The sequence below is a fragment of the Gavia stellata genome, chromosome Z (genome assembly GCF_030936135.1).
Source record: "Gavia stellata isolate bGavSte3 chromosome Z, bGavSte3.hap2, whole genome shotgun sequence".
NCBI classification, from domain to species: domain Eukaryota; kingdom Metazoa; phylum Chordata; class Aves; order Gaviiformes; family Gaviidae; genus Gavia; species Gavia stellata.
This window is the reverse complement of record NC_082637.1, coordinates 25,536,250-25,680,428: the sequence shown is the minus strand read 5'-3', so window position 1 is coordinate 25,680,428 and position 144,179 is coordinate 25,536,250. Positions and strand designations below refer to the sequence as shown.

General features: G+C 40.9%; 1 protein-coding gene across 5 annotated transcripts; it reads right to left on the bottom strand.

The window, feature by feature from the left end:
• Positions 1-43,961: 43,961 nt before the first annotated feature.
• PIK3R1 (phosphoinositide-3-kinase regulatory subunit 1) lies at positions 43,962-101,312 on the bottom strand. 5 transcript variants are annotated; one of them, XM_009812339.2, is made up of 15 exons: positions 100,593-101,312; positions 71,972-72,064; positions 70,182-70,256; positions 67,133-67,264; positions 66,055-66,256; positions 65,779-65,858; positions 55,342-55,444; positions 54,561-54,659; positions 54,255-54,435; positions 53,650-53,775; positions 52,462-52,604; positions 52,009-52,185; positions 51,835-51,903; positions 48,966-49,136; positions 43,962-48,507 (listed from the first exon to the last, which is right to left on the bottom strand). In XM_009812339.2, exons 1-15 carry the CDS (start codon positions 100,924-100,926, stop codon positions 48,318-48,320), a joined length of 2,175 nt encoding a protein of 724 aa, XP_009810641.1. In that variant the 5' UTR covers positions 100,927-101,312; the 3' UTR covers positions 43,962-48,317. The 5 variants fall into 5 exon arrangements, with proteins under 5 accessions (XP_009810641.1, XP_009810790.1, XP_009810715.1 ...); XM_009812488.2 differs by lacking the exons at positions 65,779-65,858; positions 66,055-66,256; positions 67,133-67,264; ... (1 more) ...; positions 71,972-72,064; positions 100,593-101,312 and adding an exon at positions 59,020-59,035; XM_009812413.2 differs by lacking the exons at positions 65,779-65,858; positions 66,055-66,256; positions 67,133-67,264; ... (1 more) ...; positions 71,972-72,064; positions 100,593-101,312 and adding an exon at positions 56,820-56,925.
• Between the last annotated feature and the right edge of the window lie 42,867 nt (positions 101,313-144,179).

Genomic DNA, 144,179 nt, shown 5'->3' with positions numbered 1-144,179 from the left:
ATCTGTGACCAAATGGCATTCACTTAACACATTGCCTCCCTTCTCATTGCCCTTAAAGTCCTTTGCATCTGAAGCAGATTTTAAGGGACTCCTTTTTCAACAGAGACAGGGGACAAGTTGTCTTCCTCTTGAAGAGTGCTTTTGTGCGCTGTTACAACTCCTGTGTCTTTGTATTGCTGTGACACCTACAAATCTTGGTCAAGGCTCACAACACTCTTGCTCTTAGGCCAGATAAGCGTATTAACTCCACAGTGCCATACCTTATTTCTTTGCTTTCATTATGTCTCTTTTAATGATGGGACACAGCTTGCTGGGCCATTCAGTCCAGTTAAGACCCATAGGTAGCACCTTCTCTTGCCCCAGCAATGGCAGCAGTAGTAGTTGGTTGATATTATTATTGCAGGAGCTGACAGTCTTCGTTGCCCACTGGGAGCCACAGTGCCAAGCAGGGAGCAACCACAGAGCAAAAGGAAGTTCCCCCTTTGGGAGGCTGCAATGTAGCAGAAAGAGGAGGGCTTGGGCAGATGGAAGAGCACAGGGAAGTGGTAGGAAGGCACTGGCTCAAACGACAGACTATTCACACAACAACACATGGGCAGTCTAACACTGTCAGGTTGCCCATGGACAACTGTAAAATCAGCCGTACCTCCACAAGTTGCCTTGTGGTTCTTCCAGCCATCACCCAAATGCACAAAAATCAACCAGCAGAACCAGAAGTCTGCTTAAATCCATCCTTAGAGATGCAGAGATGGGAGCAACTGAGCAGGACTGGTACCGGGGATGTGCTGAGCTCCCTGTGGTCCGAGGCACCTTGTCACCATGAACTGTGCTTGAAAAATATCCCAGAGAAAATAACCACGGCCTTAAAAAGACTTCTGGCCTCCTGAATGCATAGCTACCAGGGGTGGCCATTGACCTACAAAATTTTGTCAGTGACACAAGCAGTTCGAAAAGGGACCTAATTCATTGACATCTGTTCTGTGAAATCTCACACTGATGCAATTTTGGGTAAATGCACATCGATGGACTTAGCTTGCTTCTACTTCAGGTGAATAGCATATATTTATTTCCCATGCCCACAAATCAGGAGAATGAACCTGCTTTCTTGTTTAGCCCTGCATGATAGGCCCAGTCAGCTGATCCAGAAGCAAGAGGCGATTCTTGCAAATCGACACAGGTAAGTTTTTAAGTCAGCTCCCTTTCTACAAGAATCCTAGAAGACCGAAACTGCAACATGAGATAGGTAAAAGGGATGAGAGCAAAACAGAAAGACAGTAACTGGAGACTCAGTAAAAACCTGATAGACACAAAATGGTTTTGTGCAGTGTTTCTGATGCCTTGGCTTTGTGCTGTGGCTTAGCAGACAGCATGGGAAAGTGCTTAGCCTGGCATCTGTAGCTCTGCCCCAGATCAGCCCTTGATGTGAAGAAATCCCTGGAAGAAGCTGTAAAGAGGAATGATGGCAAGGACATGGCAATGGGGTCCCCTTGAGAGACCTGTTGCCATGGTGGCTCCTAGCAGTGACACACAATGCGCGTGCCGCAGATATACAACACACTGTGTCACTCGAGCCGCGGGGTCGGGGAAGACAGTATTGCGCTCCTTCAGCATTGCTCCAGCCTCTTCCAGCTCCTCCACTGTCTTCAAGATGGATGGGGAAGCACCAGAACTTTTTTAGGGTGCTGTGCATCCCCTGACAGCGATGTACTGTTATAACTTCAAATGCAAAAGGGAGCTGTGGTGTTCGCACGCGAGGCTGCTGGGATAACTGCAGCAGTGTACTCTCTCACGTCCCAACTCAGTCTTCAGCAAAGTTTTAATTTATTTGCTCAGACCTATTTACCTACCATTTTTAAACTTCACACACAAAGTTTAAGCAATTTAAAACGTTTCAAGCCATTTCTACCTCCCAATTTCATGCCGATGTTGAAAGAACAGATACCCTGTACGCATTATTGAACACCAAAGTTGGGGACAGCATTGAAAAACAGACAAGCTAAAGCTAAACAAAATACACTTGGCAGTGTATTTGTTATGTTCTTCCTCACCTCAGAAAGACCCATCCAAAATTGCCCCCTGATACCCAACTCATGCTATGTACCATTTAGAAATCTGAACCTAAAGAAGATCTTTGGCAATATTTTGTCAGCAGATAAGCCAGCTAAACATTAACCTCTTTTTTGCGACCCCTAATCAGGGGTTTCCATTCATACGGCTGCTCTGTACTCTGAACCATGAGTTAATGTGTCTCCATTTTACAGGAAAGCTTTGCTCACGTCGCTTTAGGACTCTGCAGACTTCACAACGTGACCTCCTGCTGCTGGCTCAGGAGGGAACATGATGCTGCCTCTGCTTAGGTTACATTAGTTAACGAGTTCACGTCAGGTCCAATATTTCGCTTGTAAAGCACGACTTGTGGTTTCTGAATGAAGCGCATCATCCTGAAAGCAGAATTTTACAGACTGAAAGAAAGCACTATGATTTGGAAATTCACATTAGATGGACAAAAATATTTCCAAATCCCTGTGCAGGAGTGAAGAAAACCTGAAACAGATTGCTTGCCTGGGAAAGCAGACCCCGCCAGCAGAGCACCTACAAGCCCTCAAGAGTCTTCTTCCATGAAAAAATCGAATAGAAAACCTAGACATTTTGGTGTTTCTGGATAGTATATCAATGTGGTCTATTTTTTAAATATAAATAAGAGAGAGACATTAACTCAATGTTGTAATTTATCAGTACTAAGTATAAAAAGGAAATTGAGATAAAGGGCATAATATCAGCAGAAGTGTTAGATTTGCACAGCGAAGGTTGAATTTTCGTTTTGGTAATTTAGGATTGTTTTGTGATTTCTCAGTAGTGCCAAGCTGATGCAGTTAACTGGTGGTGGGGCAGATGCAGGATCCTGTGGTAAAAATGTTCTGGGGTAAAAATATTCTTATGGAGCAGCTCAGTAGCTCCCTGGTCCATCACAAAGCTCCGTCAGCAGCATGGGGTGAGGAAGACTGGAGGATCTGAAGAGGGGAAAGCATCTAATAATATTCTCTGTCTGTCCCAGCCTGCCTGGACTCTGGAAACGTTGAGTGGGCAGTGCTGGGCCAGCATCCCCACACAACGGAGCCATGTCTCCTCTTCCCCTCCCAAATTCTGCAGCTCTGGGACTTGCTGAGCTGCAGTGAGAACTTGGGGCAAATCTTGCTCTCAGTGTCCTGGATATCACAGCTCTGACCCTCTGTGTTTAAGTGTGCCACTGCAGACTTTTAGCCTGTCTCTCCTGTGTCCTGAGAACCTAGTTTTGCAATCCTTTTCCTCAGCTCCTGCTTAGACATTTTATTTTCCAGACAAGAAATATAGCTGGGTCACAATTCAGTAAGCCATCCCTAACCCACACAACACTTCATCACATACTTAACTGTAACTTCAGTGCTGAGCTGAAGGGGATGTGAACACATACTCAATTTGCTGTCCATGCTAAATTATTTTCCTGAGCAAGGACTGGCAGAAGGATCAATCCTGAGCTGAACTGGGGCCTTGCAAGATTTTATTTTTTAGAGCTCAGCTGTTTTTTGCTGTTGTTTAGCTTAAAAAAAACAATAGCATTGCAAGAATTTATTTTACACCAGAAGAAAAGATATATTTTTTTATACTCTGCCATAACTTAATAACAATTGAAGGGATAAAGCTCACTAAAATAATTTATTTCTGGCCAGAAAGCAGACATGAACATTCTCAGCTCGAAAAGTGAATGTTTTTCAGACTCACAAAAGGTGAGAACTCAGGGTGATAACTGAGACTGCCTTGTGGTCTTAATGCAGCCTTCATGCAAAAGCTCCTGGGTAATTTATTTCTTCTTACATGCAGTCTAAGGCAGTAAACTTGTTTGTAGAGGTCCTTACAGCACTGCAAAGCAGTCTTGTGAACGTAAGAACACCAGTGCAGGGATTGCGTTTATTTTTCTGGTTGTACAGCTCCAAGCATGCTCTGACATTAAACAAGTAAGGGACAGTAGCAGAGTACAGGGTCAAATATAGCCCCACATTAAAAACGCAACACTGGTGATTACATTAGCTTCGGATTTGGGCGCAGATAAAGATACCATTTTCCAACCGGGTTACAGCTGTGGCTAGGACGAGGTCTCCAGCGGCACTCAGCAACCACAGTGCTTGCCTGAGGATCTAAATTTTAGATTTATGCAACAAAAAGCGGTAATTCAGAAGCCTCCCTGCTCCCCACATCCTTTATGTGTGCACCAGGCCGTTGAGGCACAGTGTTTGCTGCAGTGTCGGTAACGAGCTGTTTTGTAAGTATATCTGCCCTTGCTCCTATTCTAGGTGTGGGTCCTGACAGAACAGGCTCAGTCCCATGGGGTGCAGGGGGGAGCAGAGCCTCGGAAAGCAGCCTGCCGCTGCCCCACCACCCAGCTCAGCTGCCTTCCCAGCCCTAACATGCCACTCTGCTGAGGCTTTTCCCAGAGGTATTGAGGTCCTCCAGTGTCCCTCCTGTCATGTCCCTACTGAAACTAGCTCTCTCCTGAGTGTCCTTCCCTTCTGGACCTCTGGGAAACCTTCCTACAGCCTGTATCATCTCACCTGGGTGGATCTGCTTCTCTCTGGGATCTTTCTGTGCTCATTTAGGAGAGTGGGAAAATAATTTCCTACTAAGAAATCATATACAGCTTTACTTGTAAATCCCCTGTGACTCACTACCCTCATGAGCAGATTTCTTTTACCATTTTTGATGTCAGATACAATCTAAGTTATATTTACATGTGTCCTAGGTTCTGCTATGCAAAGGATTTCCAACATATTGAAGCAAAGCCTGATAACTGCTTACGACTAAGCAGTATTATCTGATTTTTTTTTAGTGTCTCAAGAGTAGTAATCATACATTACTCTGCAGTAAAGCCGTTATATAATGACCCATCTGTGGAAGAAAAAAATTCCATGAACCTAGTGGTAAAGAGATGACCCATTTTAGCTGTCTACCACTTCAATATGAAGCAGAAGAGCATGGCTATATTGCCCAAAACTGACTCTCCAGAAAGGCTGGTGAGAAGAAGAAGCCCATGGCTGGAGACAGGTTTGCTGGAGTAACATTTAGTATGGATAGGCTGTGTGGTTATAAACATCTGTATCTGTTTAGATTTACCTCTGTGGTCACTGAGGGATCGCAGAAGCATATAGTGTCATGTGCAATTATAGACTCCATCCCTCTCCATGTGGGAGGAGGCAGCACAGCTTTCATTAAACATCTTTTTATCCCAAGCTAAGAACTGTACACAACTGATCAATGAACTGGAAAGTAAAATATATCTTTTATTCAAACTAATAAAAACTCAAACTGAAGTATAAGCACAAAGGGTCAGACTGTGATGTCCTTACGGGCAGAGAACAGCAGTAAATGCATTTTGGTGGACGCAAATAGTGAACGCAAGGGAGCTAAGGGGTTAGCCAGTGTCAGTAAAGCGCCACAGTCAGACAAAATCACAAGAAAAAGAAAGAGAAAGAAGGACAAGTGCAGGGGAGAAGTCTGATATAGTACTTGCCAGGGATGTATGGAACTGGGTGGGTTTTCCTCTGCAGAATTGTGTGAGAAATGTTTCCTGATATTTGCTGCCTTGGTAAACTGACCCCCCTCTCTCAGCAGATTTTCACTAAGATGTCACATTTCAGATGAACCCATCTGAAGGTATATGATATGTTGCTATATATGTTTGTTATGTGTATGCATGTTATATACAGCTATAGGGTATATACTAGAAAGTATGTAATACATGTTATCTGCTTTACAGTGGCCAGAATAACCTGTAGAAAAATAGCAGTGATGTTTTAGGACTTCCAATCAGCTGGATAAGCCACTAAAAGGTAATGAATTTCTTCCTGCCCTTGCAGCACATGGAAGAAGGATGCAACTTCTCAAGATTGAAGTGGCTCTGGAACCCTTGTTTTCTTTGCTTCTGTCTGAGTTTCTACAGGCACGTTGACTTACCTCTATTTCTGCCTTTTGGAAGGCAACCCTTGGTGATGATGTAAAGAGCTGTGCTGCGAGGTGTTCTTTGAGTTGGCTGTACTTCTAGGTGATAACAAGTTTTTGGTTTGTTTGTTTCGGGGGTATTTTTTGTTTTGCAATTTCCTATTTTTGACTTGTAGGTATGATTTATAGCTTGCTTTTTTTTTATGCTAGAGTAATTATTAATTTCCTTTCTGCATGAAAACTTTCACCTGCTCTTTTGTGGCTGCTTTCCTCTTCAGGACTGCTGTTTCAGATTCAGGAGGTCTTAGCAATAATCGTTAAATTGTCAATTGCTGGTCAGCAGACAGAAGACACAGGACACTAGGGATAGATGCAAGCTGAGTGCTGACGGGGAAAACAGCTGAATAAACAATGCCAACGATCCCCTACTTGCTGCGATGTGAGCCACAAACTGGGTGGGTGGGGGTGAGGGGGGGGTGTGGGGAGGGGAAGGGGCAGGGTAGACTGTCTGGTGCATCTCTCCCTGGATGTGTATCTTCCCATGGAGAAGGCCTTAGAGTGATTATTAGCAGGACTTGATAAGCCTTCATCTGTGTGAGGAGCTATTCTCTTTAACCAAGAGAAGATGTTAAGGCAGGCCTCATTACACAAACAGTAAATGATGCTAATCTCCCCTGTGCTTGTTTTACACCAAACCAACTGCCTTTGTTTTGTATGCCAAAGACAGACATCCTCCTTTCATACCCAGCTTGGCATGCACCGCAAGGAACTGCCAGCATTGCCCCTGAAGGTGCCTGATTCATTGAGAAGTCTTTTGAAACTGAGTCCCACAAGCTTTCTGCTTTGCCACAAAGCATAAACTCTGACTTATCTTCATGACCATGCACAACTGCAAATATAATTGCCTGTGACAAAAATAAACTCCTACCACCCAGCCCTAGCTTTTAACTCTGGCCATTTCTGAAGTGGGAGCAACATGTATTTACAGTTCTGCTGCTGAAAGGTGGGGTTTGGAGGTCAGCATCTCCTTCTTGGTTACACAACACAAAAGAACTGAACATTTTACCTTTTCCTAAGACAAAGTCCCCAAGTCCAAAAAGCCAGTAAGAGACCTAAAAAGATATATCTGGGACATGCAGTTGAAATTCAGTTTGTCTCTAATAGCTCCAGCAGCATACCCCATGCTTGTAAGCCTATGGAAAGCTTTTATGGACACCAAAGGCTTGGGGTGATAGACCTGAGGACTTGGCAAATGTGGTTGGTTAGAGGTAAGGTACTAGCAGTTGTACAGAATGTATCTTCACATTCATGCAATGCAGCTCGCTGTTCTGCTGCTTACGATGCACTTTGCAAAACTTGCATCTGCAGTGTCTCTCCACATGAACAGGAATTCTCCTAAATCCACGGATAAGGAAATTACATCACAGAGAGGTTGAATGATTTTGCCTCAGTCACGCAAAGTCAGAAACAGACCGCAGGAACATCTGATTCACCTTCCTGGCTTGAACCATCAGATGGCGGTTCCTTGGGATGAAGAAAACAGGCAGCTTTTTCAATAGTAGGTCATAATTGCTCCACCACAGGAAAGATTGTAAGGCAATTGTTCATGGAGTTTGTAACCATTAAGGACACCATTTTAAGAGGTTAATAAAATGTGAGCCATCATTATGAAATGATTGTTCCAGTCTCTGTCCTTCTTGGTGCTGGCATCATCACTGCGAACCTCTGTGCCTTTCTGAAACCATGCCATTTTTCTCCTTATTCTTGCTCTAAGGATTTCTCCCACAGGCTCTGTAGATAGATTTGCTATTTTAGATAAATGGTTTTGTGAGTGGTCTTAGAGAATAAATGCAGTGGTCAAATCTTACTCTCTGTATATGTGTTTCCAGAACCTGACATAAGTCAGCACAATAGTGTGCTAACTCCTGACAAACACCAAGATTTGACTAAGCAAGTTCTTTGATAAACTTTGAGAGAGACTGCACAGAATATGCTATCATCTTTCTTTCCCTAAGGGCTCAATTTGAGTCAGATTTAAAAGAAAGAAGGTGGGGGAAATGAAGAAAAAAATCCCAACCTCATGACTTAAATAAGGAAATAAAGAGAAATGAGTAGAGCAAGGAAAGTTTTTAATAATGCAGGGATCCAGTTCTTCAAGTAGAAAGAAGTTTAATCTACTTTAAAATATTTAAACTGGGAAATCTACTATATGAAACATTTCCCATAATTCATTCCTTTAAAAAAAACCATTACCAGAGATGTGTGTGTGTGTGTTAGAAAGCTGGAATGATTCAAAACCAGGATGGTGAGGGATTCATAGTAGGCCCCTGGTTATTTTCTGGGCGAATGCTTCCTATCATTTCCTGGACCCAACTTTTTTTCTAATTCTGTTGCAAGCTGCACTGTAAGCATTAGGAGTGAGTGTGCTGGGTCGAGGGGGCTACGGAGGTGACAGAAGCAGTCCGGCCTTCAGGGAGATATTGGCATACACAGTGGCACCAGGGAACCAGAGCACTTCCCAGAGGAAAGCATCACCTTCCAGACAGAGAGGAGACAGGGAATGCTGCAAGGACACCGGTGTTTTCTTTGGATGAGCTGGCCAGAGCTGTGCTATGTTCTTTGTACCTGGATTGTGATAGATACCTAATTTTCACAGCAAAGAAAGATGGTTTTGGGCCTTGTAAGCTGATGACCTGCCTTTGGTCTGGTCTTTGGGGTTTCTCTTTCTTTCTGATTCTTGTTTTTCTTCCCCTTCTCTATTATTTCTGAGAGAGAGAGCAGTGCCATTTTGGGTTCAGAAACTCCAGTCTTTGAAACTCATAGCAGCTCCCGTGGAATCCTAAGAGAACAAAATTAGGAGAGTTATCTTGTACACCGTGTGAGCAGATCATAGAGCCACATTACAATCTGAGGAGCTGCAAGCAGCTCTTTCTGGCTCTATGCATATAACTATGCCTGACTGCTTCCTGCATACTGTGGAAATCTCTATGCACACTTAGCTATTCAGATCGGAAGTAGGCAAGGAATAAGAGGATGATGAGAGGATCATCGTCTCCCCTCCTTCCACCGCAAAGAGGGGACATTCATTTCCAGGGTATATAAGCTGCCCAGAAGATAAACTCACCCTGCAGAAGAGGCCATAAGAAGAGTCATCAAGGCTAGTTTGGCTATGAGAGGTCATAGTCTGAGGATCCACTGGCATGGGAAGTAACAGCAATGGCCTTTCCATTTCTGGGACACACTCTCCACGTTTTGCTTTCATTTCTCATTGAGTGTGCTAAAAGGAAAACTTTTGGGCATGGCTCAATTGCAAATAATGCCTTTTATTCACATGTACACACATGAACCCTGGTGATTTCTGTAGTGTAAGAAAAAGAAACTTAGCCAAGGTTCCAAGCTAGTAAAGGGAGTGCAATGCTAAATCTTTGTGCCATTGGAATAATTGGTGGAAAATTGCCCCAAAAAAGTATAAGTTTCCTGGAGGAAGGGTTTTCTTCCCTCTTACAACTTCCTGTAGCTTCTTCTATGGAAAGTCTTGGGATTATAAGGGAAAAGATTTTTAAGGAACTACAAAAGAAATTACTTACCTGTCAATTGTAATGCCATTTGTCTTGTAATCACTGTATTCAGGAGCCTTCTTTGCTTGCTAAATTTTTTTGCTGGATTCTGTTATTTTGGGGGATGAAGTCATCTACATTAGGCATATGCAAAATTATTAAGTCATCTACATTTCCCTGAGCCTTTTGCTTTGCCACCCTGTGGCACATTCGCTGCATGGTGAGACAGTGAAGAACAGTTGGCACAAGTGGAATAAAAGTCTCTTGCCATAGGATTGTTTCTCTTTGCCTGCTTCCAGATATGGGGGGTTAAATGCATTTCAGGGTTGCCATTAGAAGCTAAGCACTCAGCACTTGCAGCTCCGTGGCTGAATCTAATGCTCATCTAATGCTCAGGCAAAACAGCCTGGAGGAACCAGACACCGTGGTGAATTGTAATCTAATCTGATGCTGCAGGAGCAAACTCCTTTGATGTAGAGGCATATCATGAGGTTGTTTGCTCTCCTACAGTGTTTGTTACTCAGGTGTTTTTTATTACTTCCATTTAGTCTTTGCTCAGAATTCATCCCTTCCTGTTATTTTGGTGCTAATCAGAACTAACCTCTTTCAAAAGTTTATTCTCCAACCTTGAATGATTTCTGAACTGAGATGAGTATCAAATCCCATGAGCAAGCACACATGTTTTTTTCTAGACTATAGGTAGATGCTAACCTGTAAGTGTTACCAAACACATTGCAATACCATGACTTAGTCTCAGGGGCTTGCCTAGTGGTGAAAATATTTAAAAGAAAATATTTCTCTGGTTACCTCATAATCCCATTACTCAGAAGTGCTTTGGAGCCAAGCATAATTTATAGGATCAGTCAGGTCCAAAAAGTGTTCCCAGGAGATGCTAAGCTCTGGTTTAGGAGAACCAGTGAGCCACCTTCTTCATGGCAGTGTTGACAAACTCTGTCAGTAATGATGCTCGTAGGTATTTTTCATCAGCTATGGCTGGAACAGGTTTGACTTACATGTGATGACTCTGATTTCTTTCAGCACTTCTCTGATGCCTGGCTCTGTTACTGTGCTGAAATCTGGAAGAAGAGGAAACATCTCTCCTCACGTGCTTTTGCTGTGATTGCTTCTACATGGAAAGGGTTTCTGCAGTGCCAGGGATGCCTGACGTGTGTGTCTGCCAGTTCCTGACATTGTGCAAAGCTGATTTCTGGAGAGACTGGGGAGCACTGAGCGCTGACAAATGGATATAGAGGTCAGGACAGTCTGGAGTGTGGGAAGGAATTTAGCTGTTGCAAAGGCAGAACTGAGACATCTCCCTGCCTTTGACACATCCATGGTGGAGGATTTGGGGAAGATTTGGAGGATGTCTGAATTTCATAATCTTTCCCATGCCTTCTGTTTTATTTTCCTTTTTCATGTTTAAACCCAATTTTTTTCTGCAGGAATGATTTTGGGACAGCTTGCACTCCAGTGATAGCAGTCCTCATTGGTATTTAGCTATAATTCCTTATCAGCTTTTGGGTGCTCCAAGGAGGGGGCAACATTCCCACAGGGTACACTTCATCTGTGAAGCAACAAAGGGGTTTGTGGTAGGCTGAAGATGGAAGAAGAGGTTAACACACAGAAAAGATGTGCTACTCTGTTGAGTTTTGAGGTACAAAGGGAATAGTTCTATATGATAAAATGAGTTTATATCCCTTCATTCATTCTCCCTGTAGTATAAAATGTCCTAAATGTCTCTGTGCTTCTCTTCTTATTGGAAAGTATATAAAGAAGAACAGCAAATGATTACAAGAGCCCCGGTGCGCTAAATAAATAACAGCAAAAAAAGGAAAAATCTAACACACTAGAATTGTTTTGTGATAAACCAAATTAATTCTTTAGTGTGATGCATTGATGTGTGAGGTTCTCAGCTTATCTGCTGTTAGGAGATTTTATGCTGCCTGCCCCAACATTATGAATACCAATCCTTCCTGAGCACCCAGAGGAAGATTGGTTACCTACTTGTTCAAGTAGTTACAGAACAACAAGCTTTTGGGTTTGGCTGGATACCTGGGGTGCTTCAACCTTCCCATTTTTAAACTGAAGAGAATCATACATAGACCCTGAGAGTTCAATAAAAAAACGAAGTGCAAGAGGACACACACACATCATAAATGAGATTTGGGTCTTACTTACTTTTGAGAGTATCCAAACAGAAAAGCTGAGCAAGCACACTGATTGCAGTTAATGAGTCTGTGTTTCTCTGCATAAACACAGGCTTTAATACACTTTTCCCTAAAGAGTGGCTTTGACAGTAATGCCCCTCATCCTACTGTTCCTCTGCTTTTGTAGCAGAGGCTCTAGTCAGCTGTGGTAATGCAATAATTCATAGCTCATCTCTCTTGGGCCTGATCAAGCCTTTAGCATATGCATTAAAGCCTCCAAAACACAATTCCTCCCCTCTACTTGGCCCAAATGTAGTCCTTTCCCACATTATCAGAAAGCTTAGCTCAGCCCTCCTTTAGAAGTCTTGCCTTTGGGCTGTTCATCCTGTGTCCTCTCTCCCTGCAACAGCACTTTGTTTCCTGCAATGCAGGTGAGTTAAAGGTCATATATTTCAGTGCCCCAGCATATCCAGTGCTGAATACCTTCCTCAATAATCAACACCTGCCAATAAGGTGATGCACCTGTTGCCTTGTGAACAGTAAAAGATTTGTTCATTCAATATCATATATTTTAGACAGAAGACCTTATTTAAAATTAAGTAATTAAAATGTAATAATTCCATCAGGAATTTCCATTCAGAAATAGTGGTGCCCTTAGGAAACTTGTGGCCCTAACCAGGGTAAATGATAGCAAAGAAGAAAACCCAGACAACATCTTTGATAGCAAAGAGGGTGACTGATCACAGAAATCAGTGGAAAGGTAGAGCAGCCTGAGTGTTATCAGGCTGAGCAATTCAAAGGTTAAATATCCATAACTGTGAGTTGGAGATTAAAGAACTGCCCTGTTATTACAATACCTCACTACTTTTAAGAGGAGAAACAGTTTGATCAGGAGCTTCCAAGAAACAATAAATTCACAGGCAAAACTTCTCTCTGAAGGACTACAGGTGGCTTGGGCAGACAGGTGAGGGTTTAGCATACACTGAGAAGAGGGAAAGATGGCTTTGTGTTTAGCAGAGCCAGTGCTCTGTCTGAGCAGTGCTGGGAGGAGTAACGCAGTAAAACAGCTAAAAGAGCTAATGAAGAAATGGTCTGTAGACTGCTGTAGGCATGGGGTTTAGAACAGCAACTTGAAATGAACATATAGGCAGGAAAGGCAGTTTCTGGAAGGAAATCCCAGGTTCAGGAGGAGCACAGAAAGCACTGGGGAAAGGGCTGGCAAAGGCATGTCTCCCTCAGCACTGGCACAGCAAGCAGCGAGCAAGCGGAGAGGAGCTGTGCAACGAGCTCTGGATAAAGACCATTTTTGGCTCTGACACCAGTCTGTGTGTGTGACAACAGCCAAATCATTTTACCTTTCCTGTGCTTTTTTCTCTTTCCCACTATGGAAATGTCTCTTTCTCCGAGTTTGCATGGTTCTAGTACAGGAGGGCCTCAGGTTTTCTGGGGCCTTCAGGCACCATGGCAATGAAATATTACCTAATTATACAGAAATAATAGAAAGGAGGCCAGGTCCAAGTACAGGCCTGGAAAATGAAGGCAATAACACAGAGGGAAAACACAAAATGTCCATAATCTTTACTAGAAAGGAGTGCTCATCACCTTTGAAGCTCCTGGGTCTCCTTCCCTTCGTCCATCCCTTTCCCTCTTGTCATTCCTCTTGTATTGTGCCTTCATTTTTATAGCTATCAGCCGACATCCAGCAGCTAAAATCTACATGTGTCATTCCCAACTCTAGCTTGCACGTTTCTACAAACTGCCTCTCTAGTCCTGTTTCCATGGAAATGGAAGCTAGCAGCATGACAACAAAATAGGAGAAAATCATCAAAAGAGAGCAGTCTAATACCTTTATCTTACTTCTGCTTAGTAGTAGCAATAAGGCAAATGCTTTCTGTCTAGAGTAATTTCCAGTGGTGGATCTCAAAGTGCTTTCCAAACGTAACTGCAGTTAGCCTCAAAACATCCCCGAGGTAAATAGCACTCCCATTTCATAATGGGCAAATAGACTTTTCAGACTTGGAGCTCCCTTCCCAGGTATGTACAGAGTCCTTGTTTCAAACTGGGCCTTTTAGGCACTGCATAGCAGTGTCACATAGCATGTGACATGACAGGACCATGCTAATGTGTTCAGAAATAGACCCCAGGGCTGCCCATCACATCACTTTCCCCCAAGAACAATCTTCCTAGGTGTAGAAGGAAGTAAAATGGCCTTTCCTGGCTTCCTGGGATTACAGATTCAAGTTTAATACCACCAACAAAAAGTGAGTGTTTGGCTTTTATTCCCACTTCCATTCTCAGAAAAAATGAGATCAGAGAACAGCAAAGTCTTTCAAGCACCTTTAAAACAATTGTCTTTACCACATGGCTGACCTCACTCCCGTTTCCATGGAAACAGCAGAAAAAAAATGCAGTAGGATGGGACAGAGGACAGTTACACAAGTGTATGTAATAGTTCTCACTAATAGACTCCAATCTCAGGTTGGGTGCATTTTAAGCAGGGAAATTTAAAATATGATAGATACTGAAGGTGGATCTCTCCCCAGTACAAATCTTCATGAACTAGTCAGTTCTCTTCTTTCTTAGTGTTCATATCATAATAAACTTTACTGCATTGATTGATAGGTCTCTTCAGCTCGGTTGTTGGTTGCACCAAACTTTGCCCTGTAGTCTGATGAAACAAATGTATTAGAACAGGTACTTAAGAACACCACAGTCTTAAAACAAGTCTCAGACACATTGAAAATAAGTCTGTCTGTCTATTTGTCTATCCATCCACCTTTGCATTACCTGTGCACTTCTGTGTTTCCACTGGGCCAAGCACACAGTACTGATTTCATATGCCAGCTTCCATACGGTTCTCTTTGCTTTCTGGGGTGATACAAGCATTGTAAAGAATGATATTATTAATTCTGGACAGTACCGCAGCTTAATGGGAACACAACAGCATTTTTCCTGTATTTGTTTTACTTGCCTTCAATGAAGATTTGTATATGCATCAACAAGTCCATGGGAGGCAACAGGCTTGGGATGTAGGTTCCTGGAGCAGAAGGCTCCCAACTTTCTCCTTTCTTTGGCAGAGAGATGAGACAAAGTGGCGACGATGGGTTCACACACCCTTGTTTATTTTGTGTCATTGACAGAAGCGATGACAGAAAATTCCAGAGCGATCTGTAATATACAGCTGGAATACTTTAAATGGATCAAACTGACATTTGGAAAAAAGGATGGAAAAGGTTTCCAGAGTTTTTTGCTGTCATCCTGGTGTGGAGGTGGTCCTGCACGTGCATGAGGGGACACTTCTGCATGGTTTGACTGTTGCAGAGGTCTATCTGGCCTCGGAAGTTTGCCTGTGGGCATCATTTTGTGGGATAAATCAGTCAGGAAGCTTCCAATACACACTAAATGAGGTGTATCCTCCAGGAAAGTGTCTGGTCATATAGAGGCAGAAGAGGGGCACGATGACTATTGGGACTTTATCCAGTTAACAGAGTTTGCTCTCTGAAAAGACTCTGAGCAAGAAGCCAGTCCAGCTTTAAACAAAAATTTTATAAGATATTGTAATTCTTCATTACACCTGCTTCAGAGCTACTTCAGACTTTCCTTTGCCCTCACTGCGGACCATTCAGTCAGAAAATAGAGAAAAAAATGCCCTGAGGCCAGTAGCAGTGAGCTACTGAAGGCTTTTGTTAAAATCCCTGAAGGAGGTCAGAAAAGGAGGCTGACGGATTTCAATGTGCAAAGGTGAATTGCTGAGGACAAGAGAGGGGGAGAGACTTTCAGAGAAAGAAGAGCCATTTAAAGGAATCCTGCTGGCTGGAGGAGGTGGGGAGCAGGTCACAGAGTATAATCAGTCCTGCCACAATTGGGAAAATGCAAATAAAGAGTAAATGAGAGGGAATTGTGGTCTGCTTATGGATATTCTGGAAGCAGACAAGCAGGCTGACTTAATTGGATAAGTTATTAACCGTGAATTATTCATTCCACCTGGATAATTAGCAAGTCTGTTTATTCTTGTAGCCCATTTTGTCTTTCTTCACAGATATTGCAGGTAAATGCAGAACAGGTAATTTAGGTAAGGCATTTTGATAAAGGAACAAGGTAAACGGCTCAACTTGCTTACAATGGCTTCCTGCCCAAGGACACTTGCCACAGATTACATTACACAAAGGAATAATTCAGATGTGACTCTGAAACAAACACATGACTCGCACTGAACCTTTATTACAAACCTTGTTAACTGTTTACATGTGCAATTAAAAAGTCTGTACCTCATTTTGGCATGAATAGAGCCAGTTCAATTCTCCTTGAACTCTGCTTGGAAAAGTCTTGGGTTTAGACCAAAGGAAGCAGATGTACCTTTATCCATAGAGCTAAGATGTTTTGGCAAGGTTGATCTGAACTGTAGAGAGCTGTTAAGTGATGGTGTCCTTCCACTCCAGCAAAGGAAAGCAGGAACTGTCTTAATCACTCTCTAATTTATTTATCTCCAGATATTGCATGGAAAGAGAAGTTGCTGTCCTGGGAGAGCCCTACCTTTCTGGTGCTAGGAAACAGTCAGGGCAAGCTTGATCACAAAAAAGGTGCAGCATTAAAATTCAACTCCTCTTTAAACTGTTTGGGAAAGCTTTGCTTTCTGGCCCACCTAACTTTTCAGTAGAGTGAGATCACAGCAAGTCTGACAGACTTTTTGCCTATAAGCCAGGGCATCCAGAGCAGTTTGCTTCTTCTGAGGGACGGAGAACAAAGCTCTGCTCTTGGTCTGATCGCCATGGTCATCTGCCTGCTAGACCTGCCTGTAACTCTGTGAGGGCATGACTCACCCAGAAACATGTTTTAAGATCCAGATTGTGCTTGAGGCTCTCCGCATGGCCTTCCAGCCTGCATAGCTCATGTTAGTCCTCCCTCAATTATCACAGCTCAGATGTGCTTCCTTTGTTCCGTATGACAGATGAGGGTGGGTGACTGATGAGTGATGATAGTTCCTTTGCTTTCCAGCCTCCCCACTCCTTGCTCTGTGCTCATCTTCCTGTTAAACACTTCTTTGGTTCGCAGACCAGTGGTTCTTTCCAGGTCACTTGTCTCCCAGCTGCCTTAGGAGGAAGGTGCAGGGGTCCAGGCACCACAGGGAGGAAGGTTGATGTCCACCTCTAGGAGCTTGTTTCCCCCATATTCTTGCTTAATGCACAGGTGCAATGCTTACCTTCAGATCTGGACACACAGAATCACACACAGAATCATTAAGGTTGGAAAGACCTGTAAGATCAAGTCCAACCATCAACTAACACCACCACGCCCATTAAACCATGTCCCACAATGCCTCGTCCACACGTTCCTTGAACACCTCCAGTGAGGGTGACTCCACCACTTCCCTGGGCAGTTTATTCCAATGTCTCACCACTCTCTCAGTAAAGAAATTTTTCCTAGTATCCAGCCTGAACCTCCCCTGGCGCAACTTGAGGCCATTTCCTCTTGTCCTATCACTTGTCACTTGGGAGAAGAGGCCAATACCCACCTCTCTGCAACCCCCTTTCAGGTAATTGTAGAGAGCGATGAGGTCTCCCCTCCGCCTCCTCTTCTCCAGGCTAAACAACCCCAGTTACCTCAGCCGCTCCTCATAAGACTTGTGCTCCAGACCCCTCACCAGCTTCGTCGCCCTTCTCTGAACACACTCCAGAACCTCAGTGTCCTTCTTGTACTGAGGGACCCAAAACTGAACACAGGATTCGAGGTGTGGCCTCACGAGCGCTGAGTACAGCGGCACGATCACCTCCCTACTCCTGCTGGCCACACTGTTTCTGATACAGGCCAGGATGGCGTTGGCCTTCTTGGCCACCTGGGCACACTGCTGGCTCGTACTCAGCCAGCTGTCAACCAGCATCCCAGGTCCTTTTCTGTGGGGCAGCTTTCCAGCCACTATTCCCCAAGCCTGTAGCATTGCATGGGGTTGTGGTGACCCAAGTGCAGGACCCAGCACTTGGCCTTATTGAACCTCATACAATTGGCCTGGGCCCATCGATCCAGCCTGTCCCGATCCCTCTGCAGAGCCTTCCTACCCTCGAGCAGATCAACACTCCCACCCAACTTGGTGTTGTCTGCAAACTTACTGAGGGAGCATTCAATCCCCTCATCCAGATCATCAATAAAGATATTAAACAACCAGCCCCAAAACTGAGCTCCGGGGGACACTGCTTGTGACGGGCCACCAGCTGGATTTAACTCCATTCACCACAACTCTCCGGGCTCAGCCGTCCAGCCGGTTTTTTACCCAGTGAAGAGTACACCTGTCTGAGCCACGAGCCCCCAGTTTCTCCAGGGGTATACTGTGGGAGACAGTGTGGAAGGCTTTACTAAAGTCCAGACAGACAAAATCCACAGCCTTTCCCTCATCCACCTGGCGGGTCAACTGGTCATAGAAGGAGATCAGGTTGGCCAAGCAGGACCTGCTTTTCATGAACCCGTGCTGGCTGGGCCTGATCCCTTGGTTGTCCTGTACGTGCCCTGTGAGCACCCTCAAAGATGAACCTCTCCATAATCTTCCCCGGCACCGAGGTCAGGCTGACAGGCCTGTAGCTCCCCAGATCCTCCTTCTGTCCTTTCTTGTAGATGCCTCAGCTCTGTTTTAGGGGAATATGGACTTCTTTGTCATGCACAGCTCAGAGCCAGTCCTGCAGGGAAGGGATATCCTGCAGATGGTCCTGTCCCTCAGAGTGAGGCTGCTCTTGGCCCACTAGGTCACCCTGCATTTGTGCCTTATGCATAGTTTTGGGAGCCAGGGACAGGTCCCTTTCTTAGAAGATTCTCAAACCTAAGCTCTGGGTTTCTTCCACGAGCTGAAATTAATACAACAAAATGGCAAAGGTGGCATAGAGTGGAGTAAGGTATGATAAATCTGAAAGTATTTTTTGTTGTCTCTTCCAGAAGCCATGTGGCTTGTTTACCGGAAATCCTTTGGGTCTTTCGAGGTGGGAGCCATCCACTTACAGAGACAGTCCTGCTCATCCCTGGATTTCAGGAGCTGCTTTTAGAGCTGTCTCTCTGATACGCAGAGGAGCCCCATTCTAACTCCTCCACACTGCAGTGTGTCCAGGATGCTGTGGTGCAGTGTGGGGCAGTACTGCTGGGAGGTGGCCCCAGGGATGCCCTGGGTATGCCCCACTTGGAGATCACAGCTATCAGACACTAGGAAGAATACAGGTGTGGGGCCATCCATCTCCTTAAAGAGATATAACTGTAGCCTTCTTGCTTTGCCATTCCTGCTTATGAGGTTGGGAATGTAACCTTGGAAATGCACTTCAATTTTGCAGATGTTACCTTTTGCTTCCAAACATTCTCCAGGAACCTTATCAGCAATGCAGAACGGTTTTTGCATTGAGCTACATTGCCAAAATAGCTATGTAGTTGGGTTGTGACTCAAAAGATCTGGCATCTGTTCAATGCTCTGCTACCGAGTTCATCTGCAGCCATAAGCAGATCCCTTCTTCTGGCTGTAATGTAGAGGGGTGAACTAACAGTGAAGTGGAGGGATTTGATTAGCTAATGTTTTGCTTGTTGAGATGTAGAAATTGTCATGGTCCCATAACATATCAAGAAGGAAGGCAGCGAGTGAAAAGCACTGATAAGGTCTGCACAGCCTCAGCATAGCACCTGAGAGCAGAGAAAAGGAAGAAACAAGATTCTAGAAAGTTCCAGCCAGTCCTGCAGCTACCTGGAACCTCTGGAAATGTTTTAGCATTTATCAGGTCAGAGCGTTTATCAGGCTAATATTTGAGTTTATACAAAAAAGAGCAAGCATGTGTATGTATTTATATATGTAGTTGTACAGTTATTAGTTGTAATTAAAAATGTAGGTTACAGCTGCATAAATAGTTTAAAGTTATATAGTCTTTATATATAACTCTACATATACATAACTAGAAAATCACACACACTTACATGTGTATTTTTTTTTCTGGTTTAAAAAAGAGTGAAGACCACTGCCATTACAATAAGGGTCTCTCCTGAAAAAAAACCAAAAAATCAGCGCAAGTCTATCTCTCTGCCCTTCTAAATGTGGTAGAAATCAACCAATCTATTCAAAAGATATTGGAGAGACTGCAGATCAACAACATACTGTTCATTGCCTTAGAAAACCAGGCCAAAAATCAAGCTTAGCACTTGGAAAGATTTCTATAGTCCTCACACTCTACCACTTGAATAAGCAGAAATAATTCTTTTGAAATTTCCTCACAGAAAGAAACTGTTCATCAATTTGTTTACTTTTTTACATTCTAATTCCACTGGATTATTTACTGTGTTTTTCAGCCTTGCCTCCCATTTTCTGCCCCTTTCCCTTGTGCTGTTGAAAACAACTTACAAAAGAGCCAGGGAAAAGTCTGCATAGCCTCAGACTCAGACTAGTGATACCTTGGATCAGCTCCTTCCTACTTACCAGCTTTGTCCTGGTCTACAAGTAATTTTTAAATTAGGCTTGTTGCCCTGGCTGGCTGATGACTGTACCCATCCTGTGAGCTCATTATGTCCAGCTCCCAACTGACTTCAAGTGTTTCCTGGTGTGCTGATGCATGCCTGTGTCCTGAGTCCCTCAGCTGTTTCTGCGTCCATATCACACAGAATCACACAGAATCACTAAGGTTGGAAAAGACCTGTAAGATCATCAAGTCCAACCATCAACCAACAAACACCACCATGCCCATTAAACCATGTCCCACAATGCCTCGTCCACACGTTCCTTGAACACCTCCAGTGAGGGTGACTCCACCACTTCCCTGGGCAGTTTATTCCAGTGTCTCACCACTCTCTCAGTAAAGAAATTTTTCCTAATATCCAGCCTGAACCACCCCTGGCGCAACTTGAGGCCATTTCCTCTTGTGTGGACGAGGCATTGTGGGACATGGTTTAATGGGCATGGTGGTGTTTGTTGGTTGATGGTTGGACTTGATGATCCTACAGGTCTTTTCCAACGTTAGTGATTCTGTGATTCTGTGATTCTGTGATCATCTACATGGGGTGTGAAGCTTGCGTGTTCTGAAGAAGAATGTGGATATATTTCTTGTTGTCATCGAGGAAGCTTCTCCAAAGTCTTGCTCAGACTCTCTGCAAAAGGAATCAGAGCTGTTCCCTCAGCCCTCTAATCCTAGACTGCTCGCAAACCCTGTCCAAACATTTTCAGCAGTGGTCATAGGGCTGACAGCATTTTCTGGGAACTTTCTCAACGAAGAGAGTTCCAGTAGTGTTACTTCTCCACTCTGCAGAAGATTTTATGGGCAGGACTCCAAAATGTGGCCAAAGATGCAGGACTGAACTCCTACAGGCAGACTGCATGTGATCTTCAGGTATTCCTGAGCACTATCCTGTCAGGGGCTCCAGTCTGTCTCCAGTGATGTTACAGAAAATTGAAGGAATTTAGCACCATGTTCATAGGGTTTGGCCCAAATAAAGTCTTCATTGCCTTTGGATGGAGTAGCTAATTTTGAGTGCTTACAGGGCATGAAAGACACCCTCTAAATAGACTCTTACAGATGGTGCAACAGATATTAGACTAACCAAGAAAGGTGGGAAACATTTTGCTCTGGAAGAATTCTATCATTTCAAATAGCATCTCAAAAGTTTACATATTCATCAGACTGTATTTTTTCTCAGAATCCATCAGTTTTGTATAACATTTTTTGGGTGATCAGGGGTTGAGAGTACTTATGGCCGTTTTTGACCTGTTCCCATTTCTTGTGACATCTGAACTCCAGGAACCAGTGCAAAAGGTTCCTTCAGGTCCCACCCAGACAGGAGTTCCCTTCCTTTCCTCTCTTCACTCCACCTCTGTGACCACCATTATCAAACACAATTTAATCTTCCAGGGCTTCTTGCTCAGCAGCCACATTTCCAGGAATAGGAGAAGTCCTTGCAGCCTCCTGATATGACCATTGCTAAACGCTGTGTGCTGGCACTGCTTATATTCTAGAAGGTTGCTTACATGTTGTGCAGGCACTGGCTTTTGGTCACACCTATATCCTGTTGTAGCAGCTTTTGTTCTCCTTGCCCTGCCTGTTTCCCTCCTCCTCTACTCCTCGACTAGCCTGCCTCAACTCCAGTGAACACTGTCTAATCACATAAAACATAGCAGTTACAAATATTTACATAAAAGCACAATCTACTGTGGAGCAGTATGGCCAGTGAAAAGCCCAAGTACTTTACTTATTTTTCCTGTATCATATTTCTTTAGTTCTTTCTACTTTTTAAATTACTTTTGTAAGCTCATAGGAACCAAGATGGCTTTTTCCTTCTGGTTTTGCATCTTGTTGATCATGGTGAAGTGTGCAATAATAACATAAGTTATAGTGAGATGGCAATGGTTTTGGACACAGTAGGACACAAGGAAGTTAAACTGTGGCAGCCTGAAATAAGCATCATGGTTTTTGAAGCTTACTGGTAGTATCTTATCCAAGTCATTAATTGATCAGAACTACCAGAATAAATGAATTATCAGATTTTGTGCGCTATTCAGTGCTTCGGTAGATGTCCTGCCAACTGCAGAAAATAAACTTTTGCCTGAAGGTATTCAGTTGCATAAATAACCTATTAACCCATCAGCATGAAGGCTGGGCTAAGGCAAAGTATCCATGTGACACTTCATTTTTGAGAGTATGTCTTTCTCCCATTCTTCTTAGCTGTATTACTAGACCTGGATCTGACAACTTTTTTTTCATCCAGTCACAAGGGGAAAAACAAATAAGGATATTTTTGCATCTCTTCCAAGCAACGCTGTGAATTATTTTGCTGCAATCTTGTTTCTCCTTTGTACAAGAAACCAGCTGCTTTGATTCTGCTTGTGAGCATACATGAAGTTAGGAAAAAAACCAGTGGTCTCCAGATTTAGTTATGTCCTACCCATCATGTACTGATGGCGTTAGAATATAGTTCAGTCTCCCTCTTCTTTAGCTAGGAGTCCTGTAGGGGAAAAAATTCACCACGAAAAACTTTTTTGAAATTCCGTATGTTATTAGATGCATTTAGGTCCACAATGTTTCATGAAATCAAGAATATCAGATCAGATTATATTGACAGAGAATAAGGAAGTGGACGTAAGCATGGTTTAACTTAGTGAAAGACCTTGAAAGATCTCTGGGTGGAATAACACTCAATGGACTCAGCCTGCTGTTGAAGGTTACTTTTTGCAGTGCAACCTTAGCATAGATATACTCTCCCTGCTGCTGTAATCTGTATTGGTTGGACACAGATTCTTCAAAGAAGATGAAACACTGTTCTCTCCTGAATTTCACGTTTATTAAAAGATTTCATCTTCTCCTGTGTAATGTTTGCATCACAACACAAATCATCAGCTTGCTTTGACCCTGACACCATTTTATAGGCTTAATAATAATAAATCTATGTCCTGAAATAGTTTCTGCAGATTACAGCAATCAATCAAAATTCAGGGAGCCTTAAACCATTAATGTCATCGGCAATGATCCAGCACCCTGGGAATCCATCTAAATCAGCCATTATTACTGAAAATGCTCCTTAAGAGCCTTAAGATAAAGGTAGTATTTGGGACCATAAATTGCAGTTTGATATTTATCAGCCATTGAGGGATGATTTTCATACTGATTTTTTTGTATCTGTTTTGAACAAGACAAAGCCAGAACAATTCTTTCTTTTGCATCATGCAGCTGTTTTGGTTATTGTAATAGAAAAATAGAAACGAATACATAGCAGATTGCTTTACTAGAGTGACTCTGAAGTATTTGTAATGTAAAGGAGCCTCCAGATTTCTTGAAGGAAAAGGAAAGAACTGCCATCACAAGTCCTTAGCACACTTTATGTTGAAAGATTTCTAGTTCAAGGCAATGCTCCTCGGAGAAGCTGTGCCCACTTTATTGGACTACAGATATCTACACATTTGGTAATTTCACACTCTGGAGTTTTGTGGTGTGGAGAAACAATGCAAGCATTCAGGACAAAGCAATTCCTTTACTGAGAGATACATCTACAGCTCTTTGTCTTGGGATTTTGTGTAGCCATCCATTAACAGAGTACCTGAAAGCCTATCAGGTAAAATCAATGGCAATAGTGAAATCTTGCAGAAATCAGATACTTTTTTCTTTTGTGGGTAAAACTGTTTACTTTCTGGTTTGTGTGTAGATTTTTAATTAGCTTTCTTTTACCTGTTTTAATTGCATTTGTATGTGATTTTTTAATTTTATTTTTTGCTTAGCTGGTTAGGTTGAAGGATTCTAGTGAAACAGAAGGACCACATACTTTGGGGTAGGGTCTTTTGAAAGCATCTAAACTATGCCCTGCTGATTACTGTGCCTAATGTGCTCTGACAGCTTGTTCCCACCCAGCTGTGAGCACACAACACATCTCAAACACATCAATGCAGGCTCTGTGATCAGCATTGTCCTGAGAACAGCCATAATGTTACAAAGATCAGAGCTCCATCACTAGTGGGAGTGGATTCAAGATGCCATTGAAGGCTAGGTCTGGCCTCACAGATTTTCTAGAAGCTAGCTGATCCCCCAAGAGCCTAAACCTAATGGACAGAGCTGAGGCAGTCCAGCAGTCTCCATCTTCAGCAATCAGTATCTCAGTAGAGATCCAGCCAGATAGCTATAAAACATGCCAGCAAACTCAAAGTCAGCAGGAAAATGTTTAAGTCATGTTGCTACAGATAGGAATAAATCAGCTAATCAGACTGTCCCTAACACAGGGCATCTCTGAAAAGGGAAAAACCTTTTTTTTCCAATGGCCTAATTTATCCACAGGCACAGCTACTGTTCTGTTGTTCATGCCTTGATTTTTCCCAAAAATAGAGCAAATATGAACTGCACGGATGATTCTGAATCTTAATACCTAAAAAAAGAAAAGAAAAGAACACAGACAAAACCCTGTCTCAGAAAGCATGTTGTGTGAGACTCACTGAGAAGCAGCTTAAATTTTGATCTAATTCAAAGGAAATATACCTACAGACAGGTTTTCAGCCTCCCATTTCACACTGAAAAATGGAATATGTAAGAGAATAATTTTCTGGTTCCCTACTTGTGAGAAGCACTCTAGTCTCACTTGGTGGCTCCCTGTTTTTGCAATTGCTATAGTTCCCTGATAAGAGATTAGCTGCTGTTCTGTACTTGAAATATGACATTGGCATTGTTGTCTGTTAATGGTTCAAACCAAGCTTCAGGTGTCTAAAGAAAAAGAAAGATTTCCACAGCTGACTCATTACTGGTGAGGAATCTCTAAACTTTGCTCCCTGTCACCACAGAGGTCTATAAAATTCTGGTCCCACCAGAAGCATGACAAGTTCCTTTACTTGAAGCTGGATTATAGACTGCAGAGTCTATGCAGTAGAGAGATGAGAGACAGGTGTAAGGGGAAAACAAACAGGTATTGTTCTTTCTCATCTGTTCTGTGAGTTAATGGAAGAATATTCTATGAAAATCATAACCTAAGGAGCATGCAACTAAATCGCCTTCTCTTGTTCTCCCCTTAACCTTGTATTTCCTAAAATGACACACTTGACCTTTTACGTCTTTTAAATTTGATAGCAGTATCTTTCAAAAACAGACAGGCAATTGTGACCTCGACAATGTCAAATAATTTTATCTACCATTAGATGCCAGTTGTTCTCATTTAACTGATTTGCATTCAGGACTGCAGCTCTCCCTGAGCTAGGTGGCTGCTAATGGGGCCTGCTGCTGTGGTTGGTGATGCAATGAGCGATAAATGCAACCTTTTATTTTAGCTTTTACTATGCAAATAAAACCAGTTACTGTAAAAGCTGTTTGGGAAAGTGGGTGACGAAGCCCAGCAATTGAATAACATAGTCCATTCTATGCCTGAAACTTTGCTACAGGAATTGTAGTTAAAGACTGACAGTGGGGACTAAAAAAGCCCCAAAGCCAAGACTTTGGAGGTGGGTAACTACTACTTTAATGGAGTAGAAGAACAAGCGACAAAGTTATTTCTGAGGAAAGTTTCCCAGATGTACTGAACAAAGCACTTGGCTAAAGAGGAAAAGCAATGTGAGAAGGAGCCATGTAATTTCTTGGGGTTCATGAAATTCCGCAGTGTCATGATTTTGAGGCTGGTCTAGGCTCCATCTCATGGCTGCTACCCACGTGGTAGACAGGACAAATGCAGATTTTTCTGGTTTCTTCCTCTTTTGCACCCATGTGTGTCACACCTATCAGGCTGCATGGGATTTCTTCAGGCTCTGCTCTACAGCTCTAACAAATGGTCATGAGATCAGTGTAAAGTGGTGTTATGGTGCAGCAATGAGCCATAACAGATCCCCAGACAATGATGAAACCCATGGACCTGGGCAGTAACAATGCTCAGGGATGTGCCAGATAATGACCTAATCCTCAGTCGAGGGTAAAACCAGCTTCTTTCTGAGTTACATTTTATCTTCAGCAGAACAAGCAAAGGTTAATGAAATACCTATATTCTCCAAACAGGTTTGGAAAGATTTAAATCCCAGGAAGCTTTTGGGAAGAACATTTGGACTCTGAACAGCTAACTCTTGGCACATTATCCCTGCTCTCAAAGGAGTGTTATCTTATCTAAGAGAAGTGCTAATTTGCACTGAGTTGTATTTCTATGCAATCTAAACAGGAAGAGAGTATTTCAGAACTGGGACGCCTGGTGTGTGTGGACTCCCTGTACTTATGAACATCTAGTCTTTTGCTTAACTTTGGCCTTCCAGTTCTGACTGTCTGGTTCTGGAAATCTGAGGGTTTTGATCTGTGAACTCTCACCTAAACTGCAAATTGAGACATTGATATCAGCACAGCAAGGCAGAAAAGACCAGCAGGATCACCTGCATGCACAGTACGTTATATAGCGTAGACAGTCCTCCTGGCAACTAACTCCATCCCAGAGATTTCAAACTCTCTCTTCGTTCTTTTGAGGAGCAGCCCAGATTCTGTCACGTTGCACTGTGGTGAAAGTACATACAGGAGATTTGTTGTATCAGTGACAGTGAGCATACATCAGTATGTAAATTACATCATAATCTTACAAATCTATATCTGATTTTTACAAATACTTACATGTATTCAATAGACAGTTCATTGCATTTAGTTAACCATATGCACAAAATGTCTCTAAGAGCTGAACCTTAATTATTGAATGTATTTTGTCCTGTTCTACATTCTCTTGGGTTTATACCGTAAAGAAGATATCAGTGAAAAGCTTGCAATAGTGTGACCTTCCTGGAGATTAATGAAGCCAAATTAGTATAGAAAGTCCTGGCTTAAAAGTATATATGTCTTGCTAAATAAATCAAACATGATCTTTCTGAGTTTAGATTAGTTTAATCTTAGCAGATTTCGGTTTCTTAATTTTCAAGTTCCACACCCAGAAGATTCAAAATTGTTCTGCTGGTCCAAGCAGCTCTGGGGGATCCCAGTTCTGCTGTTCCCAGCACTATTGAGAGGCTATGCCATAAGGCAACCCTTCCCTCCAAGTGCACAGCACAACCCTAAGTCTGGCAAAGGTTAAGAAGCTCCTCAGGAAAATAAAGTACCCTCTGTAGGAGCTGTTAGGGTTGTGAGGTCTTGAGGGACTTGAAATAAAGAGTACAGTTCAGAAATAGCACAGGGGTACCCAACCATTATTCCTGCTTACAGGCACTAGGCCCTTCAGATTTGCTACAGCTGCAAGAGAAAGCAATCCAGCCCACAAGTTAGTAGGGTGTGTTGAAATGAAAAATCAGAATGTGGGCAAATAGATAAGCATAGTCATACAAAAATGTACATAGAAAAATTCTTCGAAACTTCTGGAGGCTTTTCTGCTCCTAATTTGAAAAACGTAAATCTCCTCCTCAGTGAGCTGGTTCTGCCAATACTTGGCTCAATCCTTCTGAGTATTTCCTCACTGCATGAGAACCAGAGAGAAAAAGCGGTAGGTAAAGCCAGGCTGGTAACTTGGGAGAGAGCAGTACTTACTTAGACTATTGGTTTTATTGAGAGGATAACTTAAAGACTTAACGCTTACTGCTTATTGCGTATGAGGCTATTTCTGAAGCTAAAGATGGAGGGAAGGATTTTTATTTTAATTATCATTCTGATGAACATCTGAGAGGGGTATTTATCAATCTCCAAACTGTCCATGAGAAAGTGTTGGTTCTCCCTGGATTTTCAGGATATTAGGCAGGCTGTCGGGTGTCTTCTGATGCTCCACAGATTCAAGGGCTTGGGAAATTAAGTACAGTAATGAAGTAGGAATACATGTCTTTTCCAGAAAAAAAAAAATAACAGCTTGCATTAAATATTGTTAAAAGTATCTCTCAGTCTTTTATTTCTGTGTAGACATGTGCTGTCATTCTCATGGGGTTAGGTGGAGTCTGGATGGGAGAAGAGAAAGCTGAGAGTACAAAACAGTATTGTCTGCACAGTTGTAGAGAAATGGTCCATAGTCGGAAAATATTTTAAGCGTTTAGACTTGATGTTGTGATGAGGATCAGTATACCCAAGGCCTAATGAGGCCTACAAAACAGATTGGCCATAACAGAGAAGCAACTTTCATCGTCTCTTTTTCAGACCACATTATTCTAGATAGAATGAGAAGCAACCTCAAGGAGTTACAGCTCTGAAGTGTCTAATAAAATTTCTTAGTCACAGAATTTGAAATGTGAAGTTTTTCCTTCTTTGAGATGAAATGTCAAGTGGAAGCGTTGTCTGTATTGTGGGTGATGAATTCTGAGTGCAGTGAGGGAGCAGAGAGCTGAAAATTATACAGTGGAGAGTTTCTGAAAACTACCTGTGGTTTTGAGTCACTAATTGCACAGTAAACCTGTGCTTGGCCTGACATTATGCGCAGCTATTAGAAGATATGTCACAGAAATATATCCCATTCGGTGTTTCCTCTTTTAGGGCTTGCCAAATGTTGTGCAATTCCCAGTGGTGATGAATGTTGTTGAAACCCAAGAAGTCAAAAGGATCAGTAGGTGCTCAGCAACTCTGCGTTCTGAGAACTGAGCCAACAGGCTCATTGCAAATCAAGTCCCAGAGCAGTACAGGTAGGGAAGTGTGTATCTGCTGGTAGGCAGAGGTTGAAAGGTCTGTAATCCCCTGATCAGTATCAGCCCAGACAGGCTCAGATGCAGTCCTGGGATAATGCAGCAGTTTGGCTTTATGTAACAGAGAGCTGGACTTGGCTGGACAAGGAGTGACTGATTCAAGTCCCATCCATCCATGGTGGTCCTATGCACATCAGCTACAAAACAGCAGTCTTTCATGCTTTTCTGCACTGCAGCACTACGAAGTGTGTTGTGCTTCACTGGCTGTGTAAGGGTATGGTTGAGTTCAGGACTAGAAACCCCACTGGGGAGAGCAAAGACCAGGTAGCTTTTGCACCACACCCATACCACAGCTATGACAACATTCATGACCATTCAGGATTTTGCCTGGTTATTTTGCTGGGCAGAAAAAACAATCCTCAGCATAAGCTTATCCTTTCATTTTGAACTCTGTTCCTGCTTCCTCAGAGATCCTGTCTCAGTAGGCTAAAAAGCATAATTTTTCACTCATTTTTGCTCAAGCAATGCAACTCATGCAGCTCAAAAACTATGTTAGGCTGCAGGCTAATACGCTTAAAAACTTGTTAGCTGCCCGTATTTGGCCCGGGAGGGAGTCTAGACTACTGTATTGAGTAATACACCTTCAAACTTTGCTTTGCTCTTAACACAACATAAATAAAACCAGGAAACCATATGGGTATGATTGGATTCCGAAGAGACACATGCATCACTAATATGTATGCAGATAAATATTCATATAGCTTCACTATCTAACTTTTCTAGCAGTTTTCCAGTGACATTCTCAATAGTGAAATGAAAGTCCATGCAAAAGCTGTTGGATATTAGAGAGATACTAAAATTTTTGCAAGCTGCAGCTATGTATTGTACGGGGTTTTCAATTATCTTAACTTAGTTACACCTTTTCTACTCCTAAAGAAGGATCAAAGACACATGATCAAAGATACCTTTTCTCTATCCCTGATTTGTGGTGAATAAGACTCATCTGACTGAATAGTCAAGCTACATCAGCATAATAGTTCTGTTTTACTTAAGTTTGTACAGGAAATACATTTCCCCATTGTTTCTAATGCACATGGCACCTTGATACAGGTAAATTTGTGCAGGGGTTTGCTTCCTGGCTGCTGATTTCAAACCCAGACTGAGAACCAAGCCTCAGATTTTCCAAGGATTTAGATTCAGTTCAAGAAAGAGATGACGGCATTGTGGATTATTACCGATTCAGACCCAGGATATCTAAACACATAGGTAAATTGCTGTGTTGTTACCAATGCAAGCCCATTCCAAGCATACAGCATGATATGGATTTGCTGCCTCCCAAAGCCTTCTGGCAGATGATATTTGCTGTTGCGGTGGTTAGGTATCTGTTTGAGGTAAACAGAAACCATAATACATTATTAAAACTAAGAAAAATATTTCCTAGTCCACACTGGAGTAGCGTCCGATGTGTACAGGGCAGTTCCTAAACCATACCCCATCAAGAACCCTCTCTCATTAGAGACACTCTTCTGGACCACCCTTTTGCAGACTGTTACCTCTGCCCCACTCCTTATGCTTGTGCTCACATGACTTCCTCCTCCACACAGCCTCCATCACTGGCAAATCTTCTTGAATGCTTTCTTTGAAAATCTAACCAAAAAATATCCTGAGCAGTCTCCCAGTCTTTACTATTACTCATAGCTTTAAAGTATCTAAGCAGTTTATTTCAAGCCACTCCATCTAATTCCATGTCTCTAATCAAATTATGCTGGTTAGCTGTCCTCTCAGTAATCCTCACAAAATTGTTTCTCAGCTAAGCCGATTTGTAACAAAGTCTCCACAAGCTCAGTTCTGGGGCCAGAGTTCTTGGTGTCTCCACCCTGACCCCAATCTTTTAAAGTCTTGAATGTTTCTTCTTGGGTTTGTTTTGCCTGGATGTAGAGGAGACAAGGTGATGCTACACTGCTGAACAGGTCCACAAGCAAAGTCTGGTTCAGGTAACTTCGAAGTCCATTTGCAACAGTACTTGGCTTCCTTCTGTAAGCCAGAAATCACTGAAAAGCTATCAACTGAGCCGAGGTAACCTGCCAGCGGAAATGCAGGTTTTTTGCCACATCAGTGGCAGGCAACAGTTTTCGTCTTTCATGAAAGTAAATAAAATATAAATATTATTACTGTCGTTTGGTCAGAGAAAACCCAAGGGGAAGGGAGACCAGTCTTCTGCTCACTAGAATGGGTAATTGCTAATAAGCTTCTGTCTCTGAGTCAGTTTAAGAATAAAAAAGCATCTTTTTCACGATGTAGTGGAGTACTCTCAACATGATGCTAATAGGTAGCAAGAACAAGACTTTTTCAAGTGAGATCTCTTGTTAATGCTATTAAAGTAGATAAATAGTGTCTATTAGGCTATATAAATAATTAAATGGATGCCAGAGTAGGATCTTGAACCTTGTTCTCCTATATCCCCCGGTGAGACATCTAGCCACTGGGCCATCATATCCCTTCTAATTGCCTATGCTTGCTCTGGGCTTGTGGATGTTTAATTATTTCTACAGAGACGAATAACTCCCTTGAAAAAGATTGGTATTGATGAGAGTCTGGTAGTGATATTGGTTTGCTGAACTTTTGTGGTTATAATATCACAATGCTCTTCCAGAAGTGCCGTCTCCCTGGTTATTTCTCCCAGACACTAAAACTGGATGCTTGGTGATTATAGAACATGTGGAAATTGCTTCTGTTAACTTTCAGAGGTTTTTTCTTTTTTGTGTGTTTGTCTAATTTTTCACTTTTCATTCTGTATGGATTGAGTGCTCTCTCACGCCTTTCCTCCCCACCTCAAAGAACCTTGTGGCAGAAAGCTAAGAGATAAGGCTTTGCTGAGACAAAGAAGAAATGTGACCAACTGCAATGACGAATTGGCACTGGGTAATTTAGCACACACTCAAACGAATTCCTGCTTGCCTAATACACTGTATTAGTCAGTGTAGTAGTCAGATGGCCACAAGAAAAGACAAAACAAAAGGACAAAGAAAGAATATGAGAAGGGAAGAACCCACCCATATTCCTAGGAAGGGATGAATACATTTTTGGTACAAGAATATTTTAGGTGAATTGTGTCAATTTCTCCCCAGAGCCATCTAGGTCGAAGAGGCAAGCTGATGAGAGTCATCAGTGGTGTTCCCGTGTACAGCTTGGTCTGATAGACAAAAACCTTTTGCACAGCCTCCTGCCAATTAACTCCTATTCTCACACAAGGTCAAAAATGAAGTAAAATGGCTATGAGGCTACTGAGTGAAACTGAGGAATCAAAGAATAGGACAAAGTTTATCAGACCCATGTTGCATAGTCTCTCCTATAACAGAGAGTGCCAGGAATGAATTCCAGATGTTTCTTCATACACCACTGAATAGGAGGAATTGGGATATTTCCCTTGAAAACGATTCAGGATGATATAGTTTGGTACCAGAGTGACTCTTTGTCTAAAAAGCTGAAGGGAAAAATTGGATTGTCACCATCTTAATTTGAAAGGGGTTTTTTTGTTTTGTTTTGGTTTTTTGTATTTGCAGTGTTTGGAAATAAAAAGATATTCCATTTTACTAGTACTTGTTCAAGTAATGGAGAATGACAAAATAGACAAATGGCAGGAGGGAATACAAATTTAGAAATGCATCAAATGGAAATGCATTGACTGACCTATGATCATTCAGTGATGAATGGGCTGAATCTGGCATGATCCTAGGGCTTGTGTTTTCCCTCTTTCCACTCCAAGACAAAACTTCCCCTTATGGCTAAACACTGGGTAATAATGAAAAAATCATATTTTTTTATTCTTTTTGAGGAGAGTTTTCCAGAATGGAAAGGAGGAGGAAGCCCTGTTTGAATGACTGGAAATTAGAAGGACTAAATGATCAGGAAAATGTTTCTAACAAAGGAAATGTAATTTTCATGCAATATGTGTTCTGAATATATGGGCAGGCAACTACCCAATCTATTATAGGCCATTGCATATTGGATGGCAGCTACTGAACTCTTGGCTTCAAGATTTTTGGATAGAGCAGTACCTTAATTCTTCTTCCCCTTTCTGTTAACGGGAAGAACAGCAGCTGGGAGGAACATTTGCTGCGGGCAGAGTGAAGATCGCATTAAGGATCAAACATTTAAGCAGAACATTTCAACAGGGATGCAGAACCCATTTAGATTTCAGCTGTGAACATGTTCAATCTTGTTTAAAACTGAGCCTCTTAGAATGCCTCTGCAAAAGCTGAGAAATACTAGAAATTAAGCTTGCATTTACCTTTGAAGCAAAAGGTCATGAGAATACAGTAAGATCCCCTTATTTGTTTATGTTGACAAATACTTGGTGTAATTTTAGTACGGGTAGCTACGGTACTGTATACCTAAGAGTTTGAAAGTGAGTCTCACATCCTCTTGTGGAGATGGAATTCTGACAGGTTCTTCCAAAACTTTTATTAGATCAGTTATGAGGTCCTGGAGCCGATAAAAAAAAAAAAAAAAGTAATGTTCATGAGACACAAGTTTGAATCAAAATTCTGAAAAAAAGCCAAAGCAGAACTACACCCCACATTTTTGAAGGTAAAAGTTTAAATAACTATGTGGAGCTGGACATTGCAGCTGAAGTTACAATGAGCCTAACCCCCAAATCCTTAACAAATTTGGAACCCAGGTCTGAATTATCTCAATAACTTCTTTTCAGATACTTGATTAGTCCCCATACAATAGCTTCCTTGATCATAGCTTCAGTTCTACCCACAGTCTAAGGATTTTACTGACTGGCAGTTGTAGCAGCAGTTTTTGTTCAGTAGCCCTGATGGATTTGACTACCATGAATTTGTCTAATCACTTTTCAGTATTCACAGTTTCCCAGGTAAAAGAATTTCACAGTTCACCTATGTATTATTTGTATTCATTTGTTTTAAATCAATGACCTGCTAAGTTCATGTGATGCCTTCGGACCTTATGTTCTGAGGAGCAGTAACTAAATTTCCTGTTTGCCTTCTCTCTGTCTTTCAGAAGTGTTCGTACTTATCACACCTCCTCATCAGCTTCTTTTCCTAACTAAAGCACCCTAGCCTAGCTCTCTCCCCTCTCAGTGAAGGTACTCCACACCTTCAACCATATTTGTTGTCCTACCTGATACTTTTGCTAGTTTTTTATCTGCTTTTCTGGATGAAGGAGACCACAACCATATGTAGTCTAAGACTTCCACTATCTTTGAAACAGCTGAGTTGCTTACTGATTTATGAACTCATCTTCTTTGGGTAGGGTATTATATAAGGACTTTCTCACACATTCAGGTTTGATAAGGCAACAGACTAAGGTGTGAATTTCCACTGCCAAGCTGAGAAAAAAAGGTAGGTATGGAACTTCTGACTGATTGTGCTTATGGTGCAAGCTGGTGCTGCAGCAGTGACAATTACTTACTGACTTGTCCTATATGCCTGTCTACACACACATGAAAACCCCTGAGCAGCTTTATACATTGCACTTTTAGAAGAGGAAATGTACACTTCCCTTTACCCTTACCACTAACGAAAAAACACTTCCTCCCCTGCCACTCCCAGCTATCTCCACAATAAAACAGAGACAGAAAAAGTTGAACCTTCCTGATTCAGGTGACCACCACAAGAATATCTTTTTACCGCTCCTTGTGAATTTGCTCTCATATCAATTGTTTGTCCCATCCTGAAAGTGACTGCTGATAACCAGGTAAGCCAAGCATCCGATCAGACTGCCAATCTGCCCTCTCATCCTCCCTCCCTCCAGCTTATTTTTTAGGCAGGAAGGTGAACAGAAGAATGCAGAAGAACATTAAAAAACAGAAATCCTCCCTGAGGGAAAAATATTTAAACAAAGTTTATAGTTCAGATTCAATGGGCAAAGAGCTTAAGAAACTTGGGCATCTGTAAGAACAGTCAAGCTCTCTAATTGGGAAATACAAGTTCTATTTTCCATTGCAAATATAATTCGGGTACACTGGGTGCATGCAGTCAGGCACACAAGGAGAATGGGTTTCTATGACACTAGTACAAAAGCACTCCACAGGAGCTTGTGGCAGCAAAATTAAATGAGCCTGATAATTTACACTTTCTCACTTACAAATGCAATATCAGTGCTAGATAAATTACTGAAAAAGTTGTCAAATAAATTGCCTAGTGGATGGGATCACCATTTTGCTGGTTGAATTGCATTTGAATAGTTGTTCCTCCAACACTCTCCAAAAGGAATTATTTGAGTGAAGTTTTAATGTGAAACTTCTTCCACTGAACTTTCTTTAATGACTATCCTCGGTGTAATTCTATCACCCACTCAGGATTTTTGCACTTTGATACTGCTCCCGTGCAAATGATAGGAGAAAAATTTCTCCTTTACCAGACCAGGCATGTCTTGAAGGCTAGGAGGCCTGACCACTGATTTCTGTTCAGTCACATTTAAAACTGTTGTTAAAGAAAGCAGAAATAATTTAAAAATATTTTAGCTTAGCAAGTAGGGAGGGCTAATCACTTTAATTTAACAGTAAAAATAGTAACTTGAATGGCAGACAGATCTATCTATAGGGAATGAAGATAATTCTGGGGAGATTGTTGTGCTGGGATTGGATGGAGTCAGTGAACCTAAAGAGATTTTTGGCACACACAGACCCAGCATGTATATTTGTCCATTTCTAGTTCAAATGAATTTGTGTGGGGATTAGAGTAGTCCGGAGGGAAAGGGTTTGAAACAGAAGACCCAAAGATCTTTTCTGATCTGGAGCTTCCAATCAGTTAACAGTTAGTTATGCTGTGATACATTTTCAGAGTCATAAAAACTTCTAACATGTTCATTGGCCTTTTTGTTACTGCTGTGTTAAATGTTCATGTTTCTGATCAAACAGACTAGGCAGTATTGAGCTTTTCAGTAAAAATGAGCCAAACCGAAATTGAAGATCTAAAATACCTTTGATTTCTGGGTGGATAAAGTACAGTTATGAAAACATCAGTCCACTCTGGTTCCTGTGTCACACTCAAATCTGGCTGGGTTTGGTTTCCTGTTCTGTTTTCAAGTTATATCTGTTCAAAGCAGAAGGTTTGTGATTTCTACAATTGCATGAGGTGGTTGCTCATGGCAGAAAAACCTCCCAGACTTTGGTCCTTTAAATTCCAAAGTCAGACTCACATCGCAGACCAAATAGGCCTTGGAATGTGAGTATTGGTCTGAAAGTAGTTCTGATCTAGATGTCACTTCTTGAGCTGTAATACTCAGTAAAGAACCAAGAAATCAAACTGCTTAGAGAAAAACACCACCATCTTTATAGCTATTCAATTACCTGTCTCAGACTAAGCCTGCTTAGTTTTCAAGAAGCTTGAGGCTTCATGCTGTACACATGGAATAACCATTGAAGTAGGGATGTGAATTCAGGCTTCCCTTGTCGCTGGTGAGTGCCATAATGACTAGGCACTATAATCAGTTTTCTGTATCCCAATGAATATTTTTATTTATATGGAGTAAAACCAACAGTGGATTGAAGCTAACTCTTTAGTCTGGTGGGAAAAGCATTCAACTAGGATGCCTTATATCTGACTTCAGACACTGCTCACCGGAAACTCTCCTAGACCTCACATATGCTAAGTGACTACTAGCATGGTCACTACTGGCTAACAGATGTATTAGATAGAAAATGAAGTCCTGCTTTTAATTTTGAACATTGAAAAAGTTCTGCTGAATCCATAACCCTTGTGAGGGTTTCATATAAAACAAGTCAGTTTTTTTTTATGAGAATTGTCCTTGCAGAACTAGTCTTGATCAATTCTAGCATGTGCATGCTGAGCATTACATTCCTAGTCTCTTTCAAGGTCCATGACTAGGTTAATTTCTAGGAAAGGATGGAGAGTGATGACATCTTGTTGCTGAGTGGGCCATTTATCTGACACAGGAATGTAGCCTTGGATTATCATATGCATCAGCACTAACAAATACATCAATAACTTTAAATTGATAAAGATGCTAGGCTGAAAAATTTTGCCTTAATGATCTGCAGAGCAAAATTAAAAAGGTAAGTAAATCTGAGGTTTTAGAAGACTATGTGAGTAGAAAAGCTAGTCATTAACATTCTTGTCATATTTCTCTGCCTTGACCCTTCCCCTTGCATTCAAGTAGATCTCCCAGGAAATTGATCCACTGAAAATGGGTAGCTCAGGAAAATACTGGAAAAAAACCTTTTCTCCAGCTCTCATGGTCCCTCTCTCTCTCTGTGGGAGCCAGTTCTCAAAGCTCCAGAGCCAGGTTTGCTTCAGAAGCCACAGAGGTGAAAGTGTAGAAAGACTTCAGACGTGAAGTATCTGCTGGGACTGATACCACAGGTACCCATTATTTTTCTCGTGGCGAGCCTACAGACAGCTATTTCAGCTTCAAGAGTGTAAAGATTAGAGCTGACATTAAAAAAAACACAGAAGAAATGAGCTGCCCAGCTTGTGCCGATGCTTTTTGTGAGCTAAAAACTTTGAAGATGACAGCTCAAAGAAGAGAACATACATGTTGAACTGGGTGTGGACATGCATCAGTCAAGGCCTACATATGCATTACCAGGTAAGGGAGCACTTTTAGTTTCTGAGATCAGGCATGTTCCTCAGGTGCATCCTGATTTCATTCCAGGGCGTAAGCTAGCCACCACCTTCTCTTGCAGCCCCACTGCCACAGAAGAAAACCCAGATGGGTGGCTGGGAGCAGCTTTGGCCTGCTTCAGCTGGTTCCCCTGTCAGTTGCTGGAATATTAGGACTAGAGGCCAGACAAAAAGACTGCAGTCTTCGTTTTTTGACTGGAGATGAATCCAGCAAATCTGATCTAGAAATCATAGATATATACAATAAGGATGGGATGCAGTGATGGAGCTATGTTGGACTCACTTTCCAAGCTCCAGAGCATCTTTTCTGGAAAACTCCTACAGCAGTCTGTTTCACTTGTGCACTGTGGTTACTTTACTGAGGCATTGACACGGATTTCTCAGGCTTCTCAAGAAGATTTTCACTGATTTTGTACCATTTTCAAGGGATACATGAATTTTTAAAACAAGGGGAGTGTGGCCGCACCTTGAATACTATGTTCAGTTTTGGGTCCCTCACTATAAGAAGGACATTGAGGTGCTGGCGCGTGTCCAGAGAAGGGTGACGAAGCTGGTGAGGGGTCTGGAGCACAAGTCTTATGAGGAGGGAGGGAACTGAGGTTTCTGGGGTTCTTCAGTCTGGAGAAGAGGAGGCTGAGGGGAGACCTTATAGCTCTCTCCAACCACCTGAAAGGAGGTTGCAGAGAGGTGGGTGTTGGCCTCTTCTCCCAAGTGATGAGTGACAGGACAAGAGGAAATGGCCTCAAGTTGCGCCAGGGGAGGTTCAGGCTGGATATTAGGAAAAATTTCTTTACTGAGAGAGTGGTGAGACACTGGAATAAACTGCCCAGGGAAGTGGTGGAGTCACCCTCACTGGAGGTGTTCAAGGAACGTGTGGACGAGGCATTGCGGGACATGGTTTAATGGGCATGGTGGTGTTTGTTGGTTGATGGTTGGACTTGATGATCTTACAGGTCTTTTCCAACCTTAGTGATTCTGTGTTACTGGATGTATTCAGCTGAGAAATGTCAGGTGAGCCCAGATGTGCCCGCAGGTATTCTAGTCACAGTGTCTGCAACATAAACATGCTGAGGGAGTGTATGCATTCACATTGCTATAGATGTTCTGAAAATAAGGAGGGAAAACCTGTTCATTTAATTGCCATAGCTAACCACCTTCCCCAGTAAAAGCACCTTTCTTAAACCATCTTAATACAGGATGTGCTCTTCTGTATGTGACAATAAAAGGAAGATTGTTGTGAGAAAAATTCTTACCAAGACTTTAATAGCAATCCCTTTCCCTTCCCCTGTTCTCCTTTCCTCTGAAAATGGCTGTTCTGAGCCAGCATTACCCAGGAGCTGTCACACACAGCTGGCCAGAAGAGTGCACACGCACCCAAGTGACTTGCACTAATGGAAGACAACTTGGGTCCAGCCTCTGGTGGCACCTTGCTGGAAGCCCATGTGGCCCAGCCAGATAAGACCATTTTCTCAAATGGAGAACCGTGGATAAGACCTTGCTTGTCTCTGCCTGCCAAGATTACAGTGGAAAACAGACAGACCATGAAAAGATTTCAGTTTTAGTAGCACTGTTATTGGTAACGAAGATCAAGACATTTTCAAACATCAGCATCATTTAATTGTGTGTATTTGTACACCAGTTGGCTTTTTTTTTTTTTTTTTACAGTTTGACCTCTCATCCCCTCTGAAATACTCACAGCTCTGCAGGAGAGTGGTTGTGCACATTTATTCACCTGCTAGGTCAGTCTGTCTTCACTTAGGAGCATTATTCTTTTGTCCGGAAATCTACAGTGCCTACCATAAAGAGGTGCAATGCTGTGAATCCATTCTGAGGATCTTAGTCACATATACTGAGTACTCCTGGTGTTCATTGGTTGTTTGGCAGTCCATGGCTTTCTTGTTTACATTGCCTGTTACCAGTACGGCAACAGCTGTTTGCATAACAGCTTCTCCTCTTTCATCTCAAGTCTCCTGAAGCTTCTGTCCAAAATGTTGTTCCTGCCTTAGACCTGTCACTGCATCTGCTCTAGCCACTGAGACTTTGCAAGGCCAGATATTCCGTTTCACTGGACAGGGAAACTTCCCATGCAGTCTGCAGACCCTTCTCAGCAGGGCATTCTCCACTGGAAGGTTTAGTTTAACTGGGGTAGGTATACATATACTCCTGTATCCAAAAAAATATCATAGGGCCTGCCAGCTTCTTGAATTTTCCATGTAGTAGATTCATGAGGAATTTCACACAGCTCTCCTGTGCTGAGTAGAGCTCAGTGTGACTGGGAGGTAATTTGACTGAAGTCCTTCCTATCTTAGTTTTAGTGTCACAATATGCCACCCTGTGTTCTTGGCGATGGATCAACTGGAAGGAAAGTAAGTCAAGTTCCATAAATTTCCCCTGGATAAGAAAGGAAATACACATGTGGTGACTAACAAACTGATCTCATTTGGAAAAACCAGCAGCATCTTCTTCATCCATGTCTTTTCAGCTGACCACATGGCTGGCAAGAGAACAAGTTATTCCCCAAAAGACAGAAAAGACAGGTCTACTGCTTTCACATAGACAGGCCGTTGGAAGGCACTGATAAACCAGGCCTGAGGCAGTGCTACGTTTTTCCCTGGAGCAGTCAGAGAAGCCGGCAGCATCCTGGCATTACTGCTTATCTGCATTCCTCTGCGTGGAGTCCAGCATTACAGCTCCAAAGAGGATACGGTCCAGCATCTTTTTGAACCTGTCTGCTGCCTTCACAATTATTATGAAAAACCCCAAATCTGTAAACTGACTGAACTTTCTGCCCCAAATTAATTGTCCCTTATCATTATGCCTAAGAGCAGAAGATATTTCAGCTGGCACTGGAAAGATTAAAACTGAACTGCCTATCAGTAGGGAAGAGACTGAGTTCATTTAACCTTAGCCACCTTAAAGTTGCACGTCTAGCATAAGCCATTTGCCTGGGCTCTCCCTCCAGTCAATGGAGTGACTCCAGAGCGTGATTCACTGCATCCTAAGAATAGTGCCTGAGGTAGGTGGGGTGAGTCACCCTGGGGAATTGCCTGGCTCTCTGTGAAGACAGCTTTGCCAAAGAGCTTTGATGACAAGCCTTTCTTTTAGGTGCTTAAAATTAGATGAGATGAATCCCACCTCAAAATGTTCAACCTCACTCTCCTCCTGAAACAGGGAAGAGCTGCAAATTGCATGAGCCTGCAAACAGCTGCTGTTCTGCTGTGGCAGCCTTTACCCAACAGAATAATAATCCTGCATGGATTTCACAGGGAGGGTGGAAGGTGCCTGGGACCCCAGCCCCAGCACGGTGCAGTCTGTGTCCTTGCCCCGAGGGTGTGGTGAGAGGTGCGAGGCTGTTCTCTTCACCACTGCCCCTTGGTACCGCACGGCTGGCTCCAGCTCTGGCAGCTGCTGGATTTGCAGTTCTCTCGTTTTTCCACTTTATGCTCTTTCAAGTCTCTACTCCAATTCAGCCTCACAACACACAAGCTGCTAAGAGTTGCTATACCCACCTTTTCAGTATGTAAAGCTTACGCCTCATTCCCCTGAGTGCAGAGGCAGGCCTGAGGGCACATGAAAGCCAGTATCAGTATGAAGCACTGGTGTGGGTACTGGGCAGGCTGGTGTGATGGACCATCCTGTCACATAAACCAGCCACATGATTCCCTGCAGGAAGGTCACCAAATGTTGACTCTTGATGTGTCTGTTTCACCTAACATCCCGTGGACAAAAATGCTGAAGTACTTTGGGTGGTTGCAACATAAAAAAAAAAAAAAAGGGAAACATTAATCTAGCAACCTTCGCAGAACATTCGTTTTACACCAAGCACAAGATTTGTGGAAAAATAAAGTAAACCATGTAGGAAATAAACATTTATAGAGGAAGAAATGCTCTCAAGTATGAATTCATTACCTTTCTTCTGAGGCTACAGTCTTCTAATAAGTTAGGAATACCAGACACATGACAGCAGAATCATCATTTGAATTAACTATGTTCACCTCCAGTTTTGTCAATATTGTTTGTTCAAAGGCCTGAGGATGACAGGTTTTAGATCCTTTTGTGTGCTACCTGTTAAATTTTTCTCCTGTCAATATTTGCACATGTTTAAACTCCTCCTTTTTTAGTATGCAAAGCTAATTTCTTCATGGAGGAAAGAACGGCGCAACAAGAGGTGCCCTTGCAATGCTGTTCTGGCAGGAAATATGGCCTGGCACAGCCATGGATAAAAACCTGCTTTTTCAAAGAATTGCCGGACGTTTCTGGTTATCTGATTGCTGCTCAGAGGTTAAAGTGCTAGTCCCCGCAAAGGTTATCCAAAGTTTGAATAGCGGCTGATCAGTTGGTACCTGTTTACCCAGAAAGTCCCTACAGAGTTTCTATTTTTGGTAGCCTATGTATTCGAGGACATAAGTCCTCAAAGGGATTAGGAAAAAAGAGACACCAGAATCATGTCCTCAGCAGTGCTCCCACAGTTCATGCTTTTTGTTGTTTCAGAGGCGATAGAGAAGGCCTAGTGCCTTTTGTACAGCTCACATCTGATGGAAAGCATGTCTGACCCCGCTCCCCCCTCATGCCATCCTGCAGGGAAAGCAGAACTGCTTCTTTTTAGCCTTCTTTCCAGACAGGGATGCTGGCAGGTCCTCACTGCTTGCCATTTCCTCAGTTTCCACCCCTTAAATGAGGGCATCCGTGGGGTATTGGGCCCCTGGGGTAAATGTTAGGTGTATCCTAAATGTAATCATCTCAAAAGGATCACTCTGGGAACAAGAGGGGCTCTTCCCCGAGGCGTTAAGGGAGGGCCGCCTCTGCAGGAGGCCATTACAGGCAACGAGGGGTGACGCAGGGCCCCGACAGGTCTGTGCCAGAGGGCTCTCCTCACCCCCGCCATTTTGTGCCTGGCTGCCCCTGCCTGCAGCCATGGGAGTGCCTGTGTTTGTCCACGCAGAGCCGTCCACAGGCACCCACTCGGGCTCTGCCTATCCCCCTGCTTGGCCTTTTTGCTTTACAGGGACCTCTGCCTGCCAAGGCCACCCTTGCTTACTGGCCAGCTGATGAGCGCTGACAGATGATTTACAGTGGGCCCGGTCAGTTGGCTGAAGGAAGCTCCCCCCTGGGCGGGAGGGGAGCCTGGGTGCTGGGTGTGGGGTGGGGTGAGATGCTGGAGGCTGAGGCCTGAGGGGAGGAGGCGCCAGCTGTCCTTTCAGTGAAGCCCGGAGAAGACAACAGTGAGAAGTGTTAAAATCGCCACTTCCCTTTTTGGCTTTGCAGCTCAGACAAAGGGATTTGCGTGAAGTTACTCTCACACGACGTCGCACAAGTCAAGCGGCTTGGGGAGAAAAAAACCCCCATGACGAGCATTCCCAAGCCTTTAAAAATATCACACCCACTTGTAGCTGCACAAAGATAGATTTTAACAGTTTTTCATATTCCCTCTGAAAAATGACCATCAAGCCTTCGCAAGAAAGCAGAGAGGGAAAGTGAGGGTGTGTTTGTCTGCAGATAGCAAAAATAGAATAACATTTTTGCAAACTCTTTTTCCAGTCTGCCAAGAGTGATTTCTATACAATGTATGATGGAGGCAAGAAATCTGCTGGTCCACAGATTTCTGCAGTTTATGATCAGCCAGTCATAATTTCTCTCAATAGGTGATGATGGACAATGTGTGATTGATGATCTCGCTAACCTTATTTTTAGATGTTGAGCTCTATGGCTGCAGAAGAGTGTGTTGCTCAACATCGGTTCAGGGAGCAGGAATGAGATAAAACTCTGTGCCTATTTAAAGGAATCGTCTTACTAACTGACAAAAACTGCAACAGATATGTTCATTGGAGATTCAGCCCCACGTTCTGCTAAGCGGGCTGAAAATACTGTAATAGCCTTTAATGGTATATTTCTTGCAAGAACCTCTAGGGGCCAGTGACAATGTCGTGATTATTAATAATTATTTCAAGCCTGTGCTTCCTCAGTACGTCTGCCAGGGGGTATTATGTGACTCTGGCGAGCAAAATGCAGGCAGGTTTTGCAATGGAAACCTTGGACAGCATGGGAATAGGAATCTCTTTCTGCTTCTGGAGTGGCTGGCTGACTTCCCCAGAGGACCTCTCCTGTGGCAAGATCTGGATGGGCTCAAAGAAGTCAGATACCACATACCAATAATGAGAGGAAGAAAACAATGCTCAGAATCTGTCTTGCCTAATCCCCCCTTACCTCCTCTCTCTTCTGCATTCTCACATTGGTTTTCACAATTAGATGCAGCCATGGAGCTGGTAAATGACTTCTAGCTACAGAGGCTGACAGGCTGGCTTCATGGAAATCAGTGACAAAACTCACACTGATTCCAGAAGAACCAGAACTTCATCTACAGTGTAAAAGGCAGATCACAGATCATGAATATTGTACTGCTTTTGCAAGAGTATGAGATGAGCAGAACTGTCATTTTGGCACCATTTGACATGAGACTGTTTTGAAGTTACTCAATTACTCTATTCAGTTCAATACATAGGATGGCTGTGAGTCAGCTGAAATTATTTGCTCCCTAGTTCCCTCTAATATAAGCATTTGGGTCTCATTTTCAAAGCAGGCTGCATATAGACAGGAAGAGTCAGCCAAGGATGCTGGTAAACCCACATCTCAGTCCTTACTGAAGCCTCAACAACTGAAATGCAGTTTCAAAACAACCTTTATTCTGCTTGAAGACTTATTACAATTTTTAAAGCAACTTAAAAACAAGACACAGCTCCATCAACTCTATAGCTTAAACAAAACTTCAAGGAGGCATGTTTTCATTGTTGCCTTGTAAAGGCAATTTACAACCCACTTTACCCTCCACCTCCTCAAAGACCATTTTAAAACAAAGTAATCTTAATGTTTTAAAGACATTTAACAGAACAGAGCTTTATTTTTTAAAACAAGAATAAAAAAAAATAGCAGCATCTTGGGCAGCTAATGCAGTCTCATTAGGACAAGTGCAATGTAATTACCAACTCCCACAGTCCAGTTTAGTCTTCAACTGCAGTAAATACAACGTGAGTCTACATAAAATGTTGCATTTTGGAACCTTGTCCCATGGGAGGCATTGTGCTTTGAGCTGCCCATTTCTGAAGTGACCCTGAAAAAAAACAGTATCAGGATTCACTTTCCCAACTTAATACCATGCATAGCAAAAGCACTATGTGAAAATCGGCAGTTTTCCCCATTAGAAGCATCTGAATGTTTTCCCAAGCATTATTATTTCATTGCCAATTACAAGACAAAGCCATTTCCTCACTACAGAACAGTTGACACCAAATAGAAAATTTGAAGATTTGGTTTTACAGATTGCTTGACAAGATTTCTTAGATAACTGAACCACACAGACAAGCTTTTTTTTTTTTTTTTTGAAAGAAAATATCCAGCAACACAGAAACTCAGTTTTCTAACTGTATTTGGAAACATGCTGCACCCATAAAGGTCTAGTGTGCATGTGTGTGTATCTTCTTTAAACAAAGTTAATGATATCACTTACTGAATTCAGCAAAATGATCATGTTTGGTGAAAATGCACCTATACTGGGATCTATTCATACATAAACACAGCAAGTGTGCACACATGTGCACAGATACGCATCCCCAAACCTGCAAATTCACATTTCAGCTTAAGGAAATCAGAAACTCCTAATTTTCCTTGTGGTTTTTGGTTCTCTATGTTATGTCTTATAGCTTTCAAAGGCCTTGTGAAAGTGCTGCTGCAGTGCAGCACAACTCAGGGATTTAAAATCAAACAAAAATTCCCCAAACCAAAAAACGGTAACAAAACAAATCCCACCCTTGAATCATATGAGATAGAAAAACTACATGTCAACAGAAATACAGAAAAGCACCATGTTTTTTCAGTTATATCCACGTGCTTTTTTTCTGTATATATTAGCTGTTTGAGATCAAATCAAAACTGGAGCAAGTAATAGGGTACATTAAGGACAAAAAACTCTGCAGTGAACAGGGCCTTTGGCAGGACATAGGTCCGTGCATTAAGGAGGGAGGGAAATGCAGAGGCCACACAATAGTTAAGTACCAAAGAAAACCCACTCATGCCAATTTGAGGGCGTAAGTGATCCTTGCAAGTATAGACCCAGTGTAGGCAGAACTTCCCCTTAGGAAGCTCTAAGCACTCATCCTCACAACATCGTGCTTATTTCTCGTTGTTGCTTGTGCAAGAAAATCAAGTGCCAAATTTGCATACACCCTATTTTTTTTTCTCTGCTACAACCACTGATGAAGAGAAGTTGTACAGCACGACAGGAACAAATGATATCCCATACTGGGCTGGGCATGCTAAGGATATGGCCCACTGACATAGCAGAGATTTTCTTACTACGAGGAAAATTAGATCCAAATGCCTTAACTACGATAAAATTTCTTGACCAATGCTATGTGAAACATCAATTCAGATTACATATATTTTGCTTATAGAGAAAAAAAATACAATTTTACTCTTAAAATATTTAACATTTAAAAATTAATATATGTCCAAAAAATATTTTGGATTGCTACAAGTGTTAAATTGTTGTATATTGAACTAATTTGTAACTTCAAGCCCAGTAGTGTAACTAGCATGCTAGAGTAACTGTTGGTGCTTTTCGTAGTAAAAACCAGTTATTAGTAAACCAAATTTACATTTGGCCTGGAACGAGTGTGGAATAAGGAAGGAAAGGGATGAAGACTAAACTTCTATTCAGAAAAAAATATTCAGAATAATTTTGTGAGTGGTGACTATGCTGAACCATTAATGTTGGCTGAATCTTGTTTCCTGATAGAGATTCTAGTAAGAAAATATATCTACAGGAAAACAAAAACAACCCACCAAAAAAAAAGAGCACAAAATCAAAATAAAATCAAAAGCCTTACAGCCTCAAAAATGAAGGAATAATGCAAAAATGAAAAGACAAAATAAAAACAACTGGAGACTGGCAAATTTGTTATTATTTCCAATCGCTTAATAAGCACTGCATACTTTGAATTAAAACAATGTATCTCTAAAACAGAGCTATTATGAGAGAACTCCATGGGTCTTACTCTTTTGATTGTGTGTGCAACTCACTTTAATAGTAATGGGTCTTGCCTGTGCATCTTGGGGGAAGAATAAATTCATATGTGCACTTAGTCAAAACTTTTCCAAGATTTCTCTGAACTTCATTACTTTATCAATTTGCAATGTGTGAATTTCCTCAGTGGTCATGACAATAAATAACCATTGCAAACCACCCACAGTGAATTGTCCCAGAATTCCTAATAAGTTTGTTCTAGTGGGAGTCATGTATTTGTTTCCTTTAACTAAACCGTAAGTCTGTAAGTCTCTGGTGCCTGAAGTTATAAAAATGTTCACTTTGATACTGCTTCAGCCTACAAACTTATGAAAATAAATCCAAAATGTTAAATATGATAGCCTAATCATTTTCAAAACAGACATTTTCCAGTCTTAATTAGCTCTATGTTGTATCCAAACGTTCGCAGTAAAGGTGGGATCTTTTTTTTCACAATACTAATACAAAAGACAAACCTAGGCAACAGATTAGCGAAACTTCCTTCATATGAAATGAAAATACCTTTACATGCTGACAAAAATTATGCCACAGTAGGTCAAGAAGTCATTTATTTACTATGAAGAGTGGATTCATTCTGAAATCCAAACTATCTACCCCAGGAGCCAAATTTCCCCTGTTTCTTCTGCAATCACTATCAGAGAAGGAGACACAATTTTTCGTCTTCCAAATACAAAGACAACCATGATAGAAGTTCAAAATGCTTGAAGAAGCAAACGTAGCGTGGTACCATATTCTAAAGATATCTCTGAAACAATATTGTTGGACTCAGTGATATTTTGTAATGTTCATATATTTTTTATTGAATAAAGCAGCTTTGAAGCTTATCAGGCACTGCCCAACAAAATATTTAGTCAAAAAAAAATTACGAACTTTTAAAACTTTGAGCTAGTAGCTCAATACTCTATACAAAGAAAATTGTAAAATATTTCATAGTTTTAATTCTGAAGCCAACTCTTGCTGGCTTCCTGTACATTTTTTTAAAAAAAAGCAAACAACAAAATGAATAACAAAAAATAATGATCAGGAAAAATATCCTCAGGCAAAAGAAAGAAAGAAAAAAGAAGACAAGGAAACAAGAAAGAAAACCAAGCTTAACCTGTAGATATGCTTGAGAGAAGACTATAGCCCAAAGAAAATTCAGTATTGCATAGCATAGTCAAAGAATTCAGCTTTCAGCAAACAGAAAAGGGAGAAGAGAAGCAGTTTGGTATTGATAGTTTCCATCAATGATAGTTAGTCATCCAATACTATGTACATTATTATATACTGTATGCCATTGAAAGTCCTGTTTTCTTCAGTCTTAAATATATTCTTAAAACAGGATTTTTAAATGTCTAAACAAAACACTTCCTGGCACTCTGCTATTACAATTACTCTGAACAACATACTGTAACTGAAGTCCTTTTAAAGTGTCCCTTAGAAATGAAAGTGCCATTCTGCTACATATCATTCACTAGAAACCAAAAAATCCACAATGCTGTGTGTCTGGATCCACTGAGTGCAGCAACACCAAATCCAAGCCAGATCGTGACCATGAAATTCCAATAACTGAATGACAAAGACCTCTTACACCTTGTGTCTGGAGAATCCAATGTTCTAGCTGGTAAAGCTTCAGAAGTGGTCGTAAACAAGCACCATGGTTAAAGGCCTCTATGTCCCTGCAGGGAGATCAGGTTAGGATTTCTTTCTTGTGTTTTTCTTCTCTTAATTAAAAAAAAAAGCACTTCAGATTAGAAACATACGTTCACAGCTTAACACTCTGATCTCTCCCACTGCAGTTGTGAAGAAAAGCTCTAGTCCCATCTGAAGACAGATAGCTTTGATGCTGCAGCTCGAATTCTTGAGTAAGGCTGAAAGGAGCTTTCTCTCTCCAGAGGCCTCAATGTTGTCAGATCTTTTCTTGAGAAAAAAACCAAACAACCCAGAGTATTAAGATCTTCATCGCCTCTGCTGTGCATATACTGGGTAGGCTAGTGTGACATTAAGAGAGTCATTGTGCTGCACAAGTGATGTGTGTTGATAATGTAGCACCAGTTCTTTGAGTGAGTTGTACAAGTTATATGGCTCTGCAAATCCATACCCAGTAGGTGTTTTGTTTATCACACAGTGCTTTACTTCTCCATCCACCCTAAAGAGGAAAAAAAGCAATCAGTTTTTAGTTTGTCAGTCCAGTAAAGTTACGCTAGAAAATAAGGTATTGGCAATAAATCTTAAGATGCTAGTCACTACATAGAATTCCTCTCTTCTGTGGTGGGATAATGGTTAAAACCTAGGTTTAACCCAAATTCCCAAATGTTGTGTTAGCTTAAGGAGGCAGGAGATAGGCAGGGCTTAGCAGCTGCACATAAAGGAGTGCATCCATGCTTTGGTTTCCCTTCTTCTGCATGAGGCTCATCTGCGGGAGTGGCACAGGTTTGAGCTGTGTAGTACATGGAGCAGCAATAAGGATGGCCTCAGGACTTGTTGGTCTGCTTCTAAGCCCAAAGGTCCAACAGGATGCATGCATATGCAAATGTCTATCTGCCCCTGGCTCAAGGTACAATGCCTCAAATGTTGGTTACATCATTCACAAATTAGGGTACGTACACAACAGAGCAGGCATAGCAGCCTTGTTTGCTGCTTTCTCGAACAAGGAATGTTCCATCTCGCTTTCCCCGCAGCAGATTTTCAGCTTGGCTTCTATTGATGTTTCCCACATTCCACGTTCTCTCATCATGATGGGGCAAGTCCTCATCATCTTCTACCATAGAGTACTGGCTGTTGAAATAGGACAGAATGTGTTTGTGAAATACACAGCAGAGCAAAATACATGAAATTAAGTAGTCCCCATTTCATATTACTTGAAAAAAAATAAGTCAGTGGTTAGTAGGATGCTTTCCCGGTAAAACTAGAGATGTAAACCATGTCATACTGCACCATTTAAACCACCAAATAAAAATAAAATGTAAGTTCTAGTTCTTGATTCTTTTAAAATCACTCATGTAAATCTGAAGAAGGATATGAAAGGATGCTCTCTTATCTTTCAGAATCTGCTATGAGCATTTCAGTACATACACTGTTGCGCACTGTTTTGGTAAACAGAAAGCCCAATGAGATCAATACCCCCTGAGTCAGCTTCATTTCCAAAGATCAGAACACTTGGTCAGCAGTGAAAAATCATGCAATGTATCAACTACAGCTGCTGCTTGGGAAAGCTATGAGCAGCTGTACAGGTAGACAGATTAATTATTTATAGGGGAGATGGCTTTGTGGCAAGGTGAATAGTAAAGTGCTCGCTCTCTCCTTATAACCAGATTATGAGAAGAGCATATAATATAGGGTCTTCTCTACCAAAACAGCCACCAGCTAGAAAGCTGATTCAGAGTTTATAAAGAACCCTCTGAGCTAAAGCCCACCATGAAAGAAGATGTCTCTGGTTCAGCTGTGTGGACACCACTTTGATATTCTGTAGTTCCAGAGCGCCCAGCAGCCTGCACTGGTGGGCCCTGCCTCTCCTGCTCAGCTTGCAGTGAGTCTGTGTTTGGCTAATGTATTTATTCTCTCTGTAACAGGTTTTTAATCAGTTTTTCTTGGTCTAAGAAAGCATGACTTCTCACTCATCCACAGTCTTGTCTTTCTGAAGATTCTCAAAGTAGTCTACAGAAATCAGCAATATCACACAGTATTGAATTTTTCAGAAAGAAGAAGGGTTCTTTTGTTTCATATGACACTCTCTAGGTCCTTTATCTCATTGTACTCCTTCGTCCTGCATGATATTCAAATGCATTCAGCAGTGGCTCTATTTTCAACCAGTACCTAGAGAAAGCAATTCCCATTTTTCCTGCTGCTCATTATATTGATTTTTTTCTGCAGTGCAACTTTTTTTCTAAAGTCATATTCTGAAAATTTAATTTTTCAGCAGAAATCTGAGCAGTTACCAGACCCACTGGCAAGGAGAGTCACAGAGTGAGAGAAAAGGAAGAGTTTCTTTAAACAGTTTCACTTACTATTTTGCTGCTACATTAAAACTATGACCTGGCATTGTTCTTTGTCTATCATTTAAATGATGGTCATACTACTGGAAACAGGTGCCTACATATTCGCCATCATATCATCTTTGAGCTGTGGTAAGACTGAATGAACAACATGGCTTTAAAATGTGTATGTAATTTTTATCCCCTGCTTCTACCAGTGCAGCCACAGCAGAGATGCACAATTTCCAGGATAACAGTAGGAGACTCAATAAACCAAGCCAAATTAAAATAGATGTGGACAAGGCTAGAATGTAAATCCACGAAACAGTCATTGTCAGTCTACTGCTTTTGCTATATGTTCAGCCAGGCAATGTAAAAGGCATGCACAGGAAATTACATAGGCAGAAAATGTTGATATGAATATTACTCAGACAACTTTGTTTTTCTATTTGTTCACTCTTCACTGTTACTGCACTTCTATTTTGTGGCTTGCTTTTGTTTAAATTTGGTCTACATTCATACCACCCAGGTTCTTTTTGCATTTTTCCCAGGAATGAGGTGAAACATATTCATTAGCCAAGTCCCTGTCAGAACCTATAGTGAACTGAACTGCTGAAATGATGGAACACTATCCTGCCATTTCCCAGAAAAATTAACCGGACCACAAAACCAGAGAAGGACCACTCACAGAATCACTACGGTTGGAAAAGACCTGTAAGATCATCAAGTCCAACCATCAATGAAAAAACACCACCATGCCCACTAAACCATGTCCCACAATGCCTCGTCCACATGTTCCTTGAACACCTCCAGGGAGGGTGACTCCACCACTTCCCCGGGCAGCCTGTTCCATTGTGTTACCACTCTCTCTGTAAAGAAATTTTTCCTAATATCCACTCTGAACCTCCCCTGGTGCAACTTGAGGCCATTTCCTCTTGTCCTGTCACTCATCACTTGGGAGAAGAGGCCAACACCCACCTCTCTGCAACCTCCTTTCAGGTAACTGTAGAGAGCGATGAGGTCTCCCCTCAGCCTCCTCTTCAGAATATACAATTTTATCATCTTCAATAGCAATGTGATATACTGATGTGGGTATGACTATACTAGATAGCACCACAGTACCAACACTTGAAATTTGGAAAAAGTCTGCCCACGCCTAAGAGACCTTCTGAAAAATTTATCGATCCACATGGCATCTTTGCAAGATACTAACACCTTATGATCTTTATTTTGCTGGTAAGAATAAAGACACAGGTTAAATTCCAGTACTTTGCTATAACAACTTGATTATGCACTTCCCTGAATAATGGAGAGTAGGGGGTGAGACACAGTCCTTTCTAATACTTGCATGCCATAGGCTGCCATGTGTTAACGGTGTGTATTGTTACTGGAGACCTAGGCTTGAGATTTCCTCTCTGTGGTCTAGGAATTAAATATGTTTTATCTCACTTTTGTGTAAGATGATTTGAAATACCAGAAATATTTAAATCTTTAATACTCACTCTTCTGTATTTTCATTTCCAAGCCATTCATTTAACTTCTTTTGGCGAACGCCTTTCTGAGTCAGCCACCTGGACAATAATTGCAAATAAAATTAATTTTTAGTCACAGAAGTTGGATACCAATAAAAAAAAAAACCTTAAAAAAATATTTTGTTAATTCATAATGATACTCACATCAAGTACTGATCTCTTGTCTTCCTCAGCTGTATGAGGTCTGGCTTAATGCTGTTCATACGCTTGTCTATCTCTCTATATTCGGCTGCTTGCTTCTTTAAATCTTCTTCTAATCTACGCCTGCTGTCCACAATTTCACTTATTCGAGACTTCAGTTTTTCATAGTTGTGCATAATTCTGAATGGAATAATATGGTAGGTTACACTCGGATGATGTCTTATTCATAACTTTATAATTTGCTATTTAGCACTATAGACACTTAAAGGAACAGATTATTTCTCCAGACGTAGCTATACATTTTGCAAGTTCACATCTACCCCACTTGAGGCTTGCTTTGCTTACAACTGAACAACTTTAAACTTGCCATCTTGCTTTAGTTTTAGGCAGATCTACGCTTTGCATTGTTTCTTTCTTCAAAATCATATAATTTGAAATGCAAATACAAATACTGACCTTTGTATTTCTTTTTCATTTCCTTCCCGTTTAAATTTTTCAATGTATTCCTTACTGTATCTTTCTTGCGTCTGGCACTGCTCTTCAAATATTTTTATTGTTTCATTAAATGCTTCAATAGCTGTTCTTTTCATTTGAATTTCCTGAAAATAAAGTAATTTTTATTACAGTTGTTATCAGTCAGAGGGGATGATTTATTGGCTTGTATCACAGAAACACTTCAGTATCTTGTAACAGAAGACTTCAATATCCCTTTACCAGAATGCATTCTGTCTGCAGAGCCTTATAACACAGAGAGAACAGGCCTGTGCTAAACAGCTATCATGATGAGGCTTTCCATGATGAGTTTTTCCAAGAAAGAAAAACTGCTAGACAAACAGCTAGCTACAATCAATACAATTTAGTATAAATAAGTTTTATTTGTGATGATTAGAGCATTATGGCAATGCACTTTGCCCTTCATACCAGCTAATGGCCTTAGAGGCACATCTGGCTTTCTGAAATAAAAACGTAAGGTATTGGCATGGACAGGTCTCAAGAGGTCATCTAGTCCAACCTCCTGCCCCTACATAGCTAGTCGTTAGCTAAGTCTTTCAAGTCATTAATTCAAGTTGCCTGCACTTCTCCACCTTTCTTCAATTATTTTTAGGAGTATTTCCTGCACATTTTAAGAAGCAGTCTTGATTCTGGGTCTGTAAAACAGCACTAGTTCACTGGCACTTCAAGACTTGACTAAGAATTGATTAAGTTGGAAGAAGGATAGAGGCAGCTTTTCATTCCTGCACTGTATCTACACACATCATCTCTCTACCCTGCATAGATGAAACCAGACTCTTCAAAAACCCATAATAAAATACAATGCTTCCCTGCAAATGAGTCTTGAAAACTGCAACTCAGCTTGATGACGTCAGTATGCAGAAGTGTTGGTAAATCAACATAGTTCTGTGCTTGCTTTGGATGCAGGTGTCAGACTTGGGCACGGGATGGGTTAGGTTACAGATGGTGACTGTTCAAACATGAGTAAGCGATTCTGCTATACTGAGCAAGCACATCAGATATGTTTCCTCTTTTGGGCAATGGTAGTGGTGGCAGAAGGGAGGGGGAGAAGGATGGAGGAAGATGGCAGTATTGATTTACAATAATCTTCCTCTCTCTTCCACTCTCTCTTTGGTTTCAAATCTAGCTCACCTGAGATGTTCTTGTGTAGTCTTCATAAAGTCTGTCATATTCTCGGCTTTTTTCTTGGAACTGGGTATTATATTCATGTAATTTCTTTCCCACTGCTTCAATGCTATCCTCTTTTACAACTTGATCCTGGAATGATGAGCAAAAGGAAAGATAGTCCATAAAGAAAACAATTATATTGCACAGATTTTCAGGATAAAACTTCTTAAAAATGCTTAGACAGTTACATGGTAAATGTGACTCCTCTTTCATCAATACGGAGATATAATATACTATATGCATAATATGCAAATGAGAAATTAATGACAAAAAGCAATATTGCATGGCAAGTGTTCAGCTTTATACTGAAAATTATATATTTCATCATTAATGAGTCGGATATTTATTAACATAAGTTTATTTCTTAATAAGATATCTGTAGTATTTAAAGTTTTAATTATTTATATGCAAACTGTGGAGTTGGTTTTAAACAAAAATATCCATTTTTACATCCACCTCATTTTTTCCAATATTAACAAAGCTGAAGTTCTTCATGATACAAATGACTCCCTACTCTGCAGTAATTTCTCTATATTTCAGTGAAACACAAAGAAAATAGACCAAATTACCTGCTGATACTTAGACACTGGATACAGTAATTTTACATCCAGTTTAGGATTATACTGGGCTAGAGATTCATTCCGGTAGTGATTTATTAGCTCGACCACAGAGTTGAAAGTTAATGGGTCAGAAAAGCCGTATTTTCCATCTCGATGAAATATTTTGATTAATTTGTTATTTCCTCCTTTCCTGCAAATAAAGTTTGTTGAAAAGTTAGGCATACTTGAAGTATTATTTCCTAAAGAACACTGTATTTTAAACGCAGTATTGCATTTTACTGTCCAGTATTACAGACCTAGGGTGACTAATGTTACCTTAGTGTAAGTGTGTAGTCCCCATGCATTTTGGTTGAAGCATCTCGTACCAAAAAGGTACCATCAGCAGTGTCTCGAAGCTTCTCATTCACTTCTTCTCTAAAATGAAAGCAAAAGTAACCAATCATTTCAGCTACTTCTCACTCATTTATCCTCTCACTGTGCTCTAAATTATTATGTTTTAAAATAAATCTTTTTTATAAGCCTTCTTGATACCCATATTAATAAATACAGTTATTTAATAGTTTATTTAACATCATGGAGAACAACTGTGATATAAAAATGGTATATCCTATGTCCTCTCACTGCTGGACAAAATTACATTAATGCAAAGGTCTTTCTGCTTGTTCATACAAGCCTGCACAATTGGAGCAGCCAGTGATGGTTTAATGTACCTATATATAGTACAGTTAAAAATGTTGCTAATATATGGCACTTGTTAGTCTGGCTTGTTAACTATTGTGCCTACAGTTGAGGTTCTGGTTGAAACACAAGAAGAAAATACTTATTTCTTGGTGGTGTCCTTTCATGCTACCATTTCATATAGCTGTCTTAAAGTAACAGAACAATCATTTCACATACTACATTCTAACTGACTGCCAGTAACTTTTTAGTCATGTTTGGAATAAAACCAACCATAATATGTTTGTGTTGGACAATATCCTAAAAATGGCTCTTAGAACTGTAATTTTTCTATACTAAAGCATAATACATACATACAGAATAGTATAGCAAGAACATAAAGCCAAACATAAGAAATACATGTCTTGAGCTGATTTACCTTGAGATATCTCCCCAGTACCATTCAGCATCTTGTAATGACATGTTGTTATTCATGCCGTTGTTAGTTACAGTATTAGGTTTTGGTGGCTTAGGAGGCAGTGCTGCAGATGCAAGGGGAAAAAAAAAGTTGATTATAACTCATTGAAAACCTGACCATATATACCTTGAAATTACACAGTTACATGAATGAGAAAAAAAAAAAGAATAGTTATAAAACAGAGTTTTCCATCACGAAGTGTCTTTAAAAGACATTAGAGGAATCAAGGTATTTTACTGAAAACAACATAACTCAACAAGAAAGATGTACTATTTCGAAAAAGTATGTTACTATTGCAAGAATATATTTTAAGCAAAATATAACACCATACTCATCTTCCCCTCTGAAGAAAGCATTTCAGAAAAAAATTCTGAAGGTTGCTTTTACCTTCTTCCACTATCTTCAGGTGAAAATAATTAATAAAACATGTAAAGTTACTTTTTTTTTCCTCATATGTAATGATCTTAGAGGAGCGTTGCTGCTTCCTCACCTAGAAGCTGAGTAATAAAAGATGCAAGCCCACAGCAATACTGTATATTTTAAGAACAAGAATTGGGTTTTTGTGATCTTCAGCATTCTGTGCGATGATTTGCCAAAAAACCACTTTAAGAAACCCATCTGTGACCCAAATATCCCTTGTGTTAATCTTAGTATTCTACAGAATAAATTGTGTTCCAGATGCCAGGACTGATTAAAAACCACATCCCCCTTTTCTCAATGTCAAAGCTGCATACGTATGCCAGTGGGTGCCAGAGAAGATACTGCAGCACTCCTGACTTAGTAGCAAAGGGGACTACATTGGAATCAGGATTAAAAATCAACCCAGCTCTTTTAGTTCTCCAGTAAGTACATAATTCCTTACGAATGTCCCTGGCCTTATATTATGACCGGCTACAAAAAGACAATGTTTTTAAAGTTGCAATGAATATCAAGATAGCATAATATTTTTATATGATATGAAAAAATGATGCAATATCAGGTATTCAATTAATATTACTAGATTTTAAAATCTATTTTTCCTCAAACAATCCAAAACAATGATTTATAATCATTGTTTCAGGAAATAAAAGTGTTATTACAGCACGTCCTTTTAGTCACAGTGTGGAACAGAGATAGCAAAAATAATAATAAAAGAAATACAAAATGTTTATGATATGATAGCAGAACTAGAACTACATCTGACAATAAAATCAAAACAGAAACAGATCAATTCAGTAAAAATTCAATTAAGTAAGCATACAGGTATTTCTACAGGTTATGATTCTAATTACTATAACCATGCACTAAACCACAATTTAATTCTAATTTATGAAAAAAAAGAAAAACTATTTGTATCAGTGACAAAGTAAAGAAATCCTATATATCTACTAAGAATTTTTCAGCAGCTATTGTAAAGACCAAAATGAATTAAGTCTTCCATAATAAGACTGCAGTTTTACCTGGTGGATCCATTTCTATGTAAAACATCAAGTCTGTGCCACAATTTATATCTGTCTTAGGATATTCTATATCCAGTTCTTCCATATTCCAAACAGTATTGTACATTTGTATGAGTTTCACTGAGTAAGCTCAGATACAAGAAAAGAGTCAGGCTCTCTTTGTAATGGTGTCTTGGAATTCATTTTAAAACCTATAAGGGGCTGCACTGTAACCTATTACATCATAATCCTCAGCCAATCATGTCAAAATAATGTCACCAGACCACTCCTGTTTCATCATTTTGTTCTACATTAATCTTAAAACAATTTCAGTTTCGGAAACAATCTACGTTTGTCAGAACTGCGATATAAACCTGGTATTACAAACAAAAGGAGTGAATGGGCTCTCCTCGCCCGCCTTTCCGGCTCATTTCCGTGACTTTGCAGCATGGTACAGTCCAATCCTGGCAGGATGACAAAAGGCTGATATGCTGCAGCACGTAGCTCTTACACACACGCGCACACAACACACGCACACTCACACACAGGGCAGTTCCCTTTAGAAGTAGGTCAGTTGCATTCTCCTGCTTGGATGCCTGAAGTTTATCATTCAAAAAGCTTTAAAAGGCTTCTGGACCTACTGTACATATTAAAAATGCAGAAGGGAAAAGAGCATGACTCTGTGTGTTGTGTGTGTGTGTACCCATTACGCACCCATTTTACACATATATACACACAGAGCCATATATATCTCCACATACTGAAACACGGATTATGTTTTTAAACAGATTTCTGTTATTTTAATGGACACACAGATGTGATATACTCGATATTATTATATAAAATGTGCTTACTGCAGAGATGTCTTCCCCCCCTTATCATTTTGTAATAAAATACAATTCCAATCGATCTAGATCAACTAATTTTGAAATCCAAACCCCAAATATTGTAATCTTGCATTCGGCAGACTTGCCTGAACCGTGGAAGAAAGTCAAAACTGAGCAAGATCTTGAAACGTGGTTTTGCTGAACATAAAAAGCCAGTCTGTCAGGATACAACAAGATTTAGTCTGCCTTCTCACACTGTTTCTCTACCCTGTTCTCATTGAGATAATTATCAAGTTAATTGTTTTTAAAAGCAAGAGTCCCTTGTCAGTGTCTCCTTCCTTGCTTGACTTTATGTCATCAGTACCCTCCTACCATTTAGAAATATTCCCTCTTAACTCCCTGCCCCCCCCCCCCCCCCATCGCTGACTGTAACTCTCTCAGACCTCTTGGAAGAAACATGCACAGAATAGACTATTAATTCCAGAGCAGAATGCTATGTAAAGCAATGTGAACATTTTATACTCACTATAATCTATGCGGGCAGAAAACCAGATTCCAAAAATAACCACCACAAAAAGTAGCTGTAGCAACTATCTGTGCTTACATCATAAGAAATCCTGGTGCAGCTGAAATGTGCTCTATCTCACAAATACTCATTAACAAAATTAACACAATTGATATCCTTCCCAAATACTTCACACCTATCTACCCCCTCTCTGTGCCCCTCAGCAGCTTACCCCTTTTAGACAAGTGTTAACATACAAGAACATGTCTGGAGTACCAACGGCTACAAAAAAATGCATGCTGGTTTGCTTTATACATTAACAAGCTTAAATTCATTCTGAAGTAGACTCTCCGCTCCCTGTTTAGGTAGAAGCGCTCCAAAGATTCCTTCCATCTCCAAAATGAAATAGGATACTTAAAATCACCCCAGGCACAAGTCCAAACACTGAACTTGGAGGTTTAGCCCACCTGCTACCCAAACAGTTGAGTTGCCAAAGTAATTATTTAAATTAGGTTATAAAGATTTCCTACAAAGACTACATTGCTGCATTTAGGTCTTATGTGGGATCAGTATGATTTTTTATTCTGTTGAATAAAGGCTTTCCGGAAAAATTACTTTGCCAGGGTTTCACTGGTGGCCAAATTCTGGACTGCCCACACTTGTATAACCAGGCTAGTGCTCAGCTCAGACTAGCCTAGCTTGCAGGCAAGAAAAGACAGGAGGCAGATAGGCGAGTCCCCATTCCCTGTATAACCTGAAGAGGTACTGAGGTACTTCACTTTTATTCACGTATCTTAAGACCATAAAAGCTCTACCTGATAATCGGTTACAGTAAAATACTTCCACAAGGTGATGAAGAAAACACACACAGAAATTCAAAATCACTTACTTTGTAAATTATGCATCGCAAATTCTCGCCCTTGTAATACAGCCTGAAAATACAATCCAATAACCTGAAAAATTGATTGGTTTCCTCCTATAAAAATCTTGCTTAAACCACCCCTCCTCCCCAAAACTCCTTTTACTAGGAACCTTCTCTGAAGTAATGAAGAAAAAAAAATCTGAAGAAGAAATTGCTCTGCTTTCCAACCAATGTTCCATAAAAATCCCTAAAAAAGCTGTAACATGCAGTGAGAAAGTCCAAGCCTCTCTCTCTTCTTAACTGCTTAAAGCTCTGTTCTGTGCAGAAGGTATCCACTTACTCTGGTTCATCATTAAAAAGTGAACCTGACTTTAGTACTGTAGGGAAAAAAAAAAAAAGAAACCACCACCCTCGGTAGCCTGCACGTCTCTCTCAGATAAAGATCTCAGTTTCATGATTAACTTGGGCAGGTTCAAATATTTGCTGAGCCAGGGATTTCAGGTGGGGGAGGGGGAGCCAGATTCAAAGTAAAAGTTGTCATCAGCTAACAAGTGGCCAATGCAGGGCTAACTTTCTCATTTTAGCTAAGTAAGTGAGAACACCATTGTAAGAGGCCTTAAAATAGTCTCTGTCACTGGCTGCTGAGTGCAGTATTAAAGTCGAGAAAACGCCATGAACAGCCAAATACAGGAAGTAGCTAACTAACTTACTGCAGATAAAAAACAGAATCAAAATCTTCCTTGAAAAGAGCTGCATCTTTCAGAGCAGCCCTGTGCAAGCAAAAGAGCCTGCTTGCAAGCACAACATCCCCTCCTACACACTCCTACACTCATGCTGGATAAAAAATACAGGTGCTGCCTGAAGACCTTTAGCATGACGCTGTGAGACATTTTATCCATTTCCTATAAACTGAAAATAGTAGAGAAAACACCTGTCTCTATCCGCAGTGTTCTCCACTATGTCAGGATTGTTCATTTCTTGGGCAGGCAGGTGGGAAAAGGGACTGTGCAGAGAAGGAGCAGTTTAGGTCAAATATATTTTCCATGCCTTAGTGTTTGGTGGAGATCAGACTTGCTAAAGAAACAGAGCAGCAACTGAAGAGCCTGCTCCCCTTTGCCTACAGAGATTAACTTCTTTGCCAGCTATACTTTTACAAGGAAACAAATTCAAAGTGAAAAGAGAAGCAGACCACAAGATTAAACTCAGAGAAAGAAGAGAAGGGGATTAGTATTTTCCTCCCACTTGTTGGAAACTGAGAACTTCTGGTAGCTGTGTTCCTTGAGATCAGCTTGTACTCCTTACGGCAGTCAAATGGCATTGAAAAGTTTTCACTTCCTGAACACACCACCTTCCAAAAACCTCCTATGCTACAAAATATGAAACCCACTTGTACCTCATAATAAAATCCCAAATATCTGCAGTACATTTTTGATATTTTACAGTTGATTGATTAGCTTCACCTATAACAATCCCTGGCTTTTCTAGTTTTAGCCTTTGCCTGCTCGAACAATTGTCAGTTTTATATAAAATTTAAAGCAGCACAGTCATAAAGGTGCAGCCTAACTCAAATGGACATGGTAACCTGTGTTTCTGAACTAATCCAACTTCTGACAGTAACTGATATGCCTCCTATTTACTGTTAAAATTACAGAAGGGCTTGATAACACTTCTTGGTTTATAGAGCCACAATACAGAAGCATATTCTCAAAGGAGAAAAGACAACCCAAACCTGGTTCACTGAATTTTTATCATTTTAAAAAGCACAGGTACCCACACAGAGATAAAAGATAAAGCTTTGTTCCTAGGTCCAATTTGTTTTTTTGGATTCCAGTGCTTTGTGCAAAAATGAGTTCCTAATCATCCTGCAGAAGGGAAATCAAGTGTCTTGTCAGAAAAAGATAGCAGCTTGCACACACCTGCGTTTTCACACAATTGCCCTATCCTAACTTTTATTTAAATTTAAATTTCAAAACCTTGAGTGGTGCCCATTGAATCTATAGATTTGTATTCACAGCAAGTCAGCAGCCTACTGTTTTTTGCAGTCATACTCACAGTATTCTTTTATCTATAAAGCTTTTTTTTTAAAAAAAAATGATGTATGAAGCAGGAAGAGATATGATCAGGTTCGAGAGGCTTGCATGTGTGTGTTACACATACTTACATACAAATACACACACGCACGTATATCAATCTGTAAAAAATTCTAGTAACTTCGTACATGTTGTGGCAGTTTTACCAAGTACTTTCAATTAGGTATTGAGAAACATAAAGCATAGACTGCTGTCAAAACTTAAACCAAGAATACAGCATTCCTAGGTATGGTGATTAACAAAAGCATTTTGCTAGCCGTTAAATCAGGTACCAAGCCTGATTTTTATTAGCTTAGAAGGGGAGCCCTCTGCCGGGTAAGGCACGGATGCGCAATAACCCTCCCGTTCGACATCTGTCCTGCTCTGTGCAGGACAGACTGCCCTCTGCACGCTCCAAACCACGCTCAGCGCTGCCGACAGTCCAGCCAAGCCCGTAACACGATGCAGAAAAGTCCTGACAAGGGACAGCGTTCCTACACACTTGTTTGTGTCCCCAAGACACTGCCGACAGGACTGTGGGCTGAGCCTGACCACTGGAGCAGTCCAGGGGAGGTTTGTGCCCAGTTCCAAGAGGAATGCTACCACACTTGCTAATATTTTGTCTGGCTAAAAGCAAAGTGTCTGCATCTTGGCGATACTGCCAGTAGTCTCACCCTATCACCAGCAAGTGAGCAGTTATGTGTAAGGCAGTCTCATTACCTCACTCATTCCTGTGAGTAGTAAAACCTACCACTTCATGCTTAAAACTGCAGTATTTCACAGCTTGAGCCATTACGTACAATGTTATTTACAAGCCTGGGAAACAGGAATAAACCAGGATAAGACAGTCTAGACAAAGCAGCTCATCTTGAGTTAGTGCACAGGCCATTAGAGGCTTCAATTCACCCATACAGGACAGCAGCTCCTTCCCGCTGCTGCAGTAGCTCTTCCTCTGCTCCTCACCAGCCCGTCTGCCCACAAGGCCACCAGCTCCCCACATCCCCTTGCTCTCCCACCACGTCCCGCTTCGTCTTTGCCTCCTTGCGATAAGACACACCTTAATCTCACACACCCAAAGCCACTCCACACTCCCCAACACCCACCGACCCCAAGAGGACCCCCATCTCCCTGAGTTCCCCCTGAAAATCCCCTCCCAACTCTCCTATCGCCCCACCTTCCTCTGTACGACCTGCCTTCCCAGCTATTAGCCCCAAAACGACCGCGCTGCCTCGAGCACCCACAGGGCCCCGCGGGCAGCTCTGGGACCTGCACCCAGGGCAGGCCTCCTCCAGACAGGAAAGCCAGAAGCCTTTATGATCCTTGAAAATGAACTGAAAAAAACATCCAGTCTTCTATATCTACAAATATAGCCTGTTTTTCAATATTTACCTCTGAAAGCACATGTGCCTTCACACCTCTGTATGATTGTGAGATTCTGTGACACGTAAGCAGCACTGTTAACTATAATCTGTTACAATTCAGATATTTTCTTCTAATACTACTGTTTGAATGGCATATTTAGAGACACGCACTTTGTTTCTGACTGTAAAATCAGCATTACTCTTCAAATTAAAGCCTGTGTGGCTGTTCATCAAGTTGCGGCGTTATAAAAGGATGCTAAATCACCTAGCTTGCCCACTAACACCATCTTTTGGCTCTCCTACTGATAAACTCGAAGAATAAGACAGGAATCAGGAAACAGATCTGGTTACCAGTTACTCAAAACATCAACCATTTCTCCAGTCTTACTTCTCCTGCAACATTACTTTGTCTTCACCTACTACACACATAGGCACAATGGGTATTTTGACTTTAGTATTTAACTTTTGTGGAGGGCTGAGCACTATTCTAATTCACAAACTAAAATGCATATTTTGCTGACAGAGCAAAAAAAAAACCAACAAAAAAACCAAAACCAGTCCAGAGTTGATCTGTGATAAAAAAAATCAAGTAATGGCCCAGGAGTAACTCCTGTTTTTGTGTTACGGTGTGCAAAGCATCACTCTAGCTATAAGATGTCCAATTAAAGATGCCAAATTTAAGATACTAATTTTAAGATATATTAAGATATAAGGTCCAGTTGCATACTTTGTATTGCTTTGGTAGGAAAAAACCCCACAGTTGTGCAAAGATCTCCCCCCTATTCAGATCAGTTATCTTCAACGCTACATTTAATGTATCTACGTACTGCATATGATACCACTAAAACTTCATGCACAGCTTGTTTTAGACAGAATGTTTTCATCCAGGCTTGAGAATAACAGAACAAAAAAAGAAAGGAGGAAGATATCATTCCAGCCTGTGAAAAAGAGAAGAAACCTGGCAGCATTGGCTTCCCTGTTATGGCTTAGTTGTCATTACATTATTTTCAGCAAGTAAGATTCTTTCTGCTTAAAACCTCTTAACTTCTGCACTTTTAAAATTCTATTACAGATTGTCATTCTCAGAACACTTACATGACAAGTAAGTTATCTTTTCTAGGAATCTTCCTTTTATTACAATGTCTCTAAATAATTTTTATGGAAACTCAAGCCACTACAAGGAATAATCTTGAAGACGGTAATTCTGAAAAATATATCTTGAGTCTTCTTTGAGAACTATAAAAACAGAGCACTTCAGATGATCAGGTCACTGTATGATTTTGGTGTGGAAAACAGACTCATGTCCTAATCCTGTAAACTTACATAACATTCTATTAAGACTCAACTTTTGAAAATTATTCAAGTGTTTTACAGGCCTAAGGGAAGAGGCTAGCTAACCATAGACTACAAAGCTTGACAATTTGCATCTGAGGTTTTTTTCAGCGTATTAATAGATGTGCAAACGTTCTACTAAAAAATATTCCATTGCCCAGGATGGACTTTGAAATGCAAAGGGACGAGTTCTATTCTTGTAACAGATCATATGAAAAATCGCAGGAGGACCCTCAAAATAAACCATTGCATTACAAAATATTAATTAATGCAGAAGCAATACTAAAACCAAGCAGATGTTAGATTATAATTACTAATGCAGTGTCAAAGCCTATAAATCTGATGGGTTACAGCCACATTTCTTCAAGCACCCTAACGATACTCTCAAGATGACTAGACTCCTTGTCCTCATTAGTAGTTCAACATCAACACATTTCACTTTTATACTTTCCTCTTATGAAGCAACTCAGGATAATATGCAACCAAGTGATCTCTTAAGTGCAACTTAAGAAACTCTCACTTTGAAACTTAAGAAACTCTTACTGTTGACCCTACCTTTGTAACCTCCCAATCAGCGCCTCTAGCCATATAAATTTACATACTCTAAGCATTTGCAAACATATGATTTAAAAAAATGCTATTAGCAAACTCTTTAGAATATTAAGGGACTCAATGATGTATTTTGCTTTTTAAGGCTTGTAACAGGTGGCAAAAAAAATAATGCTTTAACAATTAGCAGTTATTTGCTGATTCTTAGTAAAACAGGACAAATAGTCGTTAAAAGTTTGGGCTCTCCTGGTTGTTAAGAAGCGTTAGGAAGAAAAATACACAGTGGTTCTGGAAATGCCTGCTTAATTATTTTGACAAAATTGAACAAAACCAAATAGGTATAAACTACCTGAAAATAGATGTACACTAAGCGTTAGGGAAAGGTTTCTAACTAATAGAGCTGGCAACGTTGAAAAAACCTTCCAATCAAAGCAGTAGGAACAAAAATCTGAGCCATTTTAAATTAATCTTCATTAGTTGATGAAGGGGATTATACAATCTGCCTACCTGAAATATGGGAAATAAGGCATTTTTCTGCTGCTGTTTTTCCTGCTGCTGTGTTCTAGGTCTTCAAACCTTAAGCAGCCCTACAAATCCTACTGCCATGAACTTTACCTTGTACTTTGAATAGAGAGGCGGGAGAGCTACAGCCTGCCCAGTGTTCAGTTCACCATCGCCCTATCACTTGTTTGGATATTCTCTGTTAATAAGCTGTAAGAGGAATTACTTTAAGCTAACATCTAAAGCCCCCCCGCGTTAATAATTTGCTTTGCATACAGTTAGCAGTTCTGCCTTGCTCATACCAAATATGTGATTTAAAAATGAGGATTTTTGCATAAGTTAGAGGTGGGTTTTATTGTTTGTTGACTAAATTAGATGCTAACTCACAGAATCAATACAAGTATAATCTAACTTTCCCAAACGGGTTTTTAATATTTTCCATGTTGTTTACTGATATTGATAAATAAATCTTTTGAGTCTCTGAATTAAAAAATACATATTTTTTAATAAAGGGGGAAATCTACTTTCTTCCAATGATCTCTATGAGGTATTGTATTTCTAAGAAAATTTGCCTGGGAGTAGAGTGAGAGTTAAATAAAATCTCCGCAATTTACACACACACACACACACACACACACACCCACCCCCGTTATGATATACATTCTATTGGTTTACAGGTCTTAAAAATTCACAAATCCCTATTCACTGATTACCGAAAAAGAAATGAAAGTCCTAATGCTGTACAAACCACGGGTACTAAAATGATTTTAATGAAAAAGACAATTTCTTATAAAACAAATGTTGCACACCATTACAGAACATATGAACAACTTCTGCTTAGTTCTGTAATTAAGCACTTTTGCATTAAGTTTGATTAAAAAAGAAAAACAATGAGCATTTACTGTTGCTAAGTTGCATTTTAATGTTTAAGAAAACAATGGTATATAACTTTTTAAATTAAAAATAGTTTTTACCTGGTACAGGCTGTCTCTCATTCCATTCACTTGTGATTAAAACCTCTAGGATTTTTATGTGGTGTTCAGTATTATCAGAGCTGTAAGAGATGGATTAGACAGTAAGAACTAGGAAAAATGCAAAAGTTTACATTAGAATTATTCAAAAACATTGAAAAAATTTACAACAATGCCCTCCACATTAGAAGTAAGGTCAAAATTAATTAATTAAACTTACTTTTGTATATAAGTAACCCATATTTACAGTACAAAGTATAATAAAGATGACCCACGTACCTTGCTATCTGGAATTTGAAAAGCAGAGGGCTGAAAATTTCAGCCAGAGACCTGGCATTCAAGAGATTTTTGCTGGAAGCTTGACAAACTCTGAGGAAATGTTTGAGCAAATACTGGAGTGTGAGCCAATACTGGGGAGGTATATTTGGAGATCTGATGAGTTTCTTCAGCAACTGAGCATATTCCTCTGAGCTCTGCACTTCTGCAAGCAAACAGATAAAAGGTTCTTGATTTCAGCATGGAACATTCAACAAGTAAAATGAAACTATATTATGACTCCTTTGGAAGCGTCAATTTTACAGAAAAAAAAAAATTCTGTCCTTCACTAGTGCCATAAGACTTTTTTATTCTTTTGAAAAAAGTGAAATGCTCAAGGAAGAGTAAAGAACAAGTATTTAAAAGTCAAATGGAAACAGAGATGCATTTTGGTAAAAACCACAATGTGTTCAGAGTGTACTGGTAGAAGTCTGTCTTGTGTTTAGCGTCACACATGATTGGGTAATTCTGAGATGCACTAGATAAGTCTCACAGGTGCTGTTCTAACTTTGAAGGTTACCAGTAACAATATCCTGTCCTGAGATATACAACAGAATACTTGGCCCATGTGCTGAAAGCCTATAAGCTGTACTTGTTTGAAATGACCGCTGTAGATGATGAATCTTACATGCATGTATTTCTCACTTCATAATCTGCAACATACCGCAGAACACCATGACCTCTAATATATTTACTTTGTCAGCACTGATAAGAGTTAAAAATTAGCTTTCTGCATACAGATAAGCCCTTGATTTTTCCACCCAGTTTTTCTATAGCCATTCTGCTTACTAAAATTAAGAGAACTGTGTTATCCCTTATATTTTCCATTATGTTTACCTAAATAGGTAAGTAAATAATGCATGTCTAGATCTGAATTGAAACAGCTTTCATCAAAAGTGGTGAACGTATATATGTTTTCTGAGATGGTGCCAAGTTGTGCAGAATCTTCCCTGTTCTGTGGGTGACAGCTGGACCACTGGATATTCAGAATCCTAATAAAAGCTTTTTTTGTTTGACATTTGAAATAAAGCAATAATCATACCTTGAGCTACAGAAATCATGTCACTGTAAACAGCTGCTGGAATGATGGGATTTGGCAGGTCCAGGAGATACCTCTTGAGAGCATCTGATAAAGTGTGCACATCAAATGTCTCTAAATCCAGTGAAGAGGCATCTAAAGGGAAAGAGCAACATACTTTTTAGACATTAGAAAATGGAAAAAATATACAGGCTAATGATATTAGGGCTTTATACCAAGCCAAAACTGCTAACTTATATCTGGTTTACAGGCAACAACTCGTAAGAAAGAATGTAAGGCACCAAGAAACATCTCTGAGATAAAGAACATATAGTGCTCAACACCATGCCCAAGCCTTTGGCATGTGATGAACCAAATGGCTTCCACAGCTCTGTGTGGCCTTCTGTCACATACAGTGCAGGGCTGAACTCAGAATAATGGTAGTGACTTCCTGCATGTTGGCAATGTTACGGAACATCAGAATATTTTTAATAGGTCTCTGTTTTTACCTGTAAATATTTTGTGTAAGAAGTATTAATCAAGTGTTTGGGCAAATGCAGCTTCTCTACTGGTAGCTACTTCTATTATGACTGGAAGTTTGAATAACCATTTGGGGCTCCAAGTCTGTGTAAATATTTACGTGAGTAAGTCGAAACAAATACACATGTGCAGAACTGGGTGCCTGGTGTTTTATGCAGCTGTTAGGATTTATCTTGTAAAACCTGATATCCTTCCAGGACAGTTATGACTTGGGCTAAGGTTTGGGAGTGTCGCATAAAGGACTACTTGTTAGCATTGGAACAAGGAATATCAGCAGCAAAAGCAAGAATAGGAAAATACAGAAATGCTTACTTAGTGCAAGCAAGATTAGGGTTCATCTTAAAACATGAAACTCTGGCGCAGTAAAGTCCTAAATAAAGATCCACATTTGGTAAAAGAATTTAGAGGTATTAATGCTGACCACCTTTCTAGGCTAGCCAAGCCCCCTGTTAAATAACTCCTCAATCTACGTGGCCAGTTTAAACCAAATTCAGCAGGGAGGTGGAGGAATCAGATTTGTGGTGTGTCTACATGTACTGTGAAAAAAGGCAGTCAAGAGGGAGTAGCGAGAAACTTAGTGCTCCTCCACCTCCTTTCTGTTTTCCGCAAAGAAAAGCTTGCAGCATGAGCTCAATTCTTATCAGACACCAAAGAATTTACACGAGAAAAAAGACACTACGAATGGCTCAGATGATAAAAAACTTGCAGTGTGGGTATGAATTCTACAAGAGCAATTACGTGTCCGAGAATCCAACCATAAATTCCTAAGAAATAGTTCTCATTAATTTTGTTGCTCACAGGATGTTTTTTATTTCATAAGCCAAGTTAAATCCTGGTTCTTTCACTGTTGACCCTTTCTCTGAAGTATATCTGAAACCATTATAATGAATACAGGAGTAAGAATAAACTTCTGGTACGCTCCAACTCTTTGGGTGTAATGTCATAAACAGACCTGAACTCTTCCATCTGCAAAGCTGGCCAGATGCAAGTCAGCTTTGATTCTGGAGCTAGATAGCACTCTGTTGAAGCTAACACACAGTTATCCAATTAATATGGAGAGCATTTTAACCATAAACAGAACAGCACACTGAGGCAGTTCATAACTTTGAGACCAAAGCCGACTTTGCTCTCCAAATTAGCACTCTGCTAATTCAAAGACAGTATGTGGAGGAGATGAGATCTGTCTTTATCCATGTATCTGGACACCCACTGCACTGGCTCTGTCCTGGAAGATTCTGATCCTATCTTAAAGAGAACTCAGAAAGATACACTGTTACTAAAGGGTAAAGTCCTGTTTTCTTTTCTCAAACCTAATTACATTTTAAATAAGAATAAACCACAAGTTCTTGATCTCAGGAGACAGATGAACCTTTCATAAAAGTACATCGCAGTTTAGAGACTTAAAAAGGGATTCAGATAAATTAAGAGATACATCCATATTGGTGCCATAGAAAATCTGGATTTATCTGGACTGAAAAATATAATTACAATACTAAAAATATGGCTTAGGCTGCTAGCACCATGTGCGTATCTCCTGTCCCTGCTTGCTGCACTCATATACTTCTCTCCCACCACAATCAGCAGAGGACAGGATGATCTTCTGATTTGAAGGAACAGACAACTCATAGTATCATCTCTTGTTCATTTTGTTAATATGTGCAATTACTGAAAATGAAGAGAGCTAATTCACAGTTTGAGTTTGCTTCCTTGGTCCCTTTGGCAACATGGCTTGTAACCAGTTTCATTTTCTAGCCCTTGTATTTTTGTGCTCTTATGCAAGCGGAAGCTCACACCTCACAGTGCACCCCAGCTTGCAAAGGCGTGGTCAAGCACTCCTCCTACAGTATTTCCTGATCTCTCATAATGCAACTGAGTGTTGCCATGCCAGTATATTCTGGCCTGAAGTAGAAATAAAGAGTACCAAAAAGAGAAGAAAATATATTTCAAGAAACCTGAACAGCTATGTGGTGTTAATGGTATAGCTGCATTTTACTGTTCAAAACCTGAGAATCCAGCCTACTGAAGCAACATTAATTTAATTCTCTCTTTCCCTTCCAGTATCATCTCTGTAGCAGACAGGGAATGTGCAGCTATTGCCTCCACCTACTGGACCAAAAAAATGCACACACAGAACTGTGTGTAAACAAATGGCCATTTGTTTACAAAATAATAACCTGCAGCCTTACAGGAATAGTGTATCTTTATCTTACTTCTGAACAAAACACCTTGTTTTTTCTCTGTACAGCTAGATTGTCAGTCCTTGAACAAGCAAGTGACCAAGAAACGACTGAAATAATTATTCTTGGAAAAAAACACGCAGTGGAGCCATGAAAAAAAGACAAGCTGTGAAAGTGAAAAATACCTTTCATATTAAATATACAAGTTAGAAACCTTTTTTACTTGTATTTGTCTTTTTAATGCTGTATTATTCAGAACCAGCACATATATATAAGTTGAGTAGGGGAAAAAAGAAAAGAGGAGCAGTGTGACCACAAAATCTGTCTAGTGCTTTACGGGAGAGAACTGTACTTACCACATTCAAGAATTTGTCTTAATTCTGCTGAGCTGCTTGAGCCTTGTGTCCCGTACAAAGTTGAGCATTCCAGACCTTCAAAACAAAATCGATGGGATACATTAATATTCCAGTGACTGTTGCCATGACACAACATACTTCTGTTTTCTTCAAATAAATACTTGAAGTATAAATTAGCAACATTATCCCACCACCATCCACCTACCACACTACAGAATGTGATTGCTTTTTAAGGCTGTAAGACACCTCTTCGTATATGCAGACTGCTGGGTCTGCAGAAAGAGCTGGGCAAGGAAGATCAGAGATGCCAGCAGTCCCACATATTCTGTACAACTCTCCACAGGCTGGCTGTAGAAGGCCAGGACTAGGAAACTGATTCACATACCCCAGGCAAGAAAACAGCTTGCAGGAGCAACATGGGAGCCAGATTTTCCTTTATACTCTACATGCCAGCTAGAAACACCAGGTCTTTCAGGTGGATAAGAAGTGAGCAATCTGAGTCAGGCCACCCCACAGGAATGGGTCAGGGACATGACAAAAGTTCTGATACATCCTAATTAGCTTTAAAGATTTAACCGAGACTTCTAAGTTACGAGCGTGCCTAACCTTTGGCACCCTATGCAGTCAACAGACTCAGAGAGCCCCTTCTATGGGACAGGTAACCGTTAGGTCACCTTTGACTAGCCACAGAGCCCATAACCTCACAGTGTATGTAAGGTGAGTGTCACATCACTGGAGTGAGAGAAAATGTCTGTGTATGTCACATAGTACATCTGATAATCTACCTGAATAAAAGACACCAAACCAGTGTTTTCATGTAAAAGATACTGTTTACAACTTTGCTACTTCAGAGAAATAGAGAAGACACAAGAGAGGAGACCATAGCCAGGGATGCAGAGCACCAATGATTTAATAGTATCAGTGGCGTGTCCTGGAAGTAGTGGTTGCTTATGCAAACTGTTGCTAAATACTGGCCCTTCTCATTGATATTAGCAAGCTCCTGCTCACTCAGGAAAGGCTCATGCTCTCTTAAAGTGCCAGAGCAGTGTGTGAGAACCTACGTCCCCAAGGACTGCAGCCTGAGTCTGATCAGGATAGCACTTTTCCTCTCGCTCCCTGGCTGTAAGGCCACTGAATGAACAGGACCCACTGAGCTGCTCCATATCTCACCAGGACTATGAAGGTGACACCAGAGGAAGAGCCAGGAGGACAGAAATAGGGCAAAAGAGGCAGGACATAGTAGAAGAAAGGGGAAAGCCTCAAAAGTATGGAGAGACGTCAACATGGGAAAACAGGAGAGCAAAAAACCATAAAAATAACACTGGCTGGCTTAGCATACTGCAGCAATAAAGAACTGGCTCCTGAAGGATAAAAACAGTTTTCGTAACTTTTTTTTTATTTAATTCTTTCTTTTTTCCTGCTTTGGGGCAAAACATTACTTGTTTGGCTGTGTATCCAATTCAATGTTATTATGGCATTTCCATAACCAACTTAAGGTGCTTATCAGTTAGAAAAAACCAAAGCCATACCGAACCCCTCTCCCTTACCTCTCAATAATACTTTTATTAGTTATTAAATGTCATTTGAGCTTTGTTTTTGCTCCTACAGTCCAAGTAGCCTCTACTGAGCAGAAATCAATGCAACAAACCTTAAATGAGATTATTTTGTATCTGTTGAGTAATGTGATACATTAGCAGCTCTAGAAAGAGGAGATGACAGCTCTGGATCTGATTCTGCAGCCTTGGCTCACATGAGTAACAAAAAACTTGGTAGATCATTCTTCAACCTACCTTTCTTTTCAATTGTCTCCACTATCTTGATAAGAATCGGTGGAGCAACATCAGGAGGTGCAAACTGCTCTGTAAGATCTGGAAATGAAAAAGCTATAAAAGAAAAAGAAGAAAAATAAGCCAAGCTACAGTTGAATGCAATTTCTGTTTATGAAAGTCATGGTACATAAAGCAACCAGTTAATTTTTAAGTATGGAACAAACATCCCACTTGTCAGGCCTAAATGAGAACACTCCACAAGTAATCAGAAAACTGAATAAAAATGATGAAAACTGCATTTTTGTAGCATTTTCTTCTATGGACCTCAGTCAGTCCTCGAATCACTCTTTGTATTACCTAGGAAAAGAAAACAATAAAAGCTTGCAGTCTATGGATGGGCAGAAATTCAATGCAAGGAAGAAAAGAAAAAAACCTTTTGCTCTGAAACATTTACATCCAGTGTGCACCAGATGAGGGAGCTAAACACATCACCATCTGGGATTTGCTCATCCCCCGGGTAGAACAGACTTACAAAGGCCTGAAATAGGAGTAGAAACTAGTATTTCACATTCATACAAAAGTTCAATAACTTCTGTTTATTTCAATTTTCAAGCATAATACTATTAACAGTATAGTTTTCTTGAAGCAAGAATTTTCTTTTCTACAATGACTGGTTAAGAATAAATAGCAGATCAGAAAGGGATATTTTGCAGATTCAAACAAACGTGCACACGGATTTTATACAAAGTCAGTTTTCAAGCAATGCAGTTTCTTCATGGAGAGAACATACTGTATAAAGGAATGTTCTGGCTCTGTGATGTGAGGGATAATCTATCTGTAAACGCACTATTTTTGCCCAAAGAGTAAGTCAAAAGTTTTAGAGCAGTCCTGTTTAACTCTTGGAAAGCAAGAACGTTTACATAAAGTTACTATTAAACTACCGCCAGAAACATCTGGCATAGTTTGATGGGTTATGATTGATAAACAAAGCTTAATCACTGAAGTAAAAGTTGCCAGTTGCCTAAGCGATGGTGATCTCTGCCTGATTAAACTCACCACAGACAAATAGAGAGCAATTCTTAAACGCACATGCACGTATGTGCCTGCATGCGTATGTATACACGCATGTCCACGCACACACCATATTCCTACAAGACTGAAATGGAACAAAATTATGAGGATAACTAAACAGAAGGAGAAAAAGAAAAAACACACAACAGCGAAATATCAATAGAGAGTCTTTAATGAAAAACTTTGAGATAGCCGAAAAATGAAATATACCACAAGAGAGAAAGAGAAAGCAGAAAATTTTGGCTAAGAATTCACCCTATTTTGGAAGCAACAATTATATAACTTTCTAAAAATGCAAACAATTTAAAAGTGGTAAGACACCAAGGAAGGTACAGAAGAAATCTGGAAGTGCAGAAAACTGAGGAGAGAAATGAAAGACAATAAATAATAATTATTTACAAACTAGTAATGGAAGTGGAGCATACTGGGACACTGAGACATGTCCCTTGCAGAAAGAAGTAGAATGATGGTATGGTAATGATGGAATACTTTCCAGTCCGTTCATAACTGAGAAGGACATTAGAAAAACATCTGCTAGTCATAATAGTTTAACTTTGGAGGCCCAAAAAATGAGCATTCAGGAGTCCCAAAAGAGTTGCCTAAGCAGATCTCTGGCCTGCTGATGTTACTTTTTAATGACTCATGGAAAATCAGAGCAACTCCTGGGGATCAAAAGAGTTCTAATGCCCGATCCACACTCTGAAAGGCCAAGTAAGATGACTACACGCCAGTTACATTATCAGTCCTGGGCAAAATACAGGAAAACCTGATACTAGACTCATATGATAAAGCAACAAAAGACAGCACTGTAACTAAGGATTGTCTGCATAGCTTTTTAGAGGATAGATTCTGTTAAAATCACACTGCCTCCTTCCTTGGTGGTATCATAGTTAGCTGAAAAATGCAAATGAGTAGACATAATAAACTCTGAAGTATTGTCAGATAGTTGACTTAGTATTACACTGTGATTAAAAGCTAAATTCAAAGAAAGTGCATATTATATAGGTGTAGACGACCAGCAGATCTCCAAGTATAGTTATTAATGTAGAACAAGCTACACAGGAATGGACTTTTCATCTCTTTACATCTACAAACCACTTCCAGGTTCCACCAGAACACCTCTTTTAGCTTAACATCATATCTGCTTTATCAAACACAAGTCGGGCTCAAATGGAAGATGCTGCACTCCAAGCAGCCTCTGTTGAGGCATGCTGAAATACAGACTATTTGATTTGTAACATTCAGATCAAATAGTTCCTTTTGACCCCAAACTGTGAATATATCTCATGATGAGGGCAAATCTATTGAAAGAATAAATGAAAGATCAGATCAGAGTCATATCAAAGAGTATGCTATGAAAATACTCAAATTATGAGATACTAACAGACTCACAGAATGGGAAGGGCATAAAATACATCCCTTACATAGTAGCAGAAGAGGAACAGGTTTTAAGAACGGAGTTTATATATTTTTACTAATTGGAGTAACTTTCTGCTCCTTTAGGTAGCTAGTTACATTAAGTACCTTTCTCCCTCTTGTGTAACAGCAATGAAATTGCGTCATCTCTGAACAAAGATGCTCATCTCGTAATTTCAGCTGGAGGCAGCATGCAGCAACAGTCAGCAGTCTAAGCTGAAACTGAGAGAAGAAAGGAGAGACAAAGAAAGAGAAATAGAGACAGAGGACAGAAGTCAAACCTGACAGACATTTGAAACATTTCAGGTGACAGCTCAGCAGTTCAGGGATGGTCCATCCAGGCCACTGAGCAGTAGAGAGAATAATGCTTTTCTGCATTAACCAAAATGTGCCTTGAAATGATGGCAAGAGATACACTCCGAATACCCATAGACAAGGTGTATTTAGAAGAAGAATCCCATTTCCCACTAGAATCAGATTTTCTACATGAGGGTTGGAGTCCAAACAAAGCAAAAAGGTGAACCCAACGTCAGGGGAAGACTTCAGTTGACAGGAAGAAGCCCTTGCAGGGTGAAGAAAGACACTACAGAAAATGGTTTGTCTCCATGGGACATAAAGAATGGGGTGGAGGTAGACCTTACCCAGGTTACATAGAGTGCCTCTTCCTGCAACCTATCTAATGCTCCATGCTTTTCTTCTACACTTTAAGCAGGATCTTAGCTTATAAACTAGGTTTGTATCATAATCTGTTACTGAATATCTTTGTTGTACAGTATTCTTGGATCAATAATATTCTTAGTGAAAGTGAAAGGCTTTTGGAAGCTATGCATTTACCTTTATATTTATGCAAAATCTATAATATGGCTACAGAACATACATATGTATGTAAGGCAAATGTCACATTGGTTAAAAGGAAAGATTTCATTGTTAAAAGGAAAGATTTCCAACACTCCTATGCTACCCTAAAATATCCAACTGGAACATTATTAAAATTTTAGGAGTTCAGAGGATTTCTGATATCTCTTCCTTCCTACACCCTATTGCTTTTCTCCAAAACTGGAAATTTCTACCTACCAGAGGCATTACGGAACTTTTAGATATGAAGACAGCCTTTAAAATAATGACAATCTATTCCATAAATACATAAAGTGTAAAATACTTGTGTATGTGACTGAAAACTCAGGATATTCATCTCTCTCTTAATATTATGCACAGACTAGTCAGTATAAGCTCTACGGCAGAAAGACACAAACACACACACAATGGTAGGTACAAAACCTGCAGCTACCTTCAATGCAGCAATGACAGAAGAATACATCTAAATCACACAGGTATACTGCTGAGCAACACTGAAAAAAACATTCACTTCATCAGCATGTAGGAGATGGCATTAACAAATTAAAATCACTTAACCTCTCACCTGTTCTGGGATTTCCTACTCATTGTGCTATCTCAAATATAATTAACTCATAGAATCATACTGACCTGTACTTTAAACTCGCCAACTTTTGCACAAAATAAAGAATTATGTTCATTTAAAGGCGAAAGGCCTCATGAAACACATCTGTCAGTAAAAAAAAAGACTGAACAGTACTTACAGAACTGAAGCCAGTTTATAACTTTTACACAGAAGACAGTCAAATTTGGGAACAGTGCCCTTCAATTTCAAAATGCTGAGAGGAAACGGCAGAGACTAAACCGAAGAAAACTACACATAATTTTGGAAGAAACCAATTTGACTCCCAGAGCCAGAATACAAGATATCCTTGAAGAAGTCCTGATTCTAGATTACGTGTTCCAGAAGAAAACTCAGCATGCATATTAAGATCTACAGAAGGAAAGGAAAACTTCTCAGATAGGTCAGTTTTAGCAAAAGAGAAGAGAACAAAAGCCCACATGCAATCTGCATCTAGTACCTGATTTCAAAAGTATCTTTTGCTTTGAAGTATGCTGTAGCACAGCACAGAAGTTTGGAGAACCAAATCCACTCTTAAGAACCTGAGCAGCTTTGTAGATCCCTTTGCTACAATCCAGTATCAGTTTTTCACTTAAATCAATCATTTTTCCCCCAAATTCCTGCAATTTTTTTTGAAATTACAAAGACTCCAAAATATTAAGGTTCTGAAAAGCTGTCATACAGTTTTTGTGTCTTCCTTCTAGTCACAAGTCTGGTAGCGGGTCTCCAGATAGTAAGGAAACTTCTGATGACACACGAATAGAAGCTGGATTTTCCACTAGCTCTATTTTTACCTTGCGACAGTGAGAACCAATGAGATGAACCACAAGCCAGGGTTTGCTCCAATCTGCGAACTCTTCCCTCTCCCTGATACAGACAGGCCTGAACAGTTCTAAAGCAACGACAACATGCGGGAGATGAGAGCATACCTTACGTTCAAGGGTTGCCAACACAGCTACAAAGTGCAAGATGAAACCAGCACACAGCTGCACCTTTTGGAAGGGTTCTCAGTAAAAAGAGATATTTTAGAGTTAGTACCTGGCAACGACAAGTGGAAATTTAAAGCTGGAATTTGACTTCAGATGCTTCTGAGCCAAATCTTTCATTACTGCTAGAAGAATGAAAATTAATTTAAAAAAAAAAAAAAATTAACTTAAAATGTAACAATACACACCATGGAAAGGAATTTAATTTCTAAATATGTTACAGGAACTATATACTAACATTACTTGAATTTAGCTTTGAGTCAAGATTACTCCATGCATGTTCTTCTTTTTCCAGAAATGGCTTTTAAGTTTGTGCATACATACTGCATTCGATGACAACACAGCTCTACCTAATATTTGAGAGCTCAGGTCTTAAGATGATCATAACTGGCTTATGCGCATGCAAATAGACTCTTTATGCATGCAATTGTATCCATTAACATTAAATTGTGCATTCATAGATTTACACATATCCTTGTTTGAAAGTCATACAATATGTCCAAACATGAATGGTTTGACCAGCACTGAAATTAACTATAATAAACATAAGCATATTAATTAACGCAGAAGTAGAAATGCAAAAGTAAGGGTCATTGTCAAGCAAGTTGTGATAATGCCTCCAACAAGATTAGCCAGCAAACTATAAAGAAACAATGGCTGATCAAGCACCTAAAATACTTTTGCCAGTGGCACCATCAGTGGCATAATGCATGACAAGTTGTAGACAATAGAGGGTTTTCCACAAAGTTCAACACCCATGCTTGCTATTGAAAATCCTGGGAAATGTGGGAGCTTGCTTTTGTGATTGAAATGCTGGTATTTCAGCAGTTATGTACTCTACTAGGTATGGGAAATGGAATTCAAAAAATGTTCCAATATTATCACCCATCTTCCCTGAAACAGAATCTGAATTTCAATAAGGATCCATAATGGCTGAATTTAATCACTTGTCAGTATACGATGTCAAATTCAAGTGAAGACACATTGAAAACGAGGGCAGTTTGGCATTCCTGCACAGCCTTTAAGGCAGTGGTATGAACTGAGGCAGTTCTGTGTTCTCCTGTGTGCTGACTGCTAGCGACCTCCAGACCAGAGACAGCACTGCTTTACGAGACCGCATGGAGAACGCACCAAAAGCCATGCCTGCGGAAACATGAGTGCAGATCCTGTAACACTGGAAAGCACAAGGAGGTGCCTCCGCACGGGTGACGGCACGGCCGGATACTTCTCATGGCCCTGCGTTGGCAGCTGGTCCAGATGCAGAGCCTCAGCCATTGCGGTCCCCTCAGCATCTGCTTTCATCAGCTGGGGAAGAAAGGCCACATGAGCCTCACAATCTGTCAGAGAGTGAAACGACTCTCACTGACACAAAGCTCCTAACTTTTAGTGAGAGGGCTTTTCATGGTCCACTATATATTTCTTTATAGTCTCAAGAAGCAGGAAGTTCCTGCAGAAACTTTCAGTAGAACAGTATGAAAGATTAAAAAAACCCTAGACCCTATGGAGAAAGCTTCCATAGAGATCTGTGCTTTGGGTTCAATGCCAGACCAAGAGAGAAAAAGATGAATCTGGTATGGCAAATAAATACCAGAGAGAAATTCACTCTGAGATTTGAGGACTGTAACCTTGCCTTGGCATTTGTAATTTCAGAGAGCCTAATGGCATTTACCAAAAGAACAGGCAAAGAGTGTTCAGAACTGCCCAACTGCTACTAGCAAAAGGTTTTCACTGGGCATGAATGAATGACAAGAAGGTGAGAGCGAAGACAAAGAAGTTGATGTCACTGCGTGTCTCAGATAAATCAAGGACTGCAACAGATAGTAAATTCAGCTGCAACTGTTGGAAGAGAAAAATACCTCTCCTTAGACCCTACTGACCTGAGATGATTTAGTTTGGCTATAGTTAAATTCTCCTAGAGGCTGAAAGCATCACTGAAAACAGCAGGAGGAAGAGCTGTTCAGGGCTCAACCAACTTCTCCAGTACTGGTTTCATTAGAAAGATTTAAAAAGCCAACACTATTCATGGAATAATATGAAAGAAATTTAAGTGACACTGAATTTGACACATCATTACGAGTGTCTTAATAAGTCTGTCTATTATTACTTGCCTTTTATTTCTATCAGATGTCGTCAATCAGGCAGACTGCGGACTCAGAATACCACAGAAGCCTTAGCAGCCAAAGGAGACTAGATCCAGGAGAAATTAAAAGAGGTGAAGACTATCCCAGCACTAGAAAAAGGAATGGTCTGGCCCACCAACACTATCAGCCTTCAGGCCCACAAGAAGCCTATTTTTATGGAGGCAGAAAAATGTCTCTGAGTCAAGATTTATTGTGATATGAGTAACTCCAGAGCTATGAAAAGGAATAGGGAAATGATGCCTGCTGATCACCTTACATGACTGGAGTACAACCAGGAAGCTGGATGGAAATAGCGCCAATTCAAAAATCCTTCAAAACTATGTGGCCAGCACAGTCTACTTCTTCCATCAGTCAGTACACGTTGGGTATGAACTAGAGGACAAAGTGACAACTTCATTCAGATGTTTTCTGTTAATGGTACGCTGAAGATTCTAGCCACAGAAGGAAATACAGATCTGTACTGAAAAAATGGTTTATCACATCAGCTGTCACTCCTCTTTTTCCTTCATCTTCAATGTAGAAACACCTGAATAAAGCAGAAGACCCTTCCTAGGGTATCTCAATGACAACATTTAACCCTCACGGATAAACAGTACTCTGTTAATATGCTTCTGGACTTCAAACAGCTTTTTAAAGCATCCATATTTCTTCTGCGATGCTACATCAGTAGTACAGAGTGAGAACAACTTTTTCAAGGGGCTTATTCCAAAGGATGACGGCTGCAGGAGTTCTCACCAGCATGATCTTCTGAACTCCAGTCAGTCCCAGTGCACTGCCCAAAACCGAAAGCCAGCATCTCCAGAATCCTCTGTGAGAGGCAGGTACTGACAACATCACCTATAAGCTTGAAAAAGGGCATTTCAGACTGACTTTTGTAGAAAAATGTACACAATTTTTCGTAATGTATGTGGCACTTAACAGTTATTCTGGCCAGGCAGTCATTGTTCCAGGAGGGCAAATGTATGTATATTATACTTGGGCAATTTATAGTCCGACCCACTGAATCTAGGAAGGTTGGAATAAAAACTGAATGTTGCTTCATCTTACCCTGGCTACACATAATATGTGGAAAAAGACATAGTCACTTGTATAAATCAATGCTGTAACTGAGACAAGTCAAATACTTTGCCTAGATACTTTCCAGGGTTATCAGCACATATATGCAAGCAATGATCTGATTGATAAAATATCATGTGCATGGTGATTATGCAGGAAGTTTAGGGAGCCGGGAGAACTAATTCCTCTCTGCATCCCCATTAATGAAGCTGCACCAGCTGCACTCTCAGGGCTAAAAAGAATAAGGGGCAGCTGTGGGAACAGAGGGGAAACAAGCCCAGGCAAATACAAGTTAGTGCAAGAAAATAATCTATAAAAAATAGATGGCAGAACTAGACAGAACAAAGCTTTGATTTGATATAGAAAGTCATAATGTATAATGTACCAATTCTCCCGAAAGAAATCTGGGGTCTCTTTACCCTTCTCTGACACAAAAATGAATGCTTGTCACAGAGCTGCTGCATTAATCAACAAAGAATTTCTCTAAGACAAAACAAAATGAAAGTGCAGAGAGAAAGAAAAAAACAGAAGAAGGTGTCTGGCTTGAGGGAAGTTTAGCTGCACAAATAAGCAGGAAAATAAAACCACCAAGAAAAATAAGTGTCGAGTATTATATTCCTTTATAATAGTTTAATATTTTTAATAGTGGCTGCTAATCATGTTTCACACCTATTAATTTAACGTTTCATAAAGCCCTATTTCTATCATCTGTTGAAAGGGAAGTGATACTGTCTGTACTGGGAAGAAATTCTGTACATAATATTCTATCAGATTAAACCTCAGTAACTTTATGAATTATGAGCTGTCAGGCACTTTTCTCATCTGCTACAGAATATACTTCTTAGAAATAGGAGCTATAAATAAGACAACAGATGTTCTTTGTTGGCTTCAACTGAAGCACAGATAATTTTTAAAAAGCTGCCTCTAGTTAAGACTGTTGTAAAGACAATATTCTGCTTCCCTCTATGGGTGAGCTTTTGCAACACTCCTTTTCAAACTAGAACTGAATTTAGGTTTTCAAATGGCTGCAACTATTCACAATTAGTATTAACATAATAACAGCAGCCCTGTTCTGAGGAAAACTTGCAAGGCTTATGAGAAAAATATTAATTAAGTGCAATATTCTAGCATGCAGTACGCTGCATTGTAATGCCATACACAACGCATAAACTGTTTTGCAAAAGAAACCCCCCCAAAAACCCAAGGAAGAGACGGAAAAAATATCTGCTTATTCAACTGTTCTTTCAAAGTGAGATAAGCAGAAAGAGAAAAATAAGAAATAAGCAAGAATGTAGTAAAAGATGCTTTTCTGCTTCTAAGCAGCAGAGGGCACTCAATTAGCCGAGGAGCACATTGGGGACGCAGGACAGACGCCATGGGAGCTGAACCCCAAGCAGGCTGGCACCAAACCCCAGGCAGGCTGGCACGGGGGCTTCGTTACTGCTGGTCTCCAGGAGAGGTGCGTCTGACCTCCTTCCCACACTCTGGAGCATGGGGCATGGCTAGAGGCTTCCCATGCTTTTCTCAGGCGTGGCAGACTGATGTGTAATTCCGTCTTACCCCTCATTCTCAGGGATCACCTCAAGCCCTGTGTGACGTGCAGAAGCACAGCAGGTAGCAGTGTTCTAGCAGTCCCTTACAGCATCACTTTAAATGGAAAAGCAGGTTAATGTCTCTAAACAGTGAGCCAGCGCAGCCCTCAGAGCGCGATTCTGAGGACAGAGAAAGAAAATATTTTAATTAGCCAACACCTATTTTTCATGTCTTGTTGATGTCTGCAGGTTCCCTGCCAGCAGTTTTCAGTCAGAGAGATATTAGCAGATGAAAGATAAAACGTGGTGTGGGTACCAAATTACTGCATCCTCACAAGCAAGGAGATGATGACAGAGGTGACAGTAAGGGAGGCACAGAACAAGGTCAACCAAGAAGCTGGACCCACTGAAGTGCAAAACATTGCTTTTTTAGTCAAGCGAGGCTTGCTATATTCCCTCCTCCTCCTCCTTCAAGATTGCGGCTCCAGGGCTAGAAAAGAGCTGAGCTCTGCAAGAATTTGAGTAATTCTGCGCAGTTCTCCTCAGAGATATTAACTGGCAATGAAAACCTTACCATTCCAGCTTCTGACACTGGTTTGACATGAAACCATACATGATATCAAGAAGGAAAATATATGACACTGAATATTCAAATACAGCGTGGATAGCGCAGGTGTGAGGACAAACAGCATGTTCCACTGGCAGCTGCATCTTGTGACCTACTTATCAGGTTCCCAGCACAACCTTCAGGGTTATTGTTGTCATTAAACATCCAGATTGCAGTAGTAGTACCTAGAAGCCCTTATCAGAAACGGAACAAACTTATGATAGTTCTTTACAAACAAAACCTCCCTTACTGGTCTTATGATTAACTAAGCCATCTCTCAGAATTGATGCCAGCTGCCTTCCCACAAACTCTACCTCATCTTTCCCAAGGATATTAAAGCCATGATATTCTATTAACTTCTGCACTCTACACTTTAAAAAAAAAAAAAAGAAACAGTGAAACTCTAGTAAAAGCGTAATTTATTTTAAAGAGACTGTATGTAAGTTAATACATTTACATGGTATTTTACTACAGTCACTCTACAAACAATCAGCAGCAAAGCTCCCTCTATCTGATGCCTGCTATACTACACATAAACAAAACTACATTAAAAGAGCATCAAGACCACAAGGGCAAGCGCTCAAAACTTAAGACAACAAAGAACTAAGGCTGCACACGCAATTTCAGTTCTTCCTTTCATGTCCACATACTGACATAGCATTTTTCCCATGAAATTACTAGTCTGCCGATTTCAGCGCACAAAGCCTAGTGCTCTCAAGGGACAGAACCCAGCTGAAGAGTTGAGGTATTTATTACCTGCAGCATTATCCAGATTGTACAAGGACACATAGTCATCCAGTAGGCTCATATTGTCCTGTTTACTTTCCCCTTCAGACCTCCATTTTCTACTACCTCATTTCAACTTGGCTTCCCATGAAAGAGTACTTTGCTCCACAACTTGTTCTTGAGTTCTTCCTAGCAAGTGGGGAAGGAAATACGTACTCGGTTGATCCTGGAAACCTTCATCACATAAGAAAGAGACAGCTGCCTATCTTTTAAGGGAAAGAATGCTGAGGTCCGTCTCAAGAGGCACTTGAAAATTTTTGTTCTGGCCAGCCAGTGGAGAGTCATGGTGAGATGATTTCAATGACCTCCATCAAGTAAAACTTCACAGATAGAGTGAGTTCCTGTGCTGGAACTGTTTTGACCTAAAAAGCAGTGACATGTATTTTCTTCTGAATTGTTTGGCATTAACCAGTCACGATTACTAACCTCAATTCCCTTTCCACATAACCATGGTGATGGTTAGTAATGATGCTCCTGGAGCATCTGCTCTTTGTAACCAAGATAGGACTGCTGGATGGATGTTCACTGTGAAACACTGGGCATGCTGGAACTCTCCCCAGAATGACCTGTCCCACCTGTAAAGTACTGCTGTTCTTCACTGCTGTTTCCTTTTTTTTTTGGTACCATGAAGTGTTTCTTATGCAAGGCCACAACTGGTTTGTGATAATAACTCTTCTTGAGAAGCATATTTTAAAACATTATCTTTTTATTCAATAATCATAATACATAAAAATTCAGGACAATATGTTGTTTTGCTCTGAAAGAATACTTTGTTTTGCTACCTTTTTGCTATAGAGAAACTAATGGGGGAAAAAATGCCAACAAATCCCCCTCAAAATATCCACAGGCAAGCAATCTAGAGGAAAAGAATAAGCTCTTCACTACTGCAAGAAAAAGATAGTGTGCATTACTGTGCTTGAGAAGTCAAATTATTTAGATCTGGAAGATTTACATAAAAGTACTGGCAGAAGCTGCTGACAGATAAAAGCCAAAACAGCTCCTTCATCTTTTGGGAATTATGGGAAACTTAAGTACACAGAAAGTTAAAAATAATGAGTCTATAGCAGTCACCCAGAAAAAAAATGCAAGCAATGGTACAGCAAACCAGCATCAGAAGGAATTTTTTTTTTCTGGAAACTAATGTATTTCAACTCAAGTCTTTTTCCTCCTCTTAAAAGAAAAAAAAAAAGGCCAAAGAAAAAAAAAAGCCAAAGAAAAAGAAGAAAAAGGTTAGGGCTCTAGCTGTAGGAACAGAAATACAGCAATGCTGAAAGCCAACCTTATAAGAAAGTAAAACTGGGTTAATCCTTACAGCCATTAAACCATGGGCTGATCTGGCATAGGTACCAATACAACAACATTATTAGGAAATTCCCGAATTGGATCTACAGAGAGTTAATCCCACCATCTTTAATTTCAGATGAAGAAGAAAACTCTCAGTCTGTATGTAATAAGATTTTTTTGACCCATACCACACACCTGTCGAGATTTCTCTGCATAGCAATGTCAGCGTTGATTTCTCATTCCAATACATTTCACAGTATCAAGATGCTATACAAAAAGTACGTCATGGAATATGAAGTAGATGTACTTAATGCAGGAACTTAAAGACCTCTCTTTCATAAATCACTGTTCACACTCCTCTGCTGAAGTAACTTTAATTTAGACCTTAGCAGTTAAACTCTGAAGTGAAATGAATTTCATGGACCTTTACAAAGCAGTCAGGGTCTCAACTGGCTGGCTAACTGCAGCTGGACAAAGACCTTTATTTGTGTACTGTCTAGCACACAGTGCTGCAGAAATTCATGTAGTGCAAAATCTGTTTATGGGAAGTGTAAAAAAAGAATTGAAAATAACAACGAACATGGTGCTAATAAAAAGCTAGCATGAAAAACTGGCTATCTTTTTACATCACCATCTGCAAGCCAAAGATTAACTGAAGTCAGGGTGAGGAGGTATGGAACAGGATTTCAGTCTGCATTAGGAGTATTCATTTGCAAAGAGACTAAAAGCAGGAGGCAGAGCCTCTCTTTAAGAAAACCCAAGCATAACTCTAAGCACTCAGAAAAATCCTTTTGCAACCTCCACACAACCCTACAGTGTTAAAGAGTTTCTTGGGGTCTAAAACAAATAAAAATGTGTCCCTCTTGAAAACAAGCAGTGTGGTGTGGAGAAGTGAGACTGAGCAGAAGAGGCTGAAATAACTCCAAAAAATATTTTGTAAGTGGTTTTGTAAAGCCTAAAGTGCAGAGGGGCTTTGCAAACTAAAAACACCATATGGATCTGGTTAAGAACTGACAACATGTTCCCTGTGATTTTTAACTCAGGTGGATGAAACAAAAGTTCCTTTTCCAGGGAAGAAGGCAGGGAAGCAGAAGCTCTTTTTATGTCCTCTACAAAGACTCAAGAGGTAAGCAAGAAGCACTCTGACCTGCTGCTTCCCTTCCTTGCCTCTGCCACTGGGCAGGTGTCCTACACTGGCCTACTCCAGCACAGGGGAACATGCTGTGGTCATTCTCCGACTTCCCCGTAGAAAATTCATGGGGAGCAGGATCAATGCTCAAGTTGACTGTCTCTGAACTTAGAGGAGTACTGAGAGTATAAATGAGCCTGCCAAGAAATACTAATCTGTTGAATATTTAGGTGCAGCACATCTACAGAGCTTCTACAGGTTACACACACAAAAAACGCAGAACAGTTTTTCCACCATCCTGCTCCTACCAAGAAAGTTAACTAGTCTTCTAACTAACCCATCCATATCTGAAAATATTATGGCACTACCTATCTATACATCTATCTCTATTTCCACACATGTACAAACATATCTTAAAGGTACAATCACTCAGTTGTTTCAGAGCGTTCATTATAGGATGCAAAAAAGGAGTAAAAATACACCCCAACTTGCACAAGATGTGATCAAACATGTGAAAAGGTCTTCCAGCTACGACTCACTAAGAAATGGGTGGAGGTTTGTGAGGCTGTAAGGCTTCTGGCTGGAAGGAGCAAGCCTTCTTCCACACAGGCCAGCAAGGACTGGGAATTGGCTGCTATTCTGTCAAAAGGCCAAGTTTATCCTGGTTGTTTTCCTGCTATCCTACTGGGGGGCAGGGGCAGAGAGAAAAAAAAGAAAAAAAAGGAACTCTTCCATGTCTGGTTTTGTTATTGTGCTCCAGAGGAATCCCGTGGTCATCTTGCCAAAAGAAAGAACCAGAGTTACCTTTATTTAACCCTACCAGAAGGGAACACCTCTTTCTCATTTCATTTTACCTTTCAAAATGAATTTATTTATTTATTTAAATGTGGGTCATCATACATTCCTTCTGTGCCAAGAAGGGAAAGGATGTCTCATTTGACTCCCAGATGGAGAATCCTTCCAAAAAACCAGTTCCCTGTCAAGAACAGAAGGAAGAGGAACGCATTAATTTTAAACTGACCTGATTTTTCTAACAGGCTTATGACTCCCTGTTTTCAAGTGTAGCTCACACGAACTGCCTGCTACACCAGAACAAGCATCTTTCTACCTATCTCTTCTTCTAATTTTACTCCTCCAAATTTGTGCATGAAGCTGGAAAAACTTGTATCCTAATTAGCTCAGCCATGGCATCTTCAGAGAACTTTAGCAGGGCTTTTATAAGATAAAGCTTCTCGAAAATGGTAGATGCAGCAGACAGCTGTTGTAACTCACCTAAGCTCTGCTACGCTACCACCAGGTACCTAATTCTTGCAGGACTCAGAACTGCTAAACAGGAGCCTGCCACTTCCCAAAGGGTTCTAATATTTCATCGGAAATGTGCCACTAACAGCCTCTTTTAGAGAGATTAGTATGAGCAATCATCTAAATCTAGGTCCTGTTTTAAGGGAAATGCTTCTTGTTTGTTTGTTGGTTTTTTTTTTTTTTTTAAATAGCGTATTTCTTGATCTCTCAGGGGAGTCAGCCCTTCTGCTTTTCTTTTTCTTGTGTTTCACTGCATCAGTCAGCTTTCCACCCGTCAGCTTCCCTCATTTCAATCCTTGCTCTCAAACTGAGAAGTCTTAGGAGACAGAGCAAGGCGGCTGGTTATTCTAACGGCATTCAGCTAGGAATAAATAACACAAAGGACCAAGTGAATATTCTAATCTGTGCTGCCTGAGGTTGCGAAGGGACCCCACTCAAGTGAGAAAGTGCGAGGCCACAGGTGTAGACTTCTCCAGACACACATACTCAACTTGCTTCGTTGCTGCTTCCAAAACCTTGCAGCATAGTTTAGTTCTAAACTACTATGTATAAAGAATGGGTTGGTTTTTGTTTTGTTTTGGTTTCCCCCAAATAGATACAAATTACATCTCACCAAATTACATGCAGAAATTTAACTTATACTGGGAGTCAATACTGTAGTCTTGCATCAAGCTAATCAAGACTAAGAACAAAGTTTCAGAGCCTATTACAGCATCCACTTATGCCACCATCTGACAGTGCTTTGTAAAACTTCAAAGCAAGCTGCTTTTTTTTTTTTTTTTAATTTGAGTCAGGAAAATAATCATGGATTAAAGATTCCTGACAGGCTGCAAACAGGTGACCAAATCATACTTAACATGACAGAAAACTCTTTATTTTCCAAAACATTAAATTCGTATTGAAATGAGAGAACTTCATTCTTTCACTTCTGCATGGCTATCAATTTGAGCGCAATAGAACAAATTGGAACCACATTTAAGACTACTTTTTCCTGCTGGCTTTATAGCTTCCCCATGCTTTCTGCACATGTTCTACATGTTCTCTCTCTCTCAGCATTTGGTCTCTTTCTCCTTCTGGCATTCTGTAATCCTGCCAGCCAAAGAGCTTTGCTTTTAATAAGTAGATCTGCCAACTTAAACATCAGTCTCCTAAGGCAATCAAATAATGAAACACACATGTATGTACTTGCATGTAATCTGTCAAATGCCTCTCTGGCCCACTACAAACGATTTTTGCAATTTGGGGTTTTCATAGGAGCATGCATTCATATACTCTTGGTTTTCAAAGATCAAACACCGTGGCTCTTCAGAGTCCTGTGTCTTGTCTGTACATACAAACCCAATGACCCTGCAATTTCCGTATCAGTATCTAGAAGACATGAAATACGAAAAACCTAAAAACACAAAGGTTGCACAGACAACTTCTTACGGAGTAAGCACATCGTTCAATTTCTCCAAGCTGGCATAGAGGTCTGGCGCAAGACAGCGCAGATTCCTCCACAGCAGAACACTCTTCCCATGTTTCTAGTGTGTCTGGGAAGTTGATGAATAACCATTCCAGGTGTCAAGAGTATTTTTCATACCTCCCCCATTACTCATCTACCATCCACACTAAAGCTGCCTTGATTTCCACTTTCTAAACTAGTATTTCCCAAAAGAGAAAGCTAATGTATGACACTAGCAACAGAGTAATCCAGGAAAAACCTTTGTCATACTAGGATGAAGTTGCACTGCCACACCTCTTGATTAAATAAGGTTGCAGTTTACAGCATGGCAGAATAAAGATAGTAGCAAAAGCACCTTTCAAGCAAGCAAGTTACTAAAATCAGGTTTCAAGGACTATAATTTACTATATAATGTCATCATTTGCAAAAATTCCTGCATTGTGACTCACAACTACGATATAGTGAAAAAAAGAAAACTACTAGAGATGCACTGTAAAAACATAAAGCAAAAAGTATTTAAAACATACATGTCCCTGAAACGTGTATTTCTATTGCAAGACATGCCTTACATGTACAATAAAGTACTGAGAACTTGAAACTTTGAACTCTCAGAATCGGGAAACAAGTGAGACAACATTTAATTATGTGACCACATCTGTTGAATCTGTGCACTCACATTCTAACAATTCTTTTGCTTTTGATGCTTATATTTGGATTCCAGCTGGTAAAGCTGGATGATGCAGGCAGAGGTATGCCAGGAAGATTTGTCCTGCAAGGAATTTTCTTGGACACCCAGTACTCAGTAACTGAAGCCAGCCGTGGAGTGAGCAGATGGTACTCCCTCCTTGTGACAAATAAAGCCTTACACTGTCAAACGTAATGCAGTTCTGGTTATTGGTCTTAGTTACCTCAATGAACATTTAAGTGTTAAGAGTTTTTTAATTAAGAGTTTCGTTCCCAGATTCAGCTTTTTGAAGTGTTTTTCCACGTGACCTCCCTATTACAAAGAGATTAACCTTAAACTGTCTTAAAACAGTAGTTACTTTTTGTCTTTTTGGTCTACTTCATTCCTCACAGGAATCATGATACCACCTTTGCTCACAACAGTGTCCTGAAGATGACGTAGCTTTTGTGAATATGAAGCTCTATGAAGCTTTTATCAGCCACATCACTGGAAAGAGCAGAAGAGACAATGAAGAAACCTGTTTCCAGAGAGGAGCCTGAAGGCTGTGAAGAAAAGGTGGTTTGAGACCACAAACTAAAGAACCAGAATGAAGCAATGCTCATTCAGTGAAGACCTCGACAATGAACAAAGCAAGGAAAAGGGGTCAGATGACTATGTAATTAAAAACTGTATCAGATGGCATACACTGCAAGAAGGTGTAATTACCTGTACAAACACAAGTTTTAGATGCATAATTTTGCAATCTTAACAATGTTCTCCTACGGAAGTGTGTAATTCACTGTATATATGCTCATGCATCAAGCTAATAAAACTCTGTATTTATTGGAAATGTAATAATTTGTTACAATAACAGAATATATAATTAAAACTGTCACTGTATCATTTCCTCAATCATAAGAAACCCTTGTTACTGTCACACTAGCTACCCAAACAGGCAGCCCTAAGAAAAGAAACAGCCTTGCCAAAGCAGCAGCATGGAGTAAATTTTTAATATGCATTAGTGAAGAGGACTGAATACAATGGAAGAAAGTAACTTGGTGAAAATAATCTCTATACTATCATCACCAAATACAATTAAATGTGTGTGTGTGTCCCAAACGAAGATATTTCTACTACTAAATTTGCAATTCTTATTATATAATGGACATACAAATGGCTACACATTAAGTATGTAGTAAAGGGAGGAGTTTGGACTTATTAGGAACATGCTTAAAAACTATCTAGAAGTTATGAGCTTGACACAGAAATTACCGAGTGAAATTCCATGCCTTGCATTAGAGCCCAGGACCTCGGAGGAGATGATTGTAGCAGTGTTTCCCCTCCACGTCTTCAAAACCCATGAAAGGACAGTCAGACACGGTTCTTTACATCAGTGTTTATGGTGTAGTATGTCATGCACATTCATATTATATGCAATCTGGTATACCGGAATCTCTTCAGAACAGAGCTAGCATTTGTGCTCCAAACCCTAAAGGCAAGGGAATTTTGCCTGAGAGAAGTGAGAGTAAGACCTTGACTGTAGGTCTGATCCTGAACCTTCTAAAGTCAAAATGGGTTTTGCCACCCATTTAAGGGAAAGTAGAATATGAGCCTGCTGCTTCTTGTATGAACAAGTCTTTCAAGTAAACAAAAAAACCCCAACCATGTATAATATTTTCAAGAACATCGGTACTTTAAAATAATCTTATTTTTAGTTTGCATCCAAAGGGATTTTGAATAAAGCATTTTAATACTCTGTTTAGAAGAGAGCAGCTCACATTGAACATGCCCATGCTTGTTAATCTAAACCACCAGACAACTTACCATGGTATTTGATGGACTAGCTATTTAGATCAAACAGACAATGAAAAGCAACAAAAAAGCCCCAACTGTTCTCATCTTATTGGCATGTTCTTACTGTGTCATAATAAAACCCTAGATATTTGTCTTAGAGGAAACATCTGGAGAAAAAGCATAACAGTTGGTAACTGTCTTCCCCTTTTTTGCTAAACTGTACATGCAAGTCGAAGTCCTGCATCTTAAATCACTGGGGAAGGCACCCAGAGCCCACTATCCTTTTCACTGCAAGTTTTAATATCAAAGATATGAAAGACTTTTAACTATCACTACAAGAGTAGTCCAAAGCAACGATTAGTATTACACACAACAGACGAGTGCCAAATGTTCCTCTAGCAGACAGTCAGAATTCTCCCAAAAGCCAGAAGATAGCTCAAAAGAAGCAAGACTTCATGCTAGTTGCTCTATAGTAAACATTGTTAAACCAGTGATTTAATATAACCCCAAAAAAGTGTCCTGATAATAATGTGATTGTGAAAATCTCTCATTTCACATAGCGGCTGCAGCTTACACTGACTACCAAAAGGGTTTTGGAGTTGTCAGTGCTAAGTTCGACTCAAGAGGAAGTTAGAAAAACATGAAAGCGATGGGGAATGCACGCTAATCTTTCAACCAACGGTAATAAATTATAAATACAGCAGAGCAAAGAGAATTCAAACATTCATCCCTCTGTGCCCTTGAGCACCCCTCACTGAGTGAACAGAGGTCCTTTATTTCTAGATATTTGAGATGAAGTTTTTGCTACTTGCTGTTTTGAATGTGTGTTCCTTAACACTGTCTCTATTGACCAGGCCAGATTGTGAGGACCACTAAAAAAAACCCCCTTTATTCTCAAAACAGGCTTGCACTCGAACAAAAGGCGTCCCTAAATCTCTCTCCCCATAAGAAAATTGCTTATGTAGGCTAACGACTACCTACGCTATTCTGGCTTCAGAACAATGGAGTAGGTTTAGACTGGCAAGAATATATTCTAAATTATAGTCAAACAGATTTGACTCCAAAGTACCCAAAATAACTTGCTTCAAAAATGTGAAGGGATGACATTTTCTGATGTTTCTATCAAGGGAATGGCTATATTGCAAACAGTGCAATAAATATAAAATGAAGAATGAAAGACTGTATTACAGTAAGAGGCACAAAGCCTGGTCAGCCAAGAGTGTCCTAGAGGAGCTCTTAAAGAGTGTCAACCCCTTGCACAAGACCCATGCATCAGCGGAGGTGGGAAGACCATGGGAGCAGATCACAGCTTGCTGCACCCCACGGTGCCCTGGAGCCTCACAACCCTTTGCAGACCATGGCACAGCAGATGCCCCTCAAGTATGCGCCAGTCAACTAGGAAGAAAGTGGGAAATGATGGAGGGCTTTTCGATGGCCTCTGTTGCTCCTCACTTGTGCCAAGCAGCTGTGTCTCAGTGAGGAGACAATTCAAGGCTAAGTTCGTAAACACAACAGACATTTTCACGTCTCCATCCAAGCACAGCACATTGCAAATTAGCAATAGAGGACTGGAATGTGTGGTCACAGGGCTGAACACCATGTGCAAGGAGGAAAAGGACTGCAAATCTTTGCCCTTAACTGCTTATTTCTGGAATGTTCCTGGATAGAAAGATAACGAAACCAGACACAGCTGTGCAGCCTTATCTACCACTGTGCATAATTAGTGGTTTCTTTCATTAATTCCCTAATTTAAGCACTTTGGTCTACCTCCAGCAAAAAAAAGCTTAGGAAGAGGGCTTGGAAATTAAAAGGTAACCTCACAAATTAAAAGCCTTCCCTTCAAGACAGACTGCTGGAGATGCCGTAACACGCTTTGAAACATGGGGCTGCAGCATCTGATACCATTTAAAAGCTTCTTCACCAAGAATAATCCTGCCTGCTTATCTGCTACCTACCAATCTTGTCCAAGTGGGATGAGGACATCTAGGAAGAAATCGGTGACAGCACTGAAATTTTCTCTCCTAACCCCAAGAAATAATTTCCACTGTTATATCTGTAACAAGACATACAAAACTGGTGCAGCCATGTCTCATGGGAGGTGCATTCCCTCCTCAGACTACAGATCTCAGGCTGTGCTAGTCTCCCTTTCTTCCCAGCTGGTGAGCAGGAGGCTATGGCACAGGAGTGCTCAGACATGCCACATCCAACAAATCTGATCCCACAGGGAGAAAGACCAAGGAAGAGATCCCTTGAATTACACCAATCTGATGTGTTTAAGCAGAATAGTTTGACTTTTGGCCCATATCTTTAGATTTTTAAGGGTGCATGTTTTTCACAAGGAAGCATCAAAACTTTAAAGGAAAGCAGACTTAACTTCGTCTGGTTTTCCAACATACAGAAACTCAATTTAGAAAAAAAAAAAAAGAAAAAAGCAAAGAGGCCACAGAGGAAAATCAGCCTCATCTACACCTTGCCTATTTACTGAAAAATACAGCAGCTGCTCAAGAGCTTCTGGAAGCTGAGTGGACCAGAAGTAACTGCTCTTCCCACAGCAGGTCTGCCTTCCGGAGGAGCATCTTCCCATCCCGGACATCGCCGAGTGATTTGCCAGCACGGATGGAAACTGGCATGTTCAGACCTGCCAAGGGTAGATCTCACTTCTTGCCCTTGTCATCCACAATCTCTAGTGAAGAAACTATCTCAGACATTAACCTCTGGGAAATGCTCTGACACCACAAATGATGCCAAGCGTATATAAACAGATCCAGTGGATTATACAAGCAAATTGCCTGACAGACAACTGAACTGTTAAAGACCTTTTTCATCATTCCTGCCATAGTTTACATAGTAGTTTTGAAATACAAGATAGTCGTAAAAGGTATTTTTAAAGTGTAGAAACCATATGCAATTACATCTTTCCCTAGTTCAGGGCAGTAGCATGTTTTTGAAACTCTGTCCTGAGGATTTTTATTATAGATCCTTATTACCTGAAAACCTGTCAGCTTAAATATTATTTTTAAATGCTGTCTTACATGCAAATTGTTTTATAAAAGTGGATCAATATGTGAAAGTAAAGAATAGTGTTTAGGTGCTATTCTTGTGGACTGCTGCATACAGCATTCATGAAAGACTGAACAAAAAGCAGTAAAGTTAATACAGAAAGTTACACCTGCTAACACTTTACCAAAAGACTTCAGGTAATGTCCAAGGATGCAGGCGTTTCTATAACAAAGTGCAAAAAATGTAACACATAACAAAAAACCAAAAAAATCTCTTCTGTTAATGAAACCACAAAACAGGACTGTATTTTAGACACATATTTTGCTGAAAGCATGAATGGAAGTTAGCAAATATTAACCACAGTTATTACTTTTCTTTTTAAAGCCAAAAAATCCCTTTAAATTCTCCTAAGTACCTAGATTCTCACCAAAGTATTCTCAGACTTAAAATCCTTCTCCAGTTAAAATAAATATTTCTTTAAAATCCTGTAATTCCCCTTGTCATTCTTAGCTATGAAAATAAAGCAGTTCTTTGTATTCTAGCCTTCAGATTGATTTCATGGACGTTCATCACGGAAAGCAGCTTTGGAGCAAGACGCAGATCTGAAAGAGTGCACAGCCAGCTGCAGTTACAACACCTGTGTTATTTCACACAAGAAAATCTGGATGCATATATGGCATCACACAACTATTTAAGTGGGCACGGTTATTTGCTCGGGGTGCAGAATGATCCATTTTTGGCAAATACTTAGCACCATATGTTGCTGAAACTCAAAAACTGATGTTATCATATGCAAACCTAAGTACGAACTATTTGCTAACCAGTGTTTTTTTCAGATGTTCCTGGATCACAGCTATAGGAACAGATCAAGATGACTCCAAGGGAGAGGAGCAGGCTACTTCACCTTTGCCTTGTTTTAAATCTGCCCCAGGAGCATTCATGTCAACAGGAGGTATTAACGGACTGAATCAGTATTACAGAAGGCTAAAGAAAGGTAAGCAAAGTCACTCAACATAATGCCACTGTTGTAACTACAGAAAGGCATAATAAAATTGGTGCAATACAAAACAAACAAATATTTCTTATAGCATCGAAATTTGAGTGTCTTATTCTTTCAGTTTCTTAAAGCAAAATGTGTAACAAAAGGCAGTATTTTTTTGGACTAATTGATGCAGTTGGGGAAAAAAGACGCATTTCAGCGACAGAAGCCTTTTTAGGTCTGAGGTCATCTTTGAGGATCAAAAGGGCGTTCTGTGTGTCCCAAGTAATATATTTTCCCCAGAAATATCAATTGGTCAATTAAAATATTCTTCTCAAAAGCCCTCTCTCTTTTACTCTTACTCTGTGAAGATTAAAACACAACATGGAAGATGCTGGTTTTGAAGCTTCTTCCTCCCTCTTGCTTCCTTCCTCCTCTACCAGCAGGTGGGGCCACGCATCAACCATGAACCTGTCCAGGTCCACTGTTACTGTGCAATTTGTACTAGTGCTTGCAAGCCTATCCCTGTGCTCTCTGTGGTGCTTACACAGACTTCTTCAGTTACTATCATCCTGATTTTATCACTGTGAAAAAAAGCTCTGCCTGACTTTAATGCAGCTTGCAAAATCTTTATTTTCATTAGCAAAAGAGCAGGTGGCAAAAACTTTGTTTTCGGATGCATGTGCTCATCTAGCAGCTAGAAATTTGCCTTGTACACCAAGGAACAGTAACCATGAGTAGCTCGTGAGGCTCTCCGGCAGGATCTGCCACATTTCTCAGTGCAAATCAAAAGCAACTGACTTGTGAAGTTCATGACTGCAGGGCAGTTCTGACTGCTGCAGGACAAAGGCTTATGCTCAAACTGGGCTTTTTAGCATGAATTCAGGGGCTCTGGCTTGAACAGCAAATACATTTACCAAATGAGACAGTGACTCATCTCATCACTTCACCCCATAATTTCCTTTTTCCATTTGCCTAAATCAGTAGAGATGATGACTGTTTTCTTCCCAAAGGAGGCTCCAGGCTTGCTGAATTCCACTCACTCTTATGTCCCCTAATTTACAAATGTAAATAATTTTCAGAAATGCAATTGCTCTACTGGCTTTATAGCAAAATCAAAGAAACAAATCCTACAGCACATTCAGTTCAAGCATGCACAAACAGTTTTATGCTCTCCATCAGTTTGGATCTTTGTCAGACATTGCATAACCTGGCCTCTGAAAGAAAAGAGTTTCCAAATGTTCTGTGTCATTATCTTTGTCTAATTTGCTGATCTGTATCTGTTCTAGGAGAAAAGCATAAAGAAAGTTGGTTTTTTTTCTTTTTAAAGAAATCTATGTTATAGTTTCATCACAAGAAGGAAGAGCTTCAGATTATTTTTAGGCTCTAAACCAGCTGAAATAGTACGAAGTGTCAACATACACAACCCTTTAAAGTTACACAGGAAGTTGCAGAAAGCTCCAAAACATCAAAACAGACAAATTATTCGTACAAAGCTCTGGTCTGCTCTTCTGCAATCTGACCCACATTTCAAAGTGGGAATTTCGCATTCCAAGTTAAATCTGAAAGTATTTCTGTCAATCAAGCAAAGCTTTATGCTCCAAAGTCTGCTTAAGATCAGCCTTCATAAATCAGGTAGAGAAACAATGCTGTATGAACCAAGTCTAAACGTATGCAGCTGTATCAGATGAGCTGAAGCAAAGTACACAAAACTCAGCTGGACTCAGTACAGCTTACACACTTTTCATTTTCAAAGAGTTGGGTGAGACAGGGCTAAGTGAGAGGAACCAGCCCTACGTAGCTCCAATTTAAAAAAAAGAAACCATTTCAAGAATAAAAAGATAGAAAAATTTCATATCAAATCTTTACTGCTTCACATAAACTTCAGATGCCTAATGGAAGGCATAAAGACAACCCTACGCTGGGTCTCTACTGTTGCAAGTGCCTTGACCCCTCCAGCACCAGCCAGTCACCCTTGCCTGGTGGGAGAAGAAGCCTGGGGAAAAGGCAGGTTGGGCCAGCGAGAGCCTCACACCAGCAACAGGAATTAAATCTGCCTTGCCATACCTCCGACCTGCACCAGACATGAAACTGAAAGATGCTAGAGACTTCCTGAGGCTCTTGTATCGCCTTTATTTTTGTATCTTTTCAGATGCAATAAAAAAAGCCCCACAAATTCTGATTAAATCTAGTTCTTTATTGACAAAGTTAAGGGGAAGATGCAAAATGCAACAGTCCTAAAATTTCAGTCAAGGAGCTCCAGTTCTGGTCTTACCCAATGGTTCTAGAAATTTAAATGAGTTATGGATAAATTAAAAATCTGGGGAAAGATTTGACCTAAGTCCTGTAATAAATAAATGAATGTTTTAATAGAATTTGAGACCATCAGCGGTTTTATTTGTTTTCAGATTGGCTTTTAATATTTAAAGAGCTTCCTACTTATAAGTAAGACTGTGATTGCATAAGATACTGGCTTTATGAGCAACTCTGCCTGTGTTACCAGCCTCATTGACTGCAAAGTCTGTTCAGATGTTTATGATGATTTCTGTATGACTACCGCAGCATTGTGAATACTGGCAGCATTGTGCCTAAATATTGCAAATTTGATCTAATACAAAACAATCTGGATACTGACGAGCAAGAGATCAAGCTTAACAATGCCGGGGGAAAAAAACATTCAGAATAAATAATTAAGTACTAAAGAGCATTAAAATTATTAGAAATTATTTTCTCAATTAAAAAAAAAAATCTATGTTTGTGGTAAAATTAAAAGAATTCATACGATTATATATATTCTTTAAGATCTCCAATTAAGTTTCTGATGATCTTATTCAATATATACACAACATGGGTACATACAGAATTGACACTTCACAGAATGAAAAAAGTATATGGATTACAAATAACTGAGGTACATTTAAGTCTGTTTCCAGTTCTCCATTAATTTGTCATTTTGATCCACAGCAGTTTCAAATCATCAAGTACTAAAAAGGTAAACTTGACTGTATTTGGTCAAGCAAGTTTTACATTAATTGATTTGAAATACACTCTGGGGTATAGAGAGAAGTATCATCCTGGGAAGAATCTTCTGGCCCACTGCCCATTACGTTGGCTGCTGGACAACATTAACTGTTCTATTCCCTGCACCAAATCTTATACATAAAAATAGTGAAACCACCTGAAAGTCAAACATACATTGCTACACTATTCTTTGTCTGAACTGTACTTCTGCCTGTATCTCTGTTTTCACCATAGGTATCATTTTTGTATCATTCTGCTCACCTAAAAATTTGACATGAATTTTGCTTTTTGTAATACTCTTTCAGTGCAACATTTCCCAAATTTGTTTCTAACAATTGAAGTGCTCTCTGCCTTAGTTCTTTACAGTAAAAAGATCTATAAAGAGACCACTTATTATTACTTTTCCCAATTTCTTTCAAGTAAACATACATTATTTTAAAAGTAATTAAACCTAACTCTTGAGCTATGTAGAGTTCAAATTTCAGTGTTTCCCCTAATTCTGTTGAGGGGGGTCTAATCCTAAGGCATTACTGAAGGTGCCTAGTCTTTTACATGAAGCTTAAAATCTTTCATTCAAAATGAGTTATAGGAACTTAGCTTATTTTTTTTTTTAATCAGAAAAATACAAGACTGGATTGCAAGCTGATTCTCAAACATTTTGGAGCACAGCAGGATCATGTGTACAGACTATGAGATTAAGATTCCCAGTTAAATTAGCACATTTTCTTGTTTCAAATCCCCACAGTCCCAAGCTATTAAAAATAAACACATTGTATGCAAATACTACTCTGTCTAGAGGCAATAAACTTCAGTTTAGGAGAGATCTAGTCACTAAGGCTTGGGGGATTGTCTCATCCCAAGGAAGCAGAAAAGGCTACATTTAAGCAAAGCCACCCAAATCTGCAGCAGAATTTCCCAGAGTAACTCCCAGCAGCCAAAACTCCCATGAACGTCTGTTACAAACGCAGTCCTGGGGCAGGCTCGGAAGCTGCGAGATTAACACCAGGACTTCCCAGCACAGTGCTGTGGCCAGCTCACAGCATGGAGTTGTGAACTGGTGCATCAAGTAAGCATGAGTACAGAGACCAAGCAAGTTACAAAGCACTACTTAAGTTTAAAGCAATAAATGCATCAAAGCCTGGGATGCCGGTTACTTCACCACAGCATGCATGTGTAAACAATGATATTTTCCTTCCACCCTCTGCCTCTCAAAATGACCTGTCAACGTTGAGGTGTCTATCCAAAGAGCCATATTTAGTCTGCAGTTACATATGATGGAGACAACCATCTCTGCAGGTGGGTTAGGAAAAAAGTCAATGTTACCTGATCAGCACATTCTAATATGCAACACAAGGAATGATCAAAATAGTGAGAATGATCAAATGATCAAATAGTGTTCTCTTTCAAATGATCAAATAGTGAATGATCAAATAGTGTTCTCTATCAAATGATCAAATAGTGAATGATCAAATAGTGTTCTCTATCAAATGATCAAATAGTGAATGATCAAATAGTGTTCTCTTTCAAAAGCAAATACCCCATTTTCAGAATTAATCTAATGAGAAACCATGAGACTCTAATGACTAGAGGCTGAGAGTTCAAGGACTTAAGAAGTAGGGACAGTATAACCTAAAATGCCACTATGCCCCCATCTGCCCCTACCTTCATTCTAACAACGATGTACACCTAGGCATTATACACTCGCAAGCAATTCTTGAGTACTTAAGAACATTGCTATATAAACCAGTTCAGATTTACTCTTTATTAAGCCCCCACCACCCAAGAAATGCTTCTACCAGGTTTCCACTTGGTTGCCACATACAGTTTGCTATATTTCTGTTCCTATCTACGTTGATTATCAGCACAGCTGAATATAAACTCATAACAGGCACAGTGGGATTGAAGGTGATAAACTCATACCACAGCTTTGCAACTGATGTTGCAAACATTTCTATGGAGGCAGGGGTTGATGATACTATTCAGGACTATGGTGTCTCTGTGAGAATCAAGATCCAATACTATAACTTGTATTTCCTACAGCTAGAAACACTGAGAATTTAAGTAGTATTAGATGCTGCAGCAATATAAGCCATTCTAGACTTTTCAGAATAGAAAGACCAACATAAAACCTATCCTAAGACAGACTTGGCTTGTTGATATATAAAATTCAAATATCTGAATGTCAGTAGGTAAAGGAGACAAATCACTTGGAGGAAGGTTGTTCATTTTTTTTTTTTTACTCTGAAGTTTTTCCAATTAAAAAAAGAGAAGATTCTTTCTTCTATGAACAGAAGAATTCTGATGAAATTCCAAGTTCTGCCCAACATACTGCTGCAAATGTAAGTTAGAAAGTAACTTATGTTTAAACAAAGGAAATATCTTCCTTTGTTTATATAAGTGCTATTTTTTCTACTGCATGCCCTACCCCCCAATTTAAATCTAAATTTCTCTATCGCCATTCCATTGTTAACTTTTAAATACCTGTTCTTACCTTTAATGCCTTTAATGACAAAAGGACATATTTTTTTGCTGTTAGCAAGAGATTTATCATAGGAACATACCGTTTATTTGGAATTTGTACTGTCAGATTCACCAAGAACTTTCTCAATAGTGAGTTTGACGAACCACAGAGGGAAACACTTCCATCAGCTTCTTAGATACCTAAAATAAATGCTACCCTGCTCGTTCTCCTTTTAAGTCTTTACCATTGTGTATTATAAGCATACTTTCCAACCTATGAGACGTACCTCACAGTAAGTTAGTGGTCTCTGTGGTGCCTGAGACAAAACACATGAAAATAAGAAGTGTGTGAGCTAAATATTATGAAGTAGAAACAATTCTTAATTGACTGAAATGAGCCATGCAAAAGCTGACCAGCAGGTGTTATATACATAAATGTACAGTCAGACAAGTCTATGAAACAAAAATATCTGAAAAACATGGGACACACATGCCTTCTGAGAATAGTACTGACCTTGTTGCTCACTCTCTGCTTCAACTTTTGCAGAAATTGGTGCTACAGGAAGGGGTCGAGGAGGACGAGGCTTCGGAGTTGGGGGAGATATTTTTTTTCTTCCGATGTACTCTACATACGTTCCTGGGAAATCCCCCCTCTCCCCTGTGGTTTCATTAAAGCCATTTAACCAACCAATTTCCTCAGGCTTTGCTTCTTCCCCTTCACTGAATCCAAGTGCTAGTAAGTTACCTTTATTCACAGTTAATATATCCCCTAAGTGCAAGTCAATGTCTTCTTCTCGCTCTTTTTTGTAGTCATATAAAGCTCTGTATTGATATCCTTCGGCACTCATCTTGGCAAATGATTTAACATTCAAAAGTGTTATTAAACAGTATCAAAATGCAATTGTCCAGTTATATTTTCACATAGAGATATTCAAGATGTATTAAATGGGATAATAAAAATGTCAATAGCAATGTCTAAGTAATAAAATCCACCAGAGAATCAAAAAGCACCAGGATCTGTCATTTCACTGCTGATGTTTTTACTGATGTATTTATTCTGAGTCAGTGACTGTTGCAGAAGTATATGTTCCACTTCTATGTCTTGCAATATTCTTCTAATTAGTTCCTTTTCTGGGCTTGCTGGCACTCCTGGGTCTCCATACTCAAGTTCAGCTGATTCTTGTAGCTGGTCACACCTTCTTCAGATGTACTTGCCACAGACTGCCCACGTACCTTAAATATTCTGCACGCATGCTTTTCCTGGAAAGAGAAGAGAAAACTGGTGAAACTGTTTCAAATTCTCTTGACGATTGTGAACTTGGGATTCCACTTATGACTTAAGCTTTGTGCAACCCTAGCAGAGGTTGTATCCCACAGAAGAGCCCTAAATAACAATAAAATAAAGTGATCTCACAAAAAAATCTGCCAGCTAATGCTTGCGTTTTTATAAAGGATGTATGTCTAATTACTTGAAGCAAATTTGCACCCCTGCAGTATGAGGCATGCTTCCTTCTCTGTGACGTTTGGCTACCAAAGTCTCAGAAAGAGCAGGCTAAGCCCCAGAGCTATCCCTGTAGTGCAATATCTAACCTGACAGCAAGATTTTACATGTTATCTCCCTGAAGACACACGGCCACAACCCTTCCCCACAAGAGGTCTGCCAGGACAGAGGAGGAGCTCACTGTAATTAGCGCTGGTGCTCACCACTGGGGTATTCAATCTCCTGCTGTTTATGCAGAGGGTGAGGATGGGCAACAATTCCCAGCCCAAAGCCTATATTCCAAAAACCTACTGGAGGGAGGGGTCTTTTCATAATCTGCAGAAGATCCAGAAAGTCCAAAATGCTTTTACTTCATGAGTAACATAATTCTGTTTTCTTAAAAAGAGGGACTTCCCCACTCCCCCATCTTCCAGATTTTTTTTAGTGTGTTTATGGTATAATACTAGAAAAACAATCAGCAACTGAAACAGGCACACCCAGACCACCTAAGCAGTACTAGCAGGAGGAAAGTGTCAGGGTGTATGCTTAAATTACACCAAAGGCAAGAGAATACAGGCCTGAACATTTGACTCAAAGTTGCCCGACCATAAAGTAAAAAGGAGAAATATGCCTAAAAAAAATAAACTTAGAAAACAGTAGCTTAAAGACATGGAACAGTGAAAGTTTTCTAAACATTATTTCAACTGTTACTCATTTTCATCTACTTAAAAAGACAAGCCCAATCATAATTTGAAATGCTACACTGGGAACTAGAACATGCTAACTAATCAAAGTTGCATTGAAACTCTTGAACTACAGCCGAATAAAAGACCCGAGGGGCTATGTAATACCAGCAGGTAAAATATGGACTGTATGCTATGTACTTAGTGTACAAAAAGCCTTTTTTTTTTTTTTTGAGAAGCACTCCTTTTTACATTGTAAAGAGACACCAGTAGACAGGGCTGGAACAGGGAACCTCTGACAGCTCTTTTCCACACCATTTTCTCTAATGCCTCCGTCATCAAGTCCCTGGAACATGACTAACTGACAAGCTAAAAAGTGTTTATAAGAATGTATATGGGCTTCCTTTGCCAGTGAATGACCCTGATCCCTAATTTGTATGTGGCTCCTCTTCAGTCCATCAGGTCTAAATATAATTCCCTGCAGCTTATTGCATAGCACCTCTTGTAACAGAACACAGAAGAAAGTCTTGTAAGTTCTCGAAGAACTTCCTTATCATCCCTTGCAACCAGTTTTTGCTGTAGGAAAGAACTATCTGAGCCTGAATTAGACTTCTCATTTCAAAAAGCCTACACACAAGTATTTATTTTAATAACTTGCAAATCTATCCACGTGGATTAGGCATCCAGCTCCCACCAAAATTTTAATGAGAAATTTCTGCAGCCACTTCTGAAAAACCAAACTATGCTGCTTAGCTCACACTACCAAACATCACAGACTTTGCAATTAACATGAAGAGTTTCACTGATATTTCATTTCACCTCTTCTACCAGAGGAAAGTGTACAGACAAGAACTAGAGGAAAAAAATGGGAACAAAAATCTAAAGCACAAGTATCAATTAAATTGTACAGAAGCCTTTTCAAAAGTATGGGTTCCTCCCATTTCATATAGCAAGGGAACAAAATGCACTTACACACCTTAGATCTAAATGTTGGAGCTAACCTAAATGTTTCCAATCAAAACCAACTATGCACAGCAAAACCTGCTAGAAAATTACCACTTTGACAACATTAAATATTCCAAAATATTTATTTTCTTTTAAAGAAAGGTTCAACAAGTGCTCTGCTATAACTACCCATTTCACTCATACTGCCTACGGGCATTTTGGCAGTCAACGAAATAAGTCTTCTAATCACTGCATAATTTAACTGACTTGACCTATTCCTCTGATCTTTTATTATCAAATGTACCATAGCAGCTTTATGGCCAGATATTTATAATAAGTACTTGTGTCTCTTACACTTCGTCTGACAATAGAGAACTGGGAACGTTGTAATAACATAAAAACTGCTTATGACAGTTTTTAAGCATATTTTAAAGCCTCAAAACCTGAATCAGATAGGACAAAAGGTCCTATTTACTTGCATGTTAGAACAACTCAGTGCAGTTGTGGTAGCAAAGTTTCCCTAAATCCGGTTTCCCTGGGGCTCAGAGCTGTAGTCCTCAGCACTGCCCTCCGTACAGGGCCCCCAGCATCCTATCTCCTGATTGATCTATGGTTCCTGTACCCGGAGACACACTCGTGAGCGAGCCATGCTGAATTTCTTGGATTTATGCTTTTTTCTGTTCTCACTATCTGTCATGTTTGGGAATGGAGGAAGACGCAGCCTCCAAGAACCTTGCAGACAGCCCTAATGCAGCAACAGATACCGGTTCTCCACATCAGCCCAGTAACACTGCAGCATCTCCAAAGAGTCCTCTTTGACAGTACTTTACTTACTGCTCTGTTAGTATCCCGTATAAACAAATTCTCTTCACTCCAAGTAAAGTTACACAGTCTCTACACTCAGACATTTTGACTCAAACTGACTTAAGCTGATTAGTCTTAAAATAAATAGCTTGGAGACCATCTTAAGTAGAGGGTAAAAACCAAACACTTTAGGCAAGAAACATTATATTTGAGATGATGGATTTCCATTTGGCTGGTGAAATGGAAAAGGAGGAAGAAGTATTGTAAGAGAATCAAATGCTCATTTGTTTTTTATTTACTGTCAAGAGTTTGATCCCAGTGAAAGATTCCTGAGTTCAGGCAGAATTCTGGTCTCTCAGCAGAATGGTTTATGTTGGGTGTTTCAACAGTTATAAAACTTGAAATTCAACAGAAAGATGCAAGAGATTCTTGTAAATGTAAGTGGAAAAGAAAGGGGACATGAAAGCTCCCCCTCCACTCTCCCCTTCTCCTTCTATTAAAAATTATGTCTGGCTCCCGCTCCACTGGTACCCAAGCATTTCCTCCCATACTGGCTAGTGTTCCTTTGTTGACTGAGAATAAAAACTTCTACTCCTCGAAGCCATGCTACTGCCAGCCCAACCAGAGAGGGGTGCGTGTGTGTTACTGATACGGCACCCCTACACAAGAAAGCAAACATTTTCTTCACCTTTATATTAACACATTTAATAACCAAATCTCCTCGTACCGCCATCTCTCTCATGCTTATTCCAAAACTCCCTAGGGAAACAGTGCCTAACACGAGCTTCCCTTCCACTGCAATTCCGAGCTCTGTCAATAAAGAGCAGACTAACATACTTAGGGAGGCACTGAAATAACGAGAATTGAAGTGGAAGCAGGGAATTTGTTTGGAGACTGACTCTTCTCCCCACTAGGTGTCTACACACCTGTAACTCAAACTGCAGTTATCTCTGAAGTACGGTGCTGCCGCTCTCCAGATGGAGACGACGAAGCTAAGTACCACATCAGAACAGTATTTTCTGCAAGAAGTGAGGTCCGTGATATATCGTGAAGAAGGAGGTGCATACTTATAACACCTTTATACCACTTCCAGTATTTGAAAGAGTGATTCTGAGCCTGTGGAGATTCTACCACTGAACAAGTTCAAATACAAACACACGGAAGAAGTACATTAATTTCACTGTGAGAACTGTAAAGCACGTCCCATTCTGAAATATCTCAGAGATATCTTTATACGGCCTGCAAAGCTATGGAAGAAGGCAGGGGAGCATCAAGACCACTTCAGAAAAAAACATTAAAATAATTAAAAAACCTAGGAAGGCAGTACAAACTGAGTACTACCCAGTTAAGAGGACGGCAAGTTAACCCCTCCGGGAGTCCTACACCGACATGCACCCGGGCGGCGGTCCCCGCCGCAGAGCAGCCGCTCTACAGGGGCCGAAGCTCGGTGCCCGCGCCCCGGTCCCGCTCGGGGGACGCAGCCCTTCCACCGCCGGGGCGAGGCTGCGCGAAGACGGCGCTGCCCAGCCCGGGGACGGTCGCGGAGCCGCCGGGACGGCCCTCGGCGGAGACCCGGGGACAGGCAGGCTCGACGCCGCGCCGCCCGCTCCCCGCAGCGACGGCCGCCTCAGCGCTTCCTACGGACAGCCCTTCCGCCGCCCCGAGGACGCCAGCCGGGCAGGGGCACCAGCCCGGCTCCCCACGCCGCACGGCGGGGCCGGGGCTCCCGGGCAGCCCCACGGTCGCCGGGCCTCGCCCCCGGCACGGCGCGCCGCGCCGCCCGCCCTGCCCGACCAGGAAGCGCCGGGCCGGGCCGCCCCCGGTCGCGGGGGGAAAAGCTCCGCCGCCCCCGGGGCTCGGCGCCGGCCGCAGCGGGCGGCCCGCCCGGGCCTGCCACGCCGGAGGGCTCGGCGGCGTCACAGCCGGCCCCGGACAGGGGAAAAAGTTGCACGGGGATGCGGCGGCGGCGCTCCCGGTCGGCCTGTCAGCCCGCAGGGGCGGTCGGTGCCCGGGACCCAGGCGGCCACACGGCCCCGCACCGCCCTGCCCCGCTCCCCTGCCCCGACGGCCGGCCGCGGGGCAGCGCCAAGTGAGGCGGCCGCGGTGGCACTCGCTTTACCTCAGCAGCGGCGGCGGCGCCGCCACCGTCTCCCTCCTGCCGCCGGGCAGCCGCCGCCGCGTCGACCCGCTCTCCGCCGTGCGCCCGCCCCGCCGCGCGCTCGCACCCTGCTTCCCCCGGCCGCGCTCACCGCCCCAGTGCCTCCACCGCGCCGTGCCCGCCGGCGGCACTGCCTCCGCTCCGCCCCCCCCGCGCCTCCGCCAACCCGCGCCGCCCCCGGCCCCGCCCCGCCCCCTAACTGACGGCGCCGAGGGGCGGTGCCCGCCCCCGCCCGCCTCCCGCCCCGGCCGCGGGCTCGCCACAGGCCGGCCCGCGGGGCTGGCAGCCGGCGGCGGTGTTGCGCTGGCTGCAGCTGCTGCCCGCGGCGGAGCGGGCCCGGGGTCGCCGCCCCCAGGCGCGGCGCCCGACGGTGCCGGCGAGGTCCGGGCGCCCCCTCGGGCGCGGAAGGCCAGGCTAGGCCAAGGAACGGCAGTGAGAGGAACGCGTGCTTCTGCCTGGTTCCTCTTTGGGGGTTTTTCTCCTCTTTTTGTCTTCCCTTCCCCCCAGACTGATGTAGCAAGTCGCGCTGGGGGAGTGTGCCCACAACAAAACAGCCGGCTCTGCTCCCTGGCACCTGGGCCGTGGGTGTCCGGCTGGGTCTGGAGCAGGGCTGTGCTGCACAGTGGGGCGATGGCGGCCTGCCGGCCCTGGGCAGGCTGCGTGGGGCACCAGCTCTGGGTCTGCCCCCCCAGGGGCAGCCTGGCAGCGGCCTGCCTGGAGCCACACGCAACGGGCCACGGTCCCCCCCTCGGCCCTGTCCAGCCCTGCAGCATAGGAAGCCCTGCGCCACATCAAACGCCCCTCAGCCGTGGCCTAGCCAGAGCTGTCTGGCAGCAGGCTCAGCTGAACGGGTGGAGGTGGTAGCTGTCTGGAGCAGCAGAGATCTTCAGTTGATACCATTAAGTACCATCGCACGGTGCCTAAGTTTGCTATGCTCCACGCAGCGCAGAATAAAATGACATACTGCCTGCCCCAAGGAGTGCACAATCTCCAGTGGATCTGACAACACGAGGGTGTGACACAACACCACAGGGTTGCAGCAAGAGAGTCGTGCTGCTGGGGTATGTGTGGTGTGTTTGAACACGTCTCTGTTTAGATACTAAATATGCGTACATATGTCACCATGACTCAGTCCTTGTAGGTGTCGCTGTGAAAGAGGAGAAAGTGGTTTAAGCAAAGGTATAACACATCCGAGCTGTCAGGGAATGAATGTAAGGGCAGCCGTGCAAGAAGCAAGCTAAAGGTTCGTTGAGACCCGTGCTATGAATTCAAGTGCCCGAGGCTGGCCTGATTAAAAGCAGCCAAATGAGAGGTATGTAGAACATCAAAAGCAAGAACAAGGTGTTTGTTGGGACAAAGTGCAAGGATCAGGACTTGAAATACCCTGTGAGAAACTGTGGAACTGGTAAAGTAAGAAAGCCTGAAGTCTTAAGGTGGAGAGAAAAGTACATGTTGGCTGGGGGGAGGGAAGAGTCCACCTTGCTTTAATTTGGCAGTTGGGCATTCTGAAACAGCAAATTAGCTTATGGTTTGATCATGGACAACTGAGAGAAAAAGTGGAACAGTTTTACTACAACAAGTTGTAATTAGATTTTGCCAAGTGCAGTAAGTAAGAGCGTAGTTTTGGAATCCTTAGACTTTTGGAGGTATTTTTCCTGAAAAATATTCTAAGTCAAGAAATTTGGTTGTAGCAAGTACAGGGAAAAAGTGGAAATTTCTTATCAGCTGTAATTTCTTTAGAAGATGCTCTTCCAAGTCCTCTTAACACTTTGGAGAGGATTTTACTTTTTTCCCCATTGAGTTCCTAACTTTGCAAGCTTCCAAGAGACACTAGAAGGGTGTTTCCTGACACCCATTCATCATTTCTGCATTGATTCATTAGGATTCTGTTAACTTCAGGACTGCAGATGAGAGAAGATGACAGCTCCTAAGGCCTCTTGGGATGAACACGTGGATCTGACCACACAGGGGCATGACAGAGCACTGTGAGGCTGCAGCCTTGGAGTCGCAGGATCCAGTCCCTAGAAAATGGTAAAAATGCCCTCATTAGCCTATCTGGCAATCTAAACACACAGAATGACTTTTAAACTAAACACTCCTTTTGGAATAGAGACTGGTGTTTGTACGTAAGCAAAAGCATTGCTGTAATTTAAATACTAAATAGTAAAATTGTTGAGGGAAATGCCAGCTCTTGTCTCATACATCTTTTTGTGGGATTAAAAACACAGGCAGAAGCAGAGTTAAGAAAGAATGTTCCATTTCTTCTGTCCAGACTGCTGTCTCTGGCATTTGCTGTTGCTGAGGGCAAAAACAGCATGGATTTTGCAGGGGATTAGACAGACTGGCTGGTTGGAATGCCAGTCCTGGGCACTGGCCTGACAATGGGTATTTAAGGGAACTAAAAACCTCCTGAGTAATGGTTCCCAACTGGTGAGACTAGACTTGTCCCACAGGTGAAATGCAGGGCTAGAGTCCATGGCTCCCTCCCTGCTGGCATGGTGTCCCTCACCGGAGGGGAAAGTCTCCAGGGCGGGGACCAGGACCTCCTTCCTGCCTTCCCCCCATAGTAGCTAAGCATCTCGGTCTCTTCTTTCTTTACCAGTTTTCCTCCCTGAACTTGACTTCTGAGTTCACCTCGAGCACCTCACTTGCTGCTTTTTCTGTTCATCAAGAAGAGAAAGGGACACAAAAGAGGGAAAGTAGGCAATAGCAGCAGGTTGCTTTGTTGCGCCCCTTGCTGGCTTTACTGTCAGGCCTGTTGAGACTTCCATCTCAAGGTCACTCCAGCTCACTCACACCCCTTTCCCCGCAGACCCCAGCATTATCCCAGTGTCTCCAGGAATCATTTCCTATGTCTAATCTTGGTAAGTGAAGGCTATGCAATAAGGTTTGCCCTAGCAATGTTGCGAAGCAGTCCTCTGGTGTAAAGCTTGATAAGGAGGAGGATGCATAAGTTGAAAACTTGGGTTCCTTCTTCAATCAGCTACTTTTCAGGAGGTCTTAAGGACTGCATAGAACTTTTGCATATAAAGCTTACAGTGGGCATAATCACAGAATCATAGAATTGTCTAGGTTGGAAAAGACCTTCAAGATCATCAAGTCTAACTGTTTAACTTAACACTGCCAAGTCCACCACTAAACCATGTCCCTAAGTGCCTCATTCACACATCTTTTAAATACCTCCAGGGATGGTGACTCAGCCATCTCCCTGGGCAGCCTGTTCCAATGTCTGACAACCCTTTCAATGAAGAAATTTTTCCTAATATCCAGTCTAATAAACCTCCCCTGACTCAACTTGAGGCCATTTCCTCTTGTCCTGTCACTAGTCACCTGGGAGAAGAGACCAACACCCACCTCTCTGCAACCCCCTTTCAGGTAGTTGTAGAGAGCGATGAGGTCTCCCCTCAGCCTCCTCTTCTGCAGACTAAACAACCCCAGTTCCCTCAGCCGCTCCTCATAAGACTTGTGCTCCAGACCCCTCACCAGCTTTGTCGCCCTTCTCTGGACACGCTCCAGTGCCTCAATGTCCTTCTTGTAGTGAGGGGCCCAAAACTGAACGCAGTATTCGAGGTGCGGCCTCACCAGCGCCAAGTACAGGGGCACAATCACCTCCCTACTCCTGCTGGCCACACTATTTCTGATACAGGCCAGGATGCCGTTGGCCTTCTTGGCCACCTGGGCACACTGCGGGCTTATATGCATGTAGACGTGTTTGATTAGGTCTAGATTTATTGAGAAAGATATTATTGACCAATTGAAAGGTTAAGTCATCGAGGCAACATGTAAACAGGAGGGATAGTCAAGGCAGCAGTCAGTGGAAAGAAGAAAAGGCAGAAGGGTAAAATACGGGTAGAGGGCAGGATTATCAAGGTACAAGCCATACACATTCGCTCTTGCTCAGGAAGACAACTATGGTCTCCATCTGTCAGGAGATCTCTTGAGCATTTCTGCCAGCAGCTGCTTAGGGGAATGCAGTAAAAACGTGAGCAGGTCTTCCGTTCAGTACTAGTAGCAGTCAGGTGATTTGAGCCTTTGCATCTTACTTCTGGGTAAGCTTTCTGTGCTAAAGGTCATGCAGCACTGGAGAGAATCTACTCTGGAAGTTCCCCTTCCTCTGGCAAAAAAGGTTCAGTCTGATCTTAGAAAGAAAATTTTAAAGTATGGAAACTGAGAGGAAAAAACACACTCATCAGAGGATCTGTGGAGAAAGCAGAGTTCCCAGAGCATCAGATCTCTTCCACAACCGGCAAACTCCATTTTAATTCTTTACTGGCACATTCTAAGCAGGGATATTTCCTTCTGTTTCTTTTAAGATATCAAGGCAAATACATTTGTAAAGTAAGATACATAGATTAGTGGATTTCATCAGTGCTGAATCCGATCTCCTGGGATAGCGTGGGCAAAGGCTGAGGAAATTGTTCAGGGGAGTTCTACTGGAATATACCTTAGGTGTGATGAATGCTAATGGCATATGTCATTCCTTAAGTTCAGAACAGAGTCCTGTGATTCATGACATAATATCGTACCATCCTGCAGCAGGGGGGTTTTCAGCCAGCTGATTTGAAAGTTGAAGTTGAAAGAGAATCAGTGCTTACATTCTTTCATACTCCCAAAGATGAAAATGAATTCATACCGTGTAACTCTGCTGTTCTACTAGCATACATTGCTAAATGACTCATGTAAAATTCTCAAAGGAATGACTGTAGTGGGGAGTCAGGAAAACAACAGGAAAAACTGTCCATAGTTATTGTAGACATGAATTAACTACAAAATAAATAAAATGGAACACAAGAAGGACAAGCATCAAAGACTGTGAATTGTGATGTTTTCCTGTCATAGCTAGGACAAAGGTAATATTGCTGCCCAAAAATTTGGTTTTAAGTGTGTTTCAGAAGACAAAACAGTAGCATGAAAAGCAAGTTCCTTCGCTGCTTAAAAGCATTTTAGCATATAAAGGAAAAGAATGAGCTAAAAATAAGATAGAGGAATCCAGGAAAGAAAGAAACAAAGCTTGGTATCATATTAAGAATCAGAGGAGTAAGCCTGACAACCTTCATGTTAAAACTGGAAGGAAGCTGATTAGCAGCGTGCCAGTCATGCTGGGCATCACAGCGTGATTTGATTTGAATTTATTTCAGTTCTGTGGGAAGAATAGAACGGCTTCTATCCGGCCAAAAACCTGACATCAGCAATAAATGTCAGTATCTCAGCTAATCAGACAAACCTCCCCTTATGGACATTTTCAGTGTATGATTCATTTCATGCTATGGTGGACATCTTAAGGCTTTTTTCCATTCTTCAAGATACAGTGCGACTGAGGAGGTGATGGAGGCTCCATCACTGGAGGTTTTTAGGAAGGCTAGTTAAACAGCTGCCTGGCAGAAATACTTGTTGTCTTGCCTTGGCCAGAGAGATGGAATAGATGACCACTGGAGGCCTTTTATGGTTCTGTAAGTGCACGTATATATGAATTATCAGAACAAGACACAAACCCTGAGAAATCATACTTTCTCTTTAATTATTAAATTTTCCCACCAGAAGCAAAGTGGCCCAAAAATCGCACCCCTTCCAACCCAATATCTGAAAAACAGATGACTGTAGTTGTAAAACCAGAGGGCCTTACCTCTGCAATATGATCTGTTAGCAAGGAGTTTCTCCAGTTTGCTTTGGAACACGTTTCTAAAACAAAGAATTAGCAGAAAACAAGATTTCTGTGCACAAATCACAGCCAGAAAATACTTTGTGTTCATGAAAAGTCTTCAAAATATTTTGCTTAAAAAACCCAAACTATTTTTATTCATCTGAAAGTTGACTTTTTATGTAATCTTTTTTCTAGTCTCATAATTTTGACTAACTAAATGTATGAAAATCTACATTTTTTCAAAAAACCTTTTAAAAACGATAAGAATTTTTTCGGGGCTCTACAGTCTATTAAGACAAAAAAATAGACAATGTTTTTCGATGTCTGAAGCACAGCATAATTGATATAATAGTGTTATAAATATCATATCTGCAAATGCAACATCTGTGTTTATCTTTCAACCATATAAAATTACATAAACATAAATTCTGCTTTTTATGAAATCTATGAGTAATTCCTCCTCTGCTCTTTCAGTGCTTGTACACTAAGTGATAGAAAAGTCTAGGCTTGATAACCATGCAAGACTCATGTCTTCTGTATAGACAAGGGGTGTGGCATGAACAGAAATCTTGGAAGTTTTCACGCGCACTGTTTCATTTGTGTACCTGGCATCTATCAGCACCATCTGAATAAAACCATTAGGAGTAATAAGACCCCCATGAGTAATAATGTGTCTAAATTTCCATGGCCATCTGTAGATGTGTTTTCTACTGAGTCTGTTTCTCTAAAGATGCCATTTGTAGGTTTTGGTATTGACATCTGATCACAGGGAAATTTGCATCCTGTAGTCGTGAGCTCAGTCTGAGAAGTAGCTGCAGTTTCACTTAGGTTGAGACCATTTTGTCGTTTCGTATCAGTTAGTTTGTATAGAGCAAGAGTTGTCTAGTTTCTTCTAATAACATTGAGATGGAAGAGGTCACATCTTATTACCAATTGTCTGAGATATCCTAGACACTCAAATCAATTATTCATAGGAGTCACCCATCACAGTAACTCTCAATATGGGTACTTGATAGATGGCACCTTCCCTTCTCTTGCAAAGTGCATAGATGCAAGACCAAGCCTTGGAAAGCTTACCAGTTTAGACATGTTTTTGTAGAGCCTGCTAAATTCACTGCAATATGGGCATGAATAATCCAAATTCTGCCAGGCAGGAACATGTGCTGTTGCTCCTACATAAAATACATCTTGAGTGACATCTCTAACAATTACAGTACTAGGAAGCAAATACAAAATTAGTGCTAATTCTGTGAAGCTAGTAAGAGTTCAGGGCCAGAAGAAAAATGCATTCAGTTTCCTTTTGCCGCCTGGGCTAGGAGAGTAGTTCTTTTCTATTGCAGCAATAAACGAATGGATCTTTGCTGTTTAATCTGATGGGCCAGAGCTATCATTTTTTAAAACTTTGAGACAAATTTGCAACATGATTAATTAGCTGTATCATGGTGTTCTGTTGCTAACTAACAGTGCAGCAACAAGGCTTCCACCTGTTTGTTGCAAATATTATCACACAACATGACAGCTGTCATTCTTGCAAGCCGAAAATGATAATATAGGTGCTGTGAGCTGCACCTTAGAAAGCCTTCCCTAAATCTTGGTTAGCTGAGAAGGCTGAGAGCATTTGCTTCTGACTTTTTAAAGGGGAAATGCATGGCAGAAAACTGCCTTTATTATTCCTATCTACTCCTCTTCCTTGGTAGGAACAGCAAGTGGAACTAACAGTGCCAGTTCCACTTTTCAGCTATAGGACAGGTTGATTCATCGTGGGTCTTCTCAGTGCACATGTATACTGACACATATGCACATGTAATTGATTGTTAACTGTGCCTGTCGTCTGAGTAGGGTGTTTGTGTCATTTTATGGTAACAACGTAGATGTTGTACTACAAGAAATTCTGTCTTATTGTAAAAATGTTACAAAACTATTAAATTAATGTCATTGTAAAACAAGCAATTGTATGAGCAGTTAGTGTTTGGAACCCTTTTTTATTTACATGATCTACCTTTGAAGCTAGCCTGGCTTGGAGCAAACTGGAGAGGCTGGACTAGAAGCCCCTCAGAGGTCCATTCCAACCTAAATTATTCTACAAGTCTGGGATTCTATGAAATTTTCATTGCTTTTATTTTCATTTGGAATGTAGTAGAGGCAATACATTACATATGACATTTCTGTAAGAATATTAATTTGGTATGTGCTACTAGGGCACCTTTTTAATTAGATGAAAAATAGGATTTGACAGAAGCATGTGAGCTTCTATATTTCAGTATAAACTGAATAGTTGTTTAGAAATTACTTTCTCTCCAAAAATAAAAAATATGGAAAAGAATGTTATTTTGGGGAAAAATGGAGGTAAAAACTTCAACAGCTCATATCAAGACAATTGCATCAGGAATTTACTAAACTGAAAAACCCAACCAAAGAAGCCCTCTGTTACTAGCAGAACAAGAAAATGCTATCCTTGGTGTTCAGTTGTCATCTTCATACTATCAGTGAGCCTCAGAATAACAGAATAATTTAATGTTTTTACATGCAGCAAAAGCGGTGAAACCTCCTCCCATTCTAACTTTATCTGTTAAGCCACAAAGAAAAGGGGGTGGGGAGAAAACCACAGTTTTAATGTAAGGTTTTGGGGTCTAAGGAGAAGAATGGGAATTGAAAGATAAGGATGGTAGTGTCTGCCCATTACCCACCAATTTATACCTTGTTGTTGTATGTTTCATGTAAGAACAAGTATTTCACTTCTGTATGACTTTGGAAACAAAATGCATTTTGGAAAAGGAGCACCTCCCCATAACCTTTACAAGAGAGGGAAATGGGCCTAGAACACAGCCACATAGTCTCCAGCAGTATTTGTTACTAGTGTAGGGGGTTGGTGGTTTTTTTTTTTGGGTGAGCATAGGTTTGGATGGCAAAATAATCAGTGGATGGTGCAAATATACCATGACCTCCTCAGATCATGATGAAAGTGAGCTGTGTTGTCTGGAGCGGGGTTTGGTTTCCCATTGCCCTTGTTTGAGTGTGCCGGCTGCCTGACGCAGAAACTATGTTATGAAGTGCAATTTATTCATGCAACTTACTACTGAAAAGAGATCTCTTGACGTGATACAACGTGGCTTATGGTAGGATCACCAGCTTCTTAAAAGACAGGACTGCCCTCTGGCCTGTTTCCTGAATCATCACTTTTTAAAGTAAAGGAATTTGGGGAACTTGGTAATTCATGAACTGTGCCATATCACAGAATCATTAAGGTTGGAAAAGACCTGTAAGATCATCAAGTCCAACCATCAACCCAACACCACCATGCCCCCTAAACCATGTCCTGCAGTGCCACGTCTACACGTTCCTTGAACACCTCCAGTGATGGTGACTCCACCACCTCCCTGGGCAGCCTGTTCCAATGCTTCACCACTCTCTCAGTAAAGAAATTTTTCCTAATATCCAGCCTGAACCTCCCCTGGTGCAACTTGAGGCCATTTCCTCTCGTTCCATCAAACGTATCAATCTTGTTCTATCTATATCATAAGTAAAATTTCAGAGGAATCTTGTGACAGCCTTGAAGATATAAGAAATAGCTGAACTCAGTATAGAAATGGGTTGTGATAGTAGCCAACATAAAAAGTCTTGAATGTGACACAGAAAAAAAATGGTTTGACTTTTGCGAGTCCTTCTAGAGAGAAAGTCTTAAAAGAAGCAGAAGATGCTGATGGCTTAAGTATAGGAAAAAAACCGCAAATTTTATAGACTGTGGGAACAGAGTGATATGGTGAAGTGCACTGTAAGAAACATCATGGTTAAATGCAGGACTGAAGAACTGCTGGTATAACAAACATTTTCTTGGAAGCTGATGAGAGGAAGTGCTATCAAAGCAGCATGACGTGTTCTGAAACTGTGGCTGTTCTTGCATGTGACTGAACTCAAAACTGCCAAGGGGCTGGACTGTGGGAAGCAAATCCCCAGTCTCAGATTGCCCCTCAGCACCTGAGGACTACAATCCATTTTTTCTGGAAGGGCAGGAGGCAGAAAATGGTGGTTCAGGGAGGGCCAGTATCCCTGCAAGGCTGGCTTCTCTCAGTGCTTGTAGAGCACTCAGCACAGAGGCCTTTAGATGGACAATAAATATAATTTAGATATTCGCGACTAAAGTGTCACACAGAGAAACTTCAAGTTGGGTTAGCCTATGATGTGCCTGCCTGAGTTATGTGCCTTAGTCTAGCCGCAACTGGCTCCCAGTTGCTTGTAGTACAGAGCAACATGGAATAAGCTGGAGAGCAAAAATGTGGCTAATATAAGCCACATGGAAATTGAGTTATAGGGGCATGTGTGGTAGATTCACCTGTGAAAAAAGTGGTAAGCAGTTGTCCTTAGAGAGTGTTTCCGCTTTCAGTAGAGAGAGGCAGAGGGAGGTCTGTGTAAACAGTGTGTGTTTTGTTGCACATGCTGCCCCATGGTACTACACTCAGGAGAGCTGGGGGAAGACAGGGCCTGTTGAATTCACAGCCCAGTATCTCACTTTTAAATCACTGATGTTTCCCCTATGTCTTTTTTTTTTTTTTTTTTTGGTTGCTAATGGTCTACAAAATAATGCAGAGAATGCTTAGAATAGCATTTCAGTGATGGAGTAGTGAACTGAAAAAAACCCTTATTTAAAAGAAAAGTTAAGGAGCTTATAGTCTACAGATACTACAGATATTCTTCGCTGTGGGCTGGGAGTCCTGCCTTATTTTGAGCTGGAAAGTATCATGTATCCTGGATTTTTAATAAAGCATTACAATTCTCTGTAAGGATTGTGATCATATAATACAAACTTCATTTTCTTCCACCACTTGTAGTGGGAACAGGGACAGGCTGGATGGATGCCTGATCTATGCATCTGGGTCCCATACAGTAATGTAACAGCTAAAATGGGAATTAAATAATTCCAGTGAGCCTGGTGAGCTTGTTTTCTACACAGTGCTGTATTTCATATCATATCAGCACTGCATGGAATCATAGTGAGCCTTGGCAAGAAAATGCTGAAGGGAGACAATTTTTGGAGGTACTCTGAAATAGATTTCACTTCTCATGCCAGTATTCATTCTGAAGCCTTAGTATTTCTTGAAATGACCTCCCTCCCTCCATGAAGACAGCAGGATATTCAGTGTGTTGCCCTGGCTGTCTCAGTCAAAGGAGACCTCCCTGAAGTAGCTTATGCTGGGTGATGAGGCCAGTGTGATTATAGAAAAAGGAAAAAACTTCTCTTCTGTTACCATTTCCAAGTAAAAAGACAGATTCCTTCAGCAGTTTTGCTGCAAGGGTGTCTTCACAGCAACAAATGTGATCCATAGCTCTCAATTTTCATTGGCTTATGCCCTGTGGATAGATGCATCAGTGGGATCCAAGCCCCAGCTGTGCTTATCTTTGGAGCAGGCATTGCAAAAAGAGGCCTGCTCTGGAGAGCTGTGTGGTGAGAGGTAGGCAAAGGGCTTAGGTCAACCACTGCCTCCCTCTGTGCTCAGTACAGAAACTGCCCATGCCCTTGCCCAATCCTGGAAACCATTGCAGTGCTGTTTCTGTTGGAGGCTTTGTTCTCCCTGAAAGAGAGTTGACTTGCGCACATGACTTTGATTCAGTGGTGCAGAGTTGTAGAGCAGGGGAGCGTGGTAGCCCTCAGGGTTGTTGCTAGGAGTGGACAGTCAGGCTTAGGATCAAGCTGAGGACCTCTAGAATGAAGAGCCTGAGTCTCAGCGCTTTCCCTGCAGTTAGATTCCAGCTAGTGGCAGTAACTTCTGTTCCATAATGCATCAAGCAACACACAGAACCACTGGAGGAGAGCAGTGCAAAGCTGAGAGACCTGCTAGGAGCCTGCATAGCCTGGTTTGTGGCAGGTGAGCTCACACTCTGTGTATTAACTTTATCCTGCACCTGGTCTATGGCAGCAGAATAAGTGTACAACTTCCTTCTTCCCGTATGTGCCCATGGAACATAGGCTTGGGGTGGTGGGTCTACATCTTTGCCAATTCAACAGTCCTGGCTTCTCCCCAGCCTTTTTTTATACTGTAGCCTGAGCAGAAAGTGTAAAGTTCTGTGCTTCCAGTCTGTTCTGTCCAAGTCACCTGACCACAACCTGTGTGCTGGAACTTTCTCATCTGCAGAAGAGCTGGACAAGATCCTGGTGGGGCACTATGATGGATCAACAACTCAGTCCAATGGGAGCTTGATTCAGGAATAAGAAAGAAAAAAGAACATTTTCTGGGATGGCTTTAATGTTTGAATATAATTTTTAATTTGTAGAACTGAAGCTTTAAGAGGCAGGTACAGCTCTCTGTCATGCCAGAAAATTGCGGACTCATATTTTATTTACATATGTCCACTACCTTGCATGATAACCCTGGGTGGAATATATTCCACTGAATGTTCTGTATAATTTCAGGACCTACCCTACCTGTGTGAAAATATATTTTACTCCTTAGAAAACCATTGTCATATCTGGTCCCACAAAGGATCCAAACCACATAGTTGCATGTCCTTATGTTGAGCCCTGTTGAAGCCTGCTTGTCAATCCTTACCTGGGGTGAATCAGCATGTGTTTATTTATGCCACCTGGTCATTTATGTATCTGGGTTCATTGCTAGTAAAAGGGTGTGGTGCAGACAGATCTGTTTAAAGGATTCCCTTTCTGGAATGTTATGAAGTTAAAGTGTTAAATATTCTTGTCATAATTATTCATCTTGCCAATAGATAAGATTTCACTGGATTTTATCATTAGGTTACCACACAGGTTTCTTAAATAGTCACAAGTGCATGTAACCATATTACTGGATCTGCCAATAGAAGTACTCTCTACTATAGGAGGGAATAAAATACAGTCTTAATTATAAGTGATACATAACACAGAAATAGTATCCTAAATACCTTGATCCGTTTTTATACTACCATGTAGGAAAATGAAGTCTTCAGCAAAACTTTTTTTTGTATTAAGAGTTAGTCCTATGAAGAATTATTCCCCAAATCTCCCTGCTAAGTGCTAATATTGTTCCTGGTAGAATCCACTTCATATACTTGAGTGCTAACATTTACAGTACATTTTCTCATTTGTTTTTAAGCCATGCTCAAATTAGCAATTAACTAAAATAGTTGCTTTTGTAAATGGAGTATAAGAATAGTTAATAATTTATATTTTTCTGATTCTAGAGTGCAACAGTGTGAAAATGAATGACTAATTTGTTGCTGACATGGGAAGGAAATTTAATCTTTTATGAGAACATCTTAGCTGTGGGTATCCTTATCTCTGAGAAAGAGAGCTGGAATTCTTCAGTGGGCAATGTATGAATATTATCTGAGGCAGTGTTGAAAGTAAAAATAATCGACCAAGGAACTAGTAACAATTTCCTCTTCTATGTCTAAGATTTTTATCAGCCGCTTTCCAAGCAAATTGTTAGCCCGTATGGAACTGAGTATTATTTCAGAAACATAGCCATTCATTTATTAATTGAGTATTTTTCTGCTTCTGTTATAGGATTCAGAAGTCCATTGTTGCAAATAAGCTAAGACAGAAATTTGGCTCATTTTTAATATATATTCCTAAAAAGGGAATTTCATGAGCAATATAGGCATCACTGCTACTTCAGTTAGGATTTCAGAGGAGCCGGTTGTCTTGTAGCATTCTAGGGCCATTTCCCTTTGTCCTGCAGTTAGGTTCATGCTTCCATTTAAAGATCAGTAGTGTAAGTGCAGACCTGGTGACTGTAGGGGCAAATCAATGCTCTGTGCTCACCACTAGCACTCCCTGGTGCAGTGCCCTAAGGATATTTTTATGCAGCCTCCCTTTTCATGGGTGTAGTTGGTAGGCAGAAAAGAAGAATGTAGCCCTGGTCAGCTCCAGCACTCTCAGCTCTCTGTTCGTCAGGTGTGCAGCCCAGAACCACTCTGCCACATGTGTATTTCCAAGAAATAAGTAAAGCCTATCAATACTGGATCCACTACTTAACTCACCCAGTGAAACACAGCATACAGATGCTAATAAATTTAAAGCACTGCCCCTCATAGGGTTTTGGTGCTACTGTTGATGATATAGTGGTCAGTAAAGACATGCAAGAAACAGCAAAGAAACCTACCTGGCAAAAACTAGGAAAGATGACACGACCTCCCCCTCACACACATGCACGCACACTGACACTACCTGCATCGCTTTCACAGTTTTCTGATCTGCAGTTTTCATGATCAGATTCTCCCCCTGTATGAGCCACTTTTTTGTCCAGACAAAGACGTGAAATGACTAAATATGCTGCTAAGCCCACAGACAGTATCAGATGTCTAACAGTAGTAGTCATTATTGTCTTAGGGAGAAATAGTGACTTGAGACCTGTTTCTCAGCCCCTTTCTTTGATGTGTGCTCTAGCTGCTGCCTCCCTATTCCTCTCTTTCACCTCACGGGTTACCAAATCCTCAAGACGCTCATTTTTCCTTACAATTCCGGCTCCAAGGAGAGGATACCTTTCTTTGTGCTTACATAACACCTAAGATGACAAAACTTTGGTCCACACAACCCTTCTGAATGGTATTGTAGTATAAATAAACAATGACTGCTACCTTAGCTAGCCACTGGATGAACTTCAGTAGCTGAGGCAGATTTCTGTTCTTTTCATATTTTGTATTCCTGGTATAGTGGCAAAATCCAGACTTTGCAGATTCCCAGAGGTAGTGGTTCATAAAAAGTAATTTCTTGGTCCTTCCCTTTATGGTTGTCTTTTTTTGTCCAGGTGGAGCAAGGGCAGGAATGGAGATGAGTGTGTTGGGAGCAAGGAAAGCAAAGGCAAAGTAAAGGAAAGGGAAAATAGGTTTAACATGCTCGTATGACTCTAAGCTGCCTTGGAAGAAACTTGTCAAGGGTCTTGGACTATTGCTTTTCCTAGTTTTGGCCTTCTCTTCTCGTTTTGTTTGAGGTACCATAATCTTGTCAGCTTTCTATGACTGACTTCTTGTTTTCTCTTTGGGAAACAGTACAACTGGAAATTAAAACTATTTTAAAGAGAAAACTGTCAAGTGTTAATATTTGCAGTGACATAGATTTTTATTCTTTCCTTGCTCGCTTTTTGGAGGAAAGTCTGATCTTCCTTTCTTCTTGCAGTCTAACATCACTTCTTCCATAATTGCTTGGCTTTAGATGTAGTGCTTCTCTTAACTGATTTCATAGCATTTCCCCTCTGTTAACAGAAATGTAGAAGAACATTCTGTACATTTAACCAGTTTTTTTAACAGCGCACATTCAATTATGTTAGACTGTGGAGAAAATGGAGATGGAAAGGACTCATTATATTTCTAGCTCATGCTCTTCATACCAAAATTCTTCCATATAGCCTATTCTCAAGTGCCTTGAGCAATAGCATTGTTAAGTGGTTCTGCCACTCTTCTATTTGGTGTAGCATTTCATATTCCTGTAGACATCACTACTAAAAACTTTCCTTGATATGTTACCCTGATTTAGCTCCACTTCAGACAAGTCACATACCTTTGTGCCTACAATAGACAACTTTCTCTCTTTGTTTTCAGGAGTCTTACCCCAATAACTTTCTGGAGTGAACAGTCCAGCACCAAATCACATGCATGAAGGTCTACCAGTTCAAGGACTCCAGGGTCCTAAGCAATCCTGAATTCAGATACCAGAAACTCGTGACAGTGTCAGCTTCAACTGTGCTGGAATTACTAGGTGTTTGTGATCTTTCACCAGAAGTATAGGAGAAGTGGAGTGCGCCAAATCCTCTATGGGACAAGTACTCTTTTATTTTCTTGTAACAGTTTAGCTTTTAAATTTCTGTCTCTTCTGTGTGCTTCCTTATAATGACTCCAGAGATGGAGGATGACACTGAGATGGGAAGAGAAAAGTAGGGTACCAAAAAGTCCAGTTCTTTCAGCAAATACGCTATCTTGCCTCCTTTGTTCCTCCCTACGTATACCATACTGATACTATGCTGCTTCAGGCTGCTGAAAAGAATTTCCCTAGCAACTGGGGAGAGGAATTATTCAGCTTCATTTTCTTTCATTTCCCCCCAGTAGTTTGGTGAGTGATTGGAACAAAAAGCCCTAAACCGTCCAGTTCTTTTTTTGTTTGTTTGTTTTCTTTCTTTTTGCACACACCAGAAAAATGGCATCAGAGCATGTACAGTATACAAGCACAAAAAGCTTGTATACTACATACACATACAAGTATGTATACAAACATTGCTGCTGCCCTGTTCGTTTTACGCTGCAGAGTGGATGCTATTGCTGGCTACAGACTCAAATGTCATCTGTGTTTGGAGTCTTCCAGCTTATGATTTCATCTTTGCAAATGCTGATTTTCAGAAGTCTGTTTATATGCACTGTAAACTGAAATGTTCAGTCTGAAATAGTTTCAGACATTAAACTCTAATCAAAACATTTTATGGTAGAATTATGCCTGCGTCCACTGTTATAAAAATTCTGCTAGTGGAATCACATCGTAGTATTTTAGATTAGATGCCTAACACTTGCTTGTTCGTGCACCTCCTTCACCCAGCCAAGCCACCAGGTTCAGGGAGCAGGACTTAGGACTCTAAAAGGCACACACTATTTCTGGAACAAATCAAACAAAGTAACGCCATTTGTATTACCATTTCCATGAGAGGCTTAACGGGAATTTGTTAAAGTCAGTTGCCACCTTTAATTTGGTAGCTACCTTTGAAGATTATGCAATTCCTTTAAATTCCAGGATAAATGCTATTATACAGCATTACAGAATGGAGGTCAGTGCTCTTTTGAATGTCTCAGTGGGCAAAATAGGTGACGGGAAACAGTTCTGCCCACTTATAGATTCATCCAAGTCCTGCTATAAGGACTGGAAAGACACCCATTGACTTCACTGGGAGCTGGATGAGACTCTAAACGTCAATAAAATCAAAGAAGTCTCACAGTGAATCGCCCTATCTGGCACGCATTAAAAAAAACGATTGTAAATTTTGAAAATGAGTCTTCTTGCAACGTAGGCCAATTGGTCAGCTGCAAACTTGGCACAGCTGTGAAGCATGTGTCTTGGGCAGTCCACAGGAACATGATGTTCTTTTTCACTTCTGAGAGCTTTGGAGACTGAAAAAAAGGACTCAACCCAACGCTGAAGACTAAATGCTGAAATAATGGAGCTAAATACAGAAATCAACAAATAATTTACAAAGGTAACACTTCTTTTGGAAGAAAAGAAATTAACACATCCCCCAAAAGTTGAAACATTTTTAAGGCAAGTGACTGCTTCATTATGTGTCTTGGAAAAAAAGAAGAAAATTCAGAGAATTCTCTGGCAGAAGCTGATGGAATTTGACCTTTATATCAATGCACTGTAGAAATCAGGCAGAATTCCTGAAAAAAAATACTAAGCATGTAATTTTCATCCTTTAACCATCTGTGGGGGGAGTGAAACTCATCCAAAGAGAGGAGAAGCTATTGAGCCCTAGGCATCTAAACTGCTGAGCAGAAATGCTGCTGCTCTGTCCTCAAGTAGAAGTATGATTTTGCAGCACAGACTCCTAGCTGATGCTTTTAAAGCCTTGAGCAGTGGGTACTAACTCCAGAAAGAACATGTAGACTTCTAACTGCATACAAAGACACAAGAGCAAAAATGGCAGTTGAAAATTGTGGTTGATGTAATGTGCAAGTAGAGCACAACACATGCACACTTAGGCTTGAAAGCAGCCACTGCAAAACTGGTTTTGATTGCGCTGATTTCCCACAAAGGAAGCTTCTCATGCTTAGAAAGGAGGAGTAATGTGATTAATAACAATGGAGCTTCACCACAATAAAAGAAATGTGAGGTTCAGTATCTGTACCATGCTGCTAAACCATAATCTCAAGAGACCTCAAGTCTAGCATTCTTACAGCTCAGCATTCTGCAATTACATAGCAAAAGATACTTTGGAATTCCTTCTTTTATGTCTTTGAGGGTAGACTGCACTGGTAAAACAACATATCACAGTATATATGATTAGTAACTAAATATCCCTGTGACCTAGATAGCTGCTTCTTTCCTGTAATTGTACCTTTCCAAGGAAAGTGAATTCCTGAAGAGTATAGTTGCAGTTGTTAAAGGGACTTGAGAATTTGGTTTTCAAACAAAGATATTAAAAAGTCACTGTTTAAAAAACAAATCTACACAATTTTAAATTAGCATTTTAATTTTGGGGCTTTAGAACCCCAAAGTTTCATTTACCTTTTGTTTTGCTTTCTACTTCCAGCTATTGCATGTAATCTGGAGTTCTTATCCTCCTCTGCTTCCCTGCTGTCTCTGAGTGCCTTTGTGACTGTGTTCCACAGAGACCCAGCCTGGCAAGTGCAGAAAAATACATTATAAGATTTTTTTTTTTTAGGGTCATTTTAAAACTCCCATTTTCACTAATTCAAGCTCTTTTTTCAGTGATAGAAATTGACCACTAGTAGCTTAAATTGACTCATACATGCTAATGGTCCATTTCCACCTCTGTTTCTATGGAAATGGATGTCAGCCTGGAGAGGGGGGATTTCAGACATATACTTCATAAAAGCTGTCACCTACCTGATGTCGTTTTTCACTAAAACCTGACTTAGAAAGGTTTCTGGTAGCAAACCCAAAGCACTGCTGACTGGTTTCAGCTGCTAGTTGAGGACTGGGCACCTAAATGTGTTTTTCAAACATATACAAAAGAAAATCCCAAGTCCACTGGCTTCCAGATTCTGATTGGTCATTGTCTTGCATCCAGAGCAATAATTCCCTGTATCAGAAAGTGTGTATAAAACACTATGAAAGTAGGATGGGAGAATAAAGCATTACCAAAGTGGGATAAAATTGCTTTGTTCTTGCATTCAGTGTTCTCGTAAAGAACAAGGCAAGATGTGAAGGAAAGGGGGGAGAAAAAAAAATGGCAAATTTGAAATATCTGCTCCTAAAGGGAGCACAGACATTGTCGGGCACCTTGGCTCTCCAGAGAGGTTTTGCAAGTAAAGCCTAATGCAACCTTTCTTTCTAAAAGGTGTTGGCTTGCAGCAACATTTCTTTAGGAAGAGTAATTCTTTTTTCCAATTCATGGATAAAATTCTGTTTGATTCAACAGATACCAGTATTTATGTAACTGAGGGCAAAGTTTGTCCTAAATATATAGATAAAGTGTAAAAGGCTGCTTTTTCTTTTTTCCCCCCAGCAGAAGATTGAAAGAATATAAAACTGATTATGCTTCACTGAAAAAATCCCATCCATGTCTCTGATCTATGTATATGCGTGCACCCATGATCTCGGTCTCATATAAAATACTGAGGAAAGATAACACAGAGTGAGTATTTTCACAGATTAATATGACAAGTAGAAGTCAGTCTTCCACTTTGCTAATTAACTCCTCTGGCACAGTGTCCAGAGACAGAGAACACCTGCCCTGGCATGTGTGCTGTTTCAGGAGATTTTGGAAAATTGCCACACTCATGTTTTCATGACTCTTTGATGGGTTCTCCCATTGGCCGTCACCTGTGTTTTGGTTATTTGAGTCAGATGTAATCTAACATGCAGGATGCGTATTTAATATCTGTAACTGGGCATACAGCAGAGTCTCAACAGTGTAGCCCCTGATAGATTTAGCATACTGAGCATTTTGCATAGGACTCCATATGTGGTTCTTATTGTCCAAGGTCCTGCCCTTCATGCCTCTCTCATTGCCCACTTTGTCCATCCACTCCATTGATCAAGTGGCAACATACTGCATTGAAAACAGAGCACTGACCGGTTTGTACCTGGTTTGAACAGCTGACTTTACATTGATCTTAATGCAAAAAAATATTTTTGACAATTTGTCACAATAATTTCTCTGAAAAAGACCTTCGTCCTGGAACAGTTTCCACCTGGTAGAATGATGCATCATTATGTTGGAAATTTGGATTTTCAGATTCACTGGGATGGACTGGAGAGAAAATTCCTTCCTTACTGGATTTTTTTAATGCTTTTGGAAGTGGGGGAAGAAAAAGAACCTTGATTTTTTCCCCCCCCAAATGCTGTGGTGTTATCTGAGGTAATGTTTCTTTTCATAAGCTACAGTCCCTCAAGAAATCACACTTCTCTCGCTGAGCTGCTAGGATGTGCCACAAGAATCCCTGATCATAGTACCACAGAGAAAACTGAAGTCCCAGGGCATGAACATGCTTAGCATCTATCAGGTCAATCAAATTTGGCAATAGTGAGAAAAGGAAGGATTCAGCTGAAAACCAACAGAGTATTTAACATTATGCTGAAAAACTGTATTAGTCAAAAAAACAGTTTTCTGTTGAAATGAATTTTTGACAAAAAAACCCTCTCAACCAGTCATATCTGAAGGGGTAACACTCTGCTGATGGCAAAGTATTTGGTTGCTACTTTTGTACAGATGGCTGCATAACATTCACAGAAGGAATGATTCTAGGAGCCAGTTTTTCAAATGTCATCTTCTACATATGTAAGTGCAAATGGGTCCCTGTGTATCACTTGTGCATGCAAATGATAGACCTAGCATTTGCATATCAAGCACAGATCAACTTTGGGCATTATCCTACAGATGGACAGATAAGGTGTGAATTACATTTATTCAAAGACAGGCAAGCTACAAATCCCTTTTGAAAGGTGGTTTCTGGGTTTGTCTACTCCCAGCAACATAGAGCTGCTGAGGTAAACAGTTACTCCTACAAATTTTTGTGAAGAGATTTTTTCATCCTCTTGCTATGCTCTTATTAACTGCTTTCCAAAGATCTGGTTCCATTTGGTGAGGCTTTGCATTGCAGAAACCAAGACAGTTTTTAAAATTAATATTGGCATGGCTGTCAGTAAGTAACCACTTACCTCTGCACAAAAAATGGCAGAAAGAAAATATACTGGGTCCATATTAGGACACTGGATTATTTAAAAACATTTTGTGATATCCTTGTCTTTGTATCTGTCATTAATGATGCATCTTTGGCTGGGAAGTTACCTTATTTGTGCTTCTGATTAAATATAGCCACTGTGTGATGCAAGGGGTTTTTTTTCGGTCTACTTATTGCCGAGAATAGATTTCTTACCAGAATAGCTACGACTAAGAAATTTTGGGCTGGGCTCTCAGCAAATCTAAAGCGGTTCCACTGACTTCTCTACCAATTATTCAGTCATAGACTGAAAATAAACAGCTTCATTGAGACTCATAGTAATTTGGAATAGTGTTAAACTGCTAATAAGCTGCTATATATAGATGTGCAACTACGAATGTGTTAGCTGGACATGCATCAGATATCACATTGAATGTTTTATACTGCTTCACTGAGTAGTAGAGAAGTGGTGAGGTTTCACTCTTACTTACTGGGAATAGCAGCAGTTCTTCAAATAGTATCACTTTAAATGTGTAACATGCAATAAATTCCCTTTTGCCTGACTGATTTTACTTAGTATTTATATTTCAATGGAAAATGTCATAAACCTTTTCTCTGTCTAAGTGCAACTCTTTCCATGTCTTCTTTCTGAATTTGATGAGAAAAGGGAGGCAGTACATATAATTTTTAGTTTTTATAGGTATTTATTGTTTCCTTCACTTCAATATTCTTGGTAATTTTTAAGGTATTCAGTTAATTGTGCCTTATTAGTTCATTTGCTGGCTATTTGACACCAATAACGTTAACACAGGTGAAATAAAGTTCATGGAAAGTATTGTATTTCCAAAAACCAGACAGCTTAGCAAGTTCTTTGCCAGTCCGGTCATATGACAAAGGGTGACTTACCATGACACACTTGGTTTTCTAATTAGAGGTAAACCTTATAGTAAGGGATGAGCTATCCGACTATTACAGTTCTGTATTTTGGCTAGTGAGCCATAAACGTGTTTGTTGGCATTCACAGGTATAAACAATTAAGAACATATATAATTACCCATGAAGAAGAAGAACTGAGTGCAACTTTTGTTTGGATTCTGTAGGAGCACAGCTCAGATGAGTATTATGTTTCTGATTAACGGCAACACAATTGTTTTTACGGGTTTTAGTAAACTAAATCCCTTTCACTTATGGGGTATAGGCATCCTCTTGCAAAGTGTCTACAAAAGATGGAACGGTATCCAAGAACTGGCAGCTATTCAGAAGGGACACCAAACTAACATGAATTCATCTTGAAGTTACCAAATGCCAAGACAAGTTATAGTAAATCCTGCCAAATTTACTGGATGCTTAATATATGTGGTCGACACAAACCAGGCAGTGTTTTGCAGGCAGACATGCTCTTAGAGTGCAAAGGCCACTCCTCCTCTTTCCAGTGCTGTTGCTCCCTATAGTGGCTATAGGGACACTGAAGTGTCAGTGGCGTTTCATTGTGCATAGCCTTTCCACATACTGCTGAGTGCCAGGTTGCTTATAGACAACTCCTGAAATGGCAGGTATCCTAGATCAATAGTTACCATCCAGATTTCTTGAATTCAAGTTCTTTGACTCACAGGTGGCTATTAAAGGCTTCAAGACAGTTTCAGAAGAAAACATTTGTAGTAGGTGTGGAAGAATGACATTCTGAGATAAATGTGACATAGCTCCTGATGAAAGGTACGTATGGGTCTATAGATTGTTCTTTCAAACAGCAGTTACAACATCCTTGTCACCACTCTTCAAATATGAAAAAGAAAATAATGCTGTAGCCTGAAGGTTTGAACTGAGCAAAAGGAGCAGCAGTTATTTTTTCCTCATTAGGTAAGGAATTCTACTGTTCTACTCCTTGGACTCTATACTGAGCAGTAAATGCAGGTATGGCAATTTTGCCATTGGCTGAGAGAGAAACTCAGGAATGGAAATGTGGCAGAGGAGAGACTGTAGATAATCTTTTTTTCTTCTATATTTCCAATATGTCTTGAAGGTACAAGAAAAACGTCATGTTTTGTCCTTGAATTGTTAGGTGGATTTCAGCACAGAGGTGAGAGAGGTAACAGCCAGAAGGTTTAGGTTCTTACTGGGATCAGCCTCACTCCATACCAAGAGTGACCGCAAATGCCATTTCCTAAATTTTTGGCATTCATTTTTACTGCCTGACTTCTGAGACTTGTATCTCTCATATTCAGACCCTAGTTTTAACAAATGCATAGGCCTTCACCTTTCTCTCGTATACATTTTGCTGCATTATGCCTCTAATTGCAAAGCAAACAGCTCTCTGCTGTACTTGACACTGTTTCCTCTTTCAGAGGATATCACCCTTCATTCAGTGGCATGACTTTATAGCCTCCATAGTCAGTCTCAAAACAGCAGTCTGCTTTATGTTTTTCTGTACTCCTGGACCTCTTTGGAACTTATTCCTGGGAGTGGAATGCAGACTAATAAAATTCCAGAGTATGCGAGGTTTATAAATAAATTAAAATACTCTCATCTGAAATACTTAGAAGGGTATTTGCCAACACTAACTGTAGGCATGCACAGATATGTACCCCTTACCATCTCTTTTTTACTTCTTTAAACTACTAGAGTACATGAATAAGCCACTAGTGTAAAAGTTTCTCTGTTCACAGCATGCATTGCTCTGCATTTTAGCAAACACCATTTGGAATCCCACTGGCAGATGCTCCTGGAGCCATGTAGGTGAGAAAATGCCCAGAGTAGACTTCAACTTTTCCCAAAGAGTTTTACAAGCTTTCTGGTGGAAAAGAGTCATATGTTACTTTCACTGCCTTATGTCCAGTTTTAAAAGTATTTTAGTAAAAGAGAACTGAAGGAAACTTGGGTCACAACAACCCCATGCGACGCTACAGGCTTGGGGACGAGTGACTGGAAAGCTGCCCTGCAGAAAAGGACCTGGGGTTGTTGACCAACAGCTGCCTGAATATGAGCCAGCAGTGTGCCCAGGTGGCCAAGAAGGCCAACGGCATCCTGGCTTTTATCAGAAACAGTGTGGCCAGCAGGAGTAGGGAAGTGATTGTCCCACCGTACTCACAGAGAATCACACAGAATCACTACGGTTGGAAAAGACCTGTAAGATCATCAAGTCCAACCATCAACCAACACCACCATGCCCATTAAACCATGTCCCACAATGCCATGTCCACACATTCCTTGAACACCTCCGGGGATGGTGACTCCACCACTTCCCTGGGCAGCTTATTCCAGTGCTTCACCACTATCTCAGTAAAGAAATTTTTCCTAATATCCAGTCTGTATCTCCCCTGGTGCAACTTGAGGCCATTTCCTCTTGTCCTGTCACTCGTCACTTGGGAGAAGAGACCAACACCCACCTCTCTGCAACCCCCTTTCAGGTAACTGTAGAGAGCGATGAGGTCTCCCCTCCGCCTCCTCTTCTCCAGACTGAACAACCCCAGTTCCCTCAGCCGCTCCTCATAAGACTTGTGCTCCAGACCCCTCACCAGCTTCGTCGCCCTTCTCTGGACACGCTCCAGCACCTCAATGTCCTTCTTGTAGTGAGGGGCCCAAAACTGAACACAGTATTCGAGGTGCGGCCTCACCAGAGCCGAGTACAGGGGCATGATCACCTCCCTACTCCTGATGGCCACACTGTTTCTGATACAGGCCAGGATGGTGTTGGCCTTCTGGGCCACTTGGGCACACTGCTGGTGCTGGTGAGGCCACACCTCCAATACCTGGAGAAGAGGCTGAGGGGAGACCTCATTACTCTCTACAACTACCTGAAAGGGGGTTGTAGAGAGGTGGGTGTTGGTCTCCTCTCCCAAGTGACGAGTGACAGGACAAGAGGAAATGGCCTCAAGTTGAGTCAGGGGAGGTTTAGACTGGATATTAGGAAAATCTTCTTCATTGAAGGGCTTGTCAGACATTGGAACAGGCTGCCCAGGGAGGTGGCTGAGTCACCATCCCTGGACGTATTTAAAATATATGTGGATGAGGTGCTTAGGGACATGGTTTAGTGGTGGACTTAACAGTGTTAGGTTTACGGTTAGACTCGATGATCTTGAAGGTCTTTTCCAACCTAAATGATTCTATAATTCTGTGATTCTATGAAATTCAGGTATTCGGTCCCATTCAAGCATCTTCACTGAAACCTATGCAGATCTTCCAATGGTGGAACGGGAACTGTCCATTAGGAACTGCTATATTGCTCATTTGCTAATTGCTGTCCCACAACTACTTCAGCCTTATAAGCCAATTTATGGCTTTGGAAATGGAAAAAAGAGGTGAAACTGCAGATATAATATCACTGAGTGATAAGCAGGTTTTTTTTATGCACTGTAGGTTGGACAAGGAGAAAGCCTGTCTTCTTTCTGATAGAGGACAACTTTTTTGTCCTAAATTTGTGTCAAGGCTGGGTTTTTTCGGGGTGGGGGGTGGGGTGTTCTTGTCTGTTTGTTTTAATTCAAGTCAGCTGTTTTAAGTCAGAAATATCAAATGACCAGTCTACTCAATTTGGTTTACTTTTCTAAACATGCTTATAGATTCTAATATATCAGATCTTTGTGATCCTTTTTCAGGGCATAGGTAAGGCAGAATGAAGACTCTGGATCTGGGAGGATGGTGAGCTGTACACATGCCCCACTGTGTAGGTTGCGTGTCTCGCAGGTTTCAGGGTGTACAGGAAGATGTAAATCCCATGCCTGGTCACTCAGGCTTTGTGCACAGAGGGGTGGATTTTTATTAGAAGCAGATGTTTGCTCTAATCTGAATTGTTCAACACACCTTATTGCACCTTCGAAGAACATAGGGCCTTCCTTACATTTCCACAGCAATGGAAGGGCACTGAATCTCAGCTCCCACTGCAGGACCCCTCAGATTTGCTACTGTTTCTTAACTTCTCTGTTTAGATTTTTTTCCTCTGGCTTTGATCCCATCACCAGGATTTTCCATTTTCAGTCTGTAGCAGAAGGCTGCCACAAAATATATTCTGCTTTCAGGACACGTAGAATGTGTGAATCCATCAAGCTTGTCAGGTGGAAGAATGGGGCATCAGTAGGTTTAAATAGATACTTGTGGTGGGTTGACCCTTACTGGACACCAAGGTCCCACCAAAGCTGCTCTATCACTCCCCTTCTCAGCTGGACAGGGGATGCAAAATGTAATGATAGGCTCATGGGTCAAGATAAGGGCAGGGAGAGATCACTCAGCAATTACTGTCACGGGCAAAACAGACTCAACTTGGGGAAAAATTAATTTATTACCAATCAAATCAGAGTAGCATAATAAGAAATAGAAAGTAAATCTTAAAACACCTTCCCCCCACCTCTCCCTTCTTTCTGGGCTCAACTTTACTCCTGACTTTGTCTACCTCCTCCCACCGAGTGTTGCAAATGGATGGGGAATGGGGGTTGTGGTCAGTTCATCACACCTTGTCTCTGCCGCTCCTTCCCCCACAGGGAAGCAGCTTCCCCTGCTCCAGTATGAGGTCCCTCCCACGGGAGACAGTCCTCCACAAACTTCTCTGACATGAGTCCCTCCCACGGGCTGCAGTCCTTCATGAACTGCTCCAGCATGGGTCCTTTCCATGGGGGGTAGTCCTTCAGGAACAGACTGCTCCAGTGTGGGTCCTCCATGGGTTTGCAAGCCCTGCCAGCAAACCTGCTCCAGCGTGGGCTCCTCTCTCCATGGGTCCACAGGTCCTGCCAGGAGCCTGCTCCAGTGTGGCCTTTCCACAGGGTCACAATCTCTGTCAGGCATATCCACCTGCTCTGGTGTGGGGTCCTCCATGGGCTGCAGGTGGATATCTGCTCCACTGTGGACCCGCATGGGCTGCAGGAGGACAGCCTGCCTCACCATGGTCTTCACCACGGGCTGCAGGGGAATCTCTGCTCCGGCGCCTGGAGCACCTCCTCCCCCTCCTTCTTCACTGGCCTTCGTGTCTGCAGAGTTGTTTCTGTCACGTATTCTCACTCCTCTCTCCCAGCTGCTGCAGTTGCAGCGCAGGTTGAGGTTTTTTTCCCCTTTCTTAAATATGTTATCCCGGAGGTGCTACCACCGTTGCTGATGGCCATTGGTGGGTCTGTCTTGGAGCCAGCTGGCATTGGCTCTATCGGACATAGGGGAAGCTTCTAGCAGCTTTTCACAGAATCTTCCCCTGTAGCCCCCCAGCTACCAAAACCTTGCCATGCAAACCCAACACATTGCTATAAATACTACTCATAAAAACAGGCTGCTCCTATTTAAAAAGTTTGTTTGAAAAATGTCTATGCTTTACTGGCACTAAAAAATTAAAATAATGTAGAATTAGAATTTCAAAGCAAAGTGGACTATTGCCCGTTCCTTTCTGCAATAGGGCAACTGTAAGTTTGTGTTTTATCCACTGAAGAAACACATGACAAGACAAGATGTACTAACCAACCAACTGGAAGATGGCTTTTTACATACTGACTCTCTAATTGAGTTTGGAAACATCCCCAATAAAAATATGATGGCCAGAGGCCAGAAGCAAAGCCCATCAAGAGGGGTGGGAATCAGAATGAAATAAGACAGAACACATGAAATCTCTTTTGGAGTGAATTCTTAAACCCCGAAGGGTTGCTTTTATCACTGTGTTTATTTCAGGATTATCACAATGCTTCATTATAATTTGGATTTTCTTTTTCTGAAATAGAAAGTAAGATGCTTAACACAAAATCCAGTTGTTACAGTAGAAAACTGCAGAAACACAATGAACTCCAAAGGAATGTTTTCATTTAATTGGCATGTGTTGACAGAGCATAAATCAGTGAGGAAGTTTCACATTTTCTATCATAGCCACTGTACTAGTAATCATTTTTGTCTGATGTACCCTAAAAGCCAGAAGGCACAGAAGTGGCCTCCTGTTTAACATGTCTCCTTTTTTCTGGATCAGACTACTTGGAAGTGTTTGCATCAGTGAAGAGCAAGCTCCAAAAGCAGAACTTCTTTCACTTTATTTGATAAAGGGATTTCTACCTTAGCTGGAATAACTTTTGAAAGTCAATCTGTCTAGGCTTTTAAAAGGTCTTCCATCACTGAGCTATTACTGATATCACTAACACAATAGCAAATTGATGTAGAAGGTGAGAAGTTCCCTCAACAATACCAAGCACTAGGCCTCCCAACTGCAATGACTTTTGTAGCAGTGTATTTGCCTTGTGTGGCACCAGCTATTAGAAGCAATTTCTTCCAGGATGGCTAAGCTGTTCTACAACAAAAATCTCTTTATAGTTCTGGATGTTTCCAATGCCTGAAACCCTTTTTGTAAAGGCAAGGCAACTCCCATTATCTGCAAGGCACGGTACATTTATCTTCCCTTTGCAAATTAATTGGAATGGTGGGTAGAAAGTATACAATCTCCATTATTTGGAAAAGTGAGTAGTCAATGAGAACCCGGCTTGTTCATTTGTAGGTAGAGCTCATAAATGCAACTGCAGAAATTGGAGCTGGAGATTCAGGGTCCAGTCCCCACCCACTGAAGTCATTGGTAAGTATCCCGTTGCTGTTTGAGAGAGTACAGCTAGACACCATCTAGCACACTTTGTATCGTATTTAACTTTCCGAACTGAATGAGTAACAATGAATGGCTTGAGTCCCTGACTTAGTCAGTTCTGAGGTAATGTCCAAAATTAGCTTGCTCTTCCTGCTCATCCATAGATAATTAAAGAACAGCTACATCAAATTCAGTCACCATGAACAACTCCTTGGGGATTGAATCTACAGGACCTACATCGCTAAGTGGATGAATCTGGCTATACATTTTGACAGAAATCCCGGATTGCAGATACTTACATAAATTCCCATCACCTCTATCAGCATGAAGTACTTACAGCTCTGGGTATCCAGGCCTAAGTCATCTAAACTGGGAGCTGCAGCAAACTCCGCATATGTAACTAAGGCACAAAGCCTATGCCAAGTAGGTTATTTAAGCTTCCATCCTTAGTACAGCTGACTTTAGTATTTTCTTTCCCGTCAGCAAAATCAAAAGAGACATCCTTTGTAACCTGCATGGAGATAATTGAATCCATCTAGCACCATGACTTATGAATTACTTTTTTTGGCACAAGGCAAAACTACATCAACCTCTTTGTCCCCGGACAGAGGCAGTCTGGTTAAGTATTGAAATACCTTTAAGGCCCATGTATAACGTCCCTAGCTAGTTTCCTTTTAGACACAGCCTTTACCCCATTAGCCTTTCTACATGCCTGGGGGGTTTTGTGCTGTAACTGTAGGTGGTTTGAGCTGAAGTGAGGTTTTTTTTTTTTTTTTAATACTCAAAGCCAAAGCACTTTGAAACACTTCTAGGTCTTCCACTAGAACCATCAACCAAAGCTGCTCATTGCCTAAAAAAGAACAGGATCTTAAAGTTTTCAAAGCCCAAAGATACATTTACCAAAAGAAGTTCTATTTTAAAGTTTCCTATTCATATTGCTTTCACCTGATTTTCTCACTATCTCTTATTAAAAAGATATTTTTGGCAAATGTAATTCGCCCAACTTCTCTTCAAGAAACTTTTGAAAGCTAGCTAATAGAAAGTATACTTGAAACTTTCAAATGCTTTGTTTTTCATGCTATGGCATTTTAAATTGATCTTAAAATAAGTCCAGCAACAAAATGCAATTTGCTTATCATACTTCTAAGCCAACACAGCTCTTTCTAGTCCTGCTTCCAAATATTTCATTTATTTTTATTTATGTTGAAGAAGTTAATAAACCTTTAGTAACTCAGTACTGTCAGCTTCTCACCATTCCTTGTCTGGTCCACGTAGCTCTTAATGCAGAATTGCAGAAACTGCATGAGTGATGCATCACATCAGCCAGTCATAACATTACAATTTCTTCGTGACTTATTAATACAATTCATCAGCAACATACAATCCTTAGCTTTGTTTTCTTTGTAGTAACAGTAGTTAAATAGGATTTGGGGTGTTCTCTTGGTGAAAAACATTGGGATTTTTTCTGGAAAAGAAATACAACATCACTTCTTGATGTAAGTAAAAACTGGATTTCAAAAATGCTCTGTACAATGCAATGAAGTTTATTTGCCATTAGAAATGCTTAGCATTCGTTTTAGCAGGGAGCAGGATGACAACGTGAGAATTGTTCAGCTAGAAACTGATGGAATACAAAATGGTCTCCCTCACCTTATGTCACACATAAATTATTAATATTCCTAAAAATTTCTCTCTCCCTCAGTCATGTCCTGTTAATGCAAGAAGACTCATATCTTTCCTAATGCTTTTCTTTTATGCAGTCCACAGTAAGGGAGTTAGCTGTCAAAAGGGAAGGATTGTGCCAGCAGTTAATTGCAAGTACAATAAAATTCCTTGCTTTGAAGAATGACCCAAGGTCTCCAATCTATTCTGTATTGCGTAATGTTAATTCCACTACCCAACTCAATACACAATTCAGGAAGTAAAAAACATGCTCTAATCCTGAACTTTGAACTAAATCATCAACTACCCTTTCCTGTTCCCTTCTCCTTCTCCCAGCTCCCAGCAAAAAAAAAAAAAAAAAAACCAAAAACCACAACCTGGAGGGGAAAGGTACATTGCTGTTTCTCTACCATCAGCAGGCACTTGTGATAAACACTGCTAGAGTGTGCATCATTACCCCTTGTCATCCTGTATGTGGACTAATGCTAACCTAGTATGGCTATCAGTTACTTCAGCGACTTAAGTGACAGATCCATGTGGTTGAGCAGAAACCTTCTGTGGGGTAAAGCTTTCCAAGCTGGCAGTACTCAGCAGTACTTGCAAAGCAGAGAGTAAAAAATATTTGATATTGTACAGTCAGTGCTTTTGCCCTGAACTAGCAACTGTCTTCCATGCTCAGGTCAGTGATTTTGTTTAGTTCAGCACCTTACTTTACCTGGAATTTTCCTTACTGCTGTTGAGCTGATAATGCTAATTACATGCAGTGTAGTTAAGCAGACAGCTTGAGATAGGACTTAAAAACCTAGGAATCAGTCTCCGTTTAATTCAAGTATATGAATTACGCTAAGTTCCTTCATCAGGTACTCGGACGTGTAGGACGAAAACCTCTACAGAGAGCTGGAACTTCAACTGGAACTGGCTTCAGGTGTATCCCCCAAAACTAATTCTGGATTTAATTATTGCCCCTAAACTTCAGTTTGCTATTTGACAGCATAGTGCATAGACCCTAAATCAATACCCTCCTCCCCAAGATGTTTTAATGTTCTGCTGTGATCATAGTTCGCACTGCACTGCCGGTCAGCACAGAAAGGAACTCCCTGTGTGCCAGCCATGATGATATCTGAGCAGCAACACTTCTCATTTTGCGGGTTTCCTATCAACAGCCAGCAGTTGCCCACTGGCCTCAGAACACACCTCACCAGTACTCAGCCACATGTCTCCATGAGAATACTGCTGCTTATCTCAGCTGGCAGCAAGGGCAGCTGTTTTCCCAATCCAGCTGCAATCAAATGGGTTGTTGATCAGGTGTTATAATCACAAACCTTGCAGATGATGCTGCTTTTTTCCTCCTTTGATAGCTGTGTCATAGGGCAAGGTGATTTTTTTCACCAAACACTGTGAACCCCTGCATACAACTCCATCCTGTTTTCTGCATTTCCTGCTGCTTCCCCAGGCGTCCAGCTGCTTTCTGGATCATCCTTCTTCCCCTGCTTACCTTTGCTCTTGTTCCACACCAGTAAGAGTTATTCCTTGATCCTTTTCCTCAGCTGTTCTTGTTCTGTGAAAGCATCCTGTAGGATTGAATATATTTCTCTCAGTCTGTCCTATAAGGGGTCAAGTTAGTTCCTCAAACAATCTGACCTTTAAACTAGAAGCCCTTAATGTCTTTGAAGTCAGAGACAGAGATCAGGTTTTCTCACCTGACAAAAATTTGTCTTTCATTTTTGGTTTCATATATATTGTATGAGTCTTTCTGTACTACCCTTCTGTCCAGGATCACAGTACACAAACAGACACCTGTATTGCCTCTGCCATAGGCTGAGGGCTGGTGGCAGGTCCTCAGGCAATTCACGGTCCTTCCTAGTCTCCCAGCAAGATAATAAAAACTTTTGGTTCTTACGTTTCACCTTTCATCTACATCCCCCAGCTTGCTGTGTAGATGGGCTCTGATCTTGTTTCATGTGTCTGCAGAAGCAGTTGCTGAGGACTGGAGGTGGCCACTGAAGCTTTTGCTGAAGTCTTTGTTTAACGACAATAAATTTAAAGCCAGAAAAACAGCCTAGGTTCCAAAAGGGGTGAGTAAGAAAGATCTATATTGGTGGAGGTGGGTGCAGGCTGTCTATGGAAGTTGTTTTGTGTTTCCTAAGGAGGTTGAACACTTGTTCTGCTGTAATTATTCCAGGCAGAACTGCAATAAAATTTTAGTCCCAACAATATTATAATACATTTCACAGGAATAGTTGCAGACACGGTTGGGAACAATTTCCAGTTCACACCTCTCAGCCCTATTTTAATCCCATATCAAGGCAAGACACAAACTTTGATGGGGACAACTCCTTTCCTTCCCTCTTCCACTTCTTACAACATACCTCAGGCAGGAGTTATGCTGTGCTCCAGGAAGATGCCAGCCCCTGGCATTTATCAAAGTAAGTGTTCCCTTGTAATTTACTTGGTGGCGTGACGTGGTTGAATGACAAGCATGACATGCCTTTCCTCCAGCTGGCTGCAAAGCTAGCTGAAGCAGGCTGCCAAGATGCTGGATGTAATATAACCATCACGCTAAGGAGTTTATCAGGCTCCTGCCTGCAATGATAGCAAGATGCAAGTTGCTACAGACCTGTGCTACACATGAGCTAAAAGCAAGTTGCTGCTAATTAATCGAATTCTGTCAGGGTATTACAATCTCTAATCTTTGCCTTACCTATGGCTCAGGCAGAATGCAGGTTCCTTCATCTGCTTTTCTTAAGAAATGTCTTAATCCGTTCTCCTCTTAAGAAATCACCCCCAGAAGTCAGCCTACACGCCAAATGTAGTTACAGTCCACTAGCACCTTCAGTCTTTGGGGAAAATAAACAGTCTGCTTCTTTGAAGAGCCACAGAATCTCCTCTGTAATGAACTAGTCTTGAAGATAATGATTGCTATATGCTAGGTCCCCTATCTGTTTAATCTTAACTATAAATGTCTTTGTGTTCTCTTCCATCCAATTTGCAAAGAGTAACATTGCAGAGCAATGATCCAAAACCTGTAACATCCCATATATTTTCATGTCCATATGGAAAAACAGTTCTCTGTGTTCTTTGCCGCTGAGTTCTTAGAAAGACACAGCAAGATAAGAACGCTGTTTAAACATATCTTGCATCTAGGAATAGTGTGAAACAAAAAAATCTGTAGAAACCCTTCGTTCCAATGTCAGATCAAACCCTACCCTTTGAATTTCACTAGGAGCTGCCTTCCCCTTTCTCACCTTTTCTGCTGCTGCGGGCTCCTTCCTAGTAGGCTAATGAGTCCCAGGTGACCGTGACCTTTGCCTCTCCAGCCTGTAGCCCTAAGACCTCTCACCCTGGTCATGCCCTGGCAGTAGACCTTGCCACATACAGTTAACTCATCAACCCTATACCGTGTTTGAAATCATACTATTAGATAACGGCATTAAAACCAGCACCAACAGCAAATACCTTCAGCAAATGAACTATAAACTCACTTTTAATTAATATCTGTGCTCTTAAAGGCAAGAGTTTGATTATTCATGGAGTGAGAACATGCAAGGTTTGCAAATGCAGGTGAGAAATTAGTTAATGAGTTGTGATAATATATTGGCGGGAAAGGTTCCTGTTGCTTGTTGTGGAAGATTAGACGTTATTGTGGAATATTATAATATACTTTCTATATCACATGTGGTAACCATAATGTGCTGGAAGAGAGCTGTATCTATTTTGGTTATCCTTTGTGCTTGACAGCTCTCAAGGTGACACCAAATTATTCTTCTGATCTTATGGATTCCTGTGGAGCTGCTTCTCAAACGTTGATGTAAGACATGTGAGAAGAGTTTCTCTTGAAGTAGTATTGTCAGACAGCATATGGAAGTTATACTAAATGTAGCTCAGCTTTACCCTATGGAATGAGATTCGTTAAGGGATTATCCAAAACCCTTAAGTATCTGAGTTGCAGGTGTTTGAGCTCTGATGTATACATGTTACGAATACATATGGCCAGCCAGTTTCCTGCACAGAGGGTGAAGGCTGACACATTTCTTGAGTCGAAAGCACAATCTCTAGAATACCACATAGTCTTGAGAACATCTCCAGTTAATATTTCAGAAAACAGAAGTGGTGTATGTGGTACGCCCTCTGAGGAAGCATATGTTTGAGAAAATCTTACTGCCTCTCAGAGGTCATCCGTAACAAATGGTAGGAGGTGTGCACATCTGGTCTTAAATATATTTCAGAGTAGGAAGGAGTTTCAACAAGAGTGAGGTAAAATTTTCAGTCTAAAATATGCATCACATGAAAAACTGTGTATCTGACAGCAATCAGTGTTTGGTGTTTCACATGTATTCAGTATGAGGTGTGTTGGGAGGCAGTTAGGAAATTTGACTCAAATGTGGTGAAATTGGTGATTTAAGGTGAGGATTACTAGAAAAGCCACATTAACATGGCACCGCAGCACACACCATCGTCAGTCACTGATAACTTGTTGATAACCAGAAATAGTTTATCAGGACTCCAAGGGGCCCTTGGTCTTTTAGTAATGCTAGTCAGTTCAGACCATGGTCCTACATAACACAGTGCACAGTAGTCAGCTGAGAGCTACATCTTCCCTGATTAGATATCTCAGAATATTTTTTAGCATTACTTGAACAAGATATATGTAAAACTAGCTGCTTTAACATACCACTGTGAGGTGAATGTTCCTTTCCTAGAGAATATCAAAAACTTCTTCACAACAGGAAGGGAGGTTAGTACTTTCAAGAAGCAGCAGAATTAGTTTGGAAGATTGGTGAGGGAAAGAGCATTGGTTGGTAAAGACCAAGCAAACAGATGTGATATGAAGGACCTGACTTGGAACTGAAGCTCAATAGGAGCTGTAAGCAAAGGGATTTGAGAGGTAACAGGATCTAATAGGTTGTCTACAAGGAAAATTAATTCGCCCAAAAGAAAGTCAAGGGAATCTGAGATAAAAAGAGATGGAAATAAGACCTGATTTTATGTAACTAATTTTACTAAAACTGCTCAGAAATTTCCAAATTGATCTTCTTTTTCTATTCAAAAATGTGAAATAAATAGCATGAAATCAGCTCACAGAAAAATACTGATCTGGGCATCTGGGGACAGACTGGGAGCTTTTCCTGCAAGGAGAGCTGCAGAAGTTGGCTGCCAGACAGATTTCTATCAGAAGTTTGCCAGTTTGCTCAACTGTATGCTTGGCCACCCACCTATAATGCAGCCACAGGTTCATGACCTAAGTTCTAATAGGTTGGCACTCCTGGAAGCTCCCATTCTGTATTGCCCTAGAGATCAGCAGTCCAGGTTTTTTCAGATTTGCTAAGTGCAACTAAGTGGCACCTAAGAGCTGTGGTTGCTGCTGTTGTTGGTAGAAGTTTGATTTGAAATATCTGAAATGAAATGCTTGTCATTATTTCAAAATGGAATGTGGTGGGAATTTCCCCTTTCCAAAGAAGCTTTGAAATTTCTGAAGACATTTCAGAACAATGTGGAATATCTTTCTCTTCCAATTTTGTAATACCTAATGGAAAGGAAAGTCTTACCTTCATCAGCTCTGGCAGTTTCGTAACAATGGCCAACACTCCCAGACTCGCTTGCTTTAGCAACAAAATGGAGTTGTATCAGAAGATAAACTTGGCAGCATTAGCAATACAGCCCATGCTTGACTTCACATAGCTTGCCTTATGGTATTTTGTTTCCACTTTTCACTTTGTTTTTTGCTTAATATGCATTACTTATGTCAGATTAAAAACCTTCTTCCTGAAAAGTGAATGCATAGCCATTGGCAAGCAATCAGCAAACACAAGAAAAGGCAAAGCTATCAGAATGTGGAAAAGGTGAATTATTCAGGGTAAATGTAGGCCAGGAAGAGAAGCTGCTTTTGAAAGGGTGCTATGATGGTTTATCAAACTGAAACTTTCTATCCATTACCAGCTAGTACATTTTGTAAGTTCTAAACACACCTTTCTTTCCTAGATTTGCTTAATAAAACTTAGAGAGCAAAAGGTAAGGGGAGATTGAACTACTGAACTTTTCTGGATGGGAAGAGGAAAGGGCTAAATATTATTGCCAAATTAGTTATTAAAAAAACCCCAACAAAACACAGAAGAGTTTCACAGATCTAAATACTGAACATTTAAATAAAGAAACAAAGCAAGTGAAATGCTAGGTAAACATAATTACAGCTGGAAGTCCCTACCCTAAATACGCCATGTAATCAGTCACATTATCCTATTTTGGCTAGGATGACAGAAGCCTTTGAAAACTATTGTAGTTCTCTGTGGTGAAATCATACAATCCATACCATAACGTACTGTGAGCTGATTACTCATGAATGCATGAAGATTCCTCCTACATGAATGCAAGGCTGTTTTCCTATTTGTATGCCTACTGAGGATCTGGGAAAGTCCCTATTGTCTGAGCATCCCTCTGGTAGATTGGACTTCTGACTTGACATGTCTGATAAAATTATTACTCAGTGATATAACAGAGTGCCAACAAAGATCCTTCTTTGCTTCTGGGTTGCAGTCTTAAGCAATTGATGTTCTGGGAGTGGCAATGCATTTCACTGCTGTACAAAATGTAGATCACAGCTGCATTGGCTGTAAAGAATGGTAGAAGGACAGCCTAAAGGTCGTAGGTCTAAAAGAAATCCTTCTTTTTCAAAGCAAAATGAAATCATAGGTCACCAATGAAATCAAGAGCCTTTTGAGGTCAGCCTATCTCATGTCATTCTGGTTTGCCAAACAGTACCTTGTTAAATTCTTGGGGAAAAGAGTAATCTCTTTTACTAACGTTCAGGCTTTGTCAAACAGATTGTGAGCAACACAGATGTTGCAAAGGGCACTCACTCCAACAGCTGTGCAGTTACCTTCTACATCTGACTGGACCCTGATCTGGAAAAACGATGTGGGACTAATTCATCTGATTTCCACTTGTCCAAACATAAAGGGAAACGCAGTGGAACATATATATCCTATGCATTGCTTTAGCCATGCATGTTTCTCGTGAGGAATATGCAGTGAAATTAGACTTATGGTTGAAAGAGAAAGCAATGATATACTTCTGCGATCTCTGATCCACTCAAGGGTCATTCTTAAAAGCTGTGAGAGTTTGTCTAAACAAGATGGTGTTGGGTTGATGGTTGGACTTGATGATCTTAAAGGTCTTTTCCAACCTTAATGATTCTGTGATTCTATGAAGATGATTATCATTTCACAGTAATAGGGTAATTCAGATGCTCATCTCTTTCATATCATCCCTGGTAATATCAAGAATTAAGAAGTTGCCAGCAATATAAATGTTTGCAATCTTAGTTCTTTTCATGAACCTGAAAGAACATTAGTTTCACTGTCTAGGAAAATAGATTTGCTCTGTATTCCCTGTGCAAGAATTTTTATGTTCTATGTTGCCTGGTTATGACTCTGGAAACACAGGGCTGTGTTGCCCAGCTTTTTGATGGAGAATTGTATCAGTATTCTGTGATTCTGGACTCTCAGTTGGAAATAGAAGAAAAAGGCTGGAGATGTTACCATTTCTAATCTTTTGTTGTTTTCAGCTTCAAGGAAAACAAATCCAGTGTCAGTGTGCACAGATGAAATAAGATTCACAGGCTAATAAATGCTTTTGTTTGCTGTTGCAGTCAGCCACTGGGCACTCCTGTAGGACGGCGCAAATATAGGCTCTGCGTCATATTATTGGCTTTCAAGGCACGAGTATAGGATTCCTCATAGTGTTAAAGCCTTTCACAGTAAATGTCTATGCTATAAATTTTGATGTGCTTCCCAGCTGAATGGATGCTTTGAGTGGAGACAGACTGGCTGGAGCTAAAGTAGTTAGCTTTGATTTACCTCTTCTCTATTATTCAGTCCTATTGAGAATTTGGAGTGGTGATATCAAGGCATGTTGATTGGCTTCAGTTTATAGATTGATATAAAATGAGTGCTATTTAACCTTGGTCAATACCATGCAACCTTATAATGATATTAGTGGGATGAAGTAATGTGTAGATTTGTAAGACGGAGACAATGAAGCGTGATGTTTGCAAATAAATCCATTGACAGACGAGTTTTCCCTATTAATCATTCAGTGTGTGCTTTTTATGCAAGTCCTTGAGGGTTTTCCAGAATTACAGAATTACTTGGAAGAGTCTGTGTGTGTGCCATTTCTTAAGCACCATTTATATTTAGTCCGATTTGTAATGTTTGGTTTGCATATGTTGTCCATATTCACATAGTGCATCTCAGCTGCTGCTTTTCCTGGAGCTGAAACAGTTTCTGCTCTCCAGCATTCACAAGGTATTCCTCCTTGCTACAGTTTCTTAGCTGCAGATGTAGCGAGAGTTAGTTACTTGTGGGCCTAAAATGGGTAACTAAAAGTTAAGTGATCCATG

Bases quoted from the DNA above. Each gene is read 5' to 3' on its own strand.
- PIK3R1 (XM_009812339.2), bottom strand. From the start codon at position 100,926: ATGAGTGCCGAAGGATATCAATACAGAGCTTTATATGACTACAAAAAA. The intron at 52,186-52,461 runs GTCAGTATTTGT...TATTCCATTCAG, and splicing joins AATGAAAAAGAAATACAAAG to AATTATGCACAACTATGAAA. The intron at 49,137-51,834 runs GTGAGTATTAAA...CTATTTCAACAG, and splicing joins GGAAATGAAAATACAGAAGA to CCAGTACTCTATGGTAGAAG.